Source organism: Podarcis muralis, chromosome 4 (genome assembly GCF_964188315.1).
Source record: "Podarcis muralis chromosome 4, rPodMur119.hap1.1, whole genome shotgun sequence".
NCBI lineage: Eukaryota > Metazoa > Chordata > Lepidosauria > Squamata > Lacertidae > Podarcis > Podarcis muralis.
The window spans coordinates 9,983,757-10,123,293 of record NC_135658.1 but is presented as its reverse complement, the minus strand read 5'-3'; the positions used below and the strand labels follow the sequence as shown (position 1 = coordinate 10,123,293).

General features: G+C 47.7%; 3 protein-coding genes across 9 annotated transcripts; 2 read left to right on the top strand and 1 right to left on the bottom strand.

Annotated features, from left to right (window-relative positions):
• Positions 1-23,455: 23,455 nt before the first annotated feature.
• Positions 23,456-68,889, bottom strand: EMSY (EMSY transcriptional repressor, BRCA2 interacting). Of its 7 annotated transcripts, XM_077926911.1 has the most exons (24): positions 68,735-68,868; positions 62,496-62,695; positions 61,922-62,050; positions 59,948-60,056; positions 58,501-58,600; positions 56,793-56,867; positions 55,073-55,254; positions 53,508-53,660; positions 51,810-52,069; positions 49,291-49,585; positions 47,476-47,793; positions 45,350-45,499; positions 44,220-44,393; positions 43,737-43,772; positions 43,048-43,184; positions 42,161-42,334; positions 40,702-40,900; positions 38,770-38,934; positions 37,834-37,989; positions 35,763-35,822; positions 32,959-33,113; positions 30,939-31,517; positions 26,392-26,898; positions 23,456-25,122 (listed from the first exon to the last, which is right to left on the bottom strand). In XM_077926911.1, exons 4-24 carry the CDS (start codon positions 60,015-60,017, stop codon positions 24,931-24,933), a joined length of 4,137 nt encoding a protein of 1,378 aa, XP_077783037.1. In that variant the 5' UTR covers positions 60,018-60,056; positions 61,922-62,050; positions 62,496-62,695; positions 68,735-68,868; the 3' UTR covers positions 23,456-24,930. The 7 variants fall into 7 exon arrangements, 6 of the variants coding, with proteins under 6 accessions (XP_077783037.1, XP_077783036.1, XP_077783035.1 ...); XM_077926910.1 differs by lacking the exon at positions 62,496-62,695 and having other exon boundaries at positions 68,735-68,870; XM_077926909.1 differs by lacking the exons at positions 61,922-62,050; positions 62,496-62,695 and having other exon boundaries at positions 68,735-68,889.
• A 12,713-nt stretch (positions 68,890-81,602) lies between these two features.
• LOC144327458 (syncytin-B-like) lies at positions 81,603-84,671 on the top strand. The gene has a single exon (XM_077926908.1). The coding sequence runs from the start codon at positions 82,283-82,285 to the stop codon at positions 83,834-83,836; it is 1,554 nt and encodes a 517-aa protein (XP_077783034.1). The 5' UTR covers positions 81,603-82,282; the 3' UTR covers positions 83,837-84,671.
• Positions 84,672-86,876: 2,205 nt separating this feature from the next.
• On the top strand, positions 86,877-105,763 carry THAP12 (THAP domain containing 12). Its single transcript, XM_028725889.2, has 5 exons — positions 86,877-87,078; positions 94,367-94,487; positions 98,446-98,553; positions 100,166-100,202; positions 102,643-105,763. Exons 1-5 carry the CDS (start codon positions 86,990-86,992, stop codon positions 104,580-104,582), a joined length of 2,295 nt encoding a protein of 764 aa, XP_028581722.2. The 5' UTR covers positions 86,877-86,989; the 3' UTR covers positions 104,583-105,763.
• Positions 105,764-139,537: the final 33,774 nt, after the last annotated feature.

Genomic DNA, 139,537 nt, shown 5'->3' with positions numbered 1-139,537 from the left:
CTCTGCAGTTGTCTGCAAGGGATTATCACATGGCAGGGATAATGCAACCAGCCTTCATATCATGTCTGAGATGGAGAGGTACATATGAGCAAGTTGAATGAACTTAAGAATTAATTAAGGAATTAATTAAAGAATTAATTAAGGTTAATTCTGTGTCCAGCTGTCTACCAGCTCCTTCTGGTACGCAGGCTGAGACCCTACCTGCCCGCGGACTGTCTCGCCAGAGTGGTGCATGCTCTGGTTATCTCCTGCTTGGACTACTGCCATGCGCTCTACGTGGGGCTACCTTTGAAGGTGACCCAGAAACTACAACTACAGTGGTATCTCTGGTTACGTACTTAATTTGTTCCGGAGGTCTGTTCTTAACCTGAAACTGTTCTTAACCTGAAGCACCACTTTAGCTAATGGGGCCTCCTACTGCTGCTGCGCCGCCGGAGCACGATTTCTGTTCTCATCCTGAAGCAAAGTTCTTAACCTAAGGTACTATTTCTGGGTTAGCGGAGTCTGTAACCTGAAGCATATGTAACCTGAAACGTATGTAACCCGAGCTACTACTGTAATCCAGAATGTGGCAGCTAGACTGGTGATTGGAAGTGGCCATCGAGACCATATAACACCGGTCCTGAAAGACCTACCTTGGCTCCCAGTACGTTTCCAAGCACAATTCAAAGTGTTGGTGCTGACCTTTAAAGCCCTAAATGGCCTCAAAGGCCCAGTATACTGAAGGAGCATCTCCAGCCCCATCGTTCAGCCTCTACACTGAGGTCCAGCGCTGAGGCCTTCCGGCGGTTCCTTACCTGCAAGAAGTGAGGTTACAGGGAACCAGGCAGAGGGCCTTCTCGGTAGTGGCGCCCTCCCTGTGGAACGCCCTCCCGTCAGATGTCAAGGAACTAAGCAACTATCTGACTTTTAGAAGACATCTGAAGGCAGCCCTGTCTAGGGAAGTTTTTAATGTTTGATGTTTTGTTGTGTTTTTAATATTCTGTTGGGAGCCGCCCAGAGTGGCTGGGGAAACTCAGCCAGATGGGCGGGATATTATAATTATTATTATTATTATTATTATTATTATTATTATTATTATTATTATTATATTAAGAAGAGCCTCCTGCTGGATCAAACCAGAGGCCCCTCTGTTCCTGCATCCTCTTCCCACAGTTGCCAACCAGATTCCCCTTTTGTGAAACCCTCAAGCAGCATCTGACCCATCCCCCATTTGGGATCCCCAGCCATTGGCACTCAGAAGCATACAGAGGGCCTCAGATATAAGGTTACCAGGTTAATGCGCTAGATCAATGGGATAAAAAGGACTGACAAAACCCGGGACGAGGAGGAAGGGACGCTGGATGAAGATTGGATTGTCTTTATTTCTTTCTCTTTTTTTGTTACTAGGATTATTTTATAAAATTGATGAATGTTAGAAGGATGTTGAAATGAAATGGCTTGGCTCTAGCAAAAATGTTTAAAGAATTAGGAAAGAATAATATGGTTATGAGAAGTTGGTAAAAATAAGAATTAAGCTTTAAGTTTTAAGGTTTTCTACAAGATAAGATGATAATAGATTAAGGTAATACAATGAAAGATTAGGATAAATAAAGAGGGAAAGGATTTGCTGAATTAATAAATTGAATTGGAATACAAAAGAGGGAGGTGTGAGGAGGTCCAGGAAATAAGCAAAGGAAAGATAAGCAAAGGAAAGATGGAATTGTTTTTAATTATTTTTATTTTTGTATTTTTCTTTTTTTCTTTTTTCATTTTGTAACACTTTAAAAATCTTAATAAATATCTATAAAAAAAACCAGAAGCATACTGAGTTAGAGCATAGCCATCGTGGCTAATAACATTCTATAGCCTTGGATTTGTCTAATCCTCTTTTAGAGCAATCCAATATGGTGGACTTCACCGCTTCTAGTGGCAGTGAGTTCCACAGTCGAACTAGGTGCTGTGTTGAGAACTACTCACTTCCTCCTGTCCTGAATCTTCCAAGATTCACCTTCATTGGGTCCTGGAATGATAAGAGAGGGAGCAAAAGCTTCACTTTTATCCACACCGGGCATAAGAATGGACATCTATCCCCAACATGTCTTATTTGTCAGCTATCAAGTCAGGAACAGAAAGGTGCATTAGACAGACCTTTCGCTTGGCGCAGAAAGTTAGTCATTGTGGTCTAATCACAGTTGAACCGGCTTAACAGAGGGAACGGATCTCAAGCGTATCTGATTTATGGGGCTAATAAATCTCATGAAAAGTATTGTCTCACTGGCTTCACTTCTCAAAGAAACACACCCTTCCGAGAGCGAGATTTTTATCTGGTTTCGGAATTCTAGAAACCTATCCCTTTATCTACTTTCCATTCTCCTTTTAATAACAGGGCTATTTAAAAAACTAAGTGAAGCAATCAGCTGGGCAAGTTAATCATTGAGGGTCCCAAAGCAGTTCCCCAGCACCAGGAAACTGTGGAAGAGGTGTGAGCGAGGAGGGCAAGAAGGACTCTTCAAGCCAAACCCACCCCTTTGTACAGGACGGGTCTGCGAAACCATTCACTCGAGTGCCAATGTTCAGAGGTGTTAACGGAGAAATCTGAGGGCTCCCTTGGACAAAAAACAAGGACACCAGCCAGGAATACCAGAGCAAAACAGCAGCCAGTAGATTTGGTCTTTATTGAAGACTGTGGCGACAGGACTCCCACCTGCCACAAGGTGGAACAAGATGGAAGCCCCGAACAAAAGAGCACCCAAACATTTATTAGCTGCTAATCCCCATGTTACACCCCCCCAAACTCATCACTAATACATCATGGTTACATCATGAGAAGGGGCGGTCTGGTGGCAGTAATCTGAGCATCCTGGACCCTGCCCCATGGTTCTCCTTAAAAGGTAAAGGTAAAGGTACCCCTGCCCGTACGGGCCAGTCTTGCCAGACTCTAGGGTTGTGCGCTCATCTCACTCTAGAGGCCGAGAGCCAGCGCTGTCCACAGACACTTCCGGGTCACGTGGCCAGCGTGGCAAAGCTGCATCTGGCGAGCCAGCACAGCACACGTAACGCTGTTTACCTTCCCGCCAGTAAGCGGTCCCTATTTATCTACTTGCACCCGGGGGTGCTTTTGAACTGCTAGGTTGGCAGGCGCTGGGACCGAGCAATGGGAGCGCACCCCGCCACGGGGATTCGAACCGCCGGCCTTTCGATCGGCAAGTCCTAGTCGCTGAGGCTTTTACCCACAGCGCCACCCGCGTCCCTACTCATGGTTCTCCTTGCCCTCCACCAAACACCCATCAAGTGTAACAAAAAAGATATTTACATTTCCCTGTTTCCCAGCCAAGTTAATTACACCCTTTTGTCTTCATCTGGGTTTGTTATTTCTGGAAGGGCTACCTGTCTGTCACTCAGGATGCCAGGGATTATCACTCAGGCAGAGGGGCTGCTGAGTAGCTGAGCTCACATATCCATATGAATTTCTGAAGTTTTCCCAGTGAGCCAGTACAGAGATACATTTGCAGTGGTACCCCGCAAGACGAACGCCTCGCAAGACGGAAAACCCGCTAGACGAAAGGGTTTTCCGTTTTGGAGGCGCTTTGCAAAACGAATTTCCCTATGGGCTTGCTTCGCAAGACGACAGCCCATAGGGAAATCTCCGGGACAGCGGGGAAGCGCAGCGCGTCTTCCCCACTGTCCTCGGACCTCCTCCCGCCGCCCGGCTTCGGAACGAAGCTCCGAAGCCGGGCGGCGGGGCGGGAACGCCTCCTCCCGCCGCCCGGCATCGGAACGAAGCTCCTATGCCGGGCGGGGTGGGGGAACGCCTCCTCCCGCCGCCCGGCATCGGAACGAAGCTCCTATGCCGGGCGGGGTGGGGGAACGCCTCCTCCCGCCGCCCGGCATCGGAACGAAGCTCCGATGCCGGGCGGGGGGGGGGGGACGCCTCCTCCCGCCGCCCGGCATCGGAACGAAGCTCCGAAGCCGGGCGGCGGGGCGGGGACACCTTCTCCCGCCGCCCGGCTTCGGATGGCTTTCCTGAAGACTTGGGGTGGGAGGAGGGTTTTCCTTCCCACCGCCAACATTCAGAATGCTGTTCTGAATGTTGGCGGTGGGGAGGAAAAACCCTCCTCCCATGCAAGCCCCGGGAACAGAGGGAAAGCGCTGCGCGCCTTCCCCTCTGTTCCCGTACCTGTCCTGAAGGCTTGCAGTGGGGAGAAAAGCCCTTCTCTGCACCGCCAGCCTGGCAAGCAGTTTCCCTAGGAACGCATTAATTGATTTTCAATGCATTCCTATGGGAAACCGTGCTTCGCAAGACGAAAAACTCGCAAGAAGAAAAAACTTGCGGAACGAATTAATTTCGTCTTGCGAGGCACCACTGTATCACGAAATTCTTACATTTGGTATTGTGCAGCAAAGGCCCTTTGAATAGATAGGAAGAAACTCTGATGAAGTATTTTGTGGGGACAAATCACAAAAGTCACAAGTGATTGTGCTGGTTTTGGTGGTAGGCTGCATGTGCATGATATCTGCTGGAGGGGAACCCCCCCCCCCCAATCTATACATAAATTCCTGCAACAGAGGGGAGTGATGTCTCTAATGTATCCACCACCCAAAAGGGCAGGTGCCAGCAGGGCTTGGGGGAACCCCAAAGTTTGCAAAAGTGCACATGATCGAGTAGGTGGGGGAGGTTAAGTGGGAGAGACGAAACAGCACACAAACACCAAAAACCACAGCTGGGGGAACCAGAAACCTCAGTGGGAGGGAGAATGGAATGGAGTATTCGGCGTGTGATAGGAATTTTATGGTCTTAGATATATGGTAATGTACATGAGTGTACCAACCAAGCATGTACATAGATCAGCACAGGAAGATCAACCTGGAACCATTTTGATTCCTAAACTGACCAAATTTTTCTCTGCAAGGTCAAAGTGGAAAAGCCTCTCCATTGTCTTTTCCTTCACAAATCCTGTCTTAAGGGTATGTCTGTGTTTGAACAGGGTGTGAGCCTGTGACCTGGCCCAGGAACTAAGTATTTATCACTACAAAAGACTAGCCAGGCTCCCCAGGCAATCCAATCAAGTAACCTGCCACACAGGAGATAAACAACACAGGAGAAAACAACATTCAAATTTTCTGTTCTAGACCGCCTTTTCTGTGATGTAGGTGTGATGTATCTGAGGGGTGGTCTTAGGTTGCACCCCTTCTGTGATGTATGTATGATGTTTCTGGGGGTGGTCTTGATCTACAGGGTGGCAATTTCAAAAGTCTTTATAAGGCCTTGCACGCCATTTTTCTGGGTCCCTCCTCTCTCCTGCGTGTGAGGGGAGCACCCTGTTGCAACAGATCAATAAAGATCAGGCTTACCAGCTGCTTTGCTTCTCAATATTCTCTGGTTGGCCTCTGTCATTTTCTCCTACCAATAGGGAACCTATGTAAGGCCTCTATATGGGCTCTTGGATACCCCATAAGGGAAAAGGGCAATTTTTGTTTACAAAAAGGGCGTATCTGGCTGGCTGGCTAGAATCCTGGACAAGGCAAATTTCTTTCTTTCTTTCTTTCTTTCTTTCTTTCTTTCTTTCTTTCTTTCTTTCTTTCTTGAATTGTATTGAGCTCTCCCCATAATACAATGATATTACAGTGGTGCCCCGCAAGACGAACGCCTCGCAAGACAGAAAACCCGCTAGACGAAAGGGTTTTCCGTCGCGGAGGCGCTTCGCAAGACGAAGTTCCCAATGGGCTTGCTTCGCAAGACGAAAACGTCTTGCGAGTCTCGCCATTTCCCCCCCGCTTCCCCGCCCTTTTCTTTTCTTTTTTTTATTTTAAAGATATTTATTGAAATTTTCAAAAAAATCCAGAAAAAAGAAGAAAGGAAAAAAAAGTTAAAAACACTCAACATTTACAATCCTTATTTTCAATAACCTATTTCCACGACTTCCCCCCTTTTTCAAAGCGGCTAAGCTGTTAATAGCCTTTTAACAGCTTAGCCGCTAAGCCCGCTAAGCCGCTAATAGCGCTAAATCGCTAATAGCGCTAATCCGCTTAGCCGCTAATGGGGTTGCTTCGCAAGACGAAAAAACCGCTAGAAGAAAAGAATCGCGGAACGGATTCTTTTCGTCTTGCGAGGCACCACTGTACAGCTGTCTAAGATACAAAACAAGATAAAGAAAGAAAAGGAAAAGGGACAACAGAGAAGAGAGAAAAGGAGGGGGGACCAAAGAAAGAAGAAACAGAGAAACATTAGGAAAAAACTACAAAAGAGAGGCTTCTGAATTTCCATCAGCTGGTCACATATCAGAAGAAAGTATAATGATTTAAAACATTCCCAGAAGGCACCCTGGCGATCGTCACAGGGACATGCCTGGGCAAAGATGCTTCATCCTAGCACATCCTTTTGAGGATTGCCGTGGAATTTGGGGTAAGGGGGGGTTGGCCACCTCCTTGAAAATATTGGGAGGGGCCTCATTCCCCACCCACCCCTAGATGGGGCCCCTGCCATTAGCCTTCATCTGAAGGAGCGTCTCCACTGCCCAGACACTGAGGTCCAGCACCGAGGGCCTTCTGGCGGTTCCCTCCCTGCGAGAAGTGAGGTTGCAGGGAACCAGGCAGAGGGCCTTCTCGGTGGTGGCACCTGCCCTGTGGAACGCGCTCCCATCCGATGTCAAGGAAATAAACAACTACAGTAGTACCTCTGGTTATGTACTTAATTCGTTCCGGAGGTCCATACTTAACCTGAAACTGTTCTCAACCTGAAGCACCACTTTAGCTAATGGGGCCTCCTGCTGCAGCCGTGCTGCCACCGCTCAATTTCTGGTCTCAGCCTGAAGCAAAGTTCTTAACCTGAGGTACTATTTCTGGGTTAGCGGAGTCTGTAACCTGAAGCATCTGTAACCTGAAGCGTATGTAACCCAAGGTACCACTGTATCTGACTTTTAGAAGACATCTGAAGGCAGCCCTGTTTAGGGAAGCTTTTAATGACTGATGTTTTAATGTACAGTGGTACCTCGGGTTAACAGGGACGCGGGTGGCGCTGTGGGTAAAAGCCTCAGCGCCTAGGGCTTGCCGATTGAAAGGTCGGCGGTTCGAATCCCCGCGGCGGGGTGTGCTCCCGTTGTTCGGTCCCAGCGCCTGCCAACCTAGCAGTTCGAAAGCACCCCCGGGTGCAAGTAGATAAATAGGGACCGCTTACTAGCGGGAAGGTAAACGGCGTTCCGTGTGCTGCGCTGGCTCGCCAGATGCAGCTTGTCACGCTGGCCACGTGACCCGGAAGTGTCTGCGGACAGCGCTGGCTCCCGGCCTCTTGAGTGAGATGGGCGCACAACCCCAGAGTCTGTCAAGACTGGCCTGTACGGGCAGGGGTACCTTTACCTTTACCTTTTACCTCGGGTTACAAACACTTCGGGTTACAGAATCCGCTAACCCAGAAGTAGTACCTCAGGTTAAGAACTTTACCTCAGGATGAGAACCAAAATTGTGCGGCAGCGGGAAGCCCCATTAGCTAAAATGGTACCTCAGGTTAAGAATGGTTTCAGGTTAAGAACAGACCTGCAGAACTAATTAAGTTCGTAACCAGAGGTACCACTGTATTTGAAATCTCTTGTTGGAAGCCGCCCAGAGTGGCTGGGGAAACTCAGCCAGATGGGCGGGATATAAGTAATAAATAATAATAATAATAATAATAATAATAATAATAATAATATCTTCCCTGGACCACCTAACCCTATCTTCTGATGCGAAAGAACTGCCACCCCCTCAGACAGGATATGGAGTAATATAGACCACACAGGTCTGTCCCAGTGCATTTGTGGAGAAGGGATCAGTTTCACAAGAAAAATAATAATGAGCCATCCCTCCATGAATTGCGAGTCATCCCAGTTTTGGGAATTACGTGAAGTAGAGATCAGAGGCCTCTCTTATTATACCAGCAGGCTGACATTGTGGTTTTGGTGCCCTGTGTACATAGGTCCTGTGGCTCGTTGAGGGAAAGTACTCATGTCTTCGGGGGATTCAACGATCCAAAAACAATGACAAATTGCTCCTTAACGAGATGCTGTGGATGCACAGCAAACCAGGACATCAGTTTGCAGGGAAATTTATAGGGGGCTGTTGGTTAGTCTTTCATTGCTCCATGTCTCTGTCACACTAGAGACAGGGGCTTGAACTCAGAGACCTTTCTGTTGTCCCAAGCCTTTTGTAAAGCAAACAAACCAACTCAGTGATTCTTGAAGAAGGAATTCTCTCTCCTCATTGCGTCTCTCAGTTTCATCCTTTTGACCACTTCCCATATTGCAGCTACCCAATCTTCCAATATTGGTGCTTTCCAATTACCGCTAATTGCCATAAGAGCTGCCGTGAATAAATGGATTATCGTGTCTCTATCCCCCAAGGAAGGCCCTTCATAGCTCAGTCGGTAGAGATTCTTAATCAGGGGTCAGCAAACTTTTTCAGCGGGGGGGCCAGTCCACTGTCCCTCAGACCTCTAATTTTGGAAAAAGAACGAATTCCTATGTCCCACAAATAACCCAGAAATGTATTTTAGATAAAATGACACATTCTACTCATGTAAAAACACACTGATTCCCGGACCGTCCACAGGCCAGATTGAGAAGGCAATTGGGCCAGATCTGGCCCCCAGGCCTTAGTTTGCCTACCCATGCTCTTAATCCCAGGGTTGTGGGTTCGAGTTCCGCGCTGGGCAAAAGATTCCAGCATTGCAGAGGGTTGGACTAGATGACCCTCGCGGTTCCTTCCAACTCTACAATTCTGGGACCGTGCTGTGGCACAAGAGGTTAACTAGCAGGTAGAAGAGCACAACAAATCCTGTAATACTCAGTTTTATCTGTTAGCGTGCTCCAAAAGATAAAAACCGGCCTTATCTTTCCCAAAAGCAATTAGCGGGGAGCCACGATTTTTTCCAGTTGCGGCTTATGTTTTTTTCTTGGAAGGAGAGACCCTGCTTTGCTTACAGGAATGCACAAGCGAGTCTGAGGGATGATTTACAAGGTGCTTGAGAAGTGACCGGTGGTCTAACCCTTGAGCATTTTCCTTCTCGCCTTTAAGCCGGTCAGAATTCAAGGAATTCCAGCAGACACTCAGCTCCGAGGTGTTGCTTGGAAAAATGAACAAGAGATTTATTGTCAGTTGCATCAAATCCGGGACGCACCTCTCTGAGGTACATTGGCATGTAATCGCAGGATTTTAAAAGCCGCAGTCCCAAGCATCCTTAACAGGAAAACCAGGAAAGATACCTCGGATGCCTGCCTGCCTTCCATAGAGTCTGACAATTTTCCCACTTAGACCAGTGCTTCCTACACTGATTGGCAGCTGCAGAAGTTCTCCCATGTTTCAGGAAGCAGACATTCCAGCTTTTCCTGGTCCAGGATTGAACCAAGGCCCTTCAGGAGCCAACGCAGATGCTACTGAAAATGTCGACTCAGTGTGTGGCAGGTGAACTCAGTGTGTGACAATTGGAAAAAGGATTGAAAATAAAACAGACAATATGGTTTTCCCAGTAGTGATGTATGGAAGTGAGAGCTGGACCCTAAAGAAGGCTGATCGCCACAGAATGGAAGCTTTTGAATTATGGTGCTGGAGGAGACTCTTGAGGGTCCCATGGACTGCAAGAAGATCAAACCGACCCATTCTGAAGGAAATCAGCCCTGAGTGCTCACTGGAAGGACAGATCCTGAAGCTGAGGCTCCAAGACTTTGGCCACCTCATGAGAAGAGAAGACTCCCTGGAAAAGACCCTGATGTTGGGAAAGATGGAGGGCACAAGGAGAAGGGGACGACGGAGGACAAGATGGTTGGAAAGTGTTCTCGAAGCTACCAGCATAAGTCTGACCAAACTGCGGGAGGCAGTTGAAGACAGGAGTGCCTGGCGTGCTCTGGTCCATGGGGTCACGAAGAGTCGGACATGACTAAACAACCAAACAACAACAACATAATATAAATATACTGTATTTTTCAGTGTAGAAGATGAGCTTTTTTGACCCAAAAATGAGGTTCAATATTTAGGCTCATCTTATACATGGAAAGCACTGAGGGGGGACAGTTTTTTGGTGCGAGCCCGAGATTGTAAGCGGCGACTGGTCGCTTGATTGTTGGGGGGAGAATACCGAAAATTGCTAACCCGCCAAAACAACCGCTTGTGTCACTTACGATTGCTGCTTCCAATCTCAGGCTCGCACTTCGTTCCGGCGGGTGAGCGATTTTCGGCATTCCCCCCAAATAACCTTCCCCCAAAGCTCAATCCCCCCGTTTTCTAAATTTTGAGGCCCCCCAAAATAAGGGTCGTCTTATACATGGGGGAAGGGACACGGGTGGCACTGGGTTTAGTATCGAATGACATCCCTAAGGATGCTGTCTGAGATCTTATCTCTCGTTTCCTACAAGCTCGCTCGCCCCCCTTGGGAAAACATTGCAAGAATCTGCTCTCTCTTTGGCAGGGTTTCGTAATATATCCATTTATCCTTTTTCCTGGGCCTACAAGAGAGGGGAAGCATGCACAGATCCTGGCTACTGACCTCCCCTGCAAGCTCACACCGCAGACTAAAACAGGCATAGGCAAACTGGGCCCTCCAGATGTTTTGGGACTACAATTCCCATCATCCCTGACCACTGGTCCTGTTAGCTAGGGATGATGGGAGTTGTAGTCCCAAAACATCTGGAGGGCCCAGTTTGCCTATGCCTGGACTAAACTATTCTCAGCCATTGCATTGGGACTGAGGCCCAGCTCAAGCCATTAGACTCGCAGGACTTAGATGATGGCGTGACCCCTTTAAGAGCCTGCAGGATCCGGCCAATGGCCCATCTAGTCCAGCACCCTGTTCTCGCAGTAGCCAACCCGATGCTTGTAGGAACCCTGGAAGCAGGTCCTGAGCACCACACTACAGTGGTACCTCAGGTTACATACGCTTCAGGTTACATACGCTTCAGGAAACACACTCCGCTAACCCAGAAATAGTACCTCGGGTTAAGAACTTTGCTTCAGGATAAGAACAGAAATCGTACTCTGGCAGCGCGGCGGCAGCAGGAGGGGCCCCATGAGCTAAAGTGGTGCTTTAGGTTAAGAACAGTTTCAGGTTAAGAACGGACCTCCGGAACGAATTAAGTACTTAACCCGAGGTACCACTGTATTCTCCCCTCCTGAAATTTCAACTTTGGCTGAGATCCCTGCATTGCAGGGGGTTGGTCTAGATGACTCGATGGGTCCCTTCCAACTCTATGATTCTGTGATCTCCCAAATGGCAGCCGCTCCCCTCCAGGGAAGAAGGGGTGAGGGAAGATCTACACCGGGAACGAGGGGGAAGGAAGACCAACATTGGGATCTGTTGCTCCAGGAAATCCTGCTGCCCCAGGAAGCTGACTCCCCTTGATCATTTGAGTGGACTGGCCTCTTTTGAGGAGCAGGGATCAGAACCTACACTTTATTCCAAGTGTGGTCGCACCATAGATTTACCATACTTTTCCGTCAATAGGACGCCCCCATGTATAAAAGGTAAAGGGACCCCTGACGATTAGGTCTAGTCATGGCCGACTCTGGGGTTGCGGCGCTCATCTCGCTTTATTGGCCGAGGGAGCCGGCGTACAGCTTCCGGGTAATGTGGCCAGCATGACTAAGCCGCTTCTGGTGAACCGGAGCAGCGCACGGAAACGCCGTTTACCTTCCCGCCGGAGTGGTACCTATTTATCTACTTGTACTTTGACGTGCTTCTGAACTGCTAGGTTGGCAGGAGCAGAGACCGAGCAACGGGAGCTCACCCCATCGTGGGTATTCGAACCGCCGACCTTCTGATCAGCAAGTCTTAGGCTCTGTGGTTTAACCCACAGCGCCACCCGCATCCTGTAAAGAATGTATATTATGTGAATAAAACAATAAAGGATTTGGAAAAGGGGGGAGGAAAGAATCTCAGACAGCATCCCCACCTCATCGGAAAGGGACACGTTGTTAAAGCAAACCGTCGTTCTGCACAAATCCTTTCACGTTCCAGAAAAGGCAGACCCCTTCAGGGCCGGGCAAGAGGCACTTCTCCACTGGCAAAACTCGTCAGCGAGCAATAGAGAGCTCACATCCTGTGGGGGCACATCTGGTTCTAGTAATGGAAAAAGATGGTACTCGGGAGCAGGACGCGTGAGTCAGCAGACGACTCAGCGAGAAAGCAGGGACGGGGAAAGGCTGCGGAGGACTCAGAGAAAGCGCAGTTGCTCCAGCCAAAAAGCGACTAAGAGGCAACATGATACAAGCTCATAAAATTCCTCCTCCTCTCTCGACGCTAGAACTCGTTGACCTCTCACAAAGCGGAACGTTGCAAGATTCAGGTCCATAGCTGTCAACCGTCCCTTATTTGGCGGGAAACTCCCTTATCCCAGCGCTGTGTCCTGCTGCTGTCCCTTATTGATGATGTCCCTTAAATTTCCCGGGTTTCAAAGGAAGCAGCTCCTCTCCCTCACTCCCTGCCGGCCAGGGAGGAGGGAGGCTCCAACTGTGTTGCTTGGCTGCGTTGCTCACCCAATAAGGAGCCTAAGAACGACTGGGGGGTGGAGCTTGCATGCCTTGTGCCGATCAAATCGGCCGCGTTGCCTGGGGACTCGCCTTTGCTCAGCGCTTCCCAGCGGAGAGGTGACGGTGGTTTCCCTTGCTGCATCCCCTTTGCCGGGTTGCTGCGCTGTGGGAACCACCGCTTGAGGCTTCGTTTGGTTGCTGGCTGGGCTTTCTGCCTTTGGTTCGGAGGGGCTCAGAAGTTGAACATACCTGTGCCCGCAAAATCCCTTATTTTGGCTGCTGATCCCTTATTTTCAAGGCTGCAGATCCCCTATTTTCAAGGCTGCTGGTTCCTTATTTTCAAATCTGTAAGTTGACAGCTATGTTCAGGTCAGATAAAGGATAGCAATCCTTCACACAAAGTGGTGTTAATCTACGGAACTCACCGCCACAGGAGGCAGCGCCTGCCACCAACCTAGATGGTTTTGGAAGGATATGAGACAAATGCATGGAGGAGATGAGTGCTATGGAGGAAAGAGACTTTTATCTCTTCACTTTCTCCATCCCAAACAGAATTTTATAAACTTGTATCATGCCACGAAAATGTCCTGAATGTTGCGACCTTTGGGGAGTCGCTCCATCCTCTTCAACCAAACACTGGTGGAGATGGGCCTTTAAACGTTACAGCAATGCTGTGGGGTGACCCCATTAAAGAATACACACACACACACACACACACACACACACACACACACACCTATGGAGGCCATCACTGCCTTCGGTGGAAGCGAGTTCCACTTGTAATTTGCTGCCAATGGGCTGCATTTGTTATGTGTCGTTGCAGCCTTGGCCAACCTGCCGTTCTCCAGCCGTTGTTGGACTACAACTCCCATCAGTGCTTGGGGGCTGATGGGAGTTGTAGTGCAGCTACCTCTGGAGGTTGGTAGTGAAGGCTGTTTTTATAGCATTTCTCTAGCTGCTCAAGTCCCACTGGCGGAAAGGCAGGATACATGTATGCATCTTGGAGAACATCATCTGAACAAAGCTTTAAAACCAGCACTGGAAACCCATTGACTGCAAAGTAAATAGGAGTGTGAACACAGCAGCAGTTAGTTAAAATGGAGAGGGAAATGCAAGAACCAGGAGTTGTCTTTTTTTGGAGTCTTCCTTCATGCATGAAGCCCATGAAATGAATCACTAGAACCAAAAAATGAAATTAACATCCCAGGCATGGAAGCCCAATAGGCTTGCATGTGCGTTAAGGGAGAAAAGTAAACACACACGTCCCTTTTGGAATTGCGAGATCTGAGAACAGCAAACGTCTCTCAAAATAAACACAGTCAGCCTGGGAAATTGGACATCAAAACAGGAATCCGGCTCCCCATCGCAATGCTCGTCGTCTGCTTTGAAGACAAGAAGCAAAGTTTATTTATTGGCTGTGGATAGACTGCTGAAGCTATTTCTGCAACCTATTTTGGACATAATCCTTTAAGCGGGGGATGGGGGAGAAATGCGGTTCAGTCTGCATTGAACAGAGAACCTGCTTCATTTGCACTTCATTTGCACCAGAACGAGACACAAATTGAAACACAGCGACCCCTTGAAAATTGCACTCCTCTGAATTTTGCACAGCTCAGTTCCCCGGCCTAGTAATGTGTTCTGATACGCACAGGCTAGGGAGAGGCACACCTATACCAGCAAAAATAATGATCAAAAATTAATTGTGTTAGGGAAACTTGTGTTGAATGGTCTCTTTAAATGTGAAGGCTCATTCTTGTTCCACAAGATGTGTATGTCTTTAAGGGCCAGAGCAAATAACGAGACCCAGTTTTACAGCTGTGAAACAGTATGGCAGGTGCTACTAAGTTGTGTTAATTAAGCTGTGTCAGCAATTGGGTATAGTATATAAAGAGCAGCACCTAGCTCTCTCAGTACCCTGGTGGATGGGTCATGCTCGTTGATATATTTAATGTAAAATGAGTTTTTGTTCTTCTTATTAAAACCTGGTTAAAGTTATTTTTGAGTTCCTTGTAATGCGTGGTCTCCCCAGCAAGCTTTCTGCAGCGCAACTAAACTGCAAATAGCCAACAACTTGCACACAAAAATGTATGTAACAGAGACATTCTCAATCTGCAAAATGAACACAAAATTGGGAAAATGCAAAACAGAGTATCCGAAATCAACAAATTCACCTGATCCTTAGCTTCAACCCATGGCAGAAAGTTCTAGAAAAGCAAGGCTGTTTTCAGGTGTCACAAGAAACCATGGTTTGCTGTAAAAAGAACAATGTTTGATATTGAAAACAACGTATTTACCGGAACCTAGGAAGGTGTCTAATGGGTCAGACAACTGGTCCATTAAGCTCAGTACTGTCTACACTGGTGGGCAGCAGCTTTCCATGGTTCCAGGGAGGGGGCGTTACCAGGCCTAACTGGAGATGCAGGAATTGAACCTGCAACCTTCTGCATGCAAAGCAGGGTCTCTGCCACTGAGCTATAGCCTGTGAAAATGGCAACAAAGTACTATCTGCTGGTAAAAAGGTAAAGGGGCCCCTGACCATTAGGTCCAGTCGTGGCCGACTCTGGGGTTGCGGCGCTCATCTTGCATTACTGGCCGAGGGAGCCGGTGTACAGCTTCCGGGTCATGTGGCCAGCATGACTAAGCCGCTTCTGGCGAACCAGAGCAGCGCATGGAAAAGCCGTTTTCCTTCCCGCTGTAGTCCCTTTCCCCAAATGATACAGAACTTTAAATCTCCCTCCTCCTCTTCCTATTTGGCAACCTTTACAAAACTTTATGGCTGCCATCAATCTTGATTTTAATTAATTTTTATAATGTTTTTATAATGTCGCACTATTTGGTGTTGTTAGCCGCCCTGAGCCCGGCTTCGGCTGGGGAGGGCGGGATATAAATAAAATTTATTATTATTATTATTATTTTTCCACATTTCAAAAAGTAAAAGCCAGGACACCCCGAAAATTGTTGAACTTTTTTTTTAGGAAGCCCCCGAAATTGTTGAACTTTTTAAAGGAACCCCCAAAATGGTTGAGTTTTTTTTAAAGGAAAACATGAGAGCTGTTGAGCTGTTTTTTTTACAAAAACGCCAGGGAGGGGGAAATAGATTCACCTGCCTAAGATCCAGGACAGAGCGCCACCTTTTGGAAATCCCCCCCCCCAGACATCAATTCCGCCTTTGAAATCCTGGAAATGTATGGCAACCCTGGTTTATTTATACCCTGCCCTTTTCCCCAGAATCCGGACTTGAGGAGGCTTTCAAAAATTGAAGCAGACTTGGGTAGAACACAGAATACAGACATCCTTCAACTTTTGCAGTACGGTTCTGCATGTGATGTGTACAGACCAGCATATTCTAGGGTGAGGTGTGCTTTTTAAAAGGCATGCTTTCATACGTTGGTGAAAGTAACGTGAAAATACATTAGGAAAAATGGTTTGCAAAAACGTATATGTTAGGAGAAATTCACACTTAAAGTCTGATGGACTTCTGCGAGCGCTTTAAAATAATTTTTTAAGAAAACACAAAATGACGTGGAAATGTGGAGACCTGAACTTTGCGGTTGCAAAAATGTAGAAACTGAGAAACCGAAGTTGAGAGGTTCACCCACCCCAATTCTCGTGTTAGACCCATGACATCCAGACTTGCACCTTCAGTGCTGCAGTCTGAGTTCACCCTTGGAAACACACTCTGTCAGAGCTGCCCCAGGTCCCAGCTCACAGAGGACCAACGCCAGTCCGTTGCTATATTAAATAGTCTTTATTGAAGTTCAGTTTCTCATTTACAGCCACGGCGCGCAGCTCTACGTCTTAAACCCTAGACCGCCGAAGCTCCGTCTGAGTCTCCTCCCCCCAGACACCAGTTTAAGACCCTAGCCTTGCTCCACCTCTTTCTCTGCTCCCTCTTCCTCTGGGTCCGCCTGTCCGCCGGGGCTTTCCCCTTTCTAGACTCTTCTGACGCTGACTCCCCTGAGTCTTCCCCCTCCCCCCGGCGGGCTTTAGGACCTGGTTCCCAATCCGGGCTCCCTGCTGTCCCGCGCGCCTGTACATTTGAACTTGGCGCGCGCGCCCAGCCTGCCACCTTCCTTCTGACCGTTATACTGCTCCTGTCGCTGCTTCCCTCTTCGGGGATGCTAGCTGGGCCTGACTCCTCCTCCCTGCTTGCCGGAGGAGACGCTGACTCTGACCTATGGGACTCTTCCCCCCCACTACGCTCCGGTGGGGAAGCTGGCCCTGATTTCCAGCTACTGCTCTGGGAGTCTCCGCTGGCCCCCTGCTTCTGGTGTGTCCCCCCTGGGACCCCCCTTGCCCTGGCCATAGGCGCCCCCTTCTGGGAATCTTCTGATTCACTGGAGGGACTCATGGAATCTCTCGGGTCACTGTCATTCTGCCCTCCGCTGCCCTCAGATTCCTCCCCTTCGCTCTCCATTTCCTCTCTCCCCTGCGCCTCTGCTCCTGAGCCCCTGACACACTCCATTGTCTCTCAAGACAGGTGCCAACAACATACAACCCACCCTCATGTTGGCAGCTTTGATCCATTTATACCTGGAAAACTCCTTCCTCCCCTCCCCATGCCTTTTGAATATATATTGAAGTTGATTGTAACACTTTGGGGAGAGTATGTCGTCAAAACAGCACTTCGTTTCTTATTTGTGAAAATTGCACATCTGGGAGAACTTTGGCATCGGCTGTTCCGTTTGGGAAAAGTGATGTTTAAGTCATGCTTCTTCTTTTCTTAAAGAGCCTTCATCTCTGGGAAAACAGAAGATTTTTGATCTACTTAATGGGGGGCTCTTGGAAAAACCTTATCAGATATATGCCCAAGCTTAGCTAAAAATCGCAATTTTTTTTTTGCAAAGACTGGGGGTCTTGCAGCGCACAGAGATTAGGAGCGGAGCAGGGGGAATGCTTCACCCTGGTTAACAAACAGGAGGGTCACATGCCTGGAACAAATGGTTTGCATTTATATGGAGTCTAAACAATCTCTTCGGCTTGGTCGTTTTTATGGGCTTTGCAGCTCGAAGGCTTGGATGGGATTTCAAAAGCGAAGACAACCCAATTAGCCTCATGACAACAAAAAACTAAAGGAAGGAGTGTGGTTATCAACAAGATTATTCTACACTTTTATGCGTCTGCACCCCCGCTTTAGCCCACAGGCAGACATCTGCTTTGCATGCAGAGGGTCTTGAGTTCCAGTCTTGCCTTCTCTGCTCAGCACTGGGAAAGGCCCCGGACAGCTGCTGTCATTCGGTGTACTGTAAACCAGGGGCAGGCAGATCCCAGGCTTGCAGGATGCACTGTGGCTGCATTCCCACGACAGTTTATTCCATTTCCTTGACATTTCCCTGATGGTTAATATCCATATTTTGTTTGAGCTCATTTTTGTGTCAATTGGTTCCAGTAATAATCCGTTTGCAAACAATCCATTTTTCAGCAGTAAAGTGACTAAATTTGGGGCACTGTCCCAGCACATAGTGGGACACAAGTGGTGCTGTGGATTAAACCACAGAGCCTAGGACTTGCCAATCAGAAGGTCAGCGGTTCGATTCCCCGTGACGGGGTGAGCTCCCGTTGCTCGGTCCCAGCTCCTGCCAACCTAGCAGTTCGAAAGCACGTCAAAGTGAAAGTAGATAAATAGGTACCACTCCGGTGGGAAGGTAAACGGCATTTCCGTGTGCTGCTCTGGTTTGCCAGAAGCGGCTTAGTCATGCTGGCCACATGACCCGGAAGCTGTACGCCGGCTCCCTCAGCCAATAAAGCGAGATGAGCGCTGCAACCCCAGAGTCGGTCACAACTGGACCTAATGGTCAGGGGTCCCTTTACCTTTATCATTTGGGGAAATGTGACTGAGGCAGGCTCGCTTCTAAACATTAAGCGAACAGAATCCCCCACCCCGGGGGTGTCAAAAGATGTCAAACCTGTGACAGCCCCGCTGCACAATCAAGAGGGTGAGAGGAAGAGCAGAAATGAAAGCCAGGCGAGCATATGAGGCTACTTCAGCGGAGGCGAGGTGTTCAAGGAAGGCTTGGAGAAAGTGGAAGCAGCCCATGCTGTCAGTCAGATATGGACCCCTAAAGTGTGACAACGTCATAAGGCCCAGGGAGGAAATTGCAGTGGCTGCTATAATTAGATGCATAGCTGTCAACTTTTCCCTTTTCTTGCGAGGAATCCTATTCATAATAAGGGAATTTCCCTTTAAAAAAAGGGAAACGTTGACAGCTATTATTAGATGTTGCGGAGGGGATGCAGTTTCTCTAATTAGGAACCACGCGACTGAAAGCTCTCCGTGGCGGGGAAAATAATGTTGGATTTCCCCGCAAAGGGACCGACGGTTCCATGTGGCAGAAATTCCCCGCAGTTAAGGGTTTGCCACCTTTCCTGCTGGCCCTGTAACAGCGGCCGGACAGCCAGAAATCGAACGCGAAGCTTTTCCTTCCTCGCTTTTTACCCGCCGCAGGGGAAAGGCACTGCCAGTCTGATTTCTTTGCAGGAATCTGGTGGGGTTGTTCTAGGGCAAAACAAACCAACAGAGATGGGGCTCTGCAAATATAAGTAACACAAGACAAAGGTTTCAGGAAACGAAGCAACAACGAAATGATACAGAATAGGATGGCTATTTAAGCACGAGCATCAAAGTGCATGTGCACGGAATTGCAAAACACAAATGACAAAATACATTTGCTCCAAACCACAGCCACAATGTGGAGGACTATAGATCAATTTGCATGCAGAAGGTTCAATCCTCTAGCATCCCTTGGGAATGCCTAAAATCCTGGACAGTCGTTGCCAATCGGTGTAGACAATACTAAGGTAGATGGATCAATGGTCTGCCTCGACTTCCTATGTTTCTATGGCCACATTCACATCACACTTTAAACAGCCATGGATCTCCCTCCCCCCAAGAATAATGGGAGCTATAGTTTGTTAAGGATGCTGAGAGTTATTAGGAGGGCTCCTATTCTCCTCAAAGAGCTACAATTCCCAGAGGGGTTCACCATGCTAGGTGCATGCAGCCAGAGCCAATGGCAGGAAGAGAAAACTAAATCTAGCTTTGCCCCCTTGTAGAGTTCTGCAAGGGCAATGCTGAGAGCTCACACAGATTTGCCCTTGCCCAGCTGCTTCCCCCCAGAGAAAACTGGTCTTTATTGCTGAATCGGAGCAAATGTCAATGGGTTTTCTCCTCCAGGTTGACATTTGCTCAGATTTATCACTGTTGTTGTTATTTAGTCGTTTAGTCGTGTCTGACTCTTCGTGGCCCCATGGACTAGAGCACGCCAGGCTCTCCTGTCCTCCACGGCCTCCCGCAGTTTGGTCAAACTCATGCTGGTAGCTTCGAGAACACTGTCCAACCATCTCGTCCTCTGTCGTCCCCTTCTCCTTGTGTCCTCCATCTTTCCCAACATCAGGGTCTTTCCCAGGGAGTCTTCTCTTCTCATGAGTTGGCCAAAGTCTTGGAGCCTCAGCTTCAGGATCTGTCCTTCCAGTGAGCACTCAGGGCTGATTTCCTTAAGAATGGATACGTTTGATCTTCTTGTAGCCCATGGGACTCTCTCCTCCAGCACCATAATTCAAAAGCATAGATTCTTCGGCGATCATCCTTCTTTATGGTCCAGCTCTCACTTCCGTACATCACTACTGGGAAAACCCTAGCTTTAACTATACGGAACTTTGTTGGCAAGGTGATGTCTCTGCTTCTTATCACTAGCGAGTGGGTTTTCCTGAGCGAACTGCTCAGACCTGAGCCTAGAAGGCATGGTAAAAGCAAAAAAACACTCAGACCCATGTTTTCCAGGCTTGAGACAAACAATGCATCCCCGTCAACTGCCCAGAAAAGTTGGGACATCCCATTTTTCCCTGCGAGAGAATGGCAACCATTCTCGGGCGCCTTGGTCTAGCACGATTTCAGAGCAACATCTTGACCTGAAAAATGAGTGATTATTTCCGGGTCCACAATCTCGAACAGGTCACGTGACTCACATGACATTTCAGACCTGGAAGATGGCTTCCCAGATTTGGGCCACGTTGTGTCGGAGGGTGTGGAAGTGTGGTCAGCGCTACCCCCTAGATTGGTTGAAAGTAAGAAGGCAGGGCAAGTATGCACTAGCTAAGAGAGACTTAATTTGGCAAGGCTGTGCCACACTATGGGCCAGACTCCACTGCCTCTTTGTGGGGTGGGGAAGATTGTGATAGTCACCGGTTCCTTTTCTGCAAAACGGTTATTCTGTGGTGCCCGCGACAGTTTTAGATTTCCAAACGTACCACAGCTCCCAGGCCCGAGAAAGGTTGGAGACTCCTGCAAACCTATTGAACACTCAGCAGCAGAAAACAATTACAGTGGTACCTCGGGTTAAGTACTTAATTCGTTCCGGAGGTCTGTACTTAATCTGAAACTGTTCTTAACCTGAAGCACCACTTTAGCTAATGGGGCATCCTGCTGCCGCCGCGCAGCCGGAGCACGATTTCTGTTCTCATCCTGAAGCAAAGTTCTTAACCTGAAGCACTATTTCTGGGTTAGCGGAGTCTGTAACCTGAAGCATCTGTAACCCGAGGTACCACTGTACAGCTTATGGAACTGCGTCCACACAGGGCGCAAATGAACTTTTCATAACTCTGCATGCAAGGCGAAGTGCTAAGTGATTTCAGAGCCAGCCTTTTAAAAATAAAATAGACGCTGTTTTGCAGCCAGCAGATAAGGCGGCTGTTCTTCCTTAAAAAGACGCCTCTTCTTTCCAAACCTGCCTACACAACTCGGGTTTAGCCGTTGCAAGAGTGGAGGGGTTTTTGTTTTGCTTTTGGCTATGCTGATTCCGGTTTCCTGAGAAAGGCTGCAACCGGAGGAGAGACAGAAGACAAAAGTCCACCCAACCCACTCATCGCGAGGGGCCCTGCAGTGAACAGCGTGGGTGATGTTGAGAGAAGACACTGATTTAAACGGAGGTAGGAAAACTGGAGTGTCTTTGGCACACCCTGTAGGACAATGAAGGAATTTCAGTCTCAGCAAAAAGTACCTAATACCAGCATGATCGTGTTATTTTAGGATAAGGTGGCCACAACAAACACAGTGCCAAAATGATGATGCTGGTGATGATGTATTAGCAGAATACAGAATACATAAAATCTGCTGTCAGGGCTGGGCACTGAGAAATAATGGCCAGATACTGAGGAGTGGGGCACTGGGAGAAAGGGGGTGTTTGAGACTGACTTGGGAGAAGGGATCAGGAGATGCAAGCATCAGCAGTGGGTTTTACCAAGACAGTGGGGCCCTGGCTTCTGCTTGAGGACACCAGGTCCTGCATTGTGGAATCAACTGATCTACACTTTAGACTGAACTAAAGATAAAGGGACCCCTGACCGTTAGGTCCAGTCGCAGACGACTCTGGGGTTGCGGTGCTCATCTCACTTTATTGGCCAAGGGAGCCGGCGTACAGCTTCTGGGTCATGTGGCCAGCATGACTAAGCCGCCTCTGGCAAACCAGAGCAGCGCACGGAAATGCTGTTTACCTTCCCGCCGGAGCGGTACCTATTTATCTACTTGTACTTTGACGTGCTTTCAAACTGCTAGGTTGGCAGGAGCAGGGACCGGGCAACGGGAGCTTACCCCGTCGCAGGGATTCAAACCGCCAACCTTCTGATCGGCAAGCCCTAGGCTCTGTGGTTTAGACCACAGCGCCAACTGCGTCCCTAGACTGAACTAGCCTCCTATTTGAAAAGGTCCATCACATCTCTGTTTCCTTTCACCAATAACCTTTCCCTGCCTGTACATTTCGCAGCTTTCACTTTGCTCTTATCTCATCCCTCCCTCTCCAGCCCAATCTGTCCTCTAGTTCTTTACATTGGGTTGCCATCCTTTTTAGGCTTATGGGCCAATTTGGGGTTTCAGAGTCTGTCCCCCCAACCCTGCCCGATCAGCCACCCTCCCCCAAGAGATCGCGCTGGGTAGGTGCACGGGCTTCGCTTTTCCGAGGGATCTCCGCAGAAGTTGAATCCGGAAGAACCGATATGAGCCTTGAAGTGAATAGAGCTGAAAGGGGAAGTGGGAAGGAGGGTCACACTCTTCCAACGTCCTCTTTCATCTCTACGTACTTTCAGGGGGAGAACAAAGGTAGCTGCTCTCATGACCAAGGGGGCAGTGAGCGGTATGTGCTTGTGTGGGTGTTCAGAGCCTTCGTGGGTTCTAGGGGAAGCCTCAACAGCATCCGAAGAAGCTGCGGTTTCTTATTGAAAGAAGCACAACCAGACTCATAAGGATAGCTGGCCAATCTATCTTTCATAAGAACATGGGTAGGCAACCTAAGGTCCGGGGGCCAGATCCGGCCCAATCACCTTCTCAATCCAGCCCACGGATGGTCTGGCAATCAGCGTGTTTTTTCAGAAGAATGTAGAATGTTTTTTCAGTAGAATGTGTGCTTTTTTATTTGTGGGGCCACCCTGTTTTTACCTGAGTAGAATGTGTGCTTTTATTTAAAATGCACCTCTGGGTTATTTGTGGGGCATAGGAATTTGTTCATTTCCCTCCCAAAATATAGTCCGGCCCCCCACAAGGTCTGAGGGACAGTGGAGTGGCCCCCTGCTGAAAAAGTTTTCTGGTCCCTGCATAAGAACATGAGAAGACCCCTGCAGGATCAGGCGAATGGCCTTTCTGTTCCAGAATCCTGTTCTCACAGCGGCCAACCAGATGACTGGGGGGAAAGCCGCAATCACGATTCGAACCCGAGCTCTCTCCCCTCCTGTGGTTTCCAGCGGATGTGGATGCAGAACGTAGCCATCCTGCCTAGTAGACATCAGCATCCCTCTCCCTCTGTGTTCCTCACCTGTCCTAGAGCAATAAGGAGGATTATCGCAATAGGGGAGAGCGTTGTTGACTTTTTATAGAGATGTTAACAAAGAATGGTCAACAGTGCCACCTAGTGGGGAGAGCCAAGCAATACACACAGATACAAGATGCTTAAATGGACAACAGAGTGTTTTCGGTTATCATACTTCACTTTCCGGAGTGTTCTCTCAAGCGGCCATTTAATTACAAAACACTAAAATCACCATTTAGAAAATATTTGACACAAGTTGTATTAGAGCCTTCAGAGAATATCTACTTGAAGTAGTATTTCAGCACCAAAAAAAAACAGGGCAGTTCAACTGATATGTATATACAGGATACATCAAAAATGCTTATTTATAATGAAATCTATACAAAAAAGAAAAAAGTCACGTTAAAAAACCAGTTCCTATATACAGTTCTTTCTCCCCCCCTTTTTTTAAAAAAACAACGTCTTCATTACTTAGTTGTACAGACCGTTTCTTACTTTTTACTACAGTTGATTCAGTCGACGCAACACACACACCTTTAAAAAAATTGTATTATTTGTTGTGCAAACAAAAATGGTAAGGCTTGGAAAAGGATCATCTCAGAAACAACAGAAGGTCAGTAATTTTAAGGTGTGTGTTCTTTGTAAAGTGTTTAAGGTGTGTGTTCTTTGTAAAGTCTCTTAACAGTCATAATTAAATTTCCTCTTTTTTAAAAAAGAAAAAAAGCACATAAGAACAAAAGAAATGTCTGGATGTCACAACCCACAACACAGTTCCTCTCTCGGATTATCAATGCCCTTTGTTCTGTTTTTGAGACGTATTTCTCCCACCCTGCAGCTTAAAGATCCAACCGTGTCTCTTTACAAAAAAGAAAAGAAAGTACTGAGGTTGCTGGGCCTGTTTAACAGGACCAAGGAGCGTGAAGCTGGAATTCTCTCTTCAGGTTTTCCTATTTTGAATAAATAAAAATAACTTTAACTTTAAATGTGGGACGATTTCATCTATGCCTGGAAGAAATGTGATTTCTTGGTGTCTGATCCAGTAAGAGGATCTCCTCGCAGCGTGTTTTCCCTGCGATCCTGAGTGTTCCTGGACAATACTGCTTTGTGTTTAGAAGCGGCCGATCTTCATAAGCTTATTTGAAAATAAAATGGCACATCAGTGCAGGGAAGCCACAACACACACTAGACAAAATTTCTTAAGTGCTTTCCCAGCACCAAAGGACCTAGGCATGCTACGTTTTTAAAAAATAAAATAAAATTACAAACATCTTGGGATGGGAGTTTCATTCAACTACAAACGGAGAGCGCTGCTGCCTGTTTTCAACCAAGAACGTTTTTATCAGCCGGTCCAGGATGTCGTAGCAAACAAAAACTTCGGTGACGCCTTTAAGAAATAAAAACCGCCGCGTGTTTTGTCTTCTTTGCTTGAAAAAAAAATACATTCCCACTGTCGTACGGCTAAACCGGCGCGGCAACACCATCTACCTCCGAAATCATTTCGCGACCACTGCTGTTCTCCGCCAGCACCCCGATGCTTGGCGAGCCCCCCCAAAAAAGTGCTTCTGGAGAATACTACAAGGGAGTCTTCGACACCAGCAGCCGAGCCTTTGCTTCGCCTTCCAGGGACCGTCATCCTTTTAAAGTGCACGCCAGCATCCCAGGCACGCTACGAGTGTTCGGAGCTCTGCATTGGGCTGGGCTCGGTCCCGTCCTCGTTGCCGCTGTCGAGGTCCTGTTCCATCGCGGTCTCCTCCTCGTCGAGGCGCTGGCTGGTGAAGTTGTTGAGCTCAAGGAGGCCGCTGGGCTCCACAACCACGTTGGAGGTGGAATGGCAGGCCACGGAAAACTGAGGGATCGTCTGGAAGAGGAGGAGGGAAACTGTGCATTAACAGCCATACGAGAAATATGTAAAATAACTAAGCAAGTATTAGACATCACCCCAGAATTGGCCTTAGTAAACATCTTCTAGGACAACAATGCCCATTTACACCACAAAGAACTCATAACCCACCTATAACCAGAGACTGGAGAGACCTGTCAGGAGTAAGCATAGACCAATGGTACCAAATAGTATGGGAAACAGCCCTACTAGAAAAATTAGCCAATAAACTGAAACTGACGCAGGGACAAACAGAAGAAGACACCTTTATGGCTCCCCTTTATCACATACACAGCCCAACAAGACAATGACAATCCTCCACCAACAGCATACAAATCAATATGGCTAACCTGATCCAAAACACCCACCCACCCCACTCACACATGAAAACAAAGACCACCACAGCCAACCACAAATGAACAGCCACACCCTAGGCCAACCCCAACCTCTCTCACCACCAAAGGAACACAAGTGAATAGCAGAGAACCTGCGAGAACAACGCTGAAACCAAACCCTACATACATTAAGCAAAATAGAAAAAAATACGAGAGACATTACACATACTTCTGTAAAACAAAAAAAAACTTTAATAAAAAATAAAAAATAAAAACATAGCAAAGGGGAGCAAGGCAAAGAGAGCTTAAAGGCACTTTTTGTGACAGCTTTTTTTTTTTTTTTTAATTTATACTTCTCAGATACACAGTGGTACCTCTAGTTATGAACTTAATTTGTTCCGGAGGTCTGTTCTTAACCTGAAACTGTTCTTAACTAGAGGTGTGATTTCGCTAATGGGGCCTTTTACTGCCGCTGGCACGCGATTTCCGTTCTCTTTCTGGGGCAAAGTTCTCAACTTGAGATAACTCTCCCAGGTTAGCAGAGTTTGTAACCTGAAGCGTTTGTAACCTGAGGTACCACTGTACGGTGATACCTCGGGTTAAGTACTTAATTCGTTCCAGAGGTCCGTTCTTAACATGAAACTGTTCTTAACCTGAAGCACCACTTTAGCTAATGGGGCCTCACGCTGCCGCCGCACAATTTCTTTTCTTATCCTGAAGCAAAATTCTTAACCCAAGGTACCATTTCTGGGTTAGCGGAGTCTGTAACCTGAAGCCTATGTAACCCGAAGCGTATGTATACCACTCTATACATTTCACTGATTTTACAATCATTCTGACATTTTAAAATGTGACTTCCTTCCTCCTCTTTCTGCGGTTCCTTAAACTTCTCTTTTATCTCCCCCCAGTTTACCTGGATCAAGATCTCCGCAGGTATCTCCTCCACTTTCTTTGGGGCGATGTTCTGGATGCGAATGAAGTGGTTGCCGGCAGCCGGGGTGCCCTGCTTCCTCTCTGGCAAGGGCAGCCTGACAGCAGGGGGGCTCGAGGCAGAGTCCAGGCGCTTGGGCTGCTGGAGGACCGACGCTGCCATCCCGACCGTGGCCACTCTCAGCACCGAGGCGGGCACTGATTCCGCTTCGCCGGGCGGCCCACCAGTGACGGGGGAGGCCTTGCTGTTTGGCGGGTCCGCCGCCACGCGGTCCGCGCTGGTGTCGATCTGGGCTTCCATCATGGACATTTTCAAAATGTCCGCCACCGCCGTCTTTGCGGACACCTGGGCGGGAAAGAGGTTCGGAAGGGGCGGCGCCAGCTTGGGCACCGCGCTGATGCTGGTCACCTTGGAGACGGTGGGCGGCTGGTGGCCTTCAAAGGTTATCTTTGTAACAGAGGATCCTTGGGTTATGATGGGCTGGTGCACCTGGGAATTAAAAGGGGGGTTATGCGCGTTACAGGCAGGTTGGCGGGACGGATGGCGCTACTTAAACCTAAATGACAGTAATAAACACCAGCAACGGGGGCGTGATTTTGAAAGTGAAAGTGCTGTGGGACAGAATAATCCATAGCAACGTAAGGGGGGTAATAAGTTAAGAGGCAGGAGAGGCGTTCAGACTGCAAGGTGCCTTGCTTAGGCATCTACAACCAGCAGTCCCGTATTCCTTTGGGATTTACACCCCCCAAAGCATTTCCCTGCTCAATTCCACCCCTGCCCCCACCTCAAAAGGCTCAGAGAGCCAGTTTTAAAAAGAGAGGAGTGACTTTTTGCCCCTAAGCGTCTATGGCAATCGATACATGTTTTTGTCTGCTGATTCATTTTTCCTTGGTTTCCCCTTCGTGCTTTTGCGCCCTTCCCCAAGGAAAAGGAGGTTTGCTCTTCTCAGAGGAAGCAGTTTTTACTAAGCTGAGGGTGATGTAAAACGACAAAGGAAGACGTACAATGGAAGTCCTTAGAGTGCCGCCGGGCCTTCGTCTTTACGTTCCACAGAAATTAACAAAAAAAGGTATTACGGGGACAGAAATCAATAACTTTATACCTAAAAAGAAGAACAAAACAAAAGTGAAAATGAAATAAAATCAGGAAATCGGTCCATGCAATGGCAGTTGCAAAAGATCTGTATTTAGAAAGCGTCTGAAACTAACAGAAATCACTAGCCTGGCGGGGCTTCTCTTCCTAGCTCAGAGAGGGGTCGCTCCTTCCTTGCACCCAGCTCAGACTTTCAAAAACTCCTGGCACAGCATAGCTTAAACGTGAGCTTAATCACCGTGCAACTATGAAGTTAAATGGGTGACCTTGGAGCCAGACACTCCCTCAGCCTAAGGGTCATAGCTCAGATCAACTGCCTTGCATGCCAAAGCTCCCAATTTAAATCCCTAGCAGCATTCCCAGGTAGGGCTGAGAGAGACCTCTGAAACCACGGAGAGCCTCTGTCAGTCATGTCTGTCAATGCTGAGCTAGGGAGACTGCCTCTGTCAGTCATGTCTGTCAATGCTGAGCTAGGGAGACCCACGGTCCGACTGCATACAAGACAGCTTTCTATGTTCTTCCTATGCTACCTCACAGGGCTGTAGCGAGGATAAAATGGGGACAAGGAGAACCAAGAAATCTACCTTGTGCTCCTTGGAGGAGAGAAGTCATCATACATACAGAACGATCGCAAGTTATGTGCATTTAACCTGCACAATTTCTACCACTACAGGCGGGTTGTTTGAAACCGTGCAACCAAGCAAGGTTTGAAACTGTGCAACCAAGCAAGGTGGAGCATTTAAGAGTTATTTTGGGCTTCCCTGGCACAGAAAGGGATGTGAAGCTTTCCGCCTTGCTATTGAGGTGGAGGGAGGGCAAAACCCTCTTGGAGCACAGATTACGGGAGACTCCCAGTGTCCCGTAAAGCTATCTGAGATCCGGTAAGATCTCATATGAGCATCGCGGTGTTACTTTTATTGTTGTTAGCCGCTCTGAGCCCGGCTTTGGCTGGGGAGGGCGGGATATACCGTATTTTTCGCTCTATAAGACGCACCAGTCCACAAGATGCACCTAGTTTTTGGAGGAGGAAAACAAGAAAAAAAATATTCTGAATCTCAGGAGCCAGAACAGCAAGAGGGATCGCTGCACAGCGAAAGCAGCAATCCCTCTTGCTGTTCTGGCTTCTGGGATAGCTGTGCAGCCTGCATTCGCTCCAAAAGACGCACACACATTTCCCCTTACTTTTTAGGAGGGAAAAAGTGAGTCTTATAGAGCAAAAAATACGGTAAATAAAATATTATTATTATTATCGCCAGCATTCCAGAGTGGGCACACCGAATAGGCCTTTCCCCCCAAACATAGAATCGAAGAGTTGGACTACGGTCATCTAGTCCAACCCCCTGCAATGCAGGAATCTCAGCTAAAGCATCCATGGCAGCTGGCCATCTAACCTTTGCTTAAAAACCTCCAAGGAAGGAGAGTCCACAACCTCCCAAGAGAGACCGTTCCACTAACACCTCTGTTAGAGCAATTCTTTCTGATGTTTAGTCGGAATCTCTTTTCTTGTAACATGAAGCCATTGGTTCGAGTCCTACTGTCCAGGGCAGGAGAAAACAAGCTTGTTCTCTCTTCCATGTGACAACCCTTTAGCTATTTGAAGATGGCAGATATCTGAAGCAAGGTGGAGAGCTTAAAAGCTCCTAAACGGCCTCGGCCCAGTAGACCTGATGGAGCGTCTCCACCCCCATCGTTCTGCCCGGACTCTGAGGTCCAGCGCCGAGGGCCTTCCGGCGGTTCCCTCGTTGCGAGAAGCAAAGCAACAGGGAACCAGGCAGAGGGCCTTTTCGGTAGTGGCGCCCTGTGGAACGCCCTCCCACCAGATGTCAAAAAGAAAAATAACTACCAAACTTTTAGAAGACATTTAAAGGCAGCCCTGTTTAGGGAAGCTTTTAATGTTTAATACATTATTGTATTTTAGTGTTTTGTTGGAAGCCGCCCAGAATGGCTGGGGGGACCCAGCCAGATGGGCGGGGTATAAATAAATAAATTATTATTATTATTATTATTACCCTGGGTTTGCATGGAACGAAAAGAGCGTTTAGCCTCTCTGCTTTGCTTGGAGGGCAAAACCTGATTGAAAGGCGTGGGCTCTGGGAGTGCTGGGCACTCTCTCTCTCTCTCTCCCCCCCCCCCCCCCGCCAAACCTGCCAGACATGAGATGGCTCCAAGGCTCTGTGTTTAGGCGGTTTCGGGGTTTAGTTGGAAGCCTTGGACCCAACCCCCTGCGAAAGATGCGACTGTATTGTAATAAAAATTGTAAGAGCAGAGGGAAGGGTGCTTGGGAACAGGAGCACAAGCACGGAAAGCCTACAAAGGCACTATATATTTGCCACTGATTCTCTGCCCCCTCAGCTCTGTCCTGGCCAAAGCCTCAACCTCCTCACAGGCAAATCATACGAGTGCTACCAAGTGCCGTCCATCGGCAGGAGGAGACGGTGGCTGCTCTGTTCAACATGGCATTACACAAAACAAAAGAAATTATCGTGAAAATCCCTGAAACGAGAAGTAATCGACTATAGAATAACAAAAATCAAAAAAATAAACTAGAATTAAACAAAGACTTTATGAGATGCTGGCTACAAAACTCGTTTCACTGAACTAATCAGTTTCCTCAGAAGGAAATAAAGAAACAAACTCAATTCTTATTACTACTGCTTGGTTCTCTTAAATAAGGTTCATGTTTTTAAAAAAATTGAGTTTCTGCCCTGTTTTTTGAGTTTGTTTGAAACTTTAAAACCTCAATTTCTTATCACTGCTGCTGGATTCTCTTAAATAAGCCTATGTTTAAAACCTGTCACTGAGGTTTTCATACCTTTTTTGTAAACTCGAGGAAGCATTTTTAGCCCTGCTCTTGTTTGATCCCACTTAAAATCTTATAATTTCTTTATTCCCTTTTGAGGAAACGGATTAGTTCAGTGAAACGAGTTTTGTAGCCGGCATCTTGTAAAGTCTTTGTTTAATTCTAGTTTATTTTTTGATTTTTTGTTATTCTGTAGTCTATTACCATATTTTTTGCTCTATAAGACTCACTTTTTCCCTCCTAAAAAGTAAGGGGAAATGTGTGTGCGTCTTATGGAGCGAATGCAGGCTGCGCAGCTATCCCAGAAGCCAGAACAGCAAGAGGGATTGCTGCTTTCACTGCGCAGCGATCCCTCTTGCTGTTCTGGCTTCTGAGATTCAGAATATTTTTTTTCTTGTTTTCCTCCTCCAAATACTAGGTGCGTCTTGTGGGCTGGTGCATCTTACAGAGCAAAAAATACGGTACTTCTCGTTCCAGGGATTTTCGCGGTAATTTCTTTTGTTTTGTGTAATTTCTTGGTTCCGTGACTGTCTTTTTTTTCACTGTTCGACATGGCAGCTTCCATGGGGCCCTCAAGGCAAGTGGAATTCTCCCCCCCCAACCCCTCGCAGCACCCCTAGCGCCCCGAATCCTTTACCTGGCTCGCCGGCTGCTTCTCAGGAGGGGTTGAGAGCTGCATCTGTCCCTGGGGCGGCTGGGGCTGGACGTAGATCTTTTGGGCGGTGGGCGCCTGCTGCAGTTTAGGCAGCTGCTGGGTGGTCTTGACGGCCAGGACCTGGACCACCGTCTGCTGGGGCTGGGCCACCAAGGTGGGCAGCTGCCTCTCGCGGGCTATGGGGTGGTGGGGAGGAGGAGGAGGCGCCGCCGCCTGCGGGGCATCCAGCTTGGGCTGAGCCAGCTCCTGCGGCAGCGGGGCGAGCTTCTGGTGCCGGATGGAGAGCTGGGGCATCTGGGGCAGCTTGTGGGGCAGCTGTTCTGCCTGGAGGTGGATGGTCTGCTTCTGTTTGGCCTGGAAGCACTGGAGGGTCTTGACCTGAAGCTGCGTCTGCTCCAGCTGGGGTGGCTGGCTCAGCTTCTGCTGCTTCTGTGCCTGCACCAGCGCCGAGCGGTAGAAGAGGCCCGTCTGGGGGTCCAAGGTGTCCATCTCCTCTACCTCCCCTTCCTCTGTCCCCAGCTGCTCGCTGTGCTTGGTGAAGGCCGTGTGGCTGCTCAGGGCCTTGATGCACACAAAGGAGAGGGAGCAAAAAGACGTCAGCGTTCAATGTATTCATACGGGATACCACTCCCCATATGAGCCAGCCTGGACCCTGCAATCATGATATGAGTGTTAGAATTCCTGCCCCGTGATTGCAGTCATGGGATTGTTGTCTTTCACATGACGGTGTATGTTTTGACTCCACAGAGTGGGAAGTGACGGAGACAGGATGTTTGCGTTACTGTGTTCTGTGAAGTGGGACTATTGTCCTTTGTTCTTTTTCTCTTTGCTGCCTGATGCTAGAGAGAGAGGGAGCCATGTTGCAGTGCTCCCTCCTGTGTTTATGTGTAAATAAAGTAGATTAGCCAAAATGCTGAGTTGTTGAGGTCTGTTATGCAAAGCTGTGAAGACTCTGCGGATCCCTAAGTGTGCCGGTGTCTGTTGGCATCGGTCGCTGTGAATTTCAGGCTGAAGAAAGCTTTTGAAGCTCCTGAACGATCGACCAGGAGGGAGGGAACATGCCAGTCGGGCATGTGTCTCTGCCAGGGTCCAACTCGAGTGTAGGCTGAACTCCTGACACTGAGGTCCTTCTTCACGTGCCTCCTCCATGAGAGGTCTGGAGGGAGGCAACACGAGAATGGATCTTATCTGAGCTGGATCCCCATTTGTGGAATGCCCTCCCCAGGTATGCCTGCCTGGTGCCACCCTTACATATCCCCAGGTGCCAGGGGGAAAAAATTCCTTTTCTCCTAAAGTTTCGGCTGATTGAACAATCCGTGGTCTTTTAAATGTGTATATACGGGGTATTATTAATATTATTACAGTGGTAACTTCGTTCTCAAACTTAATCCGTTCCGGAAGTCCGTTCCAAAACCAAAGCGTTCCAAAACCAAGGCGCGCTTTCCCATAGAAAGTAATGCAAAACGGATTAATCCGTTCCAGACTTTTAAAAACAACCCCTAAAACAGCAATTTAACATGAATTTTACTATCTAACGAGACCATTGACCCATAAAATGAAAGCAATAAACAATGTACTCCAGTTACACGATCAATCAATCAGTAGCTGAACTGAGTTCCACATAGTCACAAAAACAAAACAAAAAGAGCCAGAAAAACGCAAAATAAATAGCAAAACCAGAGAAACCTCAGGGTAACACTCAAAACAGAAGTGTGGCACTCAAATTGGAAGAATTACACTCAAAACGGAGCATGTTCCGCTTCCCAAAAAAAGTTTGCAAACCGGTACACTTACATCCGGGTTTCCAGTGTTTGGATTCCAAGTTGTTGGAGTACCAAGGCGTTTGAGAACCAAGGTACCACTGTATTAGCTTCTCCGGGGAGGGAGTTTCCAAATCTCTAGCATCACCACCTCAAGAGGGGAAACAGCTAGATACCGGAGGCCCAATCACCGGAACCTCCCTGGAGCGAAAAAAGGCCGCGTTGGAGAGACGGTTACCGACCTGCTGCATGATGTGGGTGATGGCGCCCGTGGAGGAGGCTGGGATGGATTTCACCACGACCGACGTTTGCGTTGCTGTCTGGGACTGGGCCACGTGCTGCAGTAGAGTTCGCTGGGGCTGGGAGGACTGCTGGTGAGGCTGGGACCGGTGGCTAACTGGAAGTGAGAAAGGGAAGGAAGGACAGGAAGGAAGGAAGAAAGAAAGAAAAAGGTCAACGGTAGCCTCTCAGGGTGTGTCACAAAGCTGCCTGCTCCACTGGAATTCTCATGAAGCCATGGAAAACTTGGTGAGATTTAAAGTATGTGTGTTCAGCAGCAGTGCTAGCCTTACATGCTGGGGTCAAAGGGGCGTGGATCGGCCTTTGCCTCTAAGCGCTTTGAACTACAACTCCCCACAGCCCTAGGGCTGGTACAGCTACAGGCAGGTGGGGAATGTCACCTAAAGCGACAGTGTAGATCTGGGAGGGGTGGGTGGGGCGGGAAGGAACAGAGAGCACCGCTTCTAAGCAGCCACCATGTTCCAAATCTTGCTCAAGAAGGCCAAAGGGTACAGCACAGAGTGGGGTTGTACACTGCAAGGATCCCATCCTGCACCTTTCTCCTACGTGCATAGACACACACACGGGATCTCCGTCAGCAAGTTTCCAGGGGAAAGAGCAGAGACTGTCCTTGATGCATTGCTGACCCCACCTGCGGAGCTTTAACTTCACCCACTATAAATGGAAAAGAGGGTTGTCGACAGCTACTAGCCATGATGGTTTTTGCTCTGCCTCCACGGCTGGGAGGCAGGGATGCTTCTGAAAGCCAGCTGCTGGAAACCACAGAAGGGGAGAGGGGGCACTTGCGTTTGAATCCTGCTTGCGCGTTTCCCATAACGAGCATCTGGTTGGCCACTGTAAGAGCAGAGTGCGGCACTACTTGGGTCATTGGCCTGATCCAGCAGGCTCTTCTTATGTTCTTATGGCCAATTGTTCTTGGCCATTTGTTCATTCCTACGGAGAAAAGCAAAGGGTGGGTGGAATGGGGCCAAATCTGCTCCCTGCCCTGGGATTCCAAGTCTCCTCCTGCTGAGTCTTTCGAGTCACAGTGGAGCTGGACAGAAAGGTTGCAAGCTGGTTTTCCACTGCTACCCCCCAAACAGGTGGAGGCTTTTGAAGGCTCAGGAAAACCAAGTCCCCGTCAGAATGTCTCGTTTCCCCGTCCTTTGCAGTTCCAAGTGAACACACAAGGTGTCTTCCAAAAGCCTACACACTAGTAAGGGTTAGGAACAAAACCACATTCTTAACGCCCTGTGCAAATACACACAAGGGGATAACACAATGTTAAGAAAAGCCTGGCAGCTGGGTCAGGTCAAAGGTCCAACTAGCTGAGCATCCTGTTCTCACAGAGGCCAACCAGACGCCTGCCAGGAACCCTGTGGACTCGTCCTGGTTAAAGGTGCCATGTTTTGGGTCTTTTCTATCATCTTCTGTATCACAGCAATGGCACAAGTGAAACTCCCTCTTGAGTACAGTGGTGCCCCGCAAGACGAATGCCTCGCAAGACGGAAAACCCGCTAGACGAAAGGGTTTTCCATTTTTGAGTTGCTTCGCAAGACGATTTTCCCTATGGGCTTGCTTCGCAAGACAGAAACGTCTTGCGAGTCTTGTGATTTTTTTTGCTCCCCCCCCCCTTTTTCTAAGCTGCTAAGCCGCTAATAGCCTTTTAGCCGCTAAGCCGCTAAGCCTTTAATAGCCGCTAAGCCGCTAATAGCGCTAAGCCGCTAATAGGGTTGCTTCACAAGACGAAAAAACCACTAGACAAAGAGACTCGCGGAACGGATTATTTTCGTCTTGCGAGGCACCACTGTAATTGCTTTCAATAACTCTGCCCTCGCAGAAAATTCTGTACACCAAGAAACTCACAAGGAATCCTGGTTAATCATTGTGAGTGGACAAAGGCCTAGAAATGTTATGCTTTAAAAAAAACATAAAAACTAACGAGTAATTTGTTGGCACACTCCACTGAGAGAGAGAAAAAAGGCAGTCCTAAATCTTCAAAGGAAGTGTGGGAAATCAATAGGCTCATTAAAATCCAGCAACAGTTACCTAGGAATTTGCCCAGGCTAAGATCCAAACCATCTCCACGCCTCTTCCCCAGTTACATAGTTTACATAGATGCCTTGTGAACAAGCCTCTATGTGGTCAGAAGCCTCCATATGACTATTGAAGCTGTCAATTCTGACAACTGCTACAGTCACCCACAGAAAGCCTCCTTCCAGACCCTAGAGCAGCCTTTCTCAACCTGTGGGTCCCCAGATGTTGTTGGACTACAACTCCCATCATCCCTGAGCTCTGGCCTTGCTAGCTGGGGTGATGGGAGTTGTAGTTCAACAACATCTGGGGACCCACAGGTTGAGAACCGCTGCCCTAGAGCCATCAGTCACATGCTTGCCCACTCCTTGCGAGGCTTTTCTTCACTTTTTGCAATGGTGCAGAGGAACAAGTAGTCACGGCAACGTTCTAGTTCTCTCTGCTACCACAGAAAGGCTAAAACGAAGCGCCCATGGTTGACAGTAGCAGCTGTCATAACCAACAGCCAATACAATCAACTGGAGACTTCAAACTGCTAATCTATAAGCACTTGGGCAACGCTTTCCAGTGTAAAAAATAAAATAAATTGGAAACGCAATGTACTGATCCAGATAAAATAACGGATCCCAATGCTGACGCACACCAGCACTTCCATGCTGTATAAGGTCACTCCAAGGGCCTCCAAAACAGTCTATAAATTTTTTTAATGTCTTTTAGAAATAAAACATCTAACCTATGTGGCTTTGGAGGTATTCTTCCGAATGTGAAGGAATACAGTGCTGTCTTCCTGAGTCTGCAGATAGACAAAGATGTTAGAGATACGAGAAGAGGCGATTTGCTCTGCTCATCTCCAGCCAGCGCTTGCTCTAAAGCAAAACCAGCTATTTATCGTGATCTGTCCAGGACAGGAGTCTTCCACAGCCCCCTACCTGAAGACGCTGGGGCTTGAACCTGGGACCTTCTGCATGTAGAGCGAGTGCTCTAACCAGCGTGTTGCAAAATGTTCCACCAACGCAACCAGAGTGCCGGCTAGATCAGAACGAAGACTAACCTACATCTAATCTAACATCCAATGCTAGCTTCAGCGCACGTTCTGCAGGAGTCAAACCATGAAGTGGAGAGGAAGGGTAGGCTATAAAGCCACCAAAGAAATTTTCGAGCGTTAGGGAGGCAGGCATCAACTGCTCTGCATTGCAGGCGGTCGGGCTCAAGGACGCTTTGGCTCCCACCCGACTCTACAATTCTATGGTTCTGTTTGACAAGAATCTGTGGCAAGCTATTTCACAGGCTCCAATATTTGGGCAGGGGTGTGTGTGAGAGGGAGAGTGGGCGAGAGGGGAGACATACAGCAGATGAGAAAAGCAGCCACATACAATCTTCCCAGATACACACCTTGGAGACTGCCTCATTCCCAAATACAATCCATAAAGCCAGGCAAAAACAGGATCTGCTAGGCATGAAGAAGGGATGGGAAATGGAGAGGCCTTCACAGTACTTCCAAATCCTGGAGTTGGGAGTTTGTTGTCACCGTTTTTCTTGGAGGGAACCAAGTGTGGGTAGTGAGAGAGGCACTCTGCATTTACTCAGAAGCTCCACTAATTCCTGAACGTGGTTCAGCTGCAGGCTCCAAGATGGAGCCGTAGTACAAATGACGCCCCAACTATTCTCTCTGGCCAATTCCCAGAGTTGGCACTTTCTTCTTCCCAAGATCTGTCAGCGCTCCAAAGTAAGAATTTAACAGCAGCCCTGCTGCTCAGACCACAAGGCCTAGGAAAACCTTCATTCTCTGCCCCAAAGTGGATAACCAGCCCACAAGCAGGGCATTAAAGCAACAGTCCTCTTTCCACTGTTTGTCCCCAGGTAAAAAGGTAAAGGTAAAGGGACCCCTGACCATTAGGTCCAGTCGTTACCAACTCTGGGGTTGTGGTGCTCATCTCGCTTTACTGGCCGAGGGAGCCAGCGTACAGCTTCCAGGTCATGTGGCCAGCATGACTAAGCCACTTCTGGTGAACCAGAGCAGCGCACGGAAACGCCGTTTACCTTCCCGCCGGAGCGGTACCTATTTATCTACTTGCACTTGATGTGCTTTCAAACTGCTAGGTTGGCAGGAGCTGGGACCGAGCAATGGGAGCTCACTCTGTCGTGGGGATTCGAACCACCGAGCTTCTGATCGGCAAGTCATAGGCTCTGCGGTTCAACCCACAGCGCCACCTCAGGCAGGTTGCCTCTAAACATGGAAGTTCCATTTAGCTATCATGGCTACTAGCAACTGGTGCGACTTCTCTTCCTCCAAGGATTTCTCTAATCCCCCCTCCAAACCAAGTGCCACAACCACAACCTGTGGCAGCAAGTTCCATGCTAATCATGTACTCTTCAGTGACAATCTACTTCAGGCACCCCCAAACTCGGCCCTCCAGATGTGTTGGGACTACAACTCCCATGATCCGTAGCTAACAGGACCAGTGGTCAGGGATGATGGGAACTGTAGTCCCAAAACATCTGGAGGCCTGAGTTTGGGGGTGCCTGATCTATTCTCTCTGCCCTGCTCATTCATTCAGAGCTCTACTGCATCAAACCCGCTTCTCCAAGAGATTGGTTTTTTTGCGGTAAGGAAAGTGATACAGGGAATGCAGTGGAAAGCAAGGGATAGCACACCTTCAAAATCAGGATGGATGCTCAATGAACTGGTCATTGGGAGGTCCCAAAGGTCTGTGAAGTTTTCCGCATCCTGCTTGCAATATATATATATATATTGAAGTCCCACCAGGACCTTCTCCCCCTCGCATGTCTCCTACGTGACTCACCGGTGGTGATGTATTCTGCAACCAGTTCTGACTCCACCACGGCGATAGAGGGGCTTTCTGGAGAATGTCGCTTCTCTTGGGTCATCTGGATGGGAACGGCCATTTGGCTCAGATCAATCGTTGGCTGCCTTGGCTTGGATTCCAATTTCTCCTTCACTGCTCCCGCATAAAGGAGGGGGGGAAAAGGAACAGAGAACACTGTTGTTGCTTTTTGTTTTGGACTCAAGACTAAGTTAAGCACATAAGCCCCCAACAACACATGCCAAAAATTTTATTCATTTATTTATTGCATTTCTTTGCCACTTTGTAATTCAAGGAGATGTACAGGCAGCTCCCCATTTTCATGAGCAACTGCGCTGCAAGTGGCACGAAAGGGGCAAAACGGGCCTAAAAGAGCACAGAAAGGGCAAAAATTGTGCGAAAACAGCGTCTAGCAATCCCATAAGCCTTTGCAAAGGCAATCCCAGGAGCCTTTGCACCGACACTTGAGGCCTGTGGAGAGTTGGAGCTTGAGCAAGGAGATTTGGAGGGAGCGATTGGGTTGCTTTCAGGCTTTTTCAACGGTGTTCCAAATATACGCAATTTCACATAAACATGCGGTGCCTCAGTGCATAACCCCGGATAAATGGGGAGTTGCCTGTACGTGGTTCTCGCTCGCCTCATTTAATCCCCACAACAATCCTGTGGGGTAGGTTAGGCTGAAAGGTAGCGACTTTCCCAAGGTCACTCAGTGAGCTGCATGGCCGAGTGGGGATTTGAACCCTGGTCCCTCAGAATCTAGTCAGACAATCTAACCACCACGCCACACCGGCTCTGTAGGCAAAGGGGGTGAGCAGCACACATAGACAGGACCAAAGCCTTTTCTGCCACTGAAATAAAAACGCAGGCTAGTTGACGCAAGGGAGCCACAGACGCTCCGGGATCAAGAGCGCCCACCTGTTGTTTGCTGGAGCTCCAACAGCGCTTTAATTGTCGAAGTGGCTGACTGGGATTCACTGGAGACGTCCTGGTAGATTATGGTAGGGCTGGAGTCCACAGCAATCTCGTGTTCTGACCAATCTTGGCTTCGGGAGGCAATCACGTGAACCACAGGCTGGGAATCTGAGACACAAAGGAACATAAGATCGTAAGGAGAGCTTGCTGGATCAGGCCAACAGTCCAGCATCCGGTTTTCACAACGGCCAAACAGATGCCTGTGGAAAACCTGTGAGCAGGATTTGAGCGTAAGTGCAGTCTAAGGAAAGGTAAAGGGACCTCTGACCATTAGGTCCAGTCGTGGCTGACTCTGGGGTTGCGGCGCTCATCTCGCTTTATCGGCTGAGGGAGCCAGCATACAGCTTCCGGGTCATGTGGCCAGCATGACTAAGCCGCTTCTGGCGAACCAGAGCAGCGCACGGAAACGCCGTTTACCTTCCCGCCAGAGCGGTACCTATTTATCTACTTGCACTTTGACGTGCTTTCGAACTGCCAGGTTGGCAGGAGCAGGGACCGAGCAACAGGAGCTCACCCCATCGCGGGGATTCGAACCGCCGACCTTCTGATTGGCAAGTCCTAGGCTCTGTGGTTTAACCCACAGCGCCACCCGCGTCCCTTTAAGTGCAGTCTATGCTCCTGCAGTTTCCAGCAACTGGTATTCCAGCCATCGATAGCCCTCTCCTCCATGAATCTGTCTAATCCTCTTTTAAAGCCATCCAAGGTGGTGGCCACCACTGTGTGTTCTATTATTTTATCTGCCCTGAATCTTCCAACGTTCAGCTTCATTGGATGAAAAAATTATCTCTATTGTCATTGTCCCATACACAACAACGAAATAGAAAAAATCTACATCAGACATTCAAAAACCAACAAGCCTGCTATCCCAGCTATCCCAACCTAAAAACTCTGATACCCCATTTCTAAATACAGCATACTCCCATACAGACTCCTTACACTGCATTTAAAACCGAAATCACATTTGGATAGAAATTGTTTCTCAGGCGACTAGTCCTAGTCTTTATAACCCTGTACCTTCTTCCAGAAGGCAGAAGCTGAAAGAGATCATTTCCGGGGTGCACACTATCCTGCGCTATCCCTGCAGCTTTCTTCTGGCACTTGGAAGCATAGAATTAATCCAAGGTGGGAAGAGTGCATCCAATTATTCTCTCTGCGGTCTGGACAGCACTTAGAGAAGGGGGGCATCTCTAATGAATTGCTTTTGATCTTTACCCTAGCTAAGCCGCAGGCCCATCTTACAGCTTGGGAGCTGGTTGGATGCTAACTCTTCAAAACGAATTTCATATAACTTCAGGGATGTCAAAGCTGCTGTTCCTCCCACCTCCTCCAATTTGCACTTTGCTGCTCCCTGTCGGCCATTGATCTAGGAGGCCATGTTCTCTTACGAAAATGATCACAGGCAAAGACGGAAACAGGAGGCAACCAAGTACCATTGCATTAGCAGGTGCGCGGGCTCTGTCGTGGGTGTGCATGGAGCTGCATGTCCTTTTAAGGCCACTGTGCTTGCATGCTATGATTAAGGAAACATGGTAACTGGGACTAAGGGGCTGGCCACCAACGGGAACTGTCCAAGCCGTAGGATTTCATGATTCTAACTCCACGGACAGATGCACACTAACAACATGTTCAAAGGACATCTTATGAGCACGCAGAACAGTTGGGGATGCAGAGCTCAGAAGCCGAGCTCATGAGGCCAGCCAAGGCCAATCTGTTCCCACCAAAGTCCAAACCACAGAATTGTTTTGAGTTGCAAAGGAACTACTAGGATCATTTAGTCTCAGCTCGGAAGTCCCCAAAACGTGGGGACGCAACCTCCGGGAAAATATAAAAACCAACCCAACCCGCATTACGCTAGGAGATCTATGCAGCTTTAACCTTGGGAACCCTGCGAGGATTCTGTTGAAGAGGAGCTGCTGTCTGTGTAGGCCTGGGGCTCCTCTTTCACCTCTGGCAGCAAAGCGTTCCCCGCCTCCACAACCCGGGAAGCCTGCTGAAGGGTTTCGGTGACCAGCTGCCTTGTCTGCTCACTCACAACCGTTGCCTGGAAGGTCACTGGCTTTGGCTTGATAAGGACCTGAAAAGAAGGGGGGGCAGTTTACAGCAGGGGGGACATTTGTTCACACCAAGGGCAACGTTATCCCCATGCAAAGTTCTTGGGGCCCACATGCCGGCACCGGGTGGGGCAAGACCCAGACCCAGTTCTCCCCACAGAAACAGAGGCATATGTTTAATTCCACTAAAGAGTCGGCTTTCGTTTTTTCAGGCTTTCCTTTAAAAAGGCTTTTTTTGTGGGAGGGGAGAAGTGCTCTCCATCACCCTTCATCTCTCCCGACTGCGCACTCATCAATCAAAGTGGAAGAATATAAATACAGTTCATAAATAGCAACACCCTAGAGGTCCCGGGCCCTAAGGAAGTCAGATTAGTCTCAAACAAAGCCAGGGCCTTTTCAACACTGGCTCCAGCCTGGTGGAACACTCTGTTTCATGAAACCAGAGCCCTGCAGGATCTGATTTCCTTCCGCAGGGCCTGTAAGACAGAGGTGTTCTGCCTGGCCTTTGGCTTGGAGTCAACTTGATCCCCTCCCTCTCTTTCCTTTTTCCTTTCTCCTTCTGTGATGGAACTCCTAATTTGGGGACTTCCCTGGCTTTTTTCTGGCCCACGTAGGACCAGTCCGGATAGTTGGCCTTGGTGAAGATTTGACGTTTTCATCCCCCAAAAGTTTTTGATTTGAGTTTCTACTGAAATGAGGCTGCATTTTAATGTTGTACTTTAATCTTGTTTTCAAGTTGTATTTTATTCAACTGTTTTTATACCTGGTGTTAGCTGCCCTGAGCCCTGGGGAGGGCAGGGTATTATTATTATTAATAATAATAATAATAATAATAATAATAATAATAATAATAATAATTACACAGCTGAACTGGCCCCACAGTTAAGTGAAAGCCTCAAACTTCAAAATGCAGTTGTGTCCTGGAAAAGTGGAGGTTGCAAAATGCATGGACTACACAATATGATTTCAAACATACGCAGTTGAAAGATGCTGGTTGATATCCTACAAGCAAGGTAGAGAGAGCTTGAAAGTTCTTTTTGCAGCAGAAAAACTGCAAAAAAGAGCTGTTTAGCTCTCCACGTTACTGGGGAAGCAAGACTCTCTCCATACGCTGGCTCCAGAAGCCCAGGGACGCTCTCATGAGATCTAGTAGCCACAACCCAGACCCAGTGCGCAGAGAAGGCCTTGCTCGCCAAAGCAAGACAGAGAGTTAAAAAGCTATTTTTATGCTGGTGGTGAAACACGTTTGCCCCCCCCCAAAAAAAAAAACTTCTTAAGCATACCTGCGTTTTACCCTGCTGCCCATATACAATTTTGGTCGGGATGATTTTGGTAGCTGGCTGGACGGCAGACCCGATCCCTTTTGGCTGCGTGACGATCATTTTGGTAATGGGCCTGGTGGCCGTGATGATGGCTGGCTTCGCTCCAGCTGGCACCGCTTGGATCGTTTTCTCTCCCTGAGGACAAAACAGGTTTACCTCGGTGAGGCTGGGCCAGAAAATTTAAAAAATCACACGCATCACGTGACTTAACTCACTTGCTCTCCTCTCATACTCCACCTGCATGGGACCAAGCAATTTCCCCCTATGCAATGCAAAGGGTTAAAAGCCCTGTAACTGCATCCTTAAAGGTAAAGGGACCCCTGACCATTAGGTCCAGTCATGGCCGACTCTGGGGTTGCGGCGCTCATCTCACTTTATTGGCCAAGGGAGCCGGCGTACAGCTTCCGGGTCATGTGGCCAGCATGACTAAGCCGCTTCTGGCGAACCAGAGCAGCGCACGGAAATGCCGTTTACCTTTCCGCCAGAGCGGTACCTATTTATCTACTTGCACTTTGACGTGCTTTTGAACTGCTAGGTTGGCAGGAGCAGGGACCGAGCAACGGGAGCTCACCCCGTCACGGGGATTCGAACCGCCGACCTTCTGATCGGCAAGCCCTAGGCTCTGTGGTTTAACCCACGTCCCTACTGCATGCTTAATGGAGAGCAAACTATACACAAAACTTAAGCTGGACCATCCGAGTAATACATTTGACACCAGCTTGGCTGCAGGAGCTGCCGGAAGGAGGGTCTACTCTTTAGCCTTTTCTTCTCCCAAAGGCATCTCCCGCAATGCAGCGGGTATTGATGACAATGATGAAATAGCGATAATCACACTTCCTCTCTCTTACCCCCGCATTTAGCAACGTCGTGACCACGTTTTTGCCAGGAAGCCCTTGGATGGTGGTTCCTTTCCCCGTCGTCTTCTGCACCACTATCACGTTGGGCTTGGACGTCACGGGGATGGTTGTGATTTTGGTCGTAGTTCCTTGGTTGCCCGAGTGGGAGGGGAAATAGAAAGGAGGTTCGGTTAGAAGCAGCAGTGCTTGCCCCATTACTGCTGCGGTTCCCCCATGTCATTACAATTTAAAATGGCCTCATCCAAGCAGCATTTAGGGGGCACCAGGTACAATAAAACACCGATGACACCCCCCCTCTATTCAAGGCAGGGGGACCCATAACCACTTCTCCATTCAATGCAATGGAGGGAGCCAAGGTGGCCAGCAGTCACTGGGGAGCTGTAGCTACAGGGGCTTCCAGAGCATGCACAGGGACCCTGGGAAGGGGACAGTTTGCTAGGCCAGGGGCACAACCTCATATCAGGTCAGGTCCAACTGGAAAAATTGACCGGCAAAGCAGCTTTTTACCTGCCAGAGCAGATCTCAGTTAAAAACAGGAGACTGAGTGGCTTTGCAGCTCATCATCGGTAAAACACCAGCAAAGTCACAGGGTGAGGGGTGCTGGGACGCCTTATGGAGGGGGCTGGGGTGGGGCTGGGGAATCATGCAAAGGTTTCTAGAGCATTGCAAGTTTTGGGTACCTTTTTGTTGGAAATAGGTCTTCATCAAGGAGTTACCTTTCAAAAAAAGCAGCGAAAATACGAATTTAAAAAGCGAATTAAAATACAAACAGACTAAAAATATGCCACTGTTACAGATCAGCATTCATTTGTCTTTTCGACTACGAAGAAAAATGGAGTTTCCATGTGTGCGCCAGCGACGGCCGTTACTGCAAAGACTTATTGCTGCATTGCTCGGGAATTCACCTGTTTCTGTTTCTATTTTGATTACGCGTTTTGTATTTTTATACTGTAATTTTACCTTGTGAACTGCCCTGAGACCTGCAGGCACAGGGCAGCATATAAATATAATTCATCAATAATTATAATTCCTTCTTGCAGCCTACTGCTGGAGCCCACTGTTCAAACATACAGCAGCAACACACAGACAACCCGGCCGAAGCTCCACTGACTCCCAACTGACCCATCTGGTCCCTGCCTTTTTCGAGACACAGGTCTACCTACCGGAAACGATATTGCTGCTGATTATCTTGCCTCCCAGCGTGGCAAGCGATTTGGGGACGACCGTGATGATGCTGCCACTGGTGGTTTTGACGTAAGTGGCACCGCCCGGCGTGCCCGTCATGCGTGTCCCAATGGATGGGCTGACCGTCGGACGAGTGTAGGTCGCCTGAGTCCCTGGTTCAAAGGGGGGGGGGGAGGGAAAGGAAGACAGCAGAGGCATCAGCGGGAGGAACCGACACTGCGAGCTAAGAATCAGAGCTCAGCCATTGTATGAGCCGCTGTTCAGAAAGTGGTGCCTGAGTTTCAATTCTTCTCCTCCCGCCCTGTCCCTTTCCCCTTGTGCGTTGTGCTTTTTAGACTGCAAGCCTGTGGGGAGCGACGGCCTTGTTTTGATTGTATCCAAGCCGCTCCGGGAGCCTTGCTGGCTGAAGAGCAAGGGTACAAATGCTTTAAATGAACAGACACCAATGGGAGGTGAACACTCCCCAAACTGTGTGCATGCACATCAGCACACACAAACCCTGGACAGGTGGCAAGCCTAGGGTCTCGGCGAGGCAGACAGGGGATCGCAGCACTTCAATGTCCCTCTGTGCAAATGCCAAATCCCTGCACACAGAAAATCAGCATGTCAGGGAGAAGGCTAAAACTATGGACGTTATATGCTCACATTTATTCTGTGAGCTGCGGGTATAGGGCGGTATATAAATTCAATTAATCATCATCATCGTCATCCTCACCCCTTGCAAATTCTGCAAAAGTGGAGAGGTGTCTTGGCTGTTCCACTTTAACAGGACTGAATGCTCCTCAACACAAACACACAAGTCTTTGGAAATTGAAAATCAGCAGGTCAGGGAGAAGACTAGGTAGGAATCTTTGTCACTGACAAGTTAATTTGGCAAAGTGTGGACCCCACGTCGTAACAAGGAGGAGAATGGAGGAATCGTGTGTTTTTTTAGTACACAAACTTACTTGTATTCTCATGTAAGTAGGCAAAAAATGATTCAAATATGTCAAACAATCTGTACTGTATGATCATCTTCACTGTGCCCTAGGTACATCACCATTTAAGCTTATTTCCCAAGTTTAAAAGGCTTTCCACCCTCTACGGAGCATAGGAAAGAATCACTCACCAGCAGGGGCTGTGACCAGTTTGGTTGTCATGATGGTCCCATTGCTGCTCACCACCATAATAGGGGAATTGCTAGTGCTGGGCAAAGTTGCTGTGACTGGCTTGGGGAGGATTTTGCTGGGCTGCACTTGCTGGGTGATTATCTTGACCCCTAGGAAAGAAAAGAGGCATCACGAGTGGGAGGTGGACGTAAGAAGCAAACATTAAAAAGGAAGGCCAAATAGCTACAGAAAGACAGAACAAATCATTCCCCGCAACACAGGGGAGCCGCATCACAAGAGCATTTAACTCGAGCAAATTCAAATGTATATGCTTAGCTGACCAGATTAATTCTAGTCTTTTTCTTCTGCCTGCACCTCTACCTGCCCCCTCCTTTTGCATTCGTCTCTCCTTCTCTATCACCCAGGAGGCCACTGCCTAGAACTGATCACCCCACTGCTGCTTCCTTGCCCCTCCGCCCTTCACTTGCCTGACCTGCCTCTTCCTCCTCTTCAGCAATGTCTAGGCAACACGGTGACCATGTAAATACACAACTGACAATCTTTATAGAATTCCTTCAAACCATAACAAGTACAAAATGAAATCTTTAGTCTCAAAGTCTCTGAATGAAATGAAAATATCAAATGCTGTGGAACAGTGCTCATGTAATAATGTAGTCACTGCATTTTCAATTACATACATTCATTCAATATAAGATGGCCTTATGAAGCAATTCTATATCCTCCCACCACGCTGACGAAGAAGTCTACGAAACAGTAGTCAATATCCGGAATCACTGTTCAGTGTTGGACAGCGTATTTGCTGAATACACAAAGCTTCACAGCTTGTCTTTCATCGTACAAAGTCTGGTACCTCGCTTCATTTAAAGATTTTCAGAGACTTTGAGACTGAAGATTTCATTTTGTACTTGTTACGGTTTGAAGGAATTCTATAAAGATTGTCTATTACGTTATGTACATGGTCATTGTGTTGCCTAGACATTGCTGATGTTCTCGTTACAACGCAGGGGTTTGTATGGTTACTTCTTCCTCCTCTTCTTCCATCCTGTGCTCCACCCTCCAGCTCTGAAGCTTCGCCTGCCTCGGATTCTTGCCTCCTGGCTGATACAGGTCTCCACAAACTACAGCCCTGCTCTCCTAAGTCAGACTCCAGCCCCTCTTCCCCCGGTGAACACTCGTCGGCATCCTGCCAAACCCTGACATGGCCAGTATAAAGTAAGAAGCACATAAGCAGCACACAAAACGCTACCAAACCATTCTATGTTCTAAATTTCATATTAATAATCCAAAAATTGAGAGAGCTATGTACAAAATCTACTACAGAAGCCACAAACAGAAAACTCATTCAAATTGTGTCCAAAAGGAAGATTAAGTCTTTAAAGTTCCTTTAGCCAGGCTCCTGTAGATATCAACAAAGGTAGGTTTGATCAAACGAAGTGTCGGTGATGTTGCGATCGAGAGTTAGATATCAGCGAGGATAAGTTTGAACAAATGAATAAATGCTTAAGTCAAGAAAGAACTTAGCATATGAAGTTGAATGTATGTAAATACACCAAAATCTTGAGGGAGAATTTCCTGAAGAAAGAAATTAAATATTGTAGCTTAATCTAAGAAGAAATGCAACATATGGACTTGAATGTTTATAAATATATCAAAACCGTGAGAGAGAATTTACTGAAGAAGCCCGAGACTCTTCATGGGCGAAAGAGGTGACAAATGCCGGCACCCTGTCTAACTCTTGTGCGAGCATCACTGACACTTCACTTGATCAAACTTATCCTCGCTGATATCTAACTCTCGATCGCAACATCGCCGACACTTCGTTTGATCAAGCTTACCTTTGTTGATATCTACAGGAGCCTGGCTAAAGGAAGTTTAAAGACTGAATCTTCCTTTTGGACACAATTTGAATGAGTTTTCTGTTTGTGGCTTCTGTAGTAGATTTTGTACATAGCTCTCTCAATTTCTGGATTATTAATATGAGATTTAGAACGCAGAATGGTTTGGCAGCGTTTTGTGCGCCGCTTATGTGCTGCTTACTTTATACTGGTCTGCTATGTGAATTGGCAGCATAGGTTCCTTTCCTCAATCCCTGACATGGAGGCCGGAGCAACCCATTGATCGGTACCTGATTCCTGCTTGATCTGGATGGTGGGCTTGATGCCTGGTGGAAGGGGAGACTGCTGGGGGTGGAGGCCTGGCTGCTGCTGCTGCTGCTGGGAAGGTTGTTGCTGTTGCTGTTGCTGCTGCGCGGCCACGGGGGAAGCCTGGGTTAGCTGCTGCTGCGGCTGGGCTTGCTGAAGCTGCTGCTTGGGAGACGGCTGTTGTTGCTGCTGCTGCTGCTGCTGTTTAGGAAACGGTGTCAGGATCTGGGTCGGCGCCCCCACCAGGGTCTTGGGCGAAGGCAACCGGGCCGCTGCGACTTTAATGGCCGACGTGCAGACTCCTTGAAGAGAGGAGGAAGGCAGGCATTTGGTGCTTTGTCCTTTGTTCTGGACCATTACCAACCTCTGAGTCACAGCCAGTGCCCACTCCCACACTGAGTTCACGTGATCCGAGTAATAATAATACTACAGTCATACCCTGGGTTAGTCGCTTCGGGTTAAATCTTTTCAGGTTGTGTTCCGTGGCGACCCGGAAGTAACGGAACAGGTTACTTCTGGGTTTCGCCGCTCGCGCATGCGCAGACGCTCAGAATGATGTCATGCGCATGTGCTGCAAATCGTGACCCGCGCAGATGTGGGTTGCGTTCTGCTCATGATGCGAACAGGGATCCGGAATGGATCCCGTTCACATCCAGAGGTACCACTGTAATTAATAATAATAATAATAATAATAATAATAATAATAATAATAATAATATTTATACCCCGCCCATCTGGCTGGGTTTCCCCAGCCACTCAGGGCAGCTCCCAACAGAATATTAAAAACACGACAGAACAACAAACATTAAAAACTTCCCTAAACAGCAGGAGGCCCCATTAGCTAAAGTGGTGCTTCAGGTCAAGAACAGTTTCAGGTGAAGAACAGATCTCCGGAATGAATGAATTAAGTACGTAACCAGAGGTACCATTGTACAACTCATCATACCGTTTCCCCGAAAATAAGACAGTGTCTTATATTAATTTTTGCTCCCAAAGATGCGCCAGGTCTTATTTTCAGGGGATGTCTTATTTTTCCATGAAGAATACGGTACACATTTATTGTCTAATTGTGAGTCAGCCAGACTCCGCCAGGGCAGAGCGAGCAGCAGGCGGCAGCTTGTCTTGGCAGCGGCGCAGACTCTCTGATTTAAAGAGACCTCATACTGCCTGAACAGCTCCGGCTGTGCTGTGGCCAATCAGTGAGCTGCGCGGCGGCACCCGCCGCTACGGTCCAGAGGAGTCAGACGCCTTACGGTAGCTTCGGGGGCCTTATATTCCAGGGAGGCCTTATGTTCGGGGGAGGCCTTATTATCGGGGAGGTCTTATTTTCGGGGGATGCCTTATATTACAGCGAGAGGCAAAACTGGAAGTACCGTATTTTTTGCTCTATAAGACTCACTTTTCCCCTCCTAAAAAGTAAGGGGAAATGTGTGTGCGTCTTATGGAGCGAATGCAGGCTATCCCAGAAGCCAGAACAGCAAGAGGGATTGCTGCTTTCACTGCGCAGCAATCCCTCTTGCTGTTCTGGCTTCTGAGATTCAGAATATTTTTTTTTTCTTGTTTTCCTCCTCCAAAAACTAGGTGCGTCTTGTGGTCTGGTGCGTCTTATAGAGCGAAAAATACAGTAGGTCTTCTTTTCGGGGGATGTCTTACTTTCGGGAAAAGACGGTAAATGCAGCACACAAAGGAAGCCTGGAAGACCCTAATGAGATGTAGCATGCAGTTTTCAGCTGCACCTGTCTTCTCACCCGAGGCAGTGGGTGTCGCAATCTCTTCCCCATGCAAAGCCAACATCTCACCCTGTGCAACTGTGGACATAACCACGGAGGGCGTCGAGGAGACCACGGTGGTCACAGCGACCGTGCTGGGAGTGGAAGAAAGGGTGGAGCAGCCCCCGGTGGAGGCGCTGGTAGAGGTGCTGGTGGAGCTGCTAACCAAAGAGGACTGGGAAGCGGTGATGACCACCGGCTGCTTCTGGGTGGTCGAGGCAATGACCGAGGTTGGGACGAGCTTGGTGACGGCCGCGTAGTTGTGAGACTTGGAGAGGATGTTGGGGACAAAGGTGGAGCTGGGAGACGTGGTGACTATGATCACCTGGAAAAGAGCAAACACAAGGTGACGCAGTTCTTAATCGGGAGACAGACTAAGTTGCGAGATTAATAGCCAGAAGGGGAGGTGAACCACTGCTTTGTTATCATGTTTGGATTGTGTGTTTGATTTGGCAAACCCTCCCCTGGAAAGACTGATTTATGGTGCAACTGGTCTGGGAAAATTAATGAGCTAATGTAATAAATTAGACTTTATTACATCGGAACAGACTAAAATGGTGCCTGCCGCCCGAGCAGGACTTTTGGATCAGCGTGTGGTGATTTAAGGAGAGCCTTACAAAGTTCACACAGAAATATAATAATGTTTGGTTTAACTCGCCTGTGGAAACAACTCAGAGGTTATTAAGAAGAAAAATGATAACAACAAGAAGACTGGAAGATGGGATTTGTGAACATCAAAAGCAGCAGAAATACGAGATGATTGGACCCTCGCTGAACTTGAAACATGGGAACCCCCAACAAAATTCAAAATTTGGCAAAATATTTCAACTTTATAATATGTATTGGTAGAATTTGGAATAATTAATGTGAGATGATTGGATTGTTAAATGGAAAACTTAATAAAAAATCTTATTAAAAAAAGGAAAAGAGCAAACACAAAATGGTTTCGATCATCACCCCTTGTGCCGACAGCCCCTCACTGTTGTTTTGGGTCTGCTCCCAAAAGGAGCATTTGTCCATTCAGAGTAAGGGTAACGCTGCCATCACTCTCAACTGGCTTTGTGACAATAAATCGTGTCGCCCAAACTCGCTGGTTACTATTGCATTCGCTATCAATATGTGATTGAATGACAACCTCCAAATTGATGCCGCAGTAGCCAAACGTGGATGAGGCTTGAGGGTCACTAAAACATATTTACAGCCTCTTGGGAGCAGCTCTTGAGGTTGCACCCGCAGACAAGGCTATCTCATTTCCCTGCACAGCCACCCTATGAGACAGGCTGTTAGGGGAGTTGGCTGTGTGTGACTCTGCCCTATTTCTGGGACCAAACATGTGCTGGTCCACAGGCAGCATTATCTTTTGAAATGTGGTGGATGGGGTTTTACTGACGGGAGAAGACATCAGCACATAACAGAGGAACTCAGGGAGAAAAAACGACAGACAATTAAACAGAACTGGTGTTGCAGGGTGTGGTTAAAAGCAGTTTCCAGTCTGTAGTCTGGGACTGGGCTGAGCCTCTACCCTGGTTTCGGGGTCAAACAGCCCCCCACATTTGTGAGCGTACTGCAATGTTTGGGTAAATAAATCCTGCATCCAGTCAGGCTTCCCTGCGTGGCTCTGCTAGGGAGCTGACCTGGCAGGAGAGCAGAGTAGCAGCGGTCCTGCGTCCGTGTGAGATGAGGGATAAATCAAGTCCAAAGACAGTTCGGTTCTTATCTCTAGAAGCGTTTATTTACAAAGCAGTAATTCCATCAGAAACTTCCGACATTTCTCTGTGCTCCAAAGCACACACTCGCAGCCTCCGAGCTGAGCTGCGTCCCAGTCAGAATCGAAAGCAAGTCTGGAAAGTGACACAGACTGTGACGCACTTCTCTGCGTCAAGCTCCTCCCAGATACAGGACACCACGGAGTTTTAACCCTGTCAGTTCCAAACTCCACACAATGCGAGTGGCAAACTTACTGGAGCTGCTCACACTTCTGAATGGCTGGCCCCCGCTATTCTTTCCCAGACTGGGAAAGCCAAAATGACAACAGCTGTAGCTCTGAAGGGTCACCTGCCAGAAATATACGGTCCTCAATTTCACAGTGGCAGGGATTGCACAGGGAATGTAGACCAGGCACCCCCAAACTTAGCCCTCCAGATGTTTTGGGACTACAGTTCCCATCAGCCCTGACCACTGGTCCTGTTAGCTAGGGATGATGGGAGTTGTAGTCCCAAAACATCTGGAGGGCTGAGTTGTTGTTGTTTTATTGGAAATTTCAACACAGTGGTTTTATCAAAAATACATCATCCACATTATTATTATTTTTCTCCTCCATTTCCCCACCTCCCACTCCACCCCCGGACTTCCCTCAACTCCTTTCTCTGGTTTCTCAACACATATTTCTAGCTGCATGTTATAAAATTTTAAAGATCCTCAAGTTGTCTATCTATAGATTACAATAAACAGTTTGTGAATGTTCATTGGAGGGCCGAGTTTGGGGGTGCCTGCTGTAGACTAAGGAAACCTCTCGTTCTCAGCCGCACATACCGAAAAGCCCTACTCACCTTCTGGGTTGTGGTGTTGGTCGTCTGTGTCGACGGCTTCGTGAAGGTGATCTTCACAGGGGACATGTGGGGCGGCAAGGAGTTGGCTATGCTCTGCATGATGCTGCTCATCTTGGGGCTGCCGCTGACAGGCACCGTGATGGTCTTGGTGACCGGCGTGGCAGCCTTGGGGACCTCCTTCAGGAGGACTGGGGAGGAGCTGGAGGAGTTGGTGCGGCGCCGTTTGCGGGGCTTCTCGTCGTCATCTGAGCAGCTCACGCCTGCCAACGAGAGAGACGCCTCAGTCCGGTAGCCTCCCCTGCACTGATGCACCCAGAGCACTGCTCAAACCTCCCCAGGCCAAGCTGGCCCACATGCCAAGACACAACCTGTTGACCACTGACCTCTTCAACTGCTACTCTCTGGGGGGGGGGGTGAGCTCTTAATATGTCACTATATTTGTATTTCAAGTTCAATTTGGTAAATCTCCCCTGGAAAGGCTAATGTTTGATGCAATCGGCCTGGGAAAATTAATGAGCAGGCGCCCAGAATTGTTTCATCGGAACTGAGAGAAAATGGCGGCTGCCAGCAGCGAAGAAATTTTTGGATTGATTCGGCAGAAATACCAACAGTGTGAGGAGATGCTGCACGGACAGACGGGTACCATACAATTAAATCCACACAGAAACATATCATTTTACTTCAGCTCGCTTGTGGAAACAACTCAGAGGCAGTGAAAGAAGGAAAACGACAAGAAGAATTAAAGGAACAATTAGAAATGACGATTAAAAGCAGCAGAGATATGAGATGATCAGAGCCCCCCCTCCCGAAATCAAAGCATGGGAAGCCCCAGCAAAAAGATTATAATTCAGCAGAATATTTGGATTATTTGAAATGTATCTGTATAATTTGGAATATTTAATGTGATTTGATTGTTAAAATGGAAAACTCAATAAAAATTATTTTTTAAAAAAACCCTGCTACTCTGTAGGTGGTCATTTGGAGGTGGTCTGTAGGTGGTCATCTGTAGCCTGGAGAAGAGGAGGTTAAGAGGTGATATGATAGCCATGTTCAAATATATAAAAGGATGTCATATAGAGGAGGGAGAAAGCTTGTTTTCTGCTGCTCCAGAGAAGCGGACACGGAGCAATGGATCCAAACTACAAGAAAGAAGATTCCACCTAAACATTAGGAAGAACTTCCTGACAGTAAGAGCTGTTTGACAGTGGAATTTGCTGCCAAGGAGTGTGGTGGAGTCTCCTTCTATGGAGGTCTTTAAGCAGAGGCTTGACAATCATATGTCAGGAGTGCTCTGATGGTGTTTCCTGCTTGGCAGGGGGTTGGACTCAATGGCCCTTGTGGTCTATTCCAACTCTATGATTCTATGATTTGGAGACACACCCACCCACACCCAAGCTGCGGGGCCCTGGACTTTGGCTGCACCACTGACCAGGAGACTGACCAATGCTTACCAACCAGCATCTCTGAATCTACCCATTTACACAGCTCAAACTGCTGGCTGTTTCAAACACATGATTACATCCATCCATTCATTTTTGCCAAGCCCAAAGGGCAGCTACCAAGGTTTGCAGGACACTGTGAGCAGTGGTGGGGAAGGCCTGGCGTATGGCGTTCAAAATCAAAGAACCCTCAGGCCATGCTCAAGACCTTGGCTGCCTCTGGAGGAGCCTAGCCCTCCTTTTCCTTGGTGTCACTTACTCTTGACGTAAACGGCGCTCCCACTTGGCAAGACGACGACGTTGGAAGCCGGGCTGGCGGGCCTGGGGGATTTCACGGTCGCGACGCTGCCGCTCGGGACTGGGGTGGACGTTGGGGTTGAGGTGGTGCTTGTGTAGGAATAGCAAACCACCACTGAAGAGAGCGAGAGAGAAGAAGAGGATGATGTGTAAACCAAAGCGTTTTCATCTGTCTACTTCATTCATCTCCAGCCTACACTCCAAGGGGCTGGCTCAAGAATACTGCCACCCATCAGACATGTTGTGGAAGAAGCAAACGATAAAGGGCCTGAGATGATGATCGCAGGGTCCAGGTTGGATCATATGGGGTGAGGCAGCCCTGAGCCGTTTAAGGCAATACAGGTCAAAACTACCACTTCGAATTGGGCCCGGAAACTAATTGGCAGCCAGTGCAGTTGGGTCGAGGTTGGGGCCTTCTATACAAGTGGTAAGAGGGGCCCTGATATAGGTGGCAAAGGTTTAAGGAGCGAGAGTCCAGCTCCCATCAGCCGCACAGGAGGCAGTGATGGTTACAATGGCTTTAAAGGAGGATTAGACAGACAGACAGACAGACAGACAAACAAACAAACAAATAATAATAATAATAATAATAATTTATTTATACCCCGCACATCTGGCTGGGTTTCCCCGGCCACTCTGGGCGGCTTCCAACTGAATATTAAAAACAATACAGCATCAAACATTAAAAACTTCCCTAAACAGGGCCGCCTTCAGTTGTCTTTTAAAAGTAAAATAGTTGTTTATTGCCTTGACATCTGTTGGGAGGGCGTTCCACAGGGCAGGCGCCACTACCAAAAAGGCCCTCTGCCTGGTTCCCTGTAACCTCACCTCTCACAGCGAGGGAACCACCAGAAGGCCCCAGGTGCTGGACCTCAGTGTCCGGGCTGGATGATGGGGTGGAGACGCTCCTTCAGGTCTACTGGGCCGAGGCCGTTTAGGGCTTTCAAGGTCAGCCCCAACACTTTGAATTGTGCTCGGAAACGTACTGGGAGCCAATGAAGATCTTTCAAAACCGGTGTTATATGGTCTGGGGGCCACTCCCAGTCACCAGTCTAGCTGCCGCATTCTGGATTAATTGCAGTTTCCGAGTCACCTTCAAAGGTAGCCCCATGGAGAGCATGTTGCAGTAGTCCAAGCGGGAGATAACTAGAGCATGCACCACTCTGGCGAGACAAATTTCTGGAGGAGAGGGCTATTGGTGGCTGCTGGCCAGGAGGGCTCTGCCCTGCCTCCAAAGCTGGAGGCAGCAAGGCTTCTGAATGCCCAGTTGCTGGAAACTTGTGGATTTCCCACTGGCATTTGTGAGAACAGGAAAACAAACGAGATGGGCCATTAGTTTGACCCAGCAGGCTTCTCTGATGTTTTCAGAGGCCATCGTCAGGGTTGCTGGGACCTGTATCCCAGCAACAGCTTGAGGAAGAGAGGTTCCCCATCCCCGGTTGAAGGCCTAAGCATGGTGCCCCTTTCAAAGCATTAAGAGCATCCTTCTCCCATTCCCAATAACCGAAAGAGAGGAAGGCCACCTACCCTCACCTTCTTTGCTTCCTGTCTCTGCTGGGGAAGGGAGAGCTGCGTTGTGCTGGAGCGCCGCGTTGGCAACAGCGTTTGCCGTGACGGTGAAAGCGGTTTGGGGAACCAGCCGGGGCATCAGAGGGACGAGGCGGCGGCCTTCAATCGACCACTCAGAAGAGCTGTTGGGCCCAGACATACTAAGGAGAAACACGCAGGTCTGTAAACGGTCCGTTCCAAGTCGTTCTCCCATTCCTAAATAGGTCTTTCAAACCAGAAAATCTCTCTCCAGACAGGTATCGTGAACCTCCCCGAATCCACCGCCAGGTGGGGTGGACTGTAAATTCACCCAGAAATGGAAAACATTCAGCTACTGGGTAGAGCACACAACTTTGTTGACAGTCCCAGATCCTAGAACCTTCCGCTCAAAATGGATCTCCATTAGCAAGGCGCCTGACCGAAACCTTGGTGAGAGGTCAAAGTATAATTTACTGGGTGAAAGAAACCAATGGGCTTATTCAGAATATGGTCAATTCATGGGATGGGAAGGGTCCATAGCTCAGCTGCAGGGCACCTGTTTTGCATGTGGAAGGTCCCTCGCTTTTCCGGTTAAAAGGATCACGTCACAGGTGCTGAGCGCTTTTTAATTTTTTGAGATATTCGAGAGGGAATTGATCAAGTCCAAATGTCCTGGGTCCTAGTCCAAGTACTTCAGCCAATACACCATAGTTTAAAAGTGTACTGTTTAGCGGATTGCAAGTGTCAATTACCACAGGGCAAAATAGACTGAAAAGAGACATCTAGAAATGTCCCTTTTTATTACAGTGGTACCTCGGGTTAAGTACTTAATTCGTTCCGGAGGTCCGTTCTTAACCTGAAACTGTTCTTAACCTGAAGCACCACTTTAGCTAATGGGGCCTCCCGCTGCTGCCGTGCCGCCGGAGCACGATTTCTGTTCTCATCCTGAAGCAAAGTTCTTACCCCAAGGTACTATTTCTGGGTTAGCGGAGTCTGTAACCTGAAGCATATGTAACCTGAAGCGTATGTAACCCGAGGTACCACTGTACTGAATTGAGAGTAGGTTTGAAAGAACCAGAAGCAGTGTTCTTGCAGAAAAACTGGCCCATTGGAGTTAACCAGAGGTAGAGCCCAGCAAGGGTAATGCTAATGACAGTTCTCTATCATTTCTCCTCTAAAAAAAGTCACCGTCTATCACTCAAACCTCATTCTGGAAGGACATAGCTGTATCTATTTAGCTTATGTTCTCACCCCTCCTAAAACCTGCTCCCGAGGTTCAGTTGGCTTTTACGAGGCGCTAAGCCTTTAGTGTGGCAAGCGCTGGGTCTGCGAAACTCCTTGCCACTAGAGGTTCAGCAGGAACCATCCTTGCTCATTTTCAGACACCTTCTAAAAACTGTGTTATTCAGATGGGCCTTTCGAACCTAAGATTCCTCATCAACCAGCTCTCACAGGTGTGCCTGCTTTTTTTATTGTAATACTGTAACACCTTGTGATATTTTATATGAAAACATGGCTTATAAAAACAAACCAACAAAGCAATGATGTAGCAACTCATTCTTTCCAAATCCTAAATATGCAGTGTTATTTTTGTGATATTACCCGTTCATGCACAGCTGCAGGTTCAACTTCTGAAAACCAAAGGTGGTATTCTATTTGTTCATTTCAGGCATTTGTATATCACTTGTTTGCGTTTCTTAATTAAAAAAAAATTCCTTACTTGTGAGCAATCGTCGTCAATCGCTCATCATTGACCGCCCTTCGAACTTCAGCTCGATGCCTTTCTGTTGAAATGCTGTTGAAAGACACCGAAGTGTTAGACACAGAGGTACAGGCCAGAAGCAAGACAAGGCTTCGAGGGCCTTAAAAATCAAAGTGAAATGGACAGCTGTCAAAAGCAATGCTATGATGGGACTTACTGTATTTTTTGCTCTATAAGACTCACTTTTTCCCTCCTAAAAAGGAGAAATGTGTGTGCGTCTTATGGAGCGAATGCAGGCTGCACAGCTATCCCAGAAGCCAGAACAGCAAGAGGGATCGCTGCTTTCACTGCGCAGCGATCCCTCTTGCTGTTCTGGCTTCTGAGATTCAGAATATTTTTTTTCTTGTTTTCCTCCTCCAAAAACTAGGTGCGTCTTGTGGTCTGGTGCGTCTTATAGAGCAAAAAATGTGGTAATTAGCCTTGCCAGCAGAGGCTGGTTCACCTGTCCAGACTTCAATGCGATATATCTCGTCTCCCAATGCCCTTCTGTTTCGTCAGACAAACAAGCTTGTCTCTGCACAAAAATAACGAGCGGAACAAACCTAACATTCAATAGCCCAGGGCACTGTGTGGCCAACTTGGAAGTCATCATTCTTCAGCAAAAGAGCTGCCCTGAGATTGCTCAACTGGCGTTCTGAAAATACATTTGAGTCTATGCATTTTGTGGACCTTTATCGAGACCGAGTTTTTATTCCCCACCTAGTCTTCTTGAGTACCATGTGGTCCCTTTCTCCTCAAATGGACTTCTGCAAGTTTCCATGGCCATCAACAACCAGCCATTGCCTTTGGGATGCATCAACAGCCAGACAGTGGATAGTATCCAACGTAGTGCAAAATACTGCATTCCGTCAATGTAAAGATTTCTGCTTGCACCCCCAAATCTGTTCTGGGGTTTCCGCCAACCCTCTGGAGCAGATCTGGAAAGGGCACAGGGTGCACATGGGGAAAGGAGAGCGAGAAATTATCGCTGCAGAAGCATAAATCCTTGCACTGACAGAACCACTGGATACTGCTGACTGCATTTGGGAAATAAATAGACACCATGGTTTGCCAAGGATTCACCATCCTTAACGGACGCTGTCTTCCTTTATATTGTAACTGATGGTCATGTTTAATTTTCTCAAGGTCAGCAACAAAGACAGTACCCGCTGGGAGCAGACAGCTGCACTTAACATCTTCTAAAAAGCGTTTTGCCCTGAATTGGTTTTGTGCCGCACTGGCTGCTCTTTTTGTTTCTTCCTGTAGTGTGTTATTCTATGATGTTATTTTAATTGGCCATTGTGCATGCCACACTATATATTACTTAAAGGGGAGGTTCTAAATTTAATACAGAGAAGCTTTCATACGGCATCTGGCAAAGTCCGGCACTGTATCAATAAACAGGAAAGAAAAGAAAAACAGGGCCTTTTTGGTGATGGCGCTTGTTCTGCGGAATTCTCTGCTACCTTCTATTGAAAAGAACATCAATCCAGAGCAAACTAAGCTATTCTGCCAGTCCGTTGGCTGTTAGATACATGTGCTTACTTTTGGTGCTGTTCGTTGCAGCTTTTAAACTTGCATGAATTAATGGGTTTCAAGCATTTAAGGTTTGTAGTACTTTACTATATTGCAAGCCACTCCTTGTGGAGTTGAATGGGCAGGGCACAAATGAGTATGTTCCATCTACCTAAGCACTTTGGAGAGTTCTCCAAGGATGTCTTTCTTTTCCTTTGTGAGATCCCCCTGAGCGCGCAAGGCACTGATGACACCGGCATATGCCTCCAATTCTATAAAAGAAAGGAGAAAGGTTAAAAGTGAACAATACATGGGAGGGGGGAAGAGAGCTCAATAAAAAGATCACAGAACCATAGAGTTGTAAGGGACCTTAGAAGCCCTCTAGTCTAACCAGGTGTGGAAAAATCTGCCTCTGCAACATCAGTGGGGAGCCTATGACCCTCAAGGTGTTACCAAGCCTATGATTCCCATTGCCTCTAGCCACTGGTCATGCTGGCCGGGGATGAAGGAGTCCCCCAACATCTGCAGGGCCATAGGTTCAATACCAGTGATCTCCAGCATCCATGATAAGTGGCTGTCCAGCTTATGACTGGAAACCTTTAATGAAGGGAAAATACAGTAGTGGGAAAATTTTCACCACATGCTTACATACTGTCACTAACACAACACAATAACCAAAAAGGGGACAACAACAACAACAACAACAACAACAATAATAATAAATATTATTATTATTATTTATTATTTATAGTCCGCCCATCTGGCTGGATTTCTCCAGCCACTCTGGGTGGCTTCCAACAAAACACTAAAATACAATAACCTATTAAACATTAAAAGCTTCCCTAAACAGGGCTGCCTTCAGATGTCTTCTAAAAGTTTGGTAGTTACTTTTCTCTTTGACATCTCGTGGGAGGGCGTTCCACAGGGCGGGTGCCACTACCAAGAAGGCCCTCTGCCTGGTTCCCTGTAACTTGGCTTCTCGCAGGGAGGGAACCGCCTGAAGGCCCTCGGCGCTGAACCTCAGTGTCTTGGCAGAACGATGGGGGTGGAGATGCTCCTTCAGGTATGCTGGACTGAGGCCATTTAGGGCTTTAAAGATCAGCACCAAGACTTTGAATTGTGCTCGGAAGCGTACAACAACCCTCAAAGCTTTGCTGATTAACATAGTGTCAGCTAGCACACAGAAAAGTCCCTACTGAGACAGAGACTTACTACAGTGGTACCTCGGGTTAAGAACTTAATTCATTCTGGAGGTCTGTTCTTAACCTGAAACTGTTCTTAACCTGAAGCATCACTTTAGCTAATGGGGCCTCCCGCTGCCGCCGTGCCGCCGCCACATGATTTCTGTTCTCATCCTGAAGCAAAGTTCTTAACTTGAGGTACTATTTCTGGGTTAGTGGAGTCTGTAACCTGAAGTGCCTGTAACCCGAGGTACCACTGTACTGACATCACTTAATATGAAACACATTTTTGAGGGTCCTCCAGCATTACCCTAGAAGGTCCCTTCATTCCTACAGTCCATCTTGGGGACCCAGATCTCATTCAGACATGGGTAGCCAGTGTCAGGTCAGTGAAAAGAAGATGACCCACCCCCCCTGCAAAGAACCCCGTAGGCATACCGAGTTTGCGAAGGATCCTTTTGCATTCATCCCTGCTGAGATCCAGCAGGGTCGGCCACACCACAGGCATTGTTCCCCGGTCGGTTTGCTCCCACGGAGCTCAGCCTCCCTGTAAATGGACACAAATCAAGGGAAGAGAAAAGCAGGCTGACGTTGCAGATTCCAAATGCTAACCCACCAAAGCAATACCAGGAGCCTGTGCCACTTTGAGGGAGGACCAAAGTTTGAAGAATTTAACCGTGGTTAACAAAGTCCCTGGTGCACAAAGGTAAAGAGTCTCTCTGCCTCGCTTTCTCCAAGGGCATGTTGGGAGCAGAAGGAAGTCGGCTGCAGAAATCTGGTCTGTGTAGACTCTCTGGGACTGTGGAACCACCTCAAAAGGGGTATGTTCCATAAAAACTTAAGTTAGAGAACACAGGAAGTTGGCCTTATACTGGGACAGACCATTGGTCCACCTAACTCAGTTACCAATACAGTGGTGCCTCGCAAGACGAAAAGAATCCGTTCCGCGATTCTCTTCGTCTTGCGGTTTTTTCGTCTTGCAAAGCAAGCCCATTAGCGGCTTAGCGGATTAGCGCTATTAGCGGCTTAGCGGATCAGCTGTTAAGCGGCTTAGCGGATCAGCTGATAAGCGGCTTAGCAATCAGCTGTTAAGCGGCTTAGCGGATCAGCTGTTAAGCGGCTTAGCGGATCAGCTGTTAAGCGGCTTAGCAGATCAGCTGATAAGCGGCTTAGCGATCAGCTGTTAAGCGGCTTAGTGGATCAGCTGTTAAGTGGCTTAGCGGATCAGCTGTTAAGCGGCGTAGCGGCTTAGCGGATCAGCTGATAAGCGGCTTAGCGGCTGGGGAAAAAGGGGGGGGGAAACCCTGCAGGAACTCGCAAGACATTTTCGTCTTGCGAAGCAAGCCCATAGGAAATTCGTTTTGCGAAGCACCTCCAAAACGGAAAACCCTTTCGTCTAGCGGGTTTTCCGTCTTGCAAGGCATTCATCTTGCGGGGCACCACTGTACAGTAGTACCTCGGGTTAAGTACTTAATTGGTTCCGGAGGTCCGTTCTTAACCTGAAACTGTTCTTAACCTGAAGCACCACTTTAGCTAATGGGGCCTCATGATTTCTGTTCTCATCCTGAAGCAAAGATCATAACCCGAGGTAATATTTCTGGGTTAGCGGAGTCTGTAACCTGAAGCGTATATAACCTGAAGCATATGTAACCCGAGGTACCACTGTACATGGACAACTGTGGGCAGATTCTCTCTATCCAGGAATGGGCACAGACGTAACATAAGTCACTTTCATTAGCCTCCAAACTGCAGATAGGAAGACAGAGGCAGAGATGCAGAGACAGAGAGAAACTGGCTTGACTAAGGCCACCATGTGAATTCATGATAGAGGCAAGCTCTGAACTGGGACTTCATCATTCATGGCTCAGTCTATGAGCCTCTATGCTACACCAGGTCACAAGCCAGGAAGGGGGCTGAGGCACATGAGAGGAGGAAATCAAGTCAAAAGCTCAGGGCACAAATGGCTGCTACACCCACAAACCAAAATTGTGATCCGCTCTTTGTACTGAGATTTATCCGTTTGTGCAGTTTAAATGCTGTGCCTTCAACCTATGTTTATTTTCCCAAGACAGCTAGCAGAGCAGTAAAAAGAAGCGTACTGTTTAAAATAAATGAATATGAAGAATTAAAAATTAATGCAGCAAATTAAAACAAACTAAACAAAAAATAATGGAGCAGGAGGGCGGGATCGTTTGTTTCTTTACTTTAGAGCTTTTCATTGGGTTGGTTATATTATATATTAGATTGTAAAGCCGGAATGGCAAATCAGTGGGCCTCAAACTTCCATCAGCCCCAGATCAGGAGGTGGTGATGATGGCAGTTGCAGTCCTGCTTTGTTGTGCAGGGTCACGCGTCCCTAACTTTCTTCCCTTTAATTCCCACACAGACACTTCAGGTAGAAAAGATATATACCATTGCTTCTTGTTCATGTACCATCATCATGCTTATTTCTGCTCAATCGGAGGCGGGAGGTCAGAGGGGTCAGATTGGAGCAGGAACAGCCGGTGCATTCGTTTATCAGAAGTGAAAAACTGGGCTGCTCTGAAACACCAAAAGACTCAATTCTAAACCAATTAAGAAATCAAATCCCCAAACAATCAATTATTTACAGCCAACTATGTTAAGCAAATAAAACACTGGTGCAAATGAGATGCAGGAGATTTAACAGCCCTTGCCTGCCTTTTATCTCAAAATTCAGGGGGTGGAGGGGGGAGAGAGCTAGGGAGTTGTAATATTTCTTAAGAGGAAATTAAAGGCATATATAACACGGAGAGAGAAAATGGAGGTGATGAGTCTATTGCTGTTTGGCTGAGTGGCTGGAAAAAGGAGACTGGGTTGGAAATAAGCCTGTTGGGTCAACCTAAAAGACCTGTTTTACATGGCACCAGACTCGCAAAGGGTTGGGGAAGCAAGGAGACCCATCTCATGTCCGCTCATCTTTCATGGACCCCAGAGACGGCAAAAGAAAAGAAACAAAACACCTCACCAAACGAGCCACTGGAATGCAGGAAGGAAATGCCAGCAACAGGACTGATGCTGAATGGTAAGAGCTGGAAAGGTCATCTAAGGCCATCTAGCCCAAAGCCCTGGCTCACAGCAGAAGTCCGCAACTGCAGCACCCCTGGCAGATTGTCACCAACCTTCTGTCTGGTTCAAAACCGCAAGTGAAAAAGAGCCCATCGCCTCCTGAAGATGACCGTTCCACAGCTGAATAGTTCATACCATTAGCAGGTTCTCCCTAACGCTTAGCCAAAATCAGATTCCCTGCTATCTTCCACCCATTTGGTCTGGTCTGGAGCAACAAGTTTGCTCCATCCAGGTAAGGACCTCTTGATCAGGTCTCCCCTTAAACTTTTGTTCTCCAGATGAAAACCAGGCCCAGCTCTTCCAGCCGCTCCCCCTAGGACTTTGGCTTCCAGCTACAGCAGCATCCTAGTCTCCCCCTCTGGACACGCTCCCTCCTAACACGACTCTGTCTGCAGGACACACGACCACATCAGGACTGTTGCCCTACAAAACTCTGAGGAAAGCCAGTGCCAAGTGTCTCATGGTAGGGAAGGATTTGTTCATTAATTTTTTTTAAGACAGCAGTCTCGAGGCAGCACACGAGATATAAAAATAGAATGCATCAATAGAGGTGAAATATCATACAAAAGAAACACAGCTGAAAATCGGGCAGTGGGGTGCAAGCCTGGGCAGTGTATATGGACGTCCTGGACTGCCCAGAAGATAAGGGCACCCCTCTCGAACTCGCTGATGTGGTCCAAAGGAAAGGCAAGCCATTTTTTAGGCAGCAGCTTGGCTGCAGGGGTTGCCAGAAGGAGTAAAAGTACCATCCAACCATCCTAGGGACTCCACTCCCGAAGATATCCCGCAAGACAGGAGAGGTTTAGGATCAGAGCTTTCCTTCCTTCTCCAAGATGGGCTCCCTTCCCAGGAAGACAAGCCCCCAACTGCCCCTCACTTCCCTCTACAGCAGGGGTTGTCAACCTGGTCCCTACCGCCCACTAGTGGGCGATTCAGGTGGGCGGTAGGGGTTTCTACAGCACAAGCTGAATCCTCCTTCCATCAAGCACTGGTAGGTGTAAAGGGAATTGAATTTCATTATTTCGGTCACAGACCAGTTCCAGCCCACATACAATATCAAGGAAGTCATAAAACACAATAGGGATACATTTGAATTTGCAATTAAGTATAACAGGGACACTACAAATATAGCAACAGTAAAAAAAATACATGAATTAAAACTTAGTCACTAACATATAACCTAAAATTATCATTTAAGGCCTTAATCATTATGATAGCACAGCTTGTTCCCTACGTTTTATGGCAATCGCACAGAATTTGGCTACCCTTAATGTGATCTTAGGGTCCTTGTCCTCTACCAGGGATTTTAGACATTAAAGTTTGGATTCATTTGGAGATTTTTGCATAGCAGGGGTAATAAATACCAAGCGTATATCCCCGTAGAAACGGCAGCATAACAAGGCATGAGAGACAGTTTCTACCTCAATTAAGCAGCAGGGGCAGATTCGTTCTGCATATGGTTTGTCCTCAAATCTGCCCTGCAGTAAGGCAGATGGCAGCACGTTGAATCTAGCGAGGGTAAATGACCGTCTGTATTTAGGTATTTGTAATTTTGACATATGGGACGCGGGTGGCGCTGTGGGTAAAAGCCTCAGCTCTTAGGGCTTGCCGATCAAAAGGTCGGCGGTTCGAATCCCCGCAGTGGGGTGCGCTCCCGTCGCTCGGTCCCAGCGCCTGCCAACCTAGCAGTTCGAAAGCACCTCAGGGTGCAAGTAGATAAATAGGGACCGCTTACCAGCGGGAAGGTAAACGGCGTTTCCGTGTGCGGCTCTGGCTCGCCAGATGCAGCTTGTCACGCTGGCCACGTGACCCGGAAGTGTCTCTGGACAGCGCTGGCCCCCGGCCTCTTGAGTGAGATGGGCGCACAACCCTAGAGTCTGTCAAGACTGGCCCGTATGGGCAGGGGTACCTTTACCTTTACCTTTTAATTTTGACATATACGGTAATTTGCTGGGGTAAGCAAAGAAGACAAGCCCCATCTGCCCCTCACTTCCCTCTACAGAAGGGGTTGTCAACCTGGTCCCTACCGTCCACTAGTGGGCGTTTCAGGATCCTAGGTGGGCAGTAGGGGGTCACAAGCTGAATCCTCCTTCCATCGAGCACTGGTGAGCGGAAAGGAAATTTTACCATCAAGACAGATGCATTAGTGGGCGGTAGGTATAAAAAGGTTGACTACCCCTGCTCTACAGCACATGCAGAAACTGCCTTCTTGACAACTGGACCCACTACTGGCCTCGTCCGCTCGATCCGCCAGAGCCTGTCTCCACATGCAGGGGAAATCCCCAACATACCGAGGGTTTGACACCCATCAGCTACCCTCACTTGGTTTAGCTGGTCAGTCAAATCTATTTCCCATGGTGTGGCCGATGTCACATGCTAACAGCTTCTAAACGGCCTCCGTCCTGTATAACTGAAGGAGTGTCTCTACCCCATCATCCAGCCCGGACACTGAGGTCCAGTGCCAAGGGCCTTCTGGCAGTTCCCTCGCTGCGAGAAGTGAGGTTACAGGGAACCAGGCAGAGGGCCTTCTTGGTAGTGGCGCCTGCCCTGTGGAACGCCCTCCCAGCAGATGTCAAGGCAATAAACAACTATTTTACTTTTAAAAGACAACTGAAGGCAGCCCTGTTTAGGGAAGTTTTTAATGTCTGATGCTGTATTGTTTTTAATATTCAGTTGGAATATTATTATTATTATTATTATTCTAAGAGCCACAGGTAGAGGCTGAGTGCAGCGTGGGGACCAAAGGTGGACAAGGTACCCCTGAGAACCACAACATGTCCCCCACCAGAGATACTCCCCCTCCCCTAAAACCCCATATACTCTACCTTTTGATACTAACATAGTACAATCACAGTCCTCATTAAGCCACTGCAAACCTGGCTGGGGCCCTCCTCCACAAAGCAATGAATTAATGGTTAGTTCGGCCTTAACAGCCCCCCTGGAGCTATCTAAACAACATATCCACACCCACACACTGGCAGCAAGGCCCTCAGGTCACGGATAAACTTCTGGATTTGGCAGCGCAAAAACAGTTACCACCAGGAAAGCAGGTGACGCCAAACTGGTTTGTCAACCGATCTAAGGATTTTGATTTTAAAACAGATCAGCTACATCTTAACTAGTTGAGCAATTAAACTTGAATACATTTGCCTGTTATCAAAACCTTCTTTATGACACGTGGAAGGAAGAGATGACTTAATGAACAAGACGCTACTTGTGCAGAGAAGAAAAGGTCAGCTTTCGTATTTGCCGTTTCTTCTTCCCGTTTTTTTTTAAAGTAATAAACCAGAGCCAAAGCGAGTGTCAAAAATTACCGCATTTTTCCATGTATAAGACACTCCCATGTATAAGACTCCTATTTAGGGACTCCAATTTAAGAAAATAAGGGGGAGATTGCCCTGTGTATAAGATGACCCACAGTTTTTCACATAATTTTAAAGTAAAAAAACCTAGTCTTATAGATGGAAAAGGACGGTAATTGTGTGTCCTTAATTCCAAGCCTCACAGATTCAAGTTTGCCCTCTCTGTATACCAATTAGTTAACTAACAGTACAATTCTGTGCATATCAAACATTAAGCCCATCTGAGTTCAGTGGGACTTACTCTCTGGTAAGTGAGGTCAGGATTGATGCTTTTAACTGAAGGATCTCGGAAGAGTTTGCTCCTCTTCCCCACCCCAAATGTATACATGTTCTGTTCTGGACAGAACCAGAAAACAAAGCAAAAAAAAAAACTTTGATGAGAAGAGGAAGAGGAACACACAAACTGTACATGCAGGACAGGAAATGTGCCATCTGATTGATGTTGCTGAACTACAACTTCCATCAGTCCCTGCCTGGAAGGTCAAGGGTCAGGAAAGATGGAAGCTGCAGGCCAATAACATCTGGAGGACCACAAGTTTTCCATCCCTGGCCTGGTGGGTCCATCATGCTACGTAGGAACTGGCCGCTGGGGCATTAAAACTTGATGGACATAAAAACTGATGCCCTAGATGGAAAATGAATCACTGATTTTGTGTGTGCACGCTGCTGATTCTTGCAGAACCAGATCCTATTTTACTCAAGAGTCAAATCAACCAAGAGCAACACAACTTCCTCACAAGTAGGCAAACTCAAGGCTGCAGGCTTGGTGAGGAAAAGGGTTCAAAACGGGCTGCCACATTGAGAATGAAGCTGTCAAAGCGGGTAAGAGAAGGCTGAAGGGGCATATTTCATTTGACAACAGACTAACTACCCACTACTGTTTGCAATGGTGGACAATGAGGATTAAGGGGAGGAGGAAAGGGGCCAACAAAAGCAGACCCCAGAGAAGGCAGGCCGGAAAAGAGGGCAAGGAGGAGGGGGTGCCACAGAGGAATCTCCGGTGGGAAAGAAAGAAATGGGTCCACTTGGCAATAACCCCTTGGACTAGGAAAGGGAAGAGAATCAGAGGCAGAAACAGAAAAAACAGCTAAGCAAATCAATCAAACAGCGGGCAAGGAGGAGGGAGATGGGACACAGAAAAGCTCTTTCTTTCCTGCCCTTAAAAACAAGATAAAAACCCCAGAGATGAATTGGGGAAGAGGGAGGCAGGCATGCAAAGCAGCACCAACCAAGGAGTGCTAAACAGGGGGGGGGGGCAGTTATTTCCTTATTGCACCCCACACAAAGGTGTGTGTGGATATAGATATATATATGGGAAGGGAAAGGGCTGGGGAAAAGGAATGCATGTAAAGATCATCAGATGGGGGGGGGGGCTGAAGAGGAGAAAGGCAGGGAGAAATGTAACAGCCACAGCTCCAAATTACTCCCCCCCCCCGCCCCACTTTTTTTTTTTTTTATGGGGAAGAGAGACACATGGGGAAGGAGGAGAAATAATCCAAAATCAAGGAAGTGGAAAAGGAAGATGGGGGAAGGGAGAGCAAAGGTAGCAAGAGCCCAAATGCACATATTTATTTATTTTTGGGGGCAAAAGCCCAAACGCACATAAATGAGAACCAGGCACCAACCAATCAGCAGTGGAATGAGAGGCTACGCCAAACAACAATATACACAAATATTACATGATATGGAAAGGAAGATGATGGGGGGGGGGGAGACTTGAGAGGTGGAGAATATCAGTCAAATCGAACAGCTGGAAACAGAGAAAGGGGGGGTGGCAGATAGGGAAAATTACAGTTCTCTGTCTTTTTTTGACTCTCTTCCGAAAACAGAGGGTGGGAGGCAGGAATGAGGAAATTACAGATAACCCACATATATTCTCTTCTGTGCCCCATTAGCACACCCACACCCCAAAAAATTCAAGGGGGGGGGAGGAAATAAAATAATAAAGCAGCCAATCAGTGTGTGGGGGGGGTAGTAGATAGAAGAGATGGAAAGGAAAGAGGGGCGATGGTGATTGTATCCCTATTTTCTCTTCTTCCCAAATATCTGAGGGGGGGGGGTTTGAAGAGAGGCAGGTGGAAAAGGAGCGATCCTATATAACTGAGGGTAATGAACTCCTTCGATGTAGGAAGCGGGCCCATCTACCTGGAAACAGCGGGAGATGTAGATGCAAGAGGTGGAAGGAAGGAAGGAAGGAAGGAAGGAAGGAAGGAAGGAGGCCATTATTTCTCCCACACACAAAAAAAAGAGAGACGAGGGAAGGAGGGGGACGAAGAGAGGCTTGCAGAGGAGCCGCCACAACCAGTCCTGGAACTGAGGCAAATCAGCTCCCATTCAAACTGGGGGTGGAATGGAAGGAGGGAGGCGATCCTTTATTTCACACACAAGAAGGGAAATCACATCTCCCTGAGATAACAGGGAGCTGCCTATTATCCCACTGGGGTTGGAGGGAAGGGAAAGGCCGACTTATTATTATTATTATTATTATTATTATTATTATTATTATGTCTCCCACCACCCCGCCAGAAAAAAGAGAAGAGATGCTGTGAGCGAAAAATAGCTTATCTCCCGAGTTTACGCCAATAAAACTCAGAAACGTGAAGAGAGGCAAGCAGGGAAGGAGAGACCTGAGGAACTCCCTGCGACAGGCCTGCCCTTCCCCCCCCTTTCAAAGGAGGAGGAAGAGGAGGGTCTCGCTCTTCCTCCTTCCTCGCTCTCTTCCAACCCCCCCCCTCAATTCCCACCACCTCCTCCTCCTCCTCCCCGGGAGACCCACCTGCCGCTCCTCCCCCGGGGAAACCATGGGTCCTCCCGCGCCGCCCGAGCTCGGCGGGCACCTTCGGCGTCTGAGGCGGCGGGTTTGTTTGGCGTCGGCGCCAGCTGAAGGGAGCCAAGATGGCGGGCAGAAAAGGGCGCCGCGCGCAGGCGCGGGACGCACGCGCAGAAGGGAGGGGTGGGGAAAGGAGGCCGGCGCCCGAGGCATGCTGGGGGGTGTAGTTTTTCGCTCGCGCTCTCGAGCCTCGGCTTCGAATGCCGGCGGGTTGGAATCAACGAAGCGCTTCCGGCTCCCCAGCGCGGCGCTCTGGCCGAAGAGGAGGGGGTGGGAAATCATAGAGTCGTGGAGCTGGAAGGGCACCTCGAGGGACATCTAGTCCAGCGCCCCCTCCTGCCAATGGAGGTGTCTCGGCTAAGATCATCCGTGGCACTACCACCTCCAGTGGCGGGCTGTTTCGCAGTCGAACGGTGTAATGTTAATATCAGGCGCATTGCAATGTTTGGTGCCACGTTTATGCCGTTATATAGGAATTGATGGGGTGGTGGTGGAGGAAGAGCTCGTATGAATCAGGCGGGGCTGAGCAGCTCTTTTGAGGCCATCCGAATTGGTGGTCCTCATCGTTCCCTCTTGTGGCGGTGAGTTCCACAGATCCGCTATGTGCTGCGTGGGGAAGTCCTTTCTTTTTCTTGCCCTCCAGCTGTCAGGACTCTTGCAATGCTCAGATTCGTTGGATGTCCCCGAGCTCCAGCATTTGCGAGAGAGAAAAACTCCCTGCCCTTCCAGAAATCTTCATTTGTTTGCTTGATGGAATGTTTACACTGCTTTATCGTTGTTGCTGCTGCTTTAAAAAAACACCAACAACCCTCAAAGCGGTTTACAGGAAGATAAAACGATAAGATGCACTGAAACACGCACACTAGAATGGGTTAAATTTTACACCAGCATTTCTAAGCATCTGGGTGGGTTTTTTTTAAACAAGAATGTGTTTTTGGGCAGACACTTATGCCTGCTTGCTATCAATAGGCAGGGAGTTCCGAAGTGTAAGTGCTGCCACACAGTGGCGTAGCGTGGGGGGTGCAGGGGGGGCTGGTCGCACCGGGCGCAACATCTGGGGTTAGGGCAAATCCACAGGTTAGGGGGCGCAAATCCACGGGTTAGGGGGCGCAAATTACATGCCTTGCCCCGGGTGCTCACAACCCACGCTACGCCACTGCTGCCACACAAAACACTCAAGCTCTTACCAATATGTGGTGTTGTTGTTTAGTCATTTAGTCGTGTCCGACTCTTTGTGACCCCCTGGACCAGAGCACGCCAGGCACTCCTGTCTTCCACTGCCTCCCGCAGTTTGGTCAAACTCATGCTGGTAGCTTCGAGAACACTGTCCAACCATCTCGTCCTCTGTCGTCCCCTTCTCCTTGTGCCCTCCATCTTTCCCAACATCAGGGTCTTTTCCAGGGAGTCTTCTCTTCTCATGAGGTGGCCAAAGTCTTGGAGCCTCAGCTTCAGGATCTGTCCTTCCAGTGAGCCCTCAGGGCTGATTTCCTTCAGAATGGATAGGTTTGATCATTTGCTCCGTCCACCCTGTGCACACTGGGTGCAGCCGGGGGCTCCTTCCGGATAATGCTATGCCCCCCCCCCCATGATTATGTTCCAGATGTGTTCCTCTCTCCCTCTCCCAATCCAAAGTGCTGACATCAGGCACAACGGACCAGACATTAGCCATGGAAGCCACAGATCAGAGAGCAATGCACAATGCTCATTTAAAGCAGAGGGGGAAAGCCCATCTCGCTGACAGCTTGACTCAGGCCAATTTTTTTCCATGGAAATTACCAGATTGGAGTTCCCTGGAAATGCTGCAGGGACCTCGGCACTAATGGAGCCTGGAGGAAAAAGCAATAAAATAAGGAAGCTCCTGTCAGAATCCTGGAGCTCATTCCTGCCACGGGGCGAGTCTTTGGTTCACGACTGTCATCAAGCCGTCAGGCGAACCTGTTTTCCTTTCTTAGAAAAACAGTGGAGGATCCGTTCCCCCCCGCCCCATCACCCCGGTTTTTCTCTGTATGCATCACTCCCAACAGCATGTTGAAATTATCTGCAATTTTCCAACTGGATTGTGTGAACAGGGAAGAAAAGAAAAGGTGTAACTTAGCTACAGCACAGGGAGAGAATGCTGTTCCTCTTCTCTGGTTTAAATTCAGTCCTTGTTTAAGTTTGGGTTTAGCCTCTTAATGGTAAGACCACCAGTGTTGCAATACCAGCTTTTTGTGCGTGTGTCCCGGGTGATTGTTGGGAAGTTGTGTTTGTGCAGGTGTCCCTACTCTCCAAGGACAGTCCTGGATTCACAGAAGCTGTCCCAGTTTCTGAGTTGATCCTGAAACGTCCCACTTTTTCTTAAAAAGGTAAAGGGACCCCTGACCGTTAGGTCCTGTCGCGAACGATTCTGGGGTTGCGGCGCTCATCTCGCTTTATTGGCCGAGGGAGCCAGCGTACAGCTTCCAGGTCATGTGGCCAGCATGACTAAGCCGCTTCTGGCGAACCAGAGCAGCGCACGGAAACGCCGTTTACCTTCCCACTGGAGCAGTACCTATTTATCTACTTGCAACGGGAGCTCACCCCGTTGCAAGGATTCGAACCACCGACCTTCTGTTCGACAAGTCCTAGGCTCTGTGGTTTAACCCACAGCGCCACCTGCATCCCGGGTGCGGATTTCCTTAAGTTTTCCTTAGGGCATCCCTATTTTCATTGGAAAAGTGTTGGAGGTTATTGAGTTTTGTGACCCCCCCGAGCCAAGGAGATACAACCTTTAGAAGACATCTGTTTGCAAAAGAGACAGAGGAAGGACAGATTTACCAATTTGTTCTTTCCTCCCGCCAAAAAATAATCGGGTGACCTTGACAAAAAAAACCAACACTCAGCCGTGAGCTGAAAACAGGATGCAGCTGTTAAACGATGAATTTGAAGCACCTTCTTTTCCCCTGAGATTCCTGAGAACTGTGGCTTGTTAAGCGTGCTGAGAATTGTAGCTCAGTTAGGGGATAAACTATAACTCCCAGGATCCTTTGTTGGAAAACAAGGTGCTTTAAATGTATGGCATATGCTCTGTGGCATAAGTTTATCCCATGGGTTGGCAAACTAAGGCCTGCGGGCCAAATCAGGCCCAATTGCCTTCTAGATCCAATATAAGATATTAAGGATAACCCACCCCCCCAAAAAAAATTCACATCTGGGCAACGTTGGGGTTCCAAGAAGGGTTTTTGCCAAAAATGCGGGTCATAATCATGGCAACATATAGTCCGGCCCCCCACAAGGTCGGAGGGACAGTGGACCGGCCCCCTGCTGAAAAAGTTTGCTGACCCCTGGTTTAGCTTTCTGTGGTTACTGGTTCCGGTGCTGAATAGTCATATACAGTGGTAACTCGGGTTAAGTACTTAATTCGTTCTGGAGGTCTGTTCTTAACCTGAAACTGTTCTTAACCTGAAGCACCACTTTAGCTAATGGGGCCTCCTGCTGCCGCCACACCGCCAGAGCACGATTTCTGTTCTCATCCTGAAGCAAAGTTCTTAACCTAAAGCACTATTTCTGGGTTAGCGGAGTCTGTAACCTGAAGCGTATGTAACCTGAAGCGTATGTAACCCGAGGTACCACTGTATTGTTGGAGAGAGACTGAGTTGAGAAATAAAACCAAGGGTACGTATTGATATAGGAATGTATTAGATAAAATGTAAAGAAATATACAATAATAAGAGTATATTGTAGAAAAGGAATATACAACGGGACAGACAGGAAGTCCAACGTGTTGGTACATATATGATTTTGGAATAGTTTTTTGTCCTTGGTTTTTTTCCTTTAGGTATATAAACTTTGTATTGCCGTAAGAGAGTCAGAGACAGTATACATGCTTAAAATTGTTTTGTAATAAGCCTCGCAGTGTAATATGATAACGTTTACCGATGTAACATAAGAACGTTAATAAATAAAACTCAAAAAAATAGTCATATATTGCTTGTGAATGGATGCGTGTGTCAGAGAGAGAAAATGAACAGAGATAAATTAAGTTATACACACATACAAATTTGTGCAGTTCTTATTTCTTTATGTCCGCAGGAGAAATTCAGGAATGAAAGTTATCTACTTGTGGCCACTGATCTATCACTACTATCACCTTTATGTGGCTCTATCAGCATGATAGGAATTGCATGGCCATTTTAAAATTAATCCACACACACAACAAGAAACTTTAGCAGAATTCCTACTCGCCTGCCCCAGAGAAAAGATAGAAACCAATAATGTTACTTGGACTGTGGCACGATGCAGCTCTGAGCCTCCCAACACGCTAAAAACATAGAATTAAATGTGAGTGTACATCTGGAAAGCTCTTTAGTAAAACATACAGCAAATACATATTTGAATGCTGGTGGTTTCAAAGGCAGAGACGTACTAATATTAACAGTATGCACGTAGAGGGATTTTTTGCAATGTAAAGGGGGATTCTCTCAGTTAATCTAAAGCACGCATATACTTAAAAACTCATTACCCAACAGGAAAAAGTCTTTTTAATGGATCAGCTCTGGATATTTTATTATACAAGAGCCATTTCCAGGACACTTGGGGTTAGTGTGAATGTCTGGAAGCTTTATCACAAAGGAGTTTTGTTTGTTTTTTAAGTTGGGTTTTGCCCTGGTCTCTTTGCTAAAACAATGGGATGGAGGCTATAATGGAACAAATCCTTGAAAAAAAATAATCAGGGCTGGCTTGGTGTAACGGGAATAAATAAATATGGGGCAATAAACTCCAGAGCAGATTTCTGAAGGAGTTGAGCTCGCCACACTCTCAGTAATCAAACCTAAATTTCAAACTGCATTCCTCAGAGGAATCACATACCCTGTGGGATTTTTTCAAAGGAAGGAACCTTCCTTCCTTGCAACCCAGGGCAGTGAATGAAGCCTCCATCCAAGCCTTCTTCAGCACACACAAACAGCTGCAAGTTTACTTGAGCATAAAGCTTCCTTGAAGACAGTGGGGCTTGCTTTTGAGAGAACACGGTTAGTAGGATGTCAAAAAAATAATATTGCCTTCCATCAGGAAAAGCAGGACTGCTCTGACTTTCCTAAAATTAGCCGAAGAGTTATTGTTCAGTGGATTATTATTATTATTATTATTATTATTATTATTATTATTATACATTTATTTCTATGCCTTTTCCCCTGTCCAGGGACAAGGTGGCTTACAGATAAGATCACAAGCAATCCCCTTTCTTTGTTGTTGTTGTTTAGTCATGTCCGACTCTTTGTGACCCCCTGGACCAGAGCACGCCAGGCACTTCTGTCTTCCACTGCCTCCTGCAGTTTGGTCAGACTCATGCTGGTAGCTTCGAGAACACTGTCCAACCATCTCGTCCTCTGTCGTCCCCTTCTCCTTGTGCCCTCCATCTTCCCCAACATCAGGGTCTTTTCCAGGGAGTCTTCTCTTCTCATGAGGTGGCCAAAGTCTTGGAGCCTCAGCTTCAGGATCTGTCCTTCCAGTGAGCACTCAGGGCTGATTCCCTTAAGAATGGATAGGTTTGATCTTCTTGCAGTCCATGGGACCCTCAAGAGTCTCCTCCAGCACCATAATTCAAAAGCATCCATTTGGCGATCAGCCTTCTTTATGGTTTGTCCATGGAGCTTTTGAAGGGAGAAGGAAGGGTTAACAAGAATATTATAAGGCAAAGACGCTAAAGGGCTGCAGTTGTGGTTAGGCAGCTAGCAGAAACCGCAAATGCGTCAGCTCTGTAGGCCAGAAGCTGCTTCCTGTTTCCAGCTCTGCAGACTGGGAGCTGTTTCCTGTTTTGTGTTACCTGTTTTAAAAAATGCTTTGGAATGCAAGACATATATGCAGGGGATGAGAAGGGCCCCAACGCCAACTTCTAAGCAGCACCCAGTTACCTAAGAAATCTGCACCTGAGCTCTGTATTTTGTATCTAAGAAAGGTTACTCTCAAATATTATCTGCAGTAAATTCCTGTGCTAATCCTGTGCTAATCTTACTTCTGCAAATTTCGGCCAGATGGTTAGCACACCGCCAGTGACTGTTTGCTAAATTTGGCTGGCAGGTCAAAAGTTCATTTCCTACCCTGTTAGCTTGCAAGAATATTATAGCTGCTGTCTGCAAATTTAACCAGGCCTGATAAAGAGGCCCCTTTTCCTGTCTTATGCTTACTAATGCAAAGATGAGAAAAGACACGTATAAGCAAGAGGGGGGGGGAAGTGCTTAGCTAGCAATAAGATGTGTTTAGCAAGCAATGTGCCATATAAGGAATAAGTTGAAAACTTGCCAACTGATTGGGTAGGTTTTAGGAGGGTAGGGGAGGGGGAAAGGATGTTCAGAAAAGTATAAGAGAGTCTGCTGAAGTGTCTTGGGACACAGCCAGATTTCAGAAGCGATTCTGCTGGCTGTCCCTGTGCACAGATTTCAATAAACTCTTTTTCTCCAAAGAAGATTTTGCTTTCCTGGTACTTTTGTTCCCTCCAAGGTCCGGGGATGGCGTGGCTGATGGATCCCTAGGTAAATAAGGCTTCATTTCTTTGGGGGCTCGTCCGGGATAAGCCCCCTCCCCAAATACGGACCGGAGGGCCAGGCTCAACCAAGGTGAACAGCTCAGCAGCGTTTGCAGGCTCCCGTGCGCACCCCGCCTGTTTCGTGGGGGGAGCCAGCCACACTGTCCTGCAGTGGAGACATCTTGTTGAGGGAGAAAAACAAAGAGGACGGCGCCGAGGGGAAGGGAATCCGCAGCGGAAAAGGTAAGCCCGACGGAAAGGGCAGCCCGACGGAAAGGGCGAGGCCTAATCAGCCTCACCTGGTCATGCAGTAGAGTGCAGCCAGGAAGGGAAAAAAGGGCGTGGCAGTGTTGTGCCACCAGTAAGGTTTGGTAAAAAGGGGATTGGCTGCGCAGTAGGGTGCCAGCCACCAGGAATAAAGGGGACTGGTTGTGCAGGAGAGTGCCACCAGCAAAAATTTGGAACAGAAGAAGGAGGGGAAATTATTTTGGTGTGTTTTGTGTATTGCATGCTGAAGTTATTTTGGTGTGTTTAGTGTGTTACATGTTGAAATTATATTGATGTGATTTGTATGTTGCTATGTTGCATGTCAGATACTCCAGTGACTGAATTGTTGTCAAGTGTGGGCCGGGGTATTAGTGCCCCTTGGCCGAGCGATTGCAGGGTTGTGCGTTTTCTGCCAGGGCGACCTCGTGCAGGCCACAATCTGTAGTGTGTGGAGTGTGAAAGAATTTACAACCCGGTTAGGAGCGGAGTATCTGAAAAAAAAAAAAAAAGGGGTCTGGGGCAAGCCAATGTAGTCCCCTGGAATGCTTTTTAGACAACTGGAAAGCAGCCACAAAACATGATGATTGGGGATTTAAATTGAGACGACAGAGAATGAGGACATTGTGTGAAGTTGATTGGCCCTTACAAGAAGTTAATTGGCCTTCAGAAGGGAGCTTTGATTTGCAACTAATCAGCCCGTTATACCAGAACATCTTGAATGTCCACCCAGACCAGATCCCTTATATTTCTACTTGGAAAACCAATGTAGAAAAGAACCCACCGTGGTTGAAAGCCTGCCAAGGCGATGCCCCACAAAGTACAGTTTGTGCAGTTCGACCGGCAGGGAAGTCAGAAAGGCCCCCAGTGATACAAGATCCAGAAGATAGGGAAGGGGGAATCATTAAACCACCTCCACCCTATGCTCCACCAACTACCCCTCAGGCAAATCCACCAGACCCAGGTCCCCAGGCACTGGGAGGAGCTGGCCCCCAGCCCGAACCCAAGACTGATGAATCAGAAGAGGATGATGAGGATGAAGAATTTGTAGAAAGATTAGTTAAGTTGACAAAGGATAATAAGACATGGACAGAGGAACAGGCAGAGCGTTTGAGGAAGTATGTGGAACCTTATGTAAAAGAAGTGGATGTCAGCCCCCATTTGTTAAAGGCGGCGGAATGTACAGGGCAACAGAAAAGGAAGTGGCAGAGAGAATGGGGAAAGGCAGCGAAAAGAGTGGCCCTCCATAGGGCACATGAAGCACAGGAAAAGGGCGCGGCCAGAGTGATGCCTCTCCGCAGAGTATACGACCCACCGGCCCCCGCGGGACCTAACGGGGTGGTACCCAATAGAACTTATACAGTTCAACATGTCCCCTTCTCTAGTGCAGATGTTTGTAACTGGAGGAACCAAAACCCTTCATTTGAGGAAAACCCAGCAAAAATAATTAGGCTGTTTGAGGGAATTTTCAAAACCTACAATCCCACCTATGATGATGTACAGTATTTGATGGATGCCTTGCTAACTACAGAGGAGGTTAGGCGAATTCATACTGAAGCCCGAGCACACATGAGAACGCAGGGGGCAGGAGAGCAAGTTGTTGCAACAGGATATCCTGAAAATACACCAAATTGGGATTATCAGACCACAGATGGGCAAAATACCCTCATCACTTATCGCCAGAATGTCTTAAATGGCATGAGAAGGGCAGCCAGGAAGCCTACTAATTTTGCCAAGATCAGGGAAATAATGCAAGGGAGTGAGGAGCCCCCAGGAGCCTATCTGGAAAGGTTGAAGGAAGCTTACCGCCAGTATACTCCTGTGGACCCAGATGAGGTGGCCAATGCCCCTATCATAAAAACTGCCTTTGTAGCTCAGGCAGCGCCCGATGTCCGCCGAAAAATCCAGAAACACGAAGCGTTCATGGGCCACACCCTTGAGTGGATGTTAGAACTGGCTCAAACCACTTATAATCAGAGGGAGGAAGAGGCACAAAAGAAAAAGGAGAAGTATCAAGCAAAGAAGTTGATGGCGCTACAGGCTACCGCACCCACCCCTCAGGAAAGAGGAAGTGCCCGGGGAGGAGGGCAAGACCGTCTGGGGAAGAACCAGTGCGCCATCTGCCGGCAGGAAGGGCACTGGAAAAGAGAATGCCCACAGGCTCACTCAGGTGGAAGAGGACGAGGAGAACGAATCCCAGGCACAATCCCCGTGGGACCTGGACAGGAACTGAGACCTTGGACATCGGCAAATGCAGGCAGGGGTAGAGGACGTGGACAGGGACCTCCCTGGCACCCTCCAACCCAAAGACAGCCCGGCGCGATGAGCCTGAGAGAGGAGGAGGAAGAATACTAGGACAGACCGGGCCCAGCTGATTTAGGTTCCCGTGAGCCCATGGTCAAAATACAAACAGGGAACCGAACCATCCCCTTCATGGTTGACACAGGAGCCGCCCACTCTGTTTTGCCAGTACCAGTGTCCAAGCCCACCAAGCAAACAATTAACATAATAGGAGCTACAGGCAAATCACAAAAAGCCCCCTTCTTGCAATCTGTTGCCTGTCGCTTGGGCGGCCAAGTGGTCCAACACAAGTTTTTGTATATACCAGAGTGTCCCATCCCATTATTGGGCCGAGACCTGCTATCAAAATTGCAAGCCCAGATTTCCTTCCAACCGACAGGAGAAGTGACAATGACTACAGGGCAAGCAGGAGAGTTCTCCTTAGAGGTACCCTTGAGGGAACACTGGCGCTTAATGATGGTAAAAGAAGAGGAGGGGATTATCCCAGAGGACCTCCTGCAAGAAGTTAACCCTGGAGTATGGGCAGAAAGCAACCCACCCGGAATGGCAAAGAACATCCCACCTATAATAGTCAAGCCCAAGCCATTCGCCAACCCTGTGGCTGTGAACCAATATCCTATCCCCCGAAGAGCTGCGGAAGGAGTATGGGTACATTTGGAACGGTTACTTCGCCATGGCATCCTGAGGCAGTGTCAATCTCAGTGGAACACCCCACTCTTGCCGGTGAAGAAGGAAGATGGCTCGTATCGCCCGGTCCAAGACCTTAGATTAGTTAACCAGGCCGTGGAGACCCTCCACCCCAATGTGCCCAATCCTTACACGCTGTTGAGTCTAATCCCTCCCACCGCATGTTATTTCACCGTATTGGACTTGAAGGATGCATTCTTCTGTTGCCGTCTGGCAGAAGAAAGTCAGCCCCTGTTTGCATTTCAATGGACAGATCCAGGAACGGGCACTAGGGTGCAATACACGTGGACGAGGCTTCCACAAGGCTTCAAGAATTCTCCAACCCTTTTTGGGGTTGCATTGGCCTCGGATCTGTCTGGCTTTCCCACCAGCCCACACAGGGTTTTGTTGCAGTACGTAGATGACCTCCTTTTGGCCTGTTCAGACGAGGACACGTGTATGAAAGCCACCAAGGACTTGTTAAATCACCTGGCTGAAGCAGGATACCGAGTATCCAAGAAAAAGGCCCAAATATGCCAACCCACTGTAAAATACCTTGGATTTGATATATCCCATCAGCGACGGACCCTAAGGGAAGAAAGGAAGCAAGCCATCATCCAGATTCCAGAGCCAAAGAATCGCAGGGAACTTCGCGGCTTTTTGGGCTCAGCAGGATTCTGTAGAATATGGATACCAGACTACAGCACAATCGCCAAGCCTCTGCATGAATCAACCAGAGGAACTGAAAAGGACCCCTTTGTGTGGAGAGAAGAGCAACAGCATGCCTTCAAGGATCTGAAAAAGGCATTGCAGCAAGCACCAGCGCTGGGCATCCCAAATCCTGAAAAGCCTTTCTCCCTGTTTGTGGATGAAGACCAGGGAACAGCAAAGGGAGTGCTATGCCAAAAATTGGGAAGCTGGCAGCAGCCCGTGGCATACCTATCTGAGCGCCTGACGCCTACAGAACAAGGTTTACCGCCATGCATGAGAGCAGTAGTGGCAGTAGCCACCCTACTGAACAAAGCAGACAAATTTACTTTTGGCCAAGACACTGTTTGTGTAACCCCGCATGCAGTCCCAGCTCTGCTTGACATGAAGGGTACCTATTTCCTCTCCCAAGCAAAAATGAGAAAGTGCCAGATGCTATTGTTGCACCCGCGTTTGAAGTTCCAGGTTACCACCACCCTCAACCCAGCTACCCTGTTGCCGGTAGGAGAAGGTGAGGAGCAGACGCACGATTGCATTGAAGTGATGGATGAAGTATATTCCAGCAGACCTGATTTAAAAGATGAGGCAAACCCCCACTGGCCTTCATGGTTTGTAGATGGAAGCAGCTTTGTTGAGACTGGACAGCGGAAAGCAGGCTATGCAGTGGTAGCCCTGGAAGACCAGGTGATCGAGGCAAAATCACTCCCGCCTGGAACATCGTCCCAGCTGGCAGAGCTAACTGCGCTTACCAGAGCCCTGAGCCTGGCAAAGGGACAGAAGATAAACATTTATACAGATTCTAAGTATGCATTCCTGACTTTACATGCCCATGGAGCCTTATGGAAAGAAAGAGGTTTGCTTACCTCCAGAGGAAGCCAGGTGGCCCACCCACAAGCCTTATTGAACCTTCTGGATGCTGTATGGGAGCCCGAGGCAGTGGCAGTTATCCATTGCTATGGCCACAAGACTGGACCAGGGGAAGTGGCCAGAGGAAATCGATTGGCAGACAGAGTGGCCAAGGAAGCAGCTCGGGAACTAGCCCCCACCTCGGTTATCGGAGCACTAGTCCCAGAAGAGATTTTAAGCACCGCTGACAAGCCAGCTTATACAAAGCAGGAAAAGGACACTGCAGACGCCCAGGAACTGACATTGACCAAAGAAGGATGGTACCTTACCCCTGATGACAGGATATGGATTCCAGAGTCTCTTTCGCGGCAAATAATTCAGAGGTACCATGATTCAACCCACATAGGACCCGATGCTACAACCAAGCAGCTGGAGAAATGCTTCTATATAGCCCACCTCTACCAACTGGCAGCCCAGATTTCCAGGAAATGCCTGCTGTGTCAAAAGAATAATCCCAGAGCCGGACCACTGGCTCCCCCAGGGATTCAGCACAGTGGAACGGCACCTATGGAAGATCTTGTCGTGGACTTTACTGAATTACCCCGTTGTGGACTGCACCGCTACCTGCTGGTAGCAGTGTGCACCTACACCGGATGGGTCGAAGCATGGCCCACAAAGACTGAAAAGGCATTTGAAGTAACCAGGTGCCTGCTTAGGGAAATCATCCCTCGCTATGGATTGCCAAGGTCCATAGGATCTGATAATGGACCAGCATTTGTTCATGCAGTCCTACAGGGGCTGGCAAAAGCGCTCCAGATCAACTGGAAGCTGCATACTGCTTATAGACCCCAGAGTTCTGGAAAAGTAGAGAGAATGAACAGAACTCTAAAGAATCAGCTGTCCAAGCTGACACAGGAGACCGGGTCTAATTGGGTGACCATGTTGCCCTTGGCGTTACTCAGGGTCCGCAGTCTCCCGTCAAAACGGACCCATTTGTCACCCTTTGAAGTTATGTTTGGGAGACCAGTTCCATATGTTAGAATGTTAACTCCATATGCTAGCCAAGATGTGAAATTGAATAACTATGTACAGTCACTCTCCCAAGTTTTCTCTTATCTCAACAGGTGGACCCAGGCTCGCACCCCATGTGTGTTAACTGAACCGTTCCATCAGTTCGAGCCAGGTGACGAAGTGTGGGTGAAAGACTGGCAGCGAACCCCCCTACAGCCCTGCTGGAGGGGACCATACACTGTGCTACTCTCTACACCTACTGCTGTGAAGGTTGCTGGCATCACCCCGTGGGTCCACCATACTCGAGTGAAGAAAGCCATTTCCGACTGGACAGTAACACCAGATCCAGAGAACTCCCTTCGGCTGACCATCTCCAGGCGCCCGGTAGACGACCGCCCTGCTGGTATTACTCCGGAGGCTAATACCTCTACGCACGGCTGAAGAATTGGATGGGAGGGGCGCCCGCGGGCAGCGTCCCCAACGTGAAAACCCGTGCCGGGACTGATCCAGGAAGTCCACCAGGACATCTAATACTTTCATAATGACTTTTTTCTTTTCTCTTTTCTTCTCTGTTATCTGCTCTATGCCCCACAGCCCTGACCCCACTGAGCCATACCGCCCTTATTGGCCTGCTGGCCTCTGCTACGACTGGTTCGTCTTGCCGGTGGTAAGAGATGGCGTGCTTTTTGGCTATTGGAAACTGGGGTTTGATGAGATTGCCGTATTGAAACACCCCACTGCCCCGTTGTGGCTCCTCTCCCACACCACTGCCCAGCACGCGTGGATAGTGCTCATACGGGAAGTTGCAGAGACGATCGAAATCTATCGAGTTCTGGACCGCTCTTGCTGTTGTGGGAGGGTAATCAACTGTTATCTGGGAGGTAGAGCACTGTACCAACCTCATTTGATAGACCAGGTCCTACTCTTAATCCAGGCGATAGATGGGACGGAACCTATCTTAATGCAAGTATTGCAGGGGTGGGAGCCTTAACCGAGTGTGCATTGAAATTGCTAAACAAGTGCCAGTAAGAATTGCCACCCCAGGATTTCAGCTTCCATATGCTCTGGTCAGTAGGGAGGCAGGACGAGAGTTCAATCCACCCAACAGGGTTAGTAGAAAAATTGACCCACATAGTGGGAGCATCAGCTCACCGGTGGGCTCTCATCCTTGAGGCTCAACAGGTAGTCGGGCACAAATATCAGTGGGCTCTTCAACAATGAGCACACCCCCTGAATATTGGTGGGAGGAACCATGGAGATATTGGGTTTGGTGGGTAGGAGTGATATGTACCGCTTTTGTCATATGGATACTCTCGTATTTTTGTTGGCATGAACGGTATCGTATTTGTGGGAGGAAACGTAATCCTTCTATCCCCTTGATGATCCTCCTAGTGTTCCTCGTTCTCCTAGTTGCAGGAGACAAGGAAGGTGCTGCACCTGGTGAACATGGTCAGATGGAGACTAGATTATTGAGTAAAATATCACGAGGAGAAAATTATCATAAGATGTGGAAAGACAATATTTACATAAAGGATATGTTTAAGTTCACCACAATGTTAAATCTTTCCAATTGTTGGCTGTGTATGCACATACCACCTTATGCTAAAAGGCCAGGTTTGATGCTACATGGAATTCCCATCGATGATATCTTCAATATAAAAAATAGACAAAACCCTGAAGAAGCTCAGTGGCCGCCCGTAAAATTGGCCCTGTCTGAGCCAGCTTTTATTTGTTTAAAATTTTCTGAAGGGTCACCCCCACGAGGGACTTACCCCGATTGTTTACATGTATTGAATTTTGTATTTGATAAGGCCTGCTCTGCCTTCGTTAATTATGGAAATACCTCCCGGTGTTATCAATCCGATACTAGCGCCAAGCTAATGACTGATATGCACCACCTCCACAAAAGCTCTAGTTCCAATTCCTCTGTTCAGACCCTATTAAATTTTACCCAGGAGCTATGGCACGTAAGCCTTCTGTTTTCACAAGCTTTCAAGTGGTCAGAGCAGCACCGAAACATCAGTCACCTCCTTCCGGAAGAACTCTGGCTAATTTGTGGCGATGCAGCATTCAAGTCCATTCCCCGAGATCTCACTGGAGTTTGTACCCTAGGAATGGTGGTTCCCCTTTTATATAAGATAGGAGAGTTACCAACATCTCTCAGACTGCGTAACCGCAGGGCAGTGAATACACCTATTAACCACTATGTTGGGACCCAGGTATCGCGAGCCCTACTACCCTCCTTAGGGGCTGCCATGAATTATAGAGATCTTCATTTGCTCGCCAATTGGACAGAAGGGCTATTTAATGATACCATTAAGGCATTAAAAGACCTAAATCAAGAAGTGTCTGCTATGAGGGAGGTCGTTCTGCAAAATCGTTATGCTTTAGATGTAATGTTGGCCTCGAAGGGAGGAGTTTGTGCGTTAGTTCATTCTCATTGCTGCATGTTTATCCCAGATAATAATGTCAGCATTTCGGCCACAATTGACCACATGGAAACAATGATAGCTGAAAACCCGCTAAAAACTACAGAAGGTGATCCGTGGAATTGGTTATATTCTTGGTTGCCCGATGGTGGATGGATGGGGAGAATATTTACCATGCTGGTGGGCCCAATAATGCTTCTATTGCTTCTTTGCTTTTGTATTCCCTGCTTGATGCAATGCTTGCAAAATATGATGGAGAAGATGATGTCCCGCATGATGGGACCTCGCGTGATTGCTGTAATGAGAGAATATAGACCCCTACCCCAGAACGAATCTAAGTAGTAGATTGTTCAAAAAAAGAGGAGGGAGTGAAGGGAGAAGGAAGGGTTAACAAGAATATTATAAGGCAAAGACGCTAAAGGGCTGCAGTTGTGGTTAGGCAGCTAGCAGAAACCGCAAATGCGTCAGCTCTGTAGGCCAGAAGCTGCTTCCTGTTTCCAGCTCTGCAGACTGGGAGCTGTTTCCTGTTTTGTGTTACCTGTTTTAAAAAATGCTTTGGAATGCAAGACATATATGCAGGGGATGAGAAGGGCCCCAACGCCAACTTCTAAGCAGCACCCAGTTACCTAAGAAATCTGCACCTGAGCTCTGTATTTTGTATCTAAGAAAGGTTACTCTCAAATATTATCTGCAGTAAATTCCTGTGCTAATCCTGTGCTAATCTTACTTCTGCAAATTTCGGCCAGATGGTTAGCACACCGCCAGTGACTGTTTGCTAAATTTGGCTGGCAGGTCAAAAGTTCATTTCCTACCCTGTTAGCTTGCAAGAATATTATAGCTGCTGTCTGCAAATTTAACCAGGCCTGATAAAGAGGCCCCTTTTCCTGTCTTATGCTTACTAATGCAAAGATGAGAAAAGACACGTATAAGCAAGAGGGGGGGGGAAGTGCTTAGCTAGCAATAAGATGTGTTTAGCAAGCAATGTGCCATATAAGGAATAAGTTGAAAACTTGCCAACTGATTGGGTAGGTTTTAGGAGGGTAGGGGAGGGGGAAAGGATGTTCAGAAAAGTATAAGAGAGTCTGCTGAAGTGTCTTGGGACACAGCCAGATTTCAGAAGCGATTCTGCTGGCTGTCCCTGTGCACAGATTTCAATAAACTCTTTTTCTCCAAAGAAGATTTTGCTTTCCTGGTACTTTTGTTCCCTCCAAGGTCCGGGGATGGCGTGGCTGATGGATCCCTAGGTAAATAAGGCTTCACTTTCTTGGTAGGGATACTGGAGTGGCTTGCCGGTTCCTGCTCCAGGTGGATCACGTTTGGTCAAAACGCTCCACTTTGACCTGTCCATCTTGGGTGGCCCTGCATGGCATAGCTCATAGCTTCTCTGAGTTATTCAAACCCCTTTGCCACGGCAAGGCAGTCCACTTTCTTACCATCCTCTAAAAAAACAAAAACAATAATTATTTATTACATTTGTATACCACCCTATTATACCTGCAGGTCTCGGGGTGGTTACAACATAAAGTCAGAATATAAAAAACAAATTATCAAAATGAAAACACAAAATCAATATCCCTTCCTCTCTCACTTCTCAATGTAGATGGTGATGTGCTCCTCAGCCCCCTAAGTGTCCAGGATGAGCTTGCTGCGTCCCAAACTTCTTCTTAATTAAAATTCTATACTGCCATTCATCCAAGGACCACAAGGCAGTTTACAAAATAAAAATATTGGTGAGAGCCTGTTGGGCTTTTGCACATTCTACTGCTCCTCTGAAATGTGGTAGTAGGACACTGCAAACGTCCATCACCTTTCTGCTGTCCTCGACCTCGTCTTACTATTGTGTTATTCCCGCCTGCTCCGACCATCCATTTGTCTGGTTTGCCTTTAAAAATCACGTTATTTTCTAGCTCTCCCAACCCTCTCCTTGCGCATGCGCACAACCTTCCCGCTTCAGTCTCCTCCAAGGCGCAGGCGCATTTGAACGTCCCGCGACAGAAGAGAGGGGCGGGACTCCTTCTTATTTGCATAGAAGAAAGCGCGCAGGCGCAGGAGCTCTGCATCCGGGTATCCCGCGGGAGACCTGAGTCCGCACAGTTAAAGAGAGACAGACGGAAAGCTCCAAAGGCAAAGGGCACCAGGGATTATGGGAATCGTGAGATAATTCCGGTTGCCAGTAAACAGCGCAAGTGGCTGTACCACTTGCTTTCCTCTTCCCTCCCCGTTCCTTTTTCCTTTTATGCAGTGTTTCTTAGGTTCCTTCACATCCTTTCTCCCTTTCCTTTAAAAATAAAGTAAAAGCATCGAGTTATGCTGAGCTAAAGAAATATAATTGTCTAGTGGGAGGGACAGGGAAGGCTGCAATGCAGGAATCTCAACTAAAGCACATAAATAATATCAGTGCCAATTCCAACCACCCCTCCTGTCTCCTGCTCTGTGCCTTGACAGGGACTCATGGCGGCTTGCTGATAAAAGATAAGGCACAGAGTTGGAGGGGAGGAAGGCAACAAAATCCATTTTAAATAAACATTATTATTTACTTTCATTTATTTATTTCATTTACATAAAACCTTTATCGTCCGAGGGTCTCAAGGCTGGTGTACATGACTCTCCTCCTAACCATTTCATCCCCACAACCAACCCTATGAGGTAGGCTAGACTGGACCAAGCTCATTCAGCGAGCACAGAAAATCCATTTTTTAAAAAAGAAAACTGAAATATGCTAGGAGTCGAGTGTGGATTTCATGCTCTTTATTCAGCTCATAGTAGTGAGGAATGGAAGTTCCCCCGAAATGTCTGCTTTATATACATTATTTACACAATGGGCCCCACGTGATTGGCTAATTCCGGGATTCTCCTGTAGGCCAATCAGGTTGCAGATTCACTTCCACCTGGAGCTGGATTGGGTGGCTCCTGCGGACCAATCAGACTGCTGCATTCTGGATCCTATTGTTCTGGGACCAATCAGACTGCTGCATTCTGGATCCTATTGTTCTGGGACCAATCAGACTGCTCCATTCTGAATCCTATTGTTCTGGGACCAATCAGACTGCTGCATTTTGGATCCTATTCAACTCAGTACATAACAAAAACCAACCAATCAAACAGCGGCAGAATTAAAACCACACGCGTTACTATATAAATTTATTCGTAATTATTATTCAGCGCCCCGCACATGGCGGCGCTCCGAAAGGAATCCGGAAGTCTGGTTCTCCTTAACCACTCTAAAGGGCGACGTCGTGCGGCGCAGCGGAGGCGTGGCTTGCGTGGGGAAAAGGGTGAGTTCTTTCGAGTATGGTCTTCGCTGTGCGCAGGCGCGCGCGCCTCCCCGCGCCTGCGCGGCCGCCTCGATGGTGGTTGGTTCTCCAGAGCGGCGGCGCGGTGCATGGTGGGAAGGAGGCGGGAGGGCGGGCGGCGGCGGCGGCAGGGTTGCCTCGCTCTCCTCAGTCCGCGCCGAGGGCCGCGCTCGCGGGGCGTCCGGAAGAGCCGCCGCCGAGGATGCCGAATTTCTGCGCCGCCCCGAACTGCACCCGCAAGAGCACCCAGAGCGACCTGGCCTTCTTTCGCTTCCCGCGGGACCCCGCCCGGTCAGTTTCCTTTTGGGGGGGGGGCAAGAGGATGGAGATCATATGGGGGGGGGGGTCCCACGGCAGAGAAACCGCGGGCCCGTGCCTGGGTCGGCGGGGAAGCGCGTTCACACGTTACGCAGCGGCGGACACGTGTTCGTCCTGGAACACGTGCGTGCGAGAACGGGGAACCCCAGTCCCTGGATGAGCCCCGCGCATTCTGGCCGTATGCGTGTGTTTGCCGCGAACCTGCAGGTGGGGGTGAGTTTAGGCATCAGAGGCGGGTTCACACGTTACGCAGCGGCAGACTCGTGTTTGTCATGGAACACGTGCGAGAAGGGGGAATCCCATTTCTTTTTAATTTCCTTTATTGCAAAACAATTTACATATAGAACATAACAAACAACACAAACGAACCAGTACGGAACCAACATACCAACTAGACGTTAACTAATAACACATCATTTAACATCAGACACACTTTTGACTTCCGATTTACCTCCTTGTGCTTTTTACACGTTATTGGTCTTATATACACACTTCCTTTTTTTATCTGATATGTATCAAGAGAGATTTATACTTTTGTAGTTTCCTTAATATTCAAGATTCAATCCAGACCTGTCAAGAGATTTGCAATTATCACAGTACTTTTTTAGATATTCTTTAAATATTGTCCAGTCTTTGCTCACTTTCTATTTTGAGTTTCCTTTTATTCTCCCAGTCATTTTTTCAAGTTCCAAATATTCTATCTTCTCCTGCCATGCAATTTTTGTGGGGATTAAGTCACCTTTCCAGTTTTTTGCTATTAAAATTCTAGCTGCTGTGGTTCCATGCATAAAAAAGGTTCTAAAATGTTTTTGAATTTCTAGCCGTATGTGTGTGTTTGCCGCGAACCTGAAGGTGGGGGTGCATTTGGGGGTGCATCAGTGGCGGACACAGTTTTGCTTTGGGCGAAGGTGAAATTTAGCTCCCCTTCCCCCATACTTCTTATTTCCCCATAATTCCTCTGGGTGCAGTTGTTTTGCTTCGGATCTTTTCAGAAGATGAAGATATACGTGTAGATTTTTTTGTCATTATTACTTTATGCCCCCTCAGGACCCAATACACTCCAAAACGCTCTAGACCCAGTGCTGCTGCTTCACACATGTGATGGCCGTGTCTTCAAAGGCAGGTTCTCAGACCTGTGTGCAGCACTTTGCGTCCAAGAGTAGGTTCACACATGGGTGGGGCGCATGGTCCTTGATTACTTAAGGAGGGAAGAAACCTGCAGCCTCCTCTGTAAAGTTGATGTACTGCAACCCAACCCCCCCCCCCCACTTCTGTGACCACTGGCCAACATCTCCAGCGACTAAACCAGCCCCTCCACTCCCATCCCTCTCTTGAAGGACAGGCTCACCTGTATACAGTCATACCTCTTGTTACATCCGCTTCATGTTACGTTCTTTCAGGTTACGTCCCGCAGCGACCCGGAAGTACAGTGGTACCTCAGGTTACATACGTTTAGGTTACATACGCTTCAGGTTACAGACTCTGCTAACCCAGGAATAATAATAATAATATCTTTATTGTCATTGCCCCCTCTCGGGGACAACGAAATTACCGTATTTTTCTCTCTATTGACCATAACACGCACGTAGTTTTTAGAGGAGGAAAATCCATAGGCATGCCACCCGTAGGCATTCCCTCCATAACACGCACAGACATTTCCCTTTACTTTTTAGGAGGAAAAAAGTGAGCGTTACGGTGCAAAAAATACGGTACTTGGCTGCTCCATCCACCCAGGTAGGGCACTCCACACAAAATCAAAACAACTATAAAAACACTAATTAAAACAATACAGTATAATACAGCAAGGAAGATTAGATGACTTTCAAAGTCCAGGCTTCCCATTCAGGGCCGAGATCGCTCTGGAGAAGAAGCTGTTCTTAAGACGGCTCGTTCTTGTCTTCATCGTCCTGTATCTCCGTCCCGACGGCAGGAGCTCGAAGAGACAGTGACCAGGATGCGATGGATCTTTTACTATGTCCAGTGCTTTCCTATGGCACCTTGTGGCATAAATCTGCTCTAAGGTGGAGAGTGGGCAGCCAACAATGCTCTCTGCTGCCTTAATAACTCTGCACAACCCCATCCTGTTCTGGGTAGTACAGCTTCCGTACCGTTCTGTTCAGGTTAAGAACTTTGCTTCAGGATGAGAACAGAAATCATGCTCCAGCGGCGTGGCGGCAGCAGAAGGCCCCATTAGCTAAAGTGGTGCTTCAGGTTAAGAACTCTTTCAGGTTAAGAACGGACCTCCAGAACAAATTAAGTACTTAACCCGAAGTACCACTGTACCGGAAAGGCTTACTTCTGGGTTTTGCCGCTCACGCATGCGCAGAAGTGCAAAATGACGTCATGCGCATGCACAGAAGCGGCGAATCACAACCCGTGCGTGCGCAGATGCGCTGCTGCGGGTTGCGTTCTTTTCATGTTGCAAACGGGCCTCCAGAACAGATCCCATTCGCAAACTGTATTTGCTGCTGCACACTTGTATACTGCCCTTTGGCAGTATCACTGGCCAGTTCGCCACACACACACAAAACAAGAATACAATGGACGCTCAATTTGCAAACGTGATCCGTGCGGAAAGCATGTTCGCAATCCGCAGCGCCGTGTCTGCGCACATGCAGGTTGCAGTTTGGTGCTTCTGCGCATGCACAAGTGCCGAAACCTGGAAGTAACCCATTCCAGTACTGCAGTGCGCAACCGAAAATTGTGCATCCTGAAGTGCCTGTAACCTGAGGTATGACTGTACATCATTAAAAGCAAGACAGAAGATTGAAAACAGACCAATAACCTCACCCCCGAAAAACACATTTAAAAGGTCATTTAATGTATTCACTGCTAGATTACTGTTCCCCTTAGGGAAGCATTCGAAACTCCCATTGTTCCAGGTGCATTTTGCGACAGGGAATTTCATTGGCGTGAGCAGTTTCTCAGCTCTGTGCACCTACAATTTTAGATTAAAACTGCAGAGTGGAAGGAAAGGAGGACCCTTTTCTGCCTCCCAACTTCCAGCTATTCTCTGAAGAGTGGAGAAGAGCTCCTCTTAGGAAGATTAGGGGGGTGGGTAGAGGAAGGACTAGACCATCGGAAAAATGAACATAGTATTTTAGCTGCAGTTCATTCATTTTCAGCTTTGCATATTATAAAAAAGTGCGCCTAGACATGCTGTTGCGCCCGTAACCTCGGTTTAAGGTGCCATTTAGCTCCTAGCTTTCATATCTCAGTTTCCATATCTCAGTTTCTAACTCTTGAGAGTCCCATGGACTGCAAGAAGATCAAACACATCCATTCTTAAGGAAATCAGCCCTGAGTGCTCACTGGAAGGACAGATGCTGAAGCTGAGGCTCCAGTACTTTGGCCACCTCATGAGAAGAGAAGACTCCCTGGAGAAGACACTGATGCTGGGAAAGATGAAGGGCACAAGGAGAAGGGGGCGACAGAGGACGAGATGGCTGGATAGTGTTTTCGAGGTTACCAGCTTGAGTCTGACCAAACTGCGGGAAGTAGTGGAGGACAGAGGTGCCTGGCGTGCTCTGGTCCATGGGGTCACGAAGAGTCGGACACGACTAAACGACTAAACAACAACAACAACAAACACTTCCTTAGGGACATGCTCTAACCAACTGAGCTATCCCAAAATACACATGGATATATTGCTGTTCAGTTGAGGATAGCTTCAGGGACACATTCACACATATGGGTGTACACAGTTTGATTACTGTGCTCTTGCAGATCGGTTTTCCTGTAATGGTACCTCAGTTTACGAAATTTATTGGTTCCGGAAGTCCGTACTTAAACGGAAATGGTTCTTAAACCGAGGTGCGCGTTCCCTAATGAGGCCTGCTGTTGCCCTTCCACCGTTCGGATTCCATTCTTAGACCGAGGTAAAGTTCGCAAACTGGGACGGGACACTACTTCTGGTTTTGTGGAGTTTGTAAACCGATTTTTGGTTCTCTTTCCAGTCAAGAATATTTTGAAACCATTTAAACACATTTATCGGGAGACACTTCATGAATTAGAGGTTGAATAATTGGTTCACTTTGGTTTCTCAAACCACCTTATAGTGTCAAAAAGAATTTCTACAGCTGTACAAAATAGCAGATGTGGTTTAGTATGAAAATCATATATGTTCGTTTTACACAGATTTAGTTTCACAGTTGAAGCTTTCCGAGATGTGGGCAATCATCCAAAACATGCGTGCTGATCTGGCTCCTTAGAACATATTTTGCATGTTTCATAACTGCTTTTGCTTGAAAATTTCAACATCTGTCAATCCAGAAATGGCATAATAAGTGTGACTTCATTAGGATTTGAAAAACTGCACGGGTACACGTGAATCTTCTTCCGATTTAACCCCCCCCCCACTCACCCCAAAAACATATTGACCATTCTTGTTATTGGATCTACTGTTCAGGATTTATAAAATTGTTCCTTAGAGGGCCATCTGGCAACAAGAAAATAATTGAAAATGTCATGTCAGCATCATAGTTCTCTAGGATACCTTCCTGCCATTAAGCCGTTGCTCATTCATCGGCAGGTGCAAGATGGAAATAAATTCTCTCTTGAGATGCTTTCCTTTTTTCTATACTTTTCTCACAGGAGGAAGGAACATGATTTGAGGCAATGAATAATCAGACCGAAGCCTGTTTGTTTATTCATACATACATATATCCCACCATTCCTTCTAGTGAGCGCTTTTTGCCCCAGTGGCGTGAGCCTTTAAGCGAGGGTTGGTTTGTGTTTCATTCCTGTTTCACGAAATTCAGATGGTTAAAGCTGACTGAACAACAGAGCTAATTCCAGTGCATTTTTACCCTGTCAGCCTTAACCAAAATTTTTATTTTTTTAAAAATGAAGTTGGTGTTTCCTAAATTTCTGATACCAGTGGCACTACTTTCTGAATTAAGAATGAAGCGAAACTCCAATTTTAATGCTTCCCAAAAGGTTTACTTTTATATCAGCCTTGTAAGCAAGCTGCCAAAAGATACTGTCCCAAAAAATGGACTAGCAGGCTCTATCAGCAGCCTTCTGCATTTCTGCCTGGGGTTCCTCTATCTTGTTGTTTAGTCGTTTAGCCGTGTCCGACTCTTCGTAACCCCATGGACCAGAGCACACCCGGCACTCCTGTCTTCCACTGCCTCCCGCATTTTGGTCAAACTCATGCTGGTAGCTTTGAGAACACTGTCCAACCATCTCGTCCTCTGTCGTCCCCTTCTCCTTGTGCCCTCCATCTTTCCCAACATCAGGGTCTTTTCCAAGGAGTCTTCTCTTCTCATGAGGTGGCCAAAGTCTTGGAGCCTCAGCTTCGGGATCTGTCCTTCCAGTGAGCACTCAGGGCTGATTTCCTACAGAATGGATCGGTTTGATCTTCTTGCAGTCCATGGGACTCTCAAGAGTCTTCTCCAGCACCAGAATTCAAAAGCATCAATTCTTCGGCAATCAGCCTTCTTTATGGTCCAGCTCTCACTTCCATACATCACTACTGGGAAAACCATAGCTTTAACTAGACGGACCTTTGTCGGCAAGGTGATGTCTCTGCTTTTTAAGATGCTGTCTAAGTTTGTCATTGCTTTCCTCCCAAGAAGCAGGAGTCTTTTAATTTCGTGACTGCTGTCACCATCTGCAGTGATCATGGAGCCCAAGAAAGTAAAATCTCTCACTGCCTCTGTCTTACCTTCATGCAATTCCTTGTTGCCTCTGACTACTAGGTAAATGCATAGGTCAGGCATAGGCAAACTCTGGCCCTCTAGATGTTTGGGACTACAATTCCCATCATCCCTAGCTAACAGGACCAGTGGTCAGTAGTGGTGGGAATTGTAGTCCCAAACATCTGGAGGGCCAGAGTTTGCCTATGCCTGGCATAGGTATTCTCTTGAGCGCATTAGAGGAGGAATTACCTGACCTGTGAGAAGTCCACGCCTTGTGTTTCCGCACCATTCACTGGCCTGGCCTCCTGATTTAGGCGGAGAGGCAATAGGTAGCCTCACCTGAGCCCAGGTAATCCCACTGCTTGCCTGCACCGAACGGTCCAGTCATGCCCAATATAAAGGAGTAACTATAAAAAATCACAAGCAACACACGGCTAATGATGTTTTAACCAAATATTTGTAACATGTATTATTTCACATTTCTTAAACAGAAAATACATAATGGAGTCACAGAGGCAAACAAGCCTTTCAACAGTCACAATCCTGTAACTGTGCAATAATGGAAGCTCCAAGTCATACCTCGGGTTGCAGCCGCTTCAGGTTGCGTTTCTTCGTGTTATGGACTGCCGAAACCCAGAAGTACCGGAATGAGTTACTTCTGGGTTTCAGTGGTCGCGCATGCGCAGAAGCGTCGAATCACAACCTGTGTGTGCACAGACACTGGTTGCGAACACTGCGGTTGCAAACGTGTATCCCGCATGGATCATGTTCGAAACCAGAGTGTCTACTGTATTTCACAATTCTTAAACAGAAAATATATAATGGAGTCACAGAGGCAAACAAGCCTTTCAGCAGTCACAATCTTGTAGCCATGCAATAATGGAAGCTCCAAGCGTAGTAATTCTTAAACAGAAAGCATGTAATAGAATCACAGATAATGAAAGTCTGTCACTGTTGCATGCCCAACATAAGCCAATACAGTGGTACCTCGGGTTACATACGCTTCAGGTTACATATGCTTCAGGTTGCAGACTCCACTAACCCAGAAATAGTACCTCAGGTTAAGAACTTTGCTTCAGGATGAGAACAGAAATCGTGCTCCGGCGGCAGCGGGAGGCCCCATTAGCTAAAGTGGTGCTTCAGGTTAAGAACAGTTTCAGGTTAAGAACAGACCTCCGGAACGAATTAAGTACTTAACCTGAGGTACCACTGTATAGCCCATAAGCGTCAAAGAGGCAAACAAGCCTTTCAACTGCTACAGTCCTGTGACCGTGCGACAATAGATGCTCCAAAACGTGGAGAATGGAGCAGTTCTACCGGATGACAAACTGTTTCGATAATAACTCTTCATCAGCAGTTAAATGGTCCTAACGGGTACATCAAGTAGCATAAGATCAGCAGTCACTAAGAAGCGCAGAAAGCAATATAAAGGAGTGGCAGGGTCCTAGTTTCTGCAGAGACTCTGTTGGTTTTTTTCTCTTCCCAGAGCCGTCAATGCAGCGGGTTCTCTCTTTCGTGGCTCACAGGCACCTCCAAATGACTTTATCTGTTTGATGGAGGAGCAGCGCCTTCTCTGGCAACTATTGTTTTGGGAGCTAATGACCTGTTATCTCTCGCAGATGTCAGCGTTGGGTTGAGAACTGCCGAAGGGCCGATTTGGAAGATAAGACGCCGGACCAATTGAACAAGCACTACAGGCTGTGCGCGAAGCACTTTGAAACCTCGATGATATGTAGGAGCGTAAGTAAAAGGATTCGGCAGTAATTGTCCTGCTTCCTATGCGACATGCAACTGGATTCCGCCCTCCTCCTGTGTTAACTCGTGTCGGAAGCAGGAGTTTCATCCCAGGAATGTCTTATCAAACAAAAAGCTTTTCGTGACTTGATTTACTGCCTGTTGCTAATCGACTGGCTCTTCCCGCCAGCTGGAATGTGTGGGTTGCTTTCTGCCCTCTCCTGTGCGTGCCTAACCTGTGTGCTTTCCGTGCTTTTAAGCCTTGCAGGATTACTTAAATATGAAAATATGCAGGGGTGTTATTGGTGTTCTGGGAATCGGCACGGTGCGTGTCGGAGAAAAGCAGCGATTGGGCTCTCCCATTGAAAATACCGGGTTTCCTTGAAGAGCCTTGCCTGAAACTCTGCTGGGGAGAATTCCATCTCTAAAATCAAATTGCGTTTTATGGCCTCAAAAACGTTTTTAGAATAATTTTTTAAATAGCCAAGTGGATTAACTTGCACATGGGATGCAGAAGCAGCTGGCTTCACTTTTGCTACGTTGGTGTAGAACAGGGGTCTGCAACCCGCGGCTCCGGAGCCGCATGTGGCTCTTTTACACCTTTGCTGCGGCTCCGGGGCGGATACTAGTGAGGGGAGGAGGCGCATTGTGCGCCCCGACACTCTCCACTGTGGCGGGCGCTGTACTGGCTGTGACGTTGCATGGGGGCGGTACGTGCGTTAGTCACGCACCGTCCCAACGTCACCTTCCCGCCCGCCGTCAGATCGCGGCTCCGGAGATATATTTGTTTTAAATATCGCAATGGTTTTGCGGCTCCCAGTTGTTGTTTTTCTTCGGAAAAGGGTCCAAGTGGCTCTTTTTGTCTTAAAGGTTGCAGACCCCTGGTGTAGAATTTTACTTTAAAACATCAGGTGCCTCCCCCTGCACCCCCCGGGTTGGCAGGTAGCCTTTTGAGGAAGGGCTTGCATGAGAATCACATATGCATTAATAAAATTCTCTGCAAACAGCTGTTTCCCCCCATGTAACCCCCCCCCCCACACACACACTAGTTGCCTTTTAAAATCCTCTCTCCAAGAGTGCTGGATGTGGGGAGGGGATTCAAAGTACAGTCATACTTCGGGTCACAGGTGCTTCAGGTTGCGCGTTTTTGGGTTGCGCACCGCACCCGGATGGGTTACTTCCGGGTTTCAGCACTCGCCCATGCGCAGAAGCACTGAATCACACTTTGCGCAGAAGCACTGAATCGAAACCCGCGCATGTGCAGACACAGCGCTGCGGGTTGCGAACGTGTCTGCCGCACAGATCACGTTCGCAACCCGAGCGCCCACTGTATAAGTATGGCAAAATTTTGCTAGCTACCTTCCTTGCTGTCTCAGAACTCCAGCATAACAAACACATAAATGAAACTGGGACCAGAACCCTTAACTATTCATCACTTGCTCGTCTGAGAACCCTAGACTATAACCCAGCAGTGTTCATCCCCTCCTCCACACATGGTTGCAAACTCATGTCTGCCATTAAAAGGACACTCCACAGAGAGCTGTAGCGGACTGCATGGATGAGTATACCCACAGAATACAGTGGTACCTCTGGATGCAAACGGGATCCATTCCGGAGCCCCATTCGCATCCTGAGTTAAACATAAAGAGGAGGATTAAACATACAGAGGAGGGAGAAAGGTTGTTTTCTGCTGCTCCAGAGAAGCGGACACGGAGCAATGGATCCAAACTACAAGAAAGAAGATTCCACCTAAACATTAGGAAGAACTTCCTGGCAGTAAGAGCTGTTCGACAGTGGAATTTGCTGCCAAGGAGTGTGGTGGAGTCTCCGTCTTTGGAGGTCTTTAAGCAGAGGCTTGACAACCATATGTCAGGAGTGCTCTGATGGTGTTTCCTGCTTGGCAGGGGGTTGGACTCGATGGCCCTTGTGGTCTCTTCCAACTCTATGATTCTATGATTCATAAGACGCGACTGTGCGTGCGTGGGTCACATTTTGCCGCTTCCACGCATGCGCGTGACATCATTTTGAGCATCTGTGCATGCATGAGCGGTGAAACCCGGAAGTAACGCGCTCCGTTACTTCCGGGTCGCCATGGAGCGTTAACTTGAAAACGCTCAACCTAAAGCACATCTAACCCGAGGTATGACTATATGCATTTTACAATTGTGTTGTCTCATTCATTGGTTGCACTTTGTAGGAGTGCAACTGGTGCATTAAAAGTATGCCTCTTATGCAACTTCAACTTGGTTGGTCCCAACATAAAAATACTCTTTCTCCCTGCTGGTGTCTTGGCAGGAAAGCAGCTTGCCAAATCTTCTTCTAAGAGCAGTTTGGTTTCAATAGCCTCCCATTATCCAGCTCGTTTGGTTCCTTGGTCTGACCTGGGGGCAGGGCAGGTGGGAAGAGTTCTTCTGGGATGGGGTTGGGGGGACAGGAACCCAGTTGCCCTGTTAAGTGCAATGCACCCAGAAATGTCAGTGACGTCTGTGAGGAGTGGTTACTTTTAGCTGGATTTATAAGAACTGTTAACTTCGAAAACGTGCATCGTAGTCTCTCTTCCCCCAGCTCCTTTTTCCTTGTGTGTTGTGTCCCTTTTGCTTGCATGCCAGAGGGCAGGAGCCGATTTAATACTGATTTTTGTAAGTTGCTCTTGAGAGTTTTTGGTTTACAGGGTGGGGTATAAATGCCCTAAACGAATTTATTTGCCTCCGTGGCCAGGCAGTTCTGAGAGTTCGCAATATCAAAAGCAACAGGATGGCCAGAAACAATAACAACTTTATGGAATAATTCAAAGCTTCAAAATAACAAACTGAAGTCTCTGAAAGTCCTTAAATGAATCACAGTGCCAGACTTTACCCGGCATAAGTAGAAAGATATGTAATTTCTTCATTAACCAATCTTTTTTTAAATAGATATAATGAAAAATACTCTGGAACAGTGCTCATGCGATTAGGAAGTTACTGTACTACCATATTTTTCGCTCCATAAGACGCACCTGACCATAAGACGCACCTAGTTTTTAGAGGAGGAAAACAAGAACGAAACAGTGGATGTATGATTTTTGTGGTTCATGCTGTGGCCACAGACATGTGATCTGATGGTGAATTTGGGGTTTTTTGCTCCTTTTCTTCTAATTTCTCTCCTTATTGCTTTAGTTTTCCTGTTTTCCCCCTTTGCAAGTTTGCTGTCTTTACCTCCCCCCTCCCAGGCAGCCTCCTTTATCTCTAGCGTCCCTTATCTCTCTCCCTGAGCTTTGTTTTAACACCCACTTCCCTCTTTCAAAAAAAAGAGCACGATCTGCTTTTTGCCCCTGGGCAATTCGTCTCCAGGGACCACGCATTCGCTCCATAAGATGCACAGACATTTCCCCTTACTTTTTAGGAAGAAAAAAGTGTGTCTTATGGAGCGAAAAATACGGTACTTAACGAGTGTTGAACTAATTGGCTGATGAAGAATTCAACGAAACAGTAGTGGTTATCCGGAAACACTGTTCAGTAGAGTTCAGAGTTGGACATCAGAATTGGACATTTGCTGATTATACAAAGCTTCACAGCTTGCTCTCCGCCGGGTAAAGTCTGGCACCGTGAGTCACTTAAGGATTTTCAGAGACTTCAGTTTGTTAGTTTTGATGTTTTGAATTATTCCATAAAGTTTTTCACATTGTTATTGTTTCTGGCCATCGTGTTAGTTCTGAGAGTTGAGCAGAATCATACTTAAGTGTACTTGGCAGGGATGGATAAGAGTTAACATAAATCCAAAAGCTAAGGTATATAAAAGCAGATTCGCCACATGCTCTCTTGGTGGTTTGCCATTTTCCAGAGGGCTCCCTCCTGATTCTAAATGAAGGATAGTAACGTGGGGCGAGAAATCCTTCTGCACCTTCCCTGGGAACTTATTTTCCCCCACTTAAAGAAACATGCTGTAAAACAAGGAGAGATGAAGACTTTTGCTTTTCTCTTTGCAGAGTCCCTACAGGACTGTTTTACGAGACAACGCCGTGCCAACAATTTTCGACCTCACGAGCCATTTGAACAACCCACATAGCAGACACAGGAAGAGAATTAAAGAGCTGGTAGGTTTGCCTTGGACTGAGATGCTACAACTAAGCCGACCGGTCAGTCTTTGTTCTCTGTTGTGGCTTGAAGTCAAAACAATAAAGAAGTAAGAAAGGAATTATAACGAGACAATATACTCACAGTAGCAGAAAAATATAATTTATTTACCATACTACTGAGGAGGCAGAAAACTGGCTTAAACTTCAGAAACTGCCAAGTCGAGTCCCACCACTGCTAATAGCGTCACCCTGTTTTGTGAAAAGGCGGCAAAAATTTGTTTTGGGTTTGTTTGTTTGTTTTGCAATTCAGATTAATTTGCTTTTACCTCCGCAACTGGGTCTAAAAAAATGGTGGAAATTTGCAGAAGAAAAATAAGGCAACAGATTGAAAAAATGAGGTACGTCCTCTACATAACCACAGTCACAAAGACGGAGTCTAAAGTCGTAAAGCGTTTTGGCACCTGTTAACACCCTGAGAGAAGTTAGCACTGTTAAGTAGTTTCAGAGAGGCTAGCAATACAGTTATGCCCAAACCGTCTAGTTCAGTACAAGAGGAATGGGAATAGCCCAGGTTTTCTTCTACACTGTATGTTTTGCCGTGTCTTCAATTACAAATCTCTTGTTTGCTTTAGCATCCTCGGTCTTCTGAGAAATTGACTGTTTGATGGGTCTCTTCCAAATGCGGGGTTGAATATTTATTTATTTATTGGAATATGTATATAAAGGCAACAGAGGAAAGCACTCATTTCCTCCACTGCCACCTGGGCTGATGATGCTCTAATAATAATAATAATAATAATAATAATTTATTATTTATACCCCACCCATCTGGCTGGGCTTCCCCAGCCACTCTGGGCGGCTTCCAACAAAATATTAAAATACAGTAATGCACCAAACATTAAAAGCTTCCCTAAAGAGGGCTGCCTTCAGATGTCTTCTAAAAGTCTGGTAGTTGTTGTTCTCTTTGACATCTGCTGGGAGGGCGTTCCACAGGGCGGGTGCCACCACCGAGAAGGCCCTCTGCCTGGTTCCTTGTAACTTGGCTTCTCGCAGCGAGGGAACCGCCAGAAGGCCCTCGGCACTGGACCTCAGTGTCCGGGCAGGATGATGGGGGTGGAGACACTCCTTCAGCTATACTGGGGCACACAAGACTTTGCTGACTTGCCTTAAACTATTGTGGTTGGCACTGTCAACATCCTGTCCCCCCGTCGCCCAAACTCTTGAGGATGCTTGCAGAGTGCAGACAAGTTTCTTAGTTTGTGGAAGGAAGGCAGAAGTGGAGCAAGTCTCTCGCCATTTCTCCAAAACCCAGCATAATATGAGGCACGACCCCCTCTCAGCATTCCCTAGCCCTTTGTGGACTTGGAAAGTGAGCAGGGTTGGGTTTTTGTGCCTTGCAGTGTGAAATATTCTTCTTCCTCTGTGCAATTCTCTGAACACTTCCAGGAGGTACTACTATAAAATAAAACTCCATTTCTTTCTGTAGGCTCCGAAAGCTACACAGGCAAAGACAGTTTTATCCCTAATGGACCGGAATATACGTTTGGATTCAAAAGACTCCTGCTTATAAAATTAGTTTCTAGTGACTTGTCGGTGGCTCATAGAATACCTTGTTTTTTTCTCTCTTCAGAGTGAAGAAGAAATAAGAACATTAAAGCAGCAAAAGAGTAAGTTGATCAAACAGTTGAAGGAGGGATAACCTCTGGAGGCAATTAGCTTATCATTAGAAAATATCATATTTTGGTCCTGTTTCTTCAGGAAGCCGCTTCCTCCTTGCGTAAAAGCCTGAATGCAAATGTCCTACGTCAATACAATGACTCGATGGTATTAAACGCTCTCTTAACTCCTGGGATTGCGACTTGTGCACAATCCAGCCAAGCCCTAATGGTATCAGTGGAAGAATTTAGCATATGATTTTTAAGTCTCTTCTCCCTTTAAATCAATGGGATTTTGGCTGAATCGTGTCTGCTGTGTGATGAACGGTGAAGAGGTCCAAAGCTTTCATACGCTGCATTCTTAGCCATACACCAAAAGTAGTCTTCGGACGACCATGTGGTTGCAAACACACGCAGCCTACAGCAGCCTTCGCAAACCGTGTATTTGGAACTACAGCCCCAAAGCACATGGAGGGTACAGTGGTACCCCGCAAGACGAACGCCTCGCAAGACGGAAAACCCGCTAGACGAAAGGGTGTTCCGTTTTGGAGGCGCTTCGCAAAACGAATTTCCCTATGGGCTTGCTTCGCAAGACGAAAGCCCATAGGGAAATCTCCGGGGACCTCTTTTAAATGCTAGCGGTGGGGAGCAAAGCCTTCCCCCCCCCCCCGGCCTTCAGAAGAGGTCCAGGAAGGCTGGCGGGGGCCGAAAGGCTTTGCTCCCCACCGCCAGCATTTTAAAAGCAGTCCGGGATAGCAGGGAAGCGCTTCCCGCTATCCCGGACGGCTTTTGAAGGCAGGAGAGGTCCGCGAAGCCTGGGCGCGCTGATCTCAGCGCGTCCAGGCTTCGGCATGCCGGCAACTCTCCGCAAGCAGCGGCAGCGCTGCCGCTGCTTGCGGAGAGGTCCGCGAAGCCTGGGCGTGCTGATCTCAGCGCGCGCAGGCTTCGGCATGCCGGCAACTCTCCGCAAGCAGCGGCAGCGCTGCCGCTGCTTGCGGAGAGGTCCGCGAAGCCTTGGCCTGACAGCTTTTGAAGGCAGGCGGGGGGGAGCAAAGACTTTCGCCCCCCGCCAGCCTTCAGAAGAGGTCCTGGACCTCTTCTGAAGGCCAGCGGGGGGCAAAAGTCTTTGTCCACCCTGCCTGCCTTCCCAGGGGCTTTTAAATCGCCCCGGACAGCGGAGAAGTCCTCCGCTGTCCCGGGGCGATTTTAAAATGCCGCCCGCCAGCATTTTAAGATCGCCCCGGACAGCGGAGAAGCCCTCCGCTGTCCCGGGGTTTTTTAAAATGCTGGGGGTGGGAAGAAAAGCCCTTGCCCCCCCCCCCCCAGCCTTCAGAAGAGGTCGGGGGACAGACTGTCCCCGGACCTGGTCTGAAATCGGTTTCCCTAGGAACGCATTAATTGATTTTCAATGCATTCCTATGGGAAACCGTGCATCGCAAGACGAAAAAGTCGCAAGAAGAAAAAACTTGCGGAACGAATTAATTTCGTCTTGCGAGGCACCACTGTACCAGGTTGACATAGGCTGGCCTACAGAGACACTCACCTACAGAGACACTCACCAACAGTGTTAGAAACTCAGATATATAAGCTAGGCCCCAAATGGCTCCTCAAACCAGGGTTACAGTAGCCAAAACAGAATGTCTAGTTGCTTTTTGTGGGCTTGAAAGTCATATTTTTCAGTTATGACTTTTGGGTTCCTGAAATTCATTCTGATCGTGCAGATAAAATATAACGGGTAGAATTCTACAGGTTGTGATGTGAGTATGTGAAAACGTTCCAGATCCAATGATCCTCAGGTATACACCTCCAGATGATGGAGATGTCAGGTTTGCCCTGTCCTAAAGTGTGCACTGGGCCTGAGTCCTTCATTGGGATAAGAGAAATTTATTACATGTGTATTGTCTTCTTCCTAGAAAGTTAATATGGCCTCCACCGTTGAGTGGTTTACAGTTGGCAATCTAAAATAGTCATTAAACATGCAAATAAAAAGAAACAAGTTACATGTACGTGTATACCAAAATCACATTGCAATATTAATTGAAAAGCATGTGCAGCTGTTAATATTGTTATACATTCAGTGCTGTCAATTGGCTAAGGCAGTACATCTTTCTCAGCCATTGTCGGGCTACAGCTCCCATCATCCCTGACCACTGGTCCTGCTAGCTAGGGATGATGGGAGTTGTAGTCCAACAACATCTGGGGGCCCATGTTTGAGAAACACCGATCCAAGGGGGTCACCAGCATAGTGCAATTTCGGTGTCCTGATCTCCAACTCCCAGCAGCCCCTGTCAACCTGGCCAGTTGCCAGGAATGATGGGAGTTGTAGTCTATGTCATCTGGAGGGGGCACCATTGTTGACTACCCGTGGTCAAAGAGTTCTGGAGCTCTGAAAATGATGAGTTGGGTGTTGCTGGCGTTTCCATATTAATTATATCATTATCTCCTCTCCTAGTTGATGAAGCTTTTGAGCAGGAAAAGATGAACCAGGAATCTGTCGACAACGACATGCGGAACCCAGCCTCTGAGGAAGGCGGCGACGAGCCGGTCGAAGATGATGTCCCTTTAACGCAAGAGGAGAGGGAAAACAAAGATTACCTTAAATCTCTGTTTGAGATTTTAATCCTGATGGGGAAACAAAACATCCCATTGGACGGCCACAGCGCTGACGAACTCCCTGAAGGGATCTTTACTCCAGACAACTTCCAGTCTCTCTTGGAATTCAGGATAAATTCCGGAGATGAGGTTCTGCGGAAGCGGTTTGAGACCACGGCTGTCAACCTCGCCTACTGCTCCAAAGCCCAACAGAAGCAAATGCTGGAGATATGCGAAAGCTGCGTGCGGGAAGAGACCCTCCGCGAGGTCAGGGACTCTCACTTCTTCTCCATCATCACGGAAGAGGTGGTGGATCTCGCCGGCGAGGAACACTTGCCGGTGCTGGTGAGGTTTGTGGACGATTCTCACAACCTGAAGGAGGAATTCATAGGGTTCTTGCCGTACGAGGCGGATCCCGAAATCCTGTCCGTTAAGTTCCACACGACCATTACCGAAAAGTGGGGCTTGAACATGGAGTACTGTCGAGGCCAAGCCTACATCGTCTCCAGTGGGTTTGCCTCGAAAATGAAGACTGTGGCTACAAGGATCTTAGAGAAATACCCTCAGGCTGTTTATACGCTGTCGTCTTCCTGTGCCTTGAACATTTGGCTAGCCAAATCTATTCCAGTCCTGGGCATTTCCATCGCCCTGGGAAAGATAGAGGAGGTTTGCACGTTTTTCCATCAGTCGCCCCAGTTGCTAGCCGATTTGGACAATGTCATTTCCATTCTCTTTCCGAACAACGAAGAACGGGGGAACGAGTTGAAGGAGGTGGTGCGTTCCCACTGGACGGGCCGCCACGACACCTTTGAGATTGTCGTGGACCTCATGCAAGCCCTGGTGCTGTGCCTGGACTCCATAAACGACACCTCCGTCCGGTGGAACAGCTCGGTCGCCAGCCGGGCGTGCACGCTTTCCACCGCCCTGTCGGATTTCGACTTTGTGGCCACCGTCGTGATCATCAAAAACATTCTCTCTTTCACTAGGGCCTTTGGCAAGAACCTCCAAGGCCAGACCTCGGACGTCTTCTTTGCGGCCAGCAGTTTGACGGCGGTCTTGCATTCCCTGAACGAGGTGATGGAGAACATCGAGGTCTACCACGAGTTCTGGTTTGAGGAAGCCACCACCCTGGCCACCAAACTGGACCTGCCTGTCAAGCTGCCCGGGAAATTCAGCCGTGCCCAGCAAGGGAGCTTGGACTCCGAAATCACCCCGGAAAACTACTACAAGGAAGCGCTTAGCATCCCCACCATGGAGCACATAATTCAGGAGCTAAAAGACATCTTCTCCGAGCAGCACCTGAGGGCTCTAAAGTGCTTGTCTCTGGTGCCCTCGGTCATGGGGCAGCTCAAATTCAACACCTCCGAGGAGCACCATGCCGACATGCACAAAAACGACCTCCCCAATCCTGACACGCTCTCCGCGGAGCTTCATTGCTGGAGGATCAAGTGGAAGCACAGAGGGAAGGACATTGAGCTCCCCACCACCATTTACGAAGCCCTCCATTTGCCCGACATCAAGTTTTTCCCCAACGTCTACGCCTTGCTCAAGGTCCTCTCCATCCTGCCCATAATGAAGGTGGAGAACGAGAAATTTGAGGTGGGCCGGAGGCGCTTGAAGGCCTACCTGAGGAACACCTTGACCCAGCAGAGGTCGAGCCACCTGGCCCTCCTCAACATCAACTTTGACATTAAGCACGACTTGGATATGATGGTCGACACCTACATCAAGCAGTACCCCGAGAAAGTAGAGGAGGATTTCCTTCCCCCTAACAGTTCAGAAGTGACGGAAGAGACTTAACACAGGAACGGGGCAGTTCTCCCTTGTCTGTTTTGGAGACTTGGGTTTTGCCTTTAAAAAAGGCAGGGTTGGGGGTTCCTAACTGAAAGAGGAGTAGCTGGGTCTTCCTAACTGAAAGAGGAGTAGCAAGCATCTTTCTGTTTCTCCTGCCCCGGTTTACAGTTCTGTAAAGCTTTTATTATTTAAAATTGCACAGAGTCTGCAGTTGCTGTGACTGTGCGCCTCCTCTCTCTTCCCCACCTGCCGTCCCTTACAATACGACGCAGTTTAATCTCTTCGCTTTAGGGAAACCCAGTTCATGGGTTGCCATACTTCTGCCCAGATAACTAAAAAATGCCCTTTAAAAATGAACAAAATGTGCCGGGTTGTTGCTGTTTCGGCTTATGGGTCTCCCTGAACCCCAGACAGGAAAATCTTCTAAAATGGTATACATTTAAATGAACTATTTAGAGCAGTTTGAATTGGGTCTAATCCATGCCTTCCTAATGTTACTGGACTCCAGCTTCCATCATCCTTGCTGGCTGGGGCTGATAGGCATTGGAGTCTGCGGTACCAAGAGAACCCTGTGATGGTTACCCCTGCCCTAAACTAATCTGTTGTCGAAATTCTTTTATGTGTCTGGAGTTCAGTTCCCCTGAGACTTGCAGGACTTCCCACAACACTCTGCACAGAGGATTTTCGACAAGGGCTTTTGGCCCCTTCTCATTTCGGTGATCCTAGTCTGGCTGTTCCGGAGGAATGTGTCTTTTTTTCCAAAGGGGTGCGCTAACTTCATCTTGTTTCATCTTGCTGCCCTTGTTTCCCTTCTGTTCCATTGACTGTTTGATGGCCCTCTTTGGCCTCTCCTCTACTTTTAGGACTGGAAGAGAGCTCTCCACCTCCCAGAAATGAAGCTATCTTGTAAAAGGAACAACAACAGAAAACTATATTCCTAGAGCATCTAAAACTGTGCGTCGGCCAGACTTGCATCTATAGGTTTTTACTAGCCTCCAGAATATGAATTGCAAGCCTAGTTAGGCAGAAGAGCAAAGTGGAGGATATGTTCTGTTTTGGTTTGGGTTTTTTTTAAAGAAAAATGTAGAAGTCCTATGAAGATTTTTTTCCTGCTGGTATTTTTTTGGCAAACAAAGGAAATGTTTTTGTATAGTTTTATTTCCACCCAGAATAAAATGTGAATTTGCTATTTTGGTATTATCTGTGTGCTGTGGCCATAGAGCAGGCTGTGTGTGTGTGTGTGTGTGTGTGTGTGTGTACACAAATGATTGGTCTTTTTACAGGGCCCAGGAAAGAGATTCTGCTGCTGTTCCCATCCAGGAACACTGTGTGTTGGGTCACCTGCCAAGCAAACCCTGAGTGTCTGCCACAGATCTTGTATGCAGAGAGGATTCTGGTACTTGAGGTTGTGCGTTTGATTCATGGGGAGGTACTAGCAAGGCCTGTTAAAAACCTGAGAAGAGCCTTTCTGGATCAGGCCAATGGCCCGTCTAATCCAGCATCTATGACCAGATCGTAGAATTGTACAGTCGTACCTCGGACGTCGATCGGAATCCGTACTAGAAGTCCGTTCAACTTCCGAAACGTTTGGAAACCAAAGCGCAGCTTCTGATTGGCCGCAGGAAGCTCCTGCAGCCAATCGGAAGTTGCAGAAGCTGTCGGACGTTAGGCTTCCGAAAGAACGTTAAAAAACTGGAACACTCACTTCCGGTTTCCGATCGTTCGGAAGCCAGAACGTTCGGCTCCCAAGGCATTTGGAAGCCGAGGTACGACACTACAGTTTAAAAATAAAAAGTGATTCTGAAGTAGCTTCTGGACTTCAGGGGTAGGGTTGGGAGATATGATTTTGACAGAAGCATTCCCAGAAAATGGGGATTCCTATAAACAGCTTGTCAGAAGCTGCCAGAGGGTGTCAGAGGCATCTAAAAACTTTCTCCAGAGTCTGGACTCTGGCACTGGGATCTTTGGAAGCACTTTGAAAGAGTTTTTTGGCATGGGAAACACCCTGCATAAAATCCAAAAGCAACCTAAACGCTTGTGTCACTTAAAAATAAATAAATATAGTAATTATAGTTTGCTTTTCAGGTGGACCTCCCGAAGCGGTTTGCACAAGATTATTACAACCAGAAACATTTAATTTTTAAATCAGTTGCAGAAGAATAGTAACATGAAGTTTTGCACCCCCAAAGTGCAATGGCAGCGCCGTCCTGTTTTGTTTTGTTTTTAAATTCCCGGAGGGATTGGAAAGAGTTGCTCTCAGCGGTGCAGGTGCTGTTGTGTTTTGAAAGTGCTTAGCATAAATCCGAGGATTAGTTTCTTAATGTGCTCTGTGTGCTAATTTCCTGCTGCTCCTGAGCCGAATTGAATGCCATAACCGATTCTCCAGATGCTGTAGTGAGAGTGATCATCTTGTAAGGTTCTGCTGAATGGCATGGCTCTTTTCTCGAGCAGAAATATGTACAGTGGACGAGAAGTGACGTTTTATTAATTGAGCTATTTCTGGAGCTTACAAGGAGGTCTTGTGGGGTAAAGTTCTGCTAAGTGGCTCTGTGGATGGAACAGCCTCCAGTAGAGAGAGACTCCAAAAATGGAGTTGCGGACAGACAGCTGGAATATCAGAAGAGTGCAGTATATTTAGTAGGGTGGACCATCTTTTGTGTTCCAAATGTTTATTGTTATTTAGTCGTGTCCGACTCTTCGTGACCCCAAGGAGCAGAGCACGCCAGGCACTCCTGTCTTCCACTGCCTCCCGCAGTTTGGTCAAACTCATGCTGGTAGCTTGAATAACACTGTCAGCAGGGGGCCAGTTCACTGTTCCTCAGACCTTGTGGGAAGCCGGACTATATTTTTTGAGGGGGGGGGGAAATGAACAAATTCCTATGCCCCACAAATAACCCTCAGATGCATTTTAAATAAAAGGACACATTTTACTCATGTAAAAATACACTGATTCCCGGACCATCTACAGGCCAGATTGAGGTGATTGGGCCGGATCCGGCCCCCAGGCCTTAGTTTGCCTGTTGTTGTTTAGTCGTTTAGTCGTGTCCGACTCTTCATGACCCCATGGACCAGAGCGCGCCAGGCACTCCTGTCTTCCACTGCCTCCCGCAGTTTGGTCAAACTCATGCTGGTAGCTTCGGGAACACTGTCCAACCATCTCGTCCTCTGTCGTCCCCTTCTCCTGGTGCCCTCCATCTTTCCCAACATCAGGGTCTTTTCCAGGGAGTCTTCTCGTGAGGTGGCCAAAGTATTGGAGCCTCAGCTTCACGATCTGTCCTTCCGGTGAGCACTCAGGGCTGATTTCCTTCACAATGGATCGGTTTGATCTTCTTGCAGTCCATGGGACTCTCAAGAGTCTCCTCCAGCACCAGAATTCAAAAGCATCCATTCTTTGGCGATCAGCCTTTTTTATGGTCCAGCTCTCATTTCCATACATCACTACTGGGAAACCATGGCTTTAACTATACGGACCTTTGTTGGCAAGGTGATGTCTCTGCTTTTTAAGATGCTGTCTAGGTTTGTCATTGCTTTTCTCCCAAGAAGCAGGCGTCTTTTAATTTTGTGACTGCTGTCACCATCTGCAGTGATCATGGAGCCCAAGACAGTAAAATCTCTCACTGCCTCCATTTCTTCCCCTTCTATTTGCCAGGAGGTGATGGGCCCAGTGTCCATGATCTTCGTTTTTTTTATGTTGAGCTTCAGACCATATTTTGCGCTCCCATCTTTCCCCCTCATTAAAAGGTTCTTTAATTCCTCCTCACTTTCTGCCATCAAGGTTGTGTCATCTGCATATCTGAGGTTGTTGATATGTCTTCCGGCAATCTTAATTCCGGCTTGGGATTCACCCAGCCCAGCCTTTCACATAATGAATTTGTGGCCAATAGCCAGGTTCAAAATGCGCCTAGCACCTGGCTAATTTCGAACACTGGGGGAACATTTGATCTTCCTGGTGTTGCCAGGCTACAATTCCCATCAGCTCCTACAAGCATAGCCAGTTCAAGAACATCTGGAGAGCCAAAGGCTCCCTCCCTACACCTGCCACAAGGCTTTGATTAAACAATAAAAACATATTGACCAAATCTGGCAGTTTAAAGCTAAATAAGAGATATGTCATTGGCATCTGTCTCGGGAGACAATGGAGGTGCCTTTACAATGGAGGTAAAGGACAATGGAGGTGAAGTCAAATTGCTGGAAGGTTGCAGCAGCTGTGGCTGTAGAGACTGATATGGGAGAGACATGTTTTGTTGCAGTTGGGGCAGATGAAGGCGTCCGGTTGTGCTGCTGTAGATGCACCATGGCGCTTCTTCTCTGCACACCGCCCAGCAGTCATTCCTCCTCTGGTCACTGCTATGAATGGATGGCCTGACTGTCTGTCTCCAGGCATTGTGGTCATCTGCAAGGGATTCCAACACGGGGTTGATGTTGCCCCCCTTTGTGTCTCATTTGCAGACATCTTTGTAGCACAGAGTTGGGTCAGCTGGTGCCTGAAGCCAGCTCCTCGTAGAGTACATCCTTGGGTATCCTGCCATCTTCCATTCTGTGGACGGGACCAAGCCAAAATAGACGTCACTGAGACGGGAGCACAAATATGCCGGGATAAAGCACGGGTTAGGGCTGATGGGAATTGTAGTCCAAAACATCTGGAGGAAATGAAGGCTAGGATAAATCTTGGAGACGAATCGCAGTAGCTTGCAGCACCAAGGTACTGGGGTTATATTCCAGGTAGTTGAAGTGTGTTGCAGCAGGCGAGGTTAATTGCTCTTGCCATTTTGTTAAATTCGTAAGCTCTCGTTTCCCCTCAAACAAAACAAAACCCCACCGTGAACTGGTTTGCAACCAGCAACACGTGGGGGGTTAAAATTAAAGTGGAACAGCTGCCTTTGGCGCAACGGGTAATGCAAAAGGCGCAAAGAGTGCCAAGCACCGTCAAAGCGCGATCTGAAAAGTTCCTAACGAAAACCATATTGGCACAGGGCAGCTGAGGAGGGAGGAAAACCTGTTTTGGAGTGGAAGAAGAATATCCCATCAATCAACAAGGAATAGATGCATGTGGCCAAAACCTAAGTGGAAGCAGGCCTGAAACAGGCAGCTCTAAAGCCCTCGATAATGAGATCCCATAAAGATCGGGATGGGAAGCCTGTGACCCACTAGATCAGCAGTTCTCAACCTGTTGGTCCCCAGATATTGTTGGACTACAACTCCCATCATCCCTGAGCTCTGGCCTTGCTAGCTAGGGGTGATGGGAGTTGTAATTCAACAACATCTGGGGACCCACAGGTTAAGAAAGACTGCATTAGATGATACCGGACTACAAATCCCATCAGCCTTGGCCATAGCCCACGCTGATGGGAAGCTAGCCCTGGTGACTATCTAATGCTTATTAGATGGATTTCCCCAAATTGATTTCTGAACTTTGAATTTTATTGTTATTCATGTTTTTATACTGTTTCTTATGCTGCTTTTACAATTAAGTGTTTTAAATTTGTTGTTAGCCGCTCTGAGCCCAGTTTTTGAACCGGGAAAGGACGGGATATAAATAAGAATTATTATTATTATTATTATTATTATTATTATTATTATTATTATTATCCCTAGCTAACGGGACCGGTGGTCAGGGATGATGGGAGTTGTAGTCCCAAAACATCTGGAGGGCCGAGTTTGCCTATGCCTGGTACAGGGTTCACTCCTTAACCTTTTCTTCTTTTAAGATGTCCTGGAAGTACCAGGCAAGTTTGGCAGTTTCCCCAACGCAAAGAGAAACATACCTGCACGTTCAGGTTGCACAATTATCATTGATGCTGTGCTCTTGCAAAAGATACCCATTACCCCTTGCCAATCTTTGTGGGGTTTTTTTGCAATGTGGAAGGTATGGGAAAATGCTTGCTTGATGCAATATCATCTAACCTCCCCCCACAACTTCCCCAAGTCCGCCATAAACCTTTTGGGTGCTGTTTCAGTCCTAACAATAGCTTCCCATCCCACCCCCAACCGGGGGGATCTTGGAAGCATTTTTTTGGCATCGGAAGAAGCCCACCCCTCTGCCTCTCCCCGATCATCCCTGCTTTTCACCTCTCTTTTGAGCTGCTCCTTTGTCGAGACACCTCTTGGCCTGCCGGAAAGTGCTGGATGGATTTGCCAGCTCTCCTGCTGAACCCAGAGCCTCCAGAGACACCTCTAAGCATTATAACTTGGTCTCCAAGACGGAGGATCTCGGCCAACAGAAATGGAAACCGTTTGATCCAGATGCACCAGCTCCGGCAAGCGTTCCTTATAAGATAATTAACTGTGATAATCCAACAGCCCTTGCATTTTATAGCTTTAGTTGCTGGGCAGAAAGTGTGCAGGAGAAAACTACGTTAAAAGCTCCCCTCGGACGCGTATATATTTTCTGGCCCTCTGCTGGTTCTTGGGCCAGCTTGTGCATGGTTTGTTTAAGCAATCTATCCCCACCCATAATTTATCTCCAGCTCCGCTTGTCACTAACATCTCGCCTTCGGTTCTGTTGTACTTTTAGCCAACTTGCTTTTAGGGCAAGTGGTCTATCTGGCCAGTCTGCAATTTATTCGCAGCTCTGCAGCTTGGCTCAGTTTAGACACGGGTGGCATTGTGGTCTAAACCACTGAGCCTCTTGGGCTTGCCGATCGGAAGGTCGGCGGTTTGAATCCCTGCGGCGGGGTGAGTTCCCGTTGCTCTGTCCCAGCTCCTGCCAACCTAGCAGTTCGAAAGCAGGCCAGTGCAAGTAGATAAATAGGTACCACTGCGTCGGGAAGGTAAACGGCGTTTCCGTGCGCTCTGGTTTCCATCACAGTGTCCCATTGCGTCAGAAGCGGTTTAGTCCTGCTGGCCACATGACCCAGAAAGCTGTCTGTGGACAAATGCCAGCTCCCTCGGCCTGAAAGCGAGATGAGCGACGCAACCCCATAATTGCCTTTGGCTGGACTTAACCGTCCAGGGGTCCTTTACCTTTTACCTTACAGCAGCACAGGCGTTTATCTGCTAACTAGCAGGTGGAATTATTCCATGTTCATTATCTTAGTGCAGTTGGTATTGTTCTCAACAGGAACATGGGTGTGGGTAGCCCTGTGGTCTAAACTACTGAGCCTCTTGGGCTTGCCGATCAGAGTGTTGGTGGTTTGAATCCCCATGACGGGGTAAGCTCCTGTTGCTCTGTCCCAGCTCCTGCCAACCTAGCAGTTCGAAAGCACGCCAGCGCAAGTAGATAAAATAGGTACCACTGTGGCAGGAAGGTAAACGGCATTTCTGTGCGCTCTGGTTTACCGTTACACCGGAACGGTATCCTGTTACACTGGAAGCGGTTTGGTCATGCTGGCCACATGACCCAGAAAGCTGTCTGTGGACAAATGCCGGCTTCCTCGGCCTGAAAGCGAGATGAGTGCCACAGCCCTATTAGAGTGGACTTAACCATCCAGGGGTCCTTTACCTAATCATAATTACCAGGGGCGTGCAGTCAGTGGACTAGGGGAACTAGGCTAGCCCCCTAAATGTTCTACTGATGCTTCCTTCCCAAAGCCTGGGAAGAAGAGTTTGGATTTGATATCCTGCTTTATCACTACCCTAAGGAGTCTCAGAAGCGGCTAACAAATCTCCTCTCCCTTCCTCCCCCACAATAAACACTTTGTGAGGTGAGTGGGGCTCAGAGACTTCAGAGAGAAGTGTGACTGGCCAAGGGTCACCCAGCAGCTGCATGTGAAGGAGCGGAGACGCGAACCCGGTTCCTCAGATTACGAGTCCACCGCTCTGAACCACTACACCACACTGGGAAGCTTTTGCCCAGCTGAGGAGGGAAAGGCATGACTTTGATGCGTCCAAGAGCCCTTCCGCCACATTCCCAAAGCCCACCTGTCTTTGGGAAGGAGGCAAGAAGAGTTTGAGGAAGAAGAGTTTGGATTTGATGTCCCGCTTTATCACTACCCGAAGGAGTCTTAAAGCGGCTAACAATCTCCTTTCCCTTCCTCCCCCACAACAAACACTCTGTGAGGTGAGTGAGGCTGAGAGACTTCAGAGAAGTGTGACTAGCCCAAGGTCACCCAGCAGCTGCATGTGGAGGAGCGGGGAAGCGAACCCGGTTCACCAGATTACGAGTCCACTGCTCTTAACAACTACACCACACTGGCTTTCTGAAGAGTCCTTTCAGAGGCCTGGCATCTCCTTCACAAAGCCCAGGAAGTTTCTGCCCAGCTTAGGAAGGTGTGATGCTCACATGAGTGACATCAAGACATCACATAGGAGATGCCCACCCTCTGGCCTTGCAACCTTGCACCTCTGGCCGAAACTGTACCCCCAGGAAAAATTTCGTCTCACGCCACTGATAATCATACTGATGGCCCATCTAGTTCAAGTCCATAGTTTGGAATTTTAGGGAAACTATAACAGTGGTGCTAAGCAGGAAATATTGACAAAGGGCAATTTAGTTTCCATTAGCAGACACCAATACCAGCAATATTTTGCTGCAAATAATAAACCACCCTTTCTTCGTAAAATCTTTAAACCTGCCCGGTGGGGCTTTTCATCCCCATTTAGAAACAAGTTTTCCATTAAATCCTTCATGCAGATAACTCCTGTACGAGGAAATATATAAATTCAGGCTCAGGTAACGCGAATGCACTTTCCAGAGCCATAATAATGAAATCACCGTTTTTATTCCCGAACTGAGCTTGTGTCCAATTCGCCTCCAGAGACCATAAAACTCGTTCAACGGAGTTCTGAAGCCTCCTTTTTTTAAAAAAAAGAAAGGAATTGAGCCATTAATCGGTACAGTAAAAAAAAAAAAAAATCTTCCTCTTTTGGAAAGATCACTTCCCCTTCCCTAATAAACTTGTGCAAAATTTATTTATTCTTTAGCGGTTCTGGGGTGGGGGGTATCGCCCCTATAAATTTCACTATGAAGTCATCCTTCTCCTCGTCGATCTTCCGGGAGGACTTGCTAATAGGAGGCATTGAAACAGGCACCAAAAACGGGGGCAATGCATTCACTTTTATGTCTCCATCCTAGTCCAACCCCCTGTGATTTAGGACTCTCACTAAAGCATCCATGACAGATGTAGCCTCTGCCTAAAAAACTCTGAGGAAGGAGAGTCTACCACTTCTCATGGGAGTCTGTTCCACTGTCAAATAGCTCTTACTGTCAGAAAGTTTTTCTGTATGTTTAGTCGGAATCTGTTTTCTTGTGACTTGAAGCCATTGGTTTGAGTCCTACCCTCCAGAGCAGGAGAAAACGAGCTTGCCCCGTCTCCAACTGGACAGCCCTTAAAATATTTGAAGATGGCTCTCATATCTGGCTATCATATACAACTTGAAAACAATGCATAGAAAGTACAAAAAGATAAAAACGTATCAAAGATAATTGTTAAAAGGGAAATGAACTCTAACGGAATGAAAACACTCCAGTATAAATGGCAAATCTTTGGAAATACAGTGGTACCTCAGGTTAAGAACTTAATTCCTTCTGGAGGTCCTTACTTAACCTGAAACTGTTCTTAACCTGAGGTACCACTTTAGCTAATGGGGCCTCCCGCTGCTGCCGCACGATTTCTGTTCACATCCTGAAGCAAAATTCTTAACCTGAGGTACTATTTCTGGGTTAGCAGAGTCTGTAACCTGAAGCATCTGTAACCTGAAGCATCTGTAACCCGAGGTATCACTGAACGGGTAAAAAAGCAGCACAGCACTATTAAAAGTTCATTTTCTTAAAAAACAGTCGTATTGAAAGCCCTGTCGGAATATATATATATATATATATATATATATATATATATATATTTAAATGATATTTATTAAAAGTTTAACAGTTACAGAAAAAATAAAAAATAAATAAAAAGTTACAATACTTCAAAAATAAAAAACACAATAAAGAACAGTACAACAAAACAATAAGAAAAACAAAAACATTAAAAAACACACCCAGTATTTCCATATCTTTGTCTTTCATTTACTTGTTTCATCGACCTCCTCACACCTCCCTTTTTGTATTCTAATTCAATTAGCTATTTCAGCAAATCCTTTCCATCTTTCTCAGTTTTTGTTCTATAATTTATCTTAACACAATTTGACCTTAAATTTTACACTTTGACCCATGAACAATCCATTTTTACTTAGTTCTTTATAACCTTTCTGCTAAAACCATGTAACTTCATTCCAGCATCCTTCTAGCATTCATTAATTTTACAATGTTTCTGTAAATATACTTTGAATTTTTTCCTATCTTCTTCCACCAACTCTTCTCCCTGGACTCGGATTCTGCCAGTCAGTTCCGCCAATTCCATGTAGTCCATCAGCTTCATCTGCCATTCTTCCCTGGTGGGTAGATCTTGTGTCTTCCGAAAGCCCTGTCGGAATAAACCAGACTTCATTGGCCTGGTCTTCAAGGACAGCTCAGTCGATAGAGCATGAGACTCTTAATCTCAGAGGGTTCGAGCCCCATGTTGGGCAAAAGATCCCTGCATTGCAGGGCGTTGGATTAGATGACCCCTGGGGTCCCATTCAACTCTACAATTCTAAAGTTCTAAATAGAGAACTGTCCTCTGGCAGCCCTTCAAAATAGAGGACTGCCTCCCCCACCCCAAAGGAACCAGTGAAATTGCTTTTAGATTCGTTTGCTGTTTATTTTACCCCCGAATAGCCTCTTGGGTGGAACGCGGGTGGCGCTGTGGGTTAAAGCCTCAGCGCCTAGGGCTTGCCGATCGAAAGGTCGGCGGTTCGAATCCCCGCGGCGGGGTGCGCTCCCGTTGCTTGGTCCCAGCACCTGCCAACCTAGCAGTTCGAAAGCACGTCAAAGTGCAAGTAGATAAATAGGTACCGCTTACCAGCGGGAAGGTAAACGGCGTTCCGTGTGCTGCGCTGGCTCACCAGATGCAGCTTTGTCACGCTGGCCACGTGACCCGGAAGTGTCTCCGGACAGCGCTGGCCCCTGGCCTCTTAAGTGAGATGGGCGCACAACCCCAGAGTCTGTCAAGACTGGCCCGTACGGGCAGGGGTACCTTTACCTTTAGCCTCTTAGGCTGCCTGGAGGGATGCTTAATCCATATTTCCATAGGCAGCAAAATCCATTTCATTGCTGCAATCGCATCCAGACTCTCCTACCTGCTCCTAAATCACCTGCAGGGCACCCACAATCTGGTTTTGCAGTTTGCCTGGATCAGGTTTCCACGCTGCAGATGTCCAGTATCGATTCCCTGCCAGCTGCGAGGTTCAGAAGTGTCAACTTGATACAGGCAGAATTGCGCAGTAATTCTTTGGCGCTGTTTGCAGCTGAAGTTTGGGGAGGGAGGCAGAGATTGCAAGGCACAATTGAGAAAGTTTGTTTTGTTTCACTGGTCTTGGCTTTAAACGCAAGAGAACTATTTTTCATCATCATCATCATCTTGTACAGTCCTTCTCTCATAGCACTAGAACTCATAGCCCTCCCGTGAAACGGAATAATACTAATATTTTTATTATCTCCATAATATTATACAATATACTTTTGTTATCTATATACTTTTATTATCTGTTATCTATTTTATAATCTATATGGTGGGTGCTCCTTCCTTGGAGGTTTTTAAGCAGAGGTTGGATGGCCATCTGTCATGGATGCTTTAGCTGAGATTCCTGCATTGCAGAGGGTTGGACTAGATGACCCTTGGGTCCCTTTCCAACTCTAAGGTGCTATGATTCTGTGCTGTTCATCTGACAGCGAGCATAACATACAGCAATACAAACAACCAAATAAAATACTTCCTTTATCCTGTATCTGGCCTCCTTATTTACTTCTTATAAGCTGTTTCCTTTATGAATAATTATTAAGATTTTTTCTAATTATAACTTAAATATCCACAAAGTCTCCTGCAGACATTAATCGAAACAAGTCCAGGTATGTATTTTAGGGCACTGTTTTGTGAAGTATTCTCTGCATATGCTTATTGTATGTTATGTTCACGTTTAATGAGGATGGATTTCTGTATTGGGGGGGTGGGGGTTTATGTTATGTTGTAAATAAAACTTCCAATAAGCACTGGCCTGCGAGCGCTCCAACTGGAGAACAGCTTTTACCAAAGGTGTCATGGGCTTTGAAGACACTCGAACTCAGGACGCAAGGGAGAAACGTGCTAAGAGGAAAGCACGCTTGGCAAACCCACACCGTGATCAACTCCCGCCCGGAAACCAATGTCCCCACTGTGGTAGAATGTGTGGATCCAGAAATGGCCTCCACAGTCACTCACAGACTCACTGTTAAGACCGGGTTCATGGAAGACAATCTTATTCGGCTACGAGGGATCGCCGAAGAAGATGAAGATGAAGAGCCTTGTCTTTATTGAACATGTCTCACTCCTGGTAGTGCACTCCATTGTCTCTCAAGACAGACGGATGCCAACAAAAACCATTCTTGAACATGTGGTCAGGAGCGGGAGGGAAAAGGGGTGCAGACAGAGTGCCTCCATCTCCTTTTTGTCCCCCCTCCCCAATTCCCAATTGACAGCCCTGGATTGCTCTGTGCGGACCTGATCCTTCCCTGGGTGAAGTGGAATTGCCTCAACCTGCTGCATCCAAATCGTGGGTCAAACTGAATTAGGCTGATTTGGTTTAGAATCTGGGATTTGGCTTGAGTGTTTGTACAGCCATAGTTATTCTGCATTTTAGGATTTTATAATTTTTTTAAAAAATAATAAATTTTATTAGTATTTTCCACACAACAACAACAACAACAACAACAACAAAATAACGGAAAATAACAATACACAAAACACAAAACTAAGCATGCAGAAAAATTAATCCAAATCTTACAAGTTAATAATATAAACACTAAAAAGAAAAACAAACACTGACTTCCACCAATCCCACAGCACCTCCTTTACCTCTCATTGTATCTTTCTGTTTTCCTGTTTTCTTTATCCTCTCTATCCTAACATCTAGATATAAATCCCTCTTTCTTATCCTTTCACTTCACAAGGTTATTCCAGACTCAGCCAGATTTCTGTCCTCGAACCTTGACTTTTAAGGTATTCATTTAGGCACTCCCATTCTTTTTTCACTTCACTTTTTGGTTTTTATAATTTTATTATGTGCTCATGGTTTTATTATACACCATCGGGATTTTTTCTTCTTTTTTGAATGACTCGGTGGTTCAGAACTACCTGTATGAATCCATAAACAAAGAAGTAGAGATCTCTAGGTACTCCTCCCAGAATTACAATTCAGAGGGAAGGTCAAATATTTTGTAGTTTTAACACGTTCTTTATGCTGCATCATCAAACTCTCACACAGAAACCATCGAATGGAGTTTCCATTAAAATAATATAAAATATGCACGAGAAAATGACGATAACAATCTTTCAAAACAAGCAGACATAATAAAGTTACCAAACCGTAGATAAAACCGACAGACTCTCCAAACAAGCAGACATAATAAAATGATCAAAATGCAGATAAAAATCAAGGAACTTTGAAGGCAAACAGACATAATAAAATTACGTGTCTGGTTAGGCGTGCCTAGACGGAGGAGTTTTTCGTAGGGGTCAAAAATGATATGTTGAAGGGGCTTGACTAATATTAATATTAATGTCTTGTTATTTACATATTTCATTTATGAACTGCAGTCTGTGATGCCTCTTGAAGCAATTTCACAATACGGTAAAAAAAACCTATTGACAAAACAATTGCATGCATATATGAAAACAATTGCACATCTAAGAATATAATTATGCCCGTTGCATATCTCAAAACATTTGTGTATGTCAGAACAATTTGAAAAATGTCCAGATACTGGCTGGGATAAAGTAATAATAATCTCCACTTATTGAAAGAGAAAAATGGAAGAGAAACTCAGGACCTTTTGTTTCTGCTTTCAAGCAAGCATTGTGGATTGCATAAATTGATTTTCCCCACATAGAACCATGAGGTGGCAGACTACTCCTAGCTATTGGCTCATGAGGGAGCAAAGCAAAGCAAAGCAAAGCCCTCAAGATACCTGCTTGCTCCTGTCCCTGAGGAAACACCCCAGCATTTCTCCCTATGGAGTTTTGTGTCCTCCTCTCCAACTCCGATTGCTTCAAATCCCAAAACGAAACAGTCTCTCAAAGTGGGAATGCTGGAAATAAAATGGAATCTATAATGACCATTGCAAGAAACTTCGAGCCAGAATGTCCCTGAGAGTTTATTTCCATCTTTTGGCTTTCAGTTCTGCCTCAGATCACAAGAGCCATGGCCGGCTCACCCATGGGGCAAGGCGAGGCGACCGCCTTCGGTGGTAGGAGCCACAGGGGCCTCCAAGGAATGCATCGTGGCAGCAATGGCTGCCACAAACTTCTTGGAGACAGGATCTGCAGCCTAGGGTTAAAAAAGGTAAAAGGTAAAGGACTCATGGATGGTTAAGTCATGTCAAAAATATATTATTTCTGGTCCATACTGAAGCGTTGATGAGACCTTACAGGCAGTGATGGATTTACGTATAAGCTAAACAAGCTATAGCTTAGGGCCCCACTGTCTTGGGGACCCCCCCAAAAATTAAAGGGGAAAAAACCCTGGATGTACATTTCCAAAATATAAGATAAAAAACAAATAAAATAAAACCTACATACAGCAACAGTGTTTTGTGTTGTGTAGGCTCCTATGATGTACCGGTAAGTCATGGGCCCCGCCTACTCGCCTGCTCACAAAAATATCACTGGTTTGCTCTTTTCTATATATAGGGTGCCTCCATTCTGCGTGGACTGCTTGCATGGCAACATGTGCAAATGGCTTGAGATACCTATTGTTACCATGGACCAGAGCACGCCAGGCGCTCCTGTCTTCCACTGTCTCCCGCAGTTTGGTCAAACTCATGCTGGTAGCTTCGAGAACACTGTCCAACCATCTCGTCCTCTGTCGTCCCCTTCTCCTTATGCCCTCCATCTTCCCCAACATCAGGGTCTTTCCCAGGGAGTCTTCCCAGGGAGTCATGAGGTGGCCAAAGTACTGGAGCCTCAGCTTCAGGATCTGTCCTTCCAGTGAGCCCTCAGGGCTGATTTCCTTCAGAATGGATTGGTTTGATCTTCTTGCAGTCCATGGCACTCTCAAGAGTCTCCTCCAGCACCAGAATTCAAAAGCATCCATTCTTCGGCGATCAGCCTTCCTTATGGTCCAGCTCTCAGTTCCATACATCACTACTGGGGAAACCATAGCTTTTACTAGATGAACCTTTGTTGGCAAGGTGATGTCTCTGCTTTTTAAGATGCTGTCTAGGTTTGTCATTGCTTTTCTCCCAAGAAGCAGGTGTCTTTTAATTTCCTGACTGCTTAATTATTATTTTTAAATAACTTTTTTTTCTCATTTCCAAAAAAAAAAAAGTGTCCCCGGATTCTTTGAAAAAAATCTGGTAACCTTATGATAGGCAGGATTGTGATGTTCAGACTCCACAGTAGGGGGCAGCAGTGCTTCTGAGTCCCAGTTGCTGGAAACCACAGGCGGTGAGAGCTGCTCTTGAGCTCAGATCCTGCTCACAGGTTTCCCACAGGTTGACCACTGTGAGAACAGGATGTTGGACGAGACTGACCATTGGCCAGATCCTGCAGGGCATTTCTGAGGTCCTTCCTGCCACCAGCTGTGGAGTCAGAGCAGAAGACCGCTTCCAAGCCACCCAATCCGAGATGGATGTGTCATGATGTGCGACGTTGTGGGCAGCAGAGACCACCCAGCCTTGCACGCTCCATTCACAAGATGCCCTTGGCTGGTGCGCACGAGCCGAAATGAGGGACACGTTGGAACATACGTCAACATGAGTTTCAGCCCATCCATTCCCAGCCTCCTCGGGCGCCCGAGCCCTCAATGGCGTCACGCTCGCTGGCAGAACCCCCGGCAATTAGCGGTGTTTGTCCGAGGAAACTCATAACTCTTCACTTGCCGATGATTTATGAGATCCCCCCGGTTCCGGCCTTGGCTGGAAGCAAGAGAGGTTTCCCAGGCAAATTTCCAGTCCGTCGTCCTTTGCTGGGGCTGAGGTGGCTCAGCGGGGGAACTGTGGACCAGAGAGGCCGCGACTCTCTTCCCCGGCTCTGACAGCCTGTTCTTCAGCCCGGAGAAGCCTGAGGCACTGTGCTTTAAGCCAATTTATTGCCGTGGAAGTCGGAGGGGATGAGATCGACTTAAATCCAAGACCTCTGGCTTCGGGAGATTAGGAACGGGGTCGTGGAAAGCCCAGAAATCTGCAGCGATGACAGACGGCTAGGCTGAATGTTGTTTTGTCTTAGAAAAATAACAGCAAGGGAAGCATTTGGTGCGAGGTATGAGGGGAAGATCAGCAGCGAGGCTCCCTCAACTGGGGCAGATGTTTCTGAGCACAATTCAAAGTGTTGGGGCTGACCTTTAAAGCCCTAAACGGCCTGGGTCCTGTATACCTGAAGGAGCGTCTCCAGCCCCATCGTTCAGCCTGGACACTGAGGTCCAGCTCCGAGGGCCTTCTGGCGGTTCCCTCACTGCGAGAGGCCAAGTTACAGGGAGCCAGGCAGAGGGTCTTCTCGGTAGTGGCATCCGCCCTGTGGAATGCCCTCCCACCAGATGTCAAGGCAATAAACAACTACGCCCCCTATTTTTGGGGACTCAGATTTAAGAAAACGGAGGGAAGATGTATATGTGTATAAGGCGCCCCCTAATTTTTGACATTATCTTTTAGGGAAAAAACCTAGTCTTATACACGGAAAAATACGGTATTTTACTTTTAAAAGACAACTGAAGGTGGCCCTGTTTAGGGAAGTTTTTAATGTCTGACACTGTTTTGTTTTTAATAATCGGTTGGAAGCTGCCCAGAGTGGCTGGGGAAACCCAGCCAGATGGGCGGGGTATAAATAAAAAATAAAGGGGACGACAGAGGACGAGATGGTTGGACAGTGTTCTCGAAGCTACCAGCATGAGTTTGACCAAACTGCGGGAGGCAGTGGAAGACAGGAGTGCCTGGCGTGCTCTGGTCCAGGGGGTCACGAAGAGTCGGACACGACTAAATGATTAAACAACAACAACAAAATAATTATTATTATTATTATTATTATTATTATTATTATAACTAATGACATACCAGCCTTGGAAGAAGAATATATTTTGGGCAGCTGGATGTTGACTAGGAACACCTCTGTTCAGGACTTCTTGGCCAGAGTCTGATGGCCACTTCCTTTGATTAAGAACATGAAAGAAGCCCTATTGTGATGGCCTGGGAATCTGATTCAGAGGCTGAACCTGAGGAATCCCAGCCTGCACAGGAGTCCCCGCCTCCAGGGCCGGCTGAGCCGGGGCAGGGGCTTGAACCTGAAGGGCCCTCACCTGTGCCGGATCCTCTGGAGCAGACACCAGCTGAATCCGCTCTGGCTCCGGAGGTGATTGAGGACCCATTGCCTGCAGGTGCTCCTCTCCCAGCCCTGTCAGGGGAAGGTGAGGTTGCCTCTGGGTCCAGTAACCCTCCAGCCTCTCCTGAGCTGCAGAGGCTCAGGGCAGAGAGGCGGAGGGAACTAAGTTCTCGCAGGAGGAGTGCTCGCCTCCAGGCCAGGAGAGGCGAGTCACCTGTGGACCGGGGCCGCCCTATGCCTCAGAAGAGATAAAGGCAAGCCAGCCCAGTCCCAGGTTGCGGGAGCAACATCGTTGGTTACCTGTTCCTGCCGGGACCCTGTCCTGCTTTCTGCCAGAGTTCCTGACCCCGCCCGACTCCCTGCCTTGGACCCAGCTTCAGCCTCGGACCGGACACGGACCACGCCGCATGGTAAACCATCCCCCGGGACCAGCACACCTATAGTATCTTGGCAATGGCCCATTTAGTCCCGCCTCCTTTTCTCACAGTGACCAATCAGATGCTCCTAGAAAGCCTGCAACCTTGGGCCCACCTGCCAAAACTGACCTTCCTGGTCTCTCCATCTGGCTCTTAGGACCTTCTAAGAACAGGCCTCCTCCCCAGACTGCATCCCTCACTTGCCCAGCTCTGCGCTCTGTGTGGGATATCCAGATTCATATAACCATCATGCTTAAGTCTAGATGATGCACGAAGGGGTTAAGACCACAGAGTAAGCTCTCCTGCCAGGCTTGGCTCACCTTCGGAGGAACTGGGTAATCAAGCTGTTGTTCCCCCTTCCAGTCTACTTGTGAAGCTCAGTATGTGAAGAGGCTAAGCCGGTTGCTCCAGCCCAGTTGCATGGCTTTCACAAGCCATTCTGTAGTTCCTAGACCAATAATTTAGGAACTTTCACCGCTCTAACTAAGCCAAGTTTTACTGCCTGCGCAACATTTTCCGAATGCTGTATGGAAAAGCACATGAATCTGACCTTTGGAGATTTTGTAAGTAAACCATGTTAAACTTACCAAATATGTGGTCTTTTTCTACAGTAAGGAAAGAGGGAAGTTTTGGAACTCACAAGGGCGTATTTTAAAGATCTAGTAGCCTATAGTTCCAGGCTTTACTTTGCTGCCTATTTTGTGATTTTAAATCTCTGCTGGGGTTCTCTCACCAAAGAGGACTTCCCCCAAATGTGGATCTTGGCATACAGGAAGTCTCTTTTCTCCTTCTCTATTTTTTCCTCTTGCACCAACCTTCTGGGCCAACTGCAACTTCCAAACACTTTTGCTCTTTCTAAGCAGAAGAAAAAGACACATGGTCTGTGGGCGTACGTGTTTACGTTTCTCAATGTGGCTTCAGAGGGGCAATTTATTTCCATGCTAATAAAAATTCAACCTCCTTGGCTGTGGAACTGTCAAACTGCAGCCACTCTGAGGAAAGTTACCTGGGGGAAATTGGCTGAGGAAAAAGGAGTGTGGAGTCTTTTTAATTGGGGCCTATTATCACCTCTCTCAGAGCCTGCGAGGAGAATGGAGCGTGCTGAAGTAATTAATTGGGTGTCAAGTCGCTACCATGCCAAAACTTGCTTGCTCAGAAGGAAACGCGCAAGACGGGAATCTACCTGTAAGGCCAGTCAGATGTCTGCAAATGTGACTTAAGGTAAAGGGTAAAGGGACCCCTGACCATTAGGTCCAGTCATGGCCGACTCTGAGGTTGCGGTGCTCATCTCGCTTTATTGGCCGAGGGAGCCGGCGTACAGCTTCCGGGTCATGTGGCCAGCATGACTAAGCCGCTTCTGGCGAACCAGAGCAGTGCACGGAAACGCCGTTTACCTTCCCGCCGGAGTGGTACCTATTTATCTACTTGCACTTTGACATGCTTTTGAACTGTTAGGTTGGCAGGAGCAGGGACCGAGCAACGGAAGCTCACCCCGTCGCAGGGATTCAAACCGCCGACCTTCTGATCGGCAAGCCCTAGGCTCTGTGGTTTAACCCACAGCACCACCCGCGTCCCGCAAATGTGACTTGAAGGCTGACAATATTCACTCCTCTGTGTGGGAATCCCTTGCAGATGACCGTAGTGCCTGGAGACAGACCGTCAAGTCGTACATCCACAGAAATGACCAGAGGAGGAATGGCTGCTAGGAGAAGAAACGTCATGGTGCGTCTGCAGCAGCACAACTGGACTCCTTCATCTGCCCCAGCTGCAACAAAACATGTCTCTCCTGCATCGGTCTCTACAGCCACAGCAGGCGCTGTAACTCTCCCATGGTTTGACTCCATCCCAGAAGGTTCACTCCTCCATTGTCTCTCAAGACAGATGGATGCCAACCCCTCCTGCCCAAACATTATTGCCTCTCTCAGAGCCTGCGAGGAGAACTGAGTGTGCTGAGGTAATTAAGAGGGTGTCAAGTCGCTACCATGCCAAAGCCTGCTTACTCAAAACGATGATTCTTCAACATCGACTTCGTTGGACTGGTCATGTTGTGCGGATGCCTGATTATCCTCTTCCAAAGCAACTGCTCTATTCCAAACTTAAAAATGAAAAGCCTAATGCTGGTGGTCAACAAAAGAGGTTTAAAGAGTGTCTCATGGCAAATCTACAAAAAATGTCGTATAAACACCGAAAACTGGGAAACACTGGCCTGCGAGTGCTCTAATTGGAGAACGGCCTTTACCAAAGGTGTCATGGGCTTTGAAGACGCTCGAACTCAGGACAAAAGGGAGAAACGTGCTAAGAGGAAGGCACGCTTGGCCAACCCTCACCATGATCAACTCCTGCCCGGAAACCTGTGTCCCCACTGTGGAAGGACGTGTGGATCCAGAATTGGCCTCCACAGTCACTTATGGACTCATTGTTAAAACCGTGTTTATGGAAGACAATCTTACTCGGCTATGAGGGATCGCCAAAGAAGAAGAAGAAGACACAAGACATCTTGACCGGGAATCTTCCTGCTAGATTATTCAGATGGGCCTTTTTGCTGACCGCTGGATCAGGCCAAACCCTCTTCTTCTCACCATGGCCAACCAGATGGAAAGCCCTCTAGAATGAGAGGTATGTATGTCAGGTGTGGAAGACCGCAGGCCGTGTGGTCAAAGGTGGCCCTCGATATGTCTCTGCCTGGCCCTCAGGCTTCTCCCGCAGGCCACGACCCCTCTCCCTAGACCACACCCCTCACCAGCCCTGCTTGGCGCCCTCCTTGAGGGTATCTGCCTGGCTGGGATGTGTCCTTGAATGATGATCCTAAGCACTAGCCGGCTGGGGCTGACAGGACTCAGAGTCCAACCACTTCTGGGCTGCCACAGGATCCTGATCCGAGCCTGCCGTGTCTTGTTCTCGATTGCAGCCGGGGAAGGAGAGACCTCCCCTCCAAAAGCACCTCACCATCACAGCTCGACAAAAAGCTTTCTGAGTTATTATCCCAGTTTTGGATCAGACCTTTGAGCAGCTGTTAGGCTGGGCGTAGATTTCTACCAGATGTGGAGGAGCTTAAAAAAAAGTCTGCGCGCAGGGCTGAAAATGGAGGTCAGCAGAGATAAGATTTATGGATTGAATTATCCTTGAACCGAGCTATTGTATGGGCTGGGGGAGAGGGATTTAATATAGAAATATTGCCCATAATGCTAAACTTCTGTTCCTCTCGCTCCGTGAGACCCGGCTGGGTACATTGGGGTTATCTCAGAGGGCTTGGCATTAAGCTTCAAGGGGGGGGGGCTCTAACATCTTGCCCTGGCTCCTCCACCAGCCCACCTCCCCCAAACAGAGCCTTGCTTGCTCCCATCACCTCCAAGTGAGCCCTGGGTTTCTGCAGCCATTACGTTAGCAGCAAATACTTGCATAAAGGTAAAGGGACCCCTGACCATTAGTTGCGGCGCTCATCTCGCTTTACTGGCCGAGGGAGCCGGTGTACAGCTTCCGGGTCATGTGGCCAGCAGGACTAAGCCGCTTCTGGCGAACCAGAGCAGCGCACGGAAACGCCGTTTATCTTCCCGCTGGTGCGGTACCTATTTATCTACTTGCACTTTGACGTGCTTTCGAACTGCTAGGTGGGCAGGAGCAGGGACCGAGCAACGGGAGCTCACGCCGTCGCGGGGATTCAAACCGCCAACCTTCTGATCGGCAAGATCTAGGCTCTGTGGTTTAGACCACAGCGCCACTCGCGTCCACTGTCTTATAAGTCGGTATAAATCCTGTTGAATGACCAGCACGGCTGCATCTGACTCTCAGATGTGTGTATTCATAGAGACTCCACATGAGTGTGAGCAATCGCCTATTGATATTAGCAGCCTCAAACGTTTCCCATAACCTGCTTCTGGGAATTGAAGCAAAGGCTGATTCAAAGTTGATAAATGCAGTGTGCAGGCTTTCTTTGGTTGTTGACACAAACTTTTCAGCAATAACTGCAGCTATTTGGGGTCCCACAAGAGCATGTCATACAGTCATGTTTTTTGTCAGTTTTTTTTTTGGCCTTGGGTGGCCATCAGGTGAATGAAATAGTAATTGTAATAATAATAATAATAATAATAATAATAATAATAATAATAATAATAATAATAAATGGGTGGCCATCAGGTGAATGAAATAGTAATAATAATAATAATAATAATAATAATAATAATAATAGTAGTAGTAGTAGTAGTAGTAGTAGTATAATTAATGTTGGATATGTAAAGAAAAAGAAGGTACCTTTTACCATATGTGGTGGACGTGTCCAAAGGTGAAAGATTTCTGGGGAAAGATATATAATGAACTGGGGGGAAAAGTTGAAATATACATTTATTAAGAAACCAGAAGCCTTTCTACTTGGGATAATAGGAATGGAATTCCCCCCAAAAGACATTAGATTGTTTTTGTATGCCGCAACTGCAGCGAGAATTTTATTAGCCAAAAATTGGAAATCACAAGAAATACCAACAGTGGAAGATTGGCTGATGAAGATGTTGGACTTTTTGGAGCTGGCCGACCTGACTGGAAGTCTGAAGAGGGAATAAGCATGCATTTGCAGTCTGAAGAGGGGAATAAGCATGCATTTTAATATGATGGCATGTTTCCAGTGCACAGCAACTCCTGTTTCATACATATACGCCTGTATATGTAAGGAAATGAGGAGAATGTCAAGTATTGCAAGCAGATTTAAATGAAGAGTATTTCTTTCCTTTTTTTGGTTAAAAATAAAATAAAATTCCCCTCTGACTCATTTCAGCTCTGAAGATGATTGGGGCCAACACTCCAAGGCAAGGGGCATTTTATTCATTTGGGAGTTTGCACCATAAAATCATAATATCCCAGCATCTCATCTTCCCAAACTGTAAAGCTCTCAGAGGCCTTCGCTGTCCACGTTCCCTGACGCTAGCAACGAGTTCATTAAGAGCTCTCCTTGCGCCGCTGCAGGAGTCGGCAATAACCGCGGCTAGCTTTCATCTTGCCGTTCCTCCGTGTCTGTGTCACGCTGTGCAGAAGGAGCCTTCGCTTTGAAAAGCATCTCTGTGCCACTCTGGGCTCCCCCGCCGGCTTCTGGGGTTGTTGCTCTGTCAGAATGTGGCAGCAGCAGAAGCAGCAACAATCTGTAAGGATGCCAAGTTCAAAGTTGCTCTCTCTCTCGCCAGGGGCTTTGAAGTTTCGATACGATACGATATCTGTATTGTCATTGTCCCATGCAGAACAATGAAATTGAAAAACTACACAAAACATTCAAAAACCCCTAAAAACTCTGAAACCCCATTTTAAAATACACTATACTATAAAGACCCCTTATGCTGTGTTTAGAACCAGAGTTGCATTTGCGTAGAATCTGTTTCTCAGGCGGCTAGTCCTGGCCTTTATAACCCTATACCTTCTTCCAGAAGGCAGAAGCTGAAAGAGATCATTTCCGGGGTGCGCACTATCCTGCACTATCTCTGCCGCTTTCTTATGGCACCTGGAAGCATAGATTTGATCTAAGGTGGGAAGAGTGCACCCAATTATTCTCTCTGCAGTCTTTACAACCCTGGATAGATTGATTTTTCCCTGGCCGTGCAGCTCCCAAACCACACACAGAGACCATAAGTTAATACACTCTCCACAGTGCAATGGTAAAATGCCATCAACAGGTCCTTTGAGAGATTGTTTTTCCGGAGGATTCTCAGAAAACATAACCTCTGCTGTGCTCTCTTCATCAGGTCTTTGCTGTTTTCTCCCCAGGTTAGGTCATCTCTCAGCTCCATTCCCAGAAATCGAAACACCGAGACCTGTTCCACGCTCTTCCCCTCAATAATAAGTGGCTGAATATTCAATTTACATTTCCTAAAGTCCACAATGGTCTCTTTTGTTTTCTTTAAGTGAAGGAGTAAGTTGTTTTTCCTGCACCACTCCCCCAACTGCTCAACTTCCTTCCTATAGGCCGCCTCCCCCTCTCCAGCCTTGATTAAACTAACCACCGTTGTATCATCTGCGAACTTAATGATCTTATTACTGCAGTATTGGGGGCACAGTCAGCTGTATAGAGCGTATATAAAAGCGGGCTCCACACGCACCCCTGCGGCATCCCCGTATTCGTGATAAGATCCGCAGAGACGTGGGAACCCAACCTGACCCTTTGGGAACAGTTTGATAGAAAATCTAATATCCACCTGCACAAACATGGTGGAAGTCCCAGGTCTAATAATTCGGAGATTGAAGCTGGGCTTATGTCTCCCAGCTCCTGAACATCCGGACCTTGTCTATTGCCCTGGCATTGGGAAAATGAACGCAGTGGAAGGGTTTGCCTTTCAGGTGAGGTACAGGTGCGCCCAAAATATCGGGCCAGATGGAAGACATGGGCAAACTCCCATCAGCCCCAGCGAGTGTGGCTTTTGGTCAGGTATGATGGGAGTTGTAGTCCAGCAACTTCTGAAAGGTGTAATGTTCAGGGCCGGATTAAGGTTTGAAGGAGCGTCTCCACCCCCATCGTTCTGCCCAGACACTGAGGTCCAGCGCTGAGGGCCTTCTGGCGGTTCCCTCACTGTGAGAAGCCAAGTTATGGAGAACCAGGCAGAGGGCCTTTTCGGTGGTGGCTCCCGCCCTGTGGAATGCCCTCTCACCAGATGTCAAAACAACAACTACCAGACTTTTAGAAGACATCTGAAGGCAGCCCTGTTTAGGGAAGCTTTTAATGTTTGATGTATTACGGCATTTAAATATTTTGTTGGGAGCTGTCCAGAGTGGCTGGGGAAGCCCAGCCAGATGGGCGGAGTATATATAATAAATTATTATTACTATTGATGAGGCCCTAAGCTACTGAAGTAATGGGGCCCTTTATATGTCCAGCTGTCCTTTGTCAACAACAAATGGTCGCTGTTTTTGTGTGTTGAATATATGCTATATGGTAATTTATGGGCCTAATAGGTATCTCCAAAAAAAAAGTATCTTAAAAAGTAGAGACATCACCCTGCCAACAAAGGTCCGTATAGTAAAAGCTATGGTTTTCCCAGTAGTGATGTATGGAAGTGAAAGCTGGACCATAAAGAAGGCTGATCGCCGAAGAATTGATGCTTTTGAATTACGGTGCTGGAGGAGACTCTTGAGAGTCCCATGGACTGTAAGAAGATCAAATCTCTCCATTCTGAAGAAAATCGGCCCTGAGTGCTCACTGGAAGGACAGATCGTGAAGCTGAGGCTCCAATACTTTGGCCACCTCATGAGAAGAGAAGACTCCCTGGAAAAGACCCTGGTGTTGGGAAAGATGGAGGGCACAAGGAGAAGGGGACGACAGAGGACGAGATGGTGGACAGTGTTCTCGAAGCTACCAGCATGAGTTTGACCAAACTGCGGGAGGCAGTGGAAGACAGGAGTGCCTGGCATGCTCTGGTCCAGGGGCTCACGAAGAGTCGGACATGACCAAACAACTAAACAACAACAAATAGGTATCTCAAGCCATTTGCACATAACAAATAGGAGCCTACGCAACACAAAACACTGTTGCTGTATGTAATAATAATAATAATAATAATAATTTATTATTTATACCCCGCCCATCTGGCTGGGTTTCCCCAGCCACTCTGGGCGGCTTCCAACTGAATATTAAAAACAGTACAGCATCAAACATTAAAAACTTCCCTAAAGAGGGCTGCCTTCAGATGACTTCTAAAAGTAAAATAGTTGTTTATTGCTTTGACATCTGCTGGGAGGGCGTTCCACAGGGCAGGAGCCACTACCGAGAAGGCCCTCTGCCTGGTTCCCTGTAACCTTACTTCTCGCAATGAGGGAACCGCCAGAAGGCCCTCGGCGCTGGATCTCAGTGTCCGGGCTGAACGATGGGGGTGGAGACGCTCCTTCAGATATACTGGACCGAGGCCGTTTAGGGCTTTAAAGGTCAGCACCAACACTTTGAATTGTGCTCGGAAACGTACTGGGAGCCAATGCAGATCTCTCAGAACTGGTGTTATGTGGTCCCGGCGGCCACTCCCAGTCACCAGTCTAGCGGCCGCATTCTGGATTAATTGCAGTTTCCGGGTCACCTTCAAAGGTAGCCCCACGTAGAGCGCGTTGCAGTAGTCCAAGCGGGAGATAACTAGAGCATGCACCACTCTGGCAAGACAGTCTGCGGGCAGGTAGGGTCTTAGCCTGCGTACCAGGTGGAGCTGGTAGACAGCTGCCCTGGACACAGAATTAACCTGTGCCTCCATGGACAGCTGTGAGTCCAAAATGACTCCCAGGCTGCGCACCTGGTCCTTCAGGGGCACAGTTACCCCATTCAGGACCAGCGAATCCCCCACACCTGCCCGCCCCCTGTCCCCCAAAAACAGTACTTCTGTCTTGTCAGGATTCAGCCTCAATCTGTTAGCCGCCATCCATCCTCCAACCGCCTCCAGGCACTCACACAGGACCTTCACCGCCTTCACTGGTTCTGATTTAAAGGAGAGGTAGAGCTGGGTGTCATCTGCATACTGATGAACACCCAGCCCAAACCCCCTGATGATCTCTCCCAGCGGCTTCATATAGATATTAAAAAGCATGGGGGAGAGGACGGAACCCTGAGGCACCCCACAAGTGAGAGCCCAGGGGTCTGAACACTCATCCCCCCCCACCACTTTCTGGACACGGCCCAGGAGAAAGGAGCGGAACCACCGTATAACAGTGCCCCCAGCTCCCAGCCCCTCTAGACGGTCCAGAAGGATGTTATGGTCGATGGTGTCAAAGGCCGCTGAGAGATCCAGCAGAACTAGGAAACAGCTCTCACCTTTGTCCCTAGCCCGCCGGAGATCATCAACCAGTGCGACCAAGGCAGTTTCAGTCCCATGGTGAGGCCTGAATCCCGATTGGAAGGGATCCAAATGGTCCGCATCCTCCAGGCGTGCTTGGAGTTGTCTGGCAACCACCCGCTCAATCACCTTGCCCAAGAATGCTAAATTTGAGACTGGGCGATAGTTGGCCAAATTGGCTGGGTCTAAAGATGTTTTTTTAAGAAGCGGTTTAATGACCGCCTCTTTCAGCGGGTCTGGGAAGGCTCCCTCATAGAGGGAAGCATTCACCACCCCGCAGAGCCCATCGCCCAGCCCTTCCCGGCTCGCTTTTATCAGCCAGGATGGGCAAGGATCCAGGAGACAGGTGGTCGGTTTCACTTGTCCAAGCAGCCTGTCCACATCCTCGGAGGTAACAGATTGGAATTGATCCCATGTAACAGGACCAGACAGAACTCTAGCACTCTCCCACCCTGGCCCTGCTCCCACGGTGGAGTCTAGCTCCTTCTGAATCTGAGCGACTTTATCTGCAAAAAACTTTGCAAAAGCATTGCAGGAGATCTTGGGGTCCCTACCAGGCCCCGGTGGTGCAGGTGGTTCCGATAGATTGCGAACTACCTGAAAAAGTCTCCTGCTGCTGTTTTCTGCAGATGCAATGGAGGCGGTGAAGAAGGCCCTCTTCGCCGTTGCCATTGCCACTTGGTAGGCTCGACGTTGAGCTCTAGCCCGTGTCCGGTCTGATTCAGAATGAGTTTTCCGCCACCGGCGCTCTAGCCGTCTCAACGATTGTTTCATCACCCTCAGCTCCGGGGAAAACCACGGGGCTGTCCGGGCTCCATGCAATCGGAGAGGGCGCTTCGGAGCCAGACAGTTGATAGCCCTGGTTAATTCCGCATTCCAGCGGGCCACCAGGGAATCAGCTGAAAGGCCATCAACTTGGGATAAAGCATCCCCTACCACTCTCTGGAAACCAATTGGATCCATTAAGTGGCGGGGGCGGACCATCCGAATCGGTCCCACCTCCCTGCAGAGGGGAAGGGTCGCGGAGAAGTCCAGTTGCACCAGGAAGTGATCTGACCATGGCACTTCTTTTGTAGGTTTTATTTTATTTGTTTTTTATCTTATATTTTGGAAATGTACATCCAGTTTTTCCCCTTTATTTTTGGTGGGGCCCCTAAGAGAGTGGGGCCCTAAGCTATAGCTTGTTTAGCTTATATGTAAATCCGGCACTGGCCATGTCTGCTTCCTGGGTTTGATGGAAGCATGGTTTTTGTATGTGTTTCCTATTGATGCTTTGCTGGTAGGGATGGACGGACATGTCAAATCTGGTTTCTTTCAGTTCCTCACTTTTGCAGCCAGCAGATTCACTTTCTTGTTCTTTTCAGGTTTTTATTGAAATTTGTAAATTATGACAAGAAAGGGAAAACTTTCCCTGCAAATGAAAGAAAGCAACAAGAAAGCACTAAAGTCACATGGAACCTAAGAAGACAAAACAATTGCAATATTTTCCTTGCAAGTGGGCATTTCCTTAAACTAAGGAATTCATATACAGACTTGCCAAATGAAGGAATGAAGAACTAACATCATTGTTTCCCTTTCTCCCCAATTACTAATGTTGTTGTTGTTTAGTCGTTTAGTCGTGTCCGACTCTTTGTGACCCCATGGACCAGAGCACGCCAGGCACTCCTGTCTTCCGCTGCCTCCCGCAGTTTGGTCAGGCTCATGTTTGTAGCTTCGAGAACACTATCCAACCATCTCATCCTCTGTCGTCCCCTTCTCCTTCTGCCCTCCATCTTTCCCAACATCAGGGTCTTTTCCAGGGAGTCTTCTCTTCTCATGAGGTGGCCAAAGTATTGGAGCCTCAACTTCACGATCTGTCCTTCCAGTGAGCACTCAGGTCTGATTTCCTTAAGAATGGATGCGTTTGATCTTCTTGCAGTCCATGGGACTCTCAAGAGTCTCCTCCAGCACCATAATTCAAAAGCATCAATTCTTCGGCGATCAGCCTTCTTTATGGTCCAGCTCTCACTTCCATACATCACTACTGGGAAAACCATGGCTTTAACTATACGGACCTTTGTTGGTAAGGTGATGTCTCTACTTTTTAAGATGTTGTCTAGATTTGCCATCGCCTTTCTCCCAAGGAGCAGGCGTCTTTTAATTTCGTGGCTGCTGTCACCATCTGCAGTGATACCAATTACTAATAGTCCAATGTAAATATAAAGAGCCCATGTCTGCCTCAACATGCTTTCACAAAATCCACATCAGTTTGCAACAGTTCAATTGGCACTTTAAAAACAAAAACAAAAAAAGGCTTCATAAAAAACCAGCTTTTCTCCTTTTTTGTAACCTGTTTCCCCTAACCGAATGCTGTTTATCTGCTCACTAATAAATGCATTTTCACACACACAAACTTTCCTGTCACACACACCTGCTTTTTGCTGGCTATTTTCGGCTGGAGGAACGGTGTCACGAAATTTGCAGCAATGTGGATTTCAAAGCGCACCTGCGTCTTGGCTCACCTATTGCTCTGTGAACTGCGAATTGGTTAGATCTGCCTTCAAAAGCAGAGCCAAACCAAATTCCTTCCCGATCCCTCCTTGCAGGGAAGATCAGGCAAGACACCTTTTGACCCTAAAGGGCAACTGTAGAAAGGTATTGACTGTGTACACCAGGTATAGGCAAACTCGGCCCGCCAGATGTTTTGGGACTACAACTCCCATGATCCCTAGCTAACAGGACCAGCGGTCAGGGATGATGGGAATTGTAGTCCCCAAGCAGCTGGAGGGCTGAGTTTGCCTATGTCTGGTGTACACGATACACATTGAAAGCACATTCAGAGCACCTTCTTCCCCTCTGGGCACTTTAGCTTACCCGTCGCAGTGTTGCATTTCCCAGCAGCGCTTGATGAACTACAGTACCCAGAATTCTTTGAGGCGAGGAATGTACCTTGAATGGGCTTTAAAGGTACAGTTGTACCTCGGGTTAAGAACTTAATTCAGACAGAGGGCCTTCTCGGTAGTGGCGCCCGCCCTGTGGAACGCCTCCCTTCAGATGTGAAGGAAATAAGTAGCTATCTTATCTTTAAAAGACATCTGAAGGCAGCCCTGTTTAGGGAAGTTTTTAATATTTAATGCTGTATTATTTTTAACACTCGGTTGGGAGCCGCCCAGAGTGGCTAGGGAAACTCAGCCAGATGGGCGGGGTATAAATAAATTATTATTATTATTATTATTATTATTATTATTATTATTATTATTATTATTTGTTCTGGAGGTCTGTTCTTAACCTGAAACTGTTCTTAACCTGAAGCACCACTTTAGCTAATGGGGCCTCCTGCTGCTGCCGCTGCACAATTTCTGTTCTCATCCTGAAGCAAAGTTCTTAACCCGAGGTAATATTTCTGGGTTAGCGGAGTCTGTAACCTGAAGCATCTGTAACCTGAAGTGTATGTAACCCGAGGTACCACTATATAGTGCATACTCAGGATTAAAGCAGATGGAACAAGCCATAGTCAGTTACTGGTTGCACAAGGAGACCAGCTTACAAACGCATATACAAGGTGTGACCAGAAAGTTCGGCGAATGGTCACAGAAATCAGACAGCGAGAAATATTCGAACATACAACCAGCATCGGAAACCCACAAAATGCTCACAGTTGTGTACGGAGATGAAGCTGTAACTCAAGAGACAGTGTATGAGTGGTTTATGAGTTTCCGTGAAGGGCGGCAAACCATCAAAGAGGACCCTCAGTCTGGTAGACCATTGAGGAGCAGAACGGCGGCAAATGCCGACAGAGTTTGTGAGTTACTCATGTGGGATTGGCGTTTGTCCATCTGAATAATGGCGGAAGAATTGCATATTCCGCATAAAATACTTACTGAGGTTACTGATTTGTCCCACCCTCCATATTCTCCCCATCTGAGCCCACTAGATTTCTTTCTTTTTCCAAAACTGAAATCTGCACCGAAAGGGCACAGATTTCCCAACATTTCACACGTCCAAGCTGCTGTGACGAGGGAACTGAAAGCAGTACAAAAAGAGGACTTCTACAGAAGTTTCCGGGACGCGGGTGGCGCTGTGGGTTAAACCACTGAGCCTAGGGCTTGCCGATCAGAAGGTCGGCGGTTCGAATCCCTGCGACGGGGTGAGCTCCCGTTGCTCGGTCCCTGCTCCTGCCAACTTAGCAGTTCAAAAGCATGTCAAAGTGCAAGTAGATAAATAGGTACCACTCCGTCGGGAAGGTAAACGGCGTTTCCGTGCGCTGCTCTGGTTTGCCAGAAGTGGCTTAGTCATGCTGGCCACATGATCCGGAAGCTGTACGCCGGCTCCCTTGGCCAATAAAGTGAGATGAGCGCCGCAACCCCAGAGTCGGTCACGACTGGACCTAATGGTCCCTTTACCTTTACAGAAGTTTCCAACAGTTCTACGAACGTTGTCAGCGGTGCATCATATCAAGGGGGGCTACTTTGAAGGCTTGTAAGGCAAATATGTTCAAATACTTTTCGCTGTCCGATTTCTGTGACCATTCACTGAACCTTCCGGTCACACCTTGTACAGTGGTACCTCAGGTTAAGTACTAAATTTGTTCCGGAGGTCCGTTCTTTACCTGAAACTGTTCTTAACCTGAAGCACCACTTTAGCTAATGGGGCCTCCTGCTGCTGCCGCCGGAGCACGATTTCTGTTCTCATCCTGAAGCAAAGTTCTTAACCCGAGGTATTATTTCTGGGTTAGCAGAGTCTGTAACCTGAAGTGTCTGTAACCTGAAGCGTATGTAACCCAAAGTACCACTGTATATCCAAGCCGATGATGGTCTGCCATTCCTTTTCCCATCTCGGCCAGGTTTAAATCTACCAAGAGAACTTTCCGATCAGATGACTGATGCTGACGCTGGGCGATCTCTTCCCTCCGTTGCAAACCTCATCATGCCTGATGGGTCCCTTTCAATTAGCTCATGGAAACTGAGACGCGGATTGCTTCCTTCTGCGCAGGACAGTCTTGTCAGCACCTTCTTCAGCTGGGATGGTTCTCAGGCGCTCGGCGGCCCTCGCTAACACTGGCTCCCAGATGCCAAGGGGAGTTTAAACGGTCTGCCGATAAGCAGACAGCATCTCTGGCATCCTTTTGCCCTCTTCCCTCATCTTAGGTGGGTCGAATGCCCCCCCCCAAAGGTGCAAATGGTGCACGGGAAATTGTGTGTTTTCACGGATGTGGAGGCGTGCCAGAATTTTGCAAGGTCAGCCTGCAGCGAGCCGGATTCCTTCCAGCCTCCGTAAATTAAAACTCAATCAGGTCCGAACATCCCTTTGCGTTCCCCAACCCACACTCTCTGGAGGGGGTCCCCCCTCCCTCTGCCTGTGCTGTTTTGTCAGAGGGAAGATGTTGGTCCATAATTATAAACCAATCCTGATGAGCACCCCAGGCCTTCAGCTCAGTTCCTGTTCCTTGTTGTAATGCTTGCCGATTCCGGAACAGCCCGGTCCAAAGAAAACAAGCAACTGTTAGCACTTAGCCGCCTGCGAAGAGCGACTTTCCGTTCCTCTCTTGCTTTCGTCAGCTCAGATCCCTCCTAGCGTAGACCGGGGTGACGGGGAGTTTATAATGCTCCCCAATCTCCACTTTCCCCAGGCTTTTCCAGAACTGGATCTACTGTTCAGGGGTTCCTTTACCTATCCCTTTTAAGCGCATAAGGAGAGCCAGGAAAGGCTAATGTTTGATGCAAATGCTGTGGGAAAATTAATGAGCAGATGCCAATACCAATCCTAAATCAATATCAGTCCAGTGCCCTATTATGCCAGAAAGTACCTCTGCCAGCAAAATTAATCTCTTAGCAAACTAAAGTAAAGGTAAATGGGCCCCTGATCATTAGGTCCAGTCACGGACCACTCTGGGGTTGTGCACTCATCTCTCTCTATTGGCCGAGGGAGCCGGCGTACAGCTTCCAGGTCATGTGGCCAGCATGACTAAGCCGCTTCTGGAGAACCAGAGCTGCACACGGAAACGCCGTTTACCTTCCCGCCGGAGCGGTGCCTATTTATCTACTTGCACTTTGACGTGCTTTTGAACTGCTAGGTGGGCAGGAGCTGGGACTGAACAACGGGAGCTCACCCCGTCGCGGGGATTTGAACCATTGACCTTCTGATTGGCAAGCTCAAGAGGCTCAGTGGTTTAGACCACAGCACCTCTCGCATCCACTAGCCACTGCCAAATCTCATAGAAACATAGAGTTGGAAGGGACCCCAAGGGTCTTCTAGTCTAACCTCTTGCAATGCAGGAATCTCAGATAAAGCATCCATGACAGAAGGCCACCCAACCTCTCTTTAGAAACCTCCAAAGGAAGGAGAGTCCACCACTTCCTGAAGCAGACCGTTCCACTGTCAAACAGCTCTTACCACCAGAAAGTTCTTCCTGATGTTTAGTCAGAATCTCCTTTCTTGTAACTTATAGCCATGGGTTCAGGTCCTCCCCTCCAGAGCAGGAGAAAACAAGCTTGCTCCATCTTAGGGCTCAGGGCCCTTGTATTTACGGGACCGCCTCTCCTGGTATGCCCCGCAGAGGACCTTAAGGTCCATGAATAATCATAGTTTAGAGGTCCCAGGCCCTAAGGAAGTCGGACTATCCTCTGCCAGGGCCAGGGCCTTCTCAGTGATGGCTCCGACCTGATGGAATGCTCTGTCCCAGGAGACCAGGGCCCTGCAGGATTTAACTTCCTTCCGCAGGGCCTGTAAGACAGAGCTATTCTGCCTGGCCTGTAATTTGAATTCAGCCTGATCTTTTATTCCCCTTCTTTCTCTTTCTCTTTCCCTCCCAATCCCCTTTTTATGAAGATTACCCGCTCTGGGATCCCACAGCTAATTCTCCCCTGGTCTCCTCACTGGCCCAAATAGGACTAATTTAGCTAGCCCTGATGATCATCTAATGCTTATTGGATGGATTTCCCCCCTAAGTTGATTTTTGAATTCTGAATTTATTGTTATTCACGTTTTATACTGTATTTTATGCTGTTTTTTGTTGTATCAAATAAGTGTTTTAAATTTGTTGTTAGCAGCCCTGAGCCCAGTTTTTTGAATCGGGAAGGGCAGGGTATAAATAAAAAAATATTTATTATTATTATTATTATTATTATTATTATTATTATTATTATTATCATTATCATTATTATTATTATTATCATCATCTTCCATCTGACAGCCCTTAAGATATCTGAAACATCCTTCATCAAATGTTCTTAAACAGCGGTTGGGTGGCCATCTGTCATGGATGCTTAGTTGAGATTTCTGCATTGCAAAGGTTTGGACTAGATGACCCTAGTAGTCCGTCCCAACTCTACATATCTACGATTCTATGATGGTCAAACCCTTCTGAGAATTGTAGCTGTTTCGTGTGAATATGGTCTTGGTTTTCCTCTGACCGCAAGGCCTTGTCATCCGCTGGGCGTGTGCCACGAAACTGTGTCCTGCAACTTCTATCGCACACTAAGCAAACACCTTTGGAAATGTGGAATTATCTTCAAGACGGCAGCAAATGTGCTGTGTTAAGAGCCTCTGAAGTGGGAGACAAAACTCCCAGCGCATTCTCAAAATAGTGCCGTATTTATTTTCTTTAAGGCCAGAAGGGCCTGTTACATTCTTCTGGTCTGATCTTCCACAGAACCCAAAGGCGAGGGGGGATTTCGCCCAGGAGATTCTTGCATCGTCCAGCCTTGATGCCCCACTGAGCAAGATTTTAACACTCCCCTCGCACCCAGCCTGATTCTCCCAATCCCTCAATGATTTTAATATCTCAGGGATTCATGAATCACCAGAGGGATCAGTGGTTTTCAGGAGCGGAATATGCAGAAGAGTTAAGGTAAAGGTAAAGGGACCCCTGGCCATTAGGTCAAGTCGTGACTGACTCTGGGGTTGCGGCGCTCATCTCGCTTTATTGGCCGAGGGAGCCGGTGTACAGCTTCTGGGTCATGTGGCCAACATGGCTAAGCCGTTTCTGGCGAACCAGAGCAGCGCACGGAAACGACGTTTACCTTCCCGCCGGAGCGGTACCTATTTATCTACTTGCACTTTGACGTGCTTTCGAACTGCTAGGTTGGCAGAAGCAGGGACCGAGCAATGGGAGCGCACTCTGTTGCGGGGATTTGAACCGCCGACCTTCTGATCGGCAAGTCCTAGGCTCTGTGGTTTAACCCACAGCGCCACCCGCGTCCCTATGCAGAAGAATTACTCAGGAGTAAATATACTGCCTCGGTACTATTCACAAATTCTCTGTGTGCATAAATCCAGCCAAGGCCTCACATTCGCCACCTAAATTGGTAGCCATCATTGTGTCTTGTGGCAATGAGTTCCTTAGTTTAACTACGTGCTGCGTGAATAAGTCCTTTTTAAAAATCTGTCCCAACATTCCCCTTCGCTGGATGTTCATGAGTTCTGTGTTATGAAAGAGGGAGGAAAACCTCTTCTCGATTCACTATCTCCAAAACACGCAG

What these genes read in the sequence shown, in the direction of transcription:
- EMSY (XM_077926909.1), bottom strand. Translation starts at nt 60,017, where the DNA reads ATGCCTGTGGTGTGGCCGACCCTGCTGGATCTCAGCAGGGATGAATGC. An exon ending in ACTGGTCACAGCCCCTGCTG is followed by an intron (nt 44,394 to 45,349) that starts GTGAGTGATTCT and finishes CCTTTGAACCAG; the next exon opens with GGACTCAGGCGACCTACACT. An exon ending in ATACCTCCAAAGCCACATAG is followed by an intron (nt 33,114 to 35,762) that starts GTTAGATGTTTT and finishes TCTCACTTCCAG; the next exon opens with TTAGCCACCGGTCCCAGCCT.
- LOC144327458 (XM_077926908.1), top strand. Translation starts at nt 82,283, where the DNA reads ATGAGCACACCCCCTGAATATTGGTGGGAGGAACCATGGAGATATTGG.
- THAP12 (XM_028725889.2), top strand. Translation starts at nt 86,990, where the DNA reads ATGCCGAATTTCTGCGCCGCCCCGAACTGCACCCGCAAGAGCACCCAG. An exon ending in GGAAGAGAATTAAAGAGCTG is followed by an intron (nt 98,554 to 100,165) that starts GTAGGTTTGCCT and finishes TTCTCTCTTCAG; the next exon opens with AGTGAAGAAGAAATAAGAAC. An exon ending in AACATTAAAGCAGCAAAAGA is followed by an intron (nt 100,203 to 102,642) that starts GTAAGTTGATCA and finishes CTCCTCTCCTAG; the next exon opens with TTGATGAAGCTTTTGAGCAG.